This window comes from Mytilus galloprovincialis, chromosome 4, assembly GCF_965363235.1.
Source record: "Mytilus galloprovincialis chromosome 4, xbMytGall1.hap1.1, whole genome shotgun sequence".
Lineage (NCBI taxonomy): Eukaryota > Metazoa > Mollusca > Bivalvia > Mytilida > Mytilidae > Mytilus > Mytilus galloprovincialis.
In genome coordinates, this window is record NC_134841.1 from 86,878,715 (window position 1) to 87,001,074 (window position 122,360).

General features: G+C 31.3%; 2 protein-coding genes and 2 long non-coding RNA genes across 6 annotated transcripts; 3 read left to right on the forward strand and 1 right to left on the reverse strand.

The window, feature by feature from the left end:
* Nucleotides 1–15,895: 15,895 nt before the first annotated feature.
* On the forward strand, nucleotides 15,896–39,125 carry LOC143070814 (octopamine receptor beta-2R-like). The gene is made up of 2 exons (XM_076244950.1): nucleotides 15,896–16,078; nucleotides 37,277–39,125. Exon 2 carries the CDS (start codon nucleotides 37,391–37,393, stop codon nucleotides 38,549–38,551), a length of 1,161 nt encoding a protein of 386 aa, XP_076101065.1. The 5' UTR covers nucleotides 15,896–16,078; nucleotides 37,277–37,390; the 3' UTR covers nucleotides 38,552–39,125.
* Nucleotides 39,126–77,125: 38,000 nt separating this feature from the next.
* On the reverse strand, nucleotides 77,126–82,685 carry LOC143073272 (uncharacterized). The gene is made up of 3 exons (XR_012977452.1): nucleotides 82,291–82,685; nucleotides 78,794–78,887; nucleotides 77,126–77,405 (listed from the first exon to the last, which is right to left on the reverse strand). It is a non-coding gene; the product is annotated as an uncharacterized LOC143073272 (long non-coding RNA).
* Nucleotides 82,686–86,645: 3,960 nt separating this feature from the next.
* On the forward strand, nucleotides 86,646–90,326 carry LOC143073271 (uncharacterized). Of its 3 annotated transcripts, none has more exons than XR_012977450.1 (3): nucleotides 86,646–86,729; nucleotides 88,843–88,930; nucleotides 89,564–90,326. It is a non-coding gene; the product is annotated as an uncharacterized LOC143073271 (long non-coding RNA). The 3 variants fall into 3 exon arrangements; XR_012977451.1 differs by having other exon boundaries at nucleotides 86,648–86,750; XR_012977449.1 differs by lacking the exon at nucleotides 86,646–86,729 and having other exon boundaries at nucleotides 87,614–88,930.
* Nucleotides 90,327–103,030: 12,704 nt separating this feature from the next.
* On the forward strand, nucleotides 103,031–110,829 carry LOC143070816 (complement C1q-like protein 3). The gene is made up of 3 exons (XM_076244951.1): nucleotides 103,031–103,134; nucleotides 103,875–103,925; nucleotides 110,398–110,829. Exons 1-3 carry the CDS (start codon nucleotides 103,047–103,049, stop codon nucleotides 110,811–110,813), a joined length of 555 nt encoding a protein of 184 aa, XP_076101066.1. The 5' UTR covers nucleotides 103,031–103,046; the 3' UTR covers nucleotides 110,814–110,829.
* The last annotated feature ends 11,531 nt before the right edge of the window (nucleotides 110,830–122,360 follow it).

Sequence of the window (122,360 nt, forward strand, 5' to 3'; positions counted from 1 at the left end):
TGTTATTTTGAAAATTGGACGTTAGTGGTAGATCTTTGTTTTTATTAAATTTATTCCTTTTTTTATAGTTGCAGTACTTGTTACGGATTGAAGATTTGTATATTCACTTTTCTATCCTAAAAGTCTGAATATTGTCCTATCAATGTATTTTGGCTATTGTTGTCGTTTGGTTGCAGTTTCCATAAATAAAAAAGAGGATTGTTTGCATTGCTCAACAATATTGACATTCGTTTCTCTGTCCATGTCACTGGCAAGTAACAATTCTTAAATCACATCAAATAACTAACCAACTAAAACAATTCTCAATCAACCAGATCAGAAACAGATCATAGTTTATTGCCGACACGTAGTCGGTAACAGAATTACAAAAGGGAAATGATCAGTCAAAGATATAATTAAATTTAAATAAATTTAATACAGCTGTGACTAGATTTTTTTATTTTAAGAAAACTGAAATATATGAATATAAAAAACTAACGAGGGAATTAGGTTAATAAAATAGCAACAAAATGTCACAACATTTTATTCAGTTATAAACCAAGCTATAAAGAAACCCAGTGTTGAATGTTTAGATTGCCATAAGAAAAATGCAGTTTTATTTTCAAAATGTAAAACCAATAATAAAAAACAGAGACTGACGACATCAACGGAACAATCAAAATCTACCGTGAAAGAGAAACCGTCATGCCGAAAGCGTAAAGACGAAATGAAAAGCAACAGTAGCCACTTCAACAACACATAGAAACTTAATCCTACAGAAAGCAGGTCATGTTTTTGATCTGTTTAAATATAACAATTGAAGAACTGTATATCACTATGTTTAAAGGATTTGGGGCGATTAAAATATTGACAAATCATATTGGAAGTCTAATACGTTATTTGATGGGGTGGTAAGTACGACAGACTGTGTGGCTGTAACACAAAAAAAATGTAATTTTTAGTTATAACAAACCAGAAAACACTGAGAAAATGTTACGATCACTTTTTTTTAACGCTATACCACGAAATCAAGTCATGTCATGTGTATCATAATATTTATAGATAAAGAGTAAACTGAAAATCAGGTTTCGTAACATTTAGAAATTAAACAGCACGATCCAGCTTGAAGGAATACCTTAACGTGTATATTGCCAAAAAAAATATAGAATTATTATTACGAATTTTAGAGGTCGAATAGATGAGTTAAAATCTCATTATAAAAAGATCATACAGTAATCTCATTGTTAACATTTAATTCTTTTCTATATTGTCAAGCAACTTCTCATAAATGTGAATTGATCATTAATCCCAATATACTTTTTTCTAGGAAAATATGTATTAAGTCATGCCACTCACGTTTATATTTTTATTTCGAAATCAGTGTTCACAAGCAGCTTGACTAGATGTTTTTAGAAAGTGACTATTCAGTTATGCCATATTACTTGTCCTCCCATTTTATAATTATCTTAAACGTTTCTCTGACAAATGTATGTAATATTTTGTTAAATTAAACACATAGTTGAAACTTTGAAACGTTGGGAAAATAATTCCTGATGTCAGTTGCCTCAAGACATTTTACATATGATTTCGTATTCGCTGAATGAACGTTCGATTACAAAGACAAATGTGTTATTAAATGATATGAATTACTTCTTTACTTAATTGTACAGAATACAGCCGCAATAAAAGGGGCATAATTAGTTCCCATTGGAATACCAATCAGCTGTTGGTATAAACTTTTATCTACAAAACGAACATTACTATCAAGAAAAAAGTAATTACTTTAATGAATTTTCTTTGCTAGTCTTTTTTGATGAATGAAAAGGGAAGTGTAATGAGTCCAACTAATATGTAGTAACATCCTGTTTTAAAAAGGTTTCTTTCATCAAACTTTTTTCCCCCATGACGCGGATCTGTACTTGCACATCCCGTCTTTGTGTTATTGTGCTGTGGTGAGTTTTTGTATCCTTTCCTTCCATTTTTTGCCAATGTGCTTTGTACATATTGTGTTTCTTTGGTACACAATTGTTTGTTTTACAGTGGTTTAGATAATACCACTATATTGACTGTTGTACCCCTATTTTGACATTTTTAGCTATTATGTCTGTTTGTTTTGTTCACATATCGTTGTCATTACAATGGAATTCCATGCGCCTGTCATACAAGTGAGAGATTTATCTCGCTTTAAAACCAGGTTAAATCCACCATTTACTACATGAGAAAATGCCTGTACCACATCAGGAATATTACAGTTGCTATCCATTCGTTTGATGTGTATTAGCTTTTGATTTTAACTTCTGATTACGTACCTACCGTTTTGAGTTTTCCTCGGAGTTCGGTATTTTGGTTAATTTACTTATTACAATACAGGCGCCAAGTTTTTTTCAGAGATTTTTATTGCAGAAATCGTCAAAATTATAATTTAAATATATTACCATTATGACATTGTTAGTTTTAGATTAGAACCGATATAATCTATGTAATATTTTGTATAAACACAATGAGGTAGATTCAAATGCTTAATTTGTTACAAAGATTATTACATTTCGCTGTTGTCTGTTTCATCACTCGGTACGGGTCCAGCAAAATGAGCTTTTGACGGGGCGATAGTGTCAATGTCCTCTATGGATATAAATATCTTTAGAATTAATCTTAACTTTTATTACATTAAAGGATGTTTCATTTCATGCAGAAAGTGTAATCCATTCTGACATAGTATGCAATAAAACGGCTTATTTTGCAGTCTTAGATTTTACGATATGATTTTATGAATTAAGAAAAAAATAAAAGACATATCAAGATTGTCTGAGTTTTGATAAATAATGTAGAAGGTTTCAAATAAATAAGACATTACAGCTTACGGTCATGGAAAATTATTTACGATGTCAGTTTATGGTTAGATAAGTCTGTCTTAAATTTATAAATATAGTACTAAATACATTCTTTTAGTATTTTGTCTAAATGAAAAATAACTGAAATAGATCTAACATATAAGCAAAGATATCAATGGACCATAATCAGGACGTGTAAACTTAAAATACGATTAAAACAAAACAAATGGTACACTTATCTAAAAAACTGAGTAACACTAACCCACTTCAGGAGGGGTATATTCACGTGTTCCGGAACGGTAAGTAAATTCTGATACACATTGTATACTTATTGACTGGGTATGAGTGGAATAGTAAGTTTGTTGTCCCGTGGAGCAACTATTGTCCTGAGGCGTATATTCAAGTCAGTAAGTGTTTTACTGTATCGAAAAAGACAACAGACCATAAATGGCGGTGATAAATCAACTAGCGTAATATTAAAAAGAAGAAACCAAACCATTACGTTTACTTTATATATGTGTTCAAATGGTAAGGCTACGCCTTGTACTGGCGTCAACCCTTTACTAGATACAAAAGGTAAATCAGACGTCGATACTCCCGCGTTATTTTTTAAATCCTCCAATCGCGTAGCTGCATTTAAAATTCCGCGAAATATAATGACGCTTGCGGTCAAATAGTTTCAGCCAGGTCCAATAGTTGGAAATTTGTAATTTGCAAAATAGTGAAAATATTGTGTACTTATATAGAAAATGATAACTGAGGTATAATAAAGCTCATATATATGGATAGTAACGATAAATTCACAAATTATTCAATCAACATATATCAAATTACATTACCAATGCTGCCCCTAATATATCCAAGGTTTTATTCTTGGTTTCATATATCTAAATTAAGGTGGTACCTAACACTACAGGGAGATTACTCTGTAAAGTCAGCTAAACGTTTTAATAACGTTGTGTTGTAAAGGGGACATTAAGCTTCTCAGTGAACAAAATTGGTGTATGTCAAACTGCTATATAACCAGTGTAATTTTTCTGATAAAATGGTTGGTTCAAAATTTGTGAAATTTTTATATTTTTGATAAAGGGTCAAAGTAAATAATTTGTTAACATTTTATGAAAATTAAACGAGCCAAATCAATTTTAGTGAAAGTGTTGGGTACCACCTTAAATCGTTACTGGTGAATTTAAATTTAGAAAAGCGCTTAGAATGAACACGAGGATATATTATGTGTTATTTTCATTTTACCACTATGTTAATTGACATGATTGTGACTTAAAACAAATGGAACGTATCGGCAATAAACTATTTCTGTAACATACTTTCCGTATAAAGAGCAATGATTTCAGCTTTTACTATCACAAATAACCAATGGAGTAAAACAATATATGTGTTTTCAAATAGTCAATTTTTAAAAGATTTGTTCTCTCAGATTTTGGTCATCCTTTGATTATCACCTAATTTGCATTTGGTATCATTTTTAGTAAAAGTCAAGTTTACAAAACTCAGTGTATTAAAATGCTTACTTTCCAATAAGATGCATGCATGTATTTACCATATTTTTAGCTTTTGGAAATTTTAATTTAAATATACTCGGTAGAGTAATAAATATCAAAGGAAATCAAAACTGAACAACATAAACAAATGACAATCATGAGACGGCATACTGTTTTCGTAAGCAAATGATGGGACAAATCAATACACAACTTGACATCTTTTTACGAGTAATGGCACTTGGATATGTCCCGCCTTTTATTATTTTTAATCTGGTTCACTTACAGCTGTTTAGGCCTTGAGCTTATGATTTTGCAATTTGGTAAAGAACTTTTCGTTTTTTTTTTTTATTTTTATGTTGTAGAGATAAATTTGTTATTTTTATTCATCCGCTTTCATTTAGTAGCTATTTGTTATGTCTTACATTCCGCCTGCGACCCCTGGTTTCTTAAACTATTCTATATGATAAATGTAAAAGTAATAATTCACAACAGTATGTATCGGCACTTTTAAAAACACATTAACATTACGTATGAATCCTTCATCAGGGAAAAAAAAATCATCAAATCACTTGAGACCTTAAGAGAATATATCTATTGTTTCCACTTGGTAAAACGAGATTAATGTCTCTCTAGTGATGTAACACAAAGTACTTACGTACTTTCAAAATCCCAAGGGACCTCTATAATATACAACCTTGACGATCATGTCTATTCAACTGGTTGATTTTTTAGAATGTACCTGTCAAAATATTGTTAATTGTATGTTCCGCTTGTCATTTTCATTAGAATACTCTCCTGAGTTCACTTCCTCGTTCATGACTTACCACGTGATTAGGAACACGAATTGGCGAACCTTCTGCATCTTAAGGATGTTTGCTTGTCATGATTTGGATTTTCGAAATCCTCTGGTTTTATCCACTTGAATGCCTTTAAAAATTTTGCCAATGAACCCCCATCTTTCTTTTTATAAAATCTTATTTATTTTTTCATAGTTTTTGAGAACTTTAACTGTTCAATGATAAATCAATGAAAAATCAAGAGAGAACATTTTCCCGCAAAATTCCAAGGGCTAATATCTCGAAAACAAGCACATTGACCACTTTATTTTTTTTGCTTTTTTGATTCCTCAATTAATCCCCTATCAATATATACTAGTTTTATGGGAAGTTATTTATTTTGAAACTGAGCAGCAAACTTCCTTAAGTGTTTTATATTTGCTTCGCGTATTTACTTCTTTTCTTCGGTTTCTGTTTGTCTGATTCTTTGTCTCTGCCATCTTCGACGTTAAGTTTTAATCAATCTGTTTGCATCTTTTTTATTTCTATTTGCATTCAAAAAGGCGTTTGTATATTGTTATTCTAAAGAAATATCTTGCAACTTATTCTAATGCATATAAAAATTCTACTATACATAAGTTCTATGGGGAGTATATTGTGTGCACAATCACTCTTATCGGAATAGTTTAAACATTGCTCAGGTTATAGCAACCTACTTGAAGGAATAAGTGCTGATACATTATGAATAACTAGGGATAAACCGACGCTCGACAACAGTCATACAAGTGTGTGTGTGTGTGGTGGTGGTGGTGGTGGTGGTGGTGGTGGGGGGGGGGGGGTAGGTAGCTATAAAACCATGTTTTACACCCCATTTTCATCGGGAAAATGCATATTTCAAGACAGGAATATGACAGATGTTTTAGCTCGTTCTGTGATAATGTGTGATTTTATCATTTTTTATGGACTTACACCTTTTTGAGTTATATATTTTTGTTATACGTATACATTACTTGTTCTTTCTGTTTAATGCACGACAAAAAAATATGGTTAATTCCATGTTTGAATCACTGCATCGGTTGTTTGTAGGCGAAATATTGTTCGTTACTTATAAATACAGAAATATTTGTTTTAATGATGGTAAAGATATCTATGCGTTGTTACAAGTGTTCATTCTGTCAAAGTCTTGATGCTTGTTGTAACATAAGGCACTGGTGACCTGCAAATTATAGCAAAATAATCACCGATCTATTTAGCCTGAGGGAGTTGGAGAATAGCATTTTGATAATTCATAAATTTCTAAACAGACATTTTGAGGAAAGGTTTATTATAAATCACGATAGTTCTGAAGCACAAGTACTGAGCTGATGATACCCTTGTCGACTAATATTCCGACAGCAGCGGTAGCGACCCGCTCATAAGTTATTATTGAATGAGAAATTATTTTTGTTTTGCATTTTGGAATTTAATAATTAAATGAAGCAGGAATCAATTATTAGTTTTTCGATTCACACTTTGTAAGCAATACATTTATTATTTTATACTTTAAAATTGTAGAAAATAACCCCGATGTTATCCATACTTGTTTAAGCAACGCAACCTTAATACACCAGAATATCAATCAAACTTTGGGTGCAGTGTTATGAACAAATCTCATTTTATGTTCATATCCAACATTTAGGACATCGCCAGATATGATCATTAGCAGTTATATGATCTGTAAACTGATCTCATTATTTTTCCTTATGACCTGGTATCTTGTCGCATAAACTTTTGTTTATACAAATTGTATAGAAAACACACAAAAATAAGATAAACAATCCTAGTCTATATATCTGATGTATAGTTCAATGTAATGTCATTACACTCGTATAATTGCTTAATGTTCCATGATGAAAGTAAACAAGACTATAAAACGAACTTCAACTCCCAATAAGAAAAAAAATATCCAGTCTCACTGACGCTTCTTATTGATCTTAAAAATGCTAACTTTCAGACATTTTTTCCTGTCACGGCAATAAGGTTGACAATTCTTGAAATATTACACCACGTAAAGACTAATGACTGGAATTTCCGTGAATTTTAATTAATAGATCAGTATATAAATCGTTTAATACTATAAAATCACAATGCGTTGAATTCTCCATTAATCGGTCAGCTAGATTTCCAGATGAAAGTTGGTTAAGCAGCTACCGATCAATCAATCTTGTGAATGTCGGCTCCAAATTGTAGTCTACCAATTTCATATCTGCAGCAAAAACAAGGTTGTCGCGATATTTGATTTTGAAAAATAATTTCAGCCACAAACTGTTGTGCATGTGAATCGGCATTGTAAAAAAGGAACGCAACTAACGCACATCCAAAGAGGTGATGGACATTTATACTTAATTATTTTTATCTAAAAACACTATGTTATTGCTGGTGGACTGTTAGTCAAGACTGGTGTCGGCAACGCATTAGTCAATTATTCGGTACTAGGATTTATAAGATACCTTCTTCCTATTGCAAAATTATTAAGGAAAACACATTTTCAACACAGTCAGACAAAGCTATCCGTAGATAATCTTAGTAATTTTTATATCATTTTTGTTGAATAGCTTATAACGTTTCTACGTATGTTAACATTCCCGCTAGTTCCGAAATATACAGTATATGTGACTGGTAGTTTTATCCCTCTATAAAAGGACTTTTGCTCTATAAAGGTAATAAAACCTCTAAGAGGGTTTGTTCCCAACCTATTAGATGATATATATCCCTGGGATATTCATTACACATGATTTGGCAGAAATAACACTATTGTTTTGGAATTTTGTCTAACATAGTCTATTTTCTAGAACTTCGAAATAATCTGACTTTGAAATCTCGTCATTAATATTTAAGTATGATCCAATGCCTTTCCCAAAATATTTTTAAGATGTCCATATACCATGACATCATATAATGTAGATAAAATATCTTTCTACAAACATTATGCATAAAATGGTTAAGTATAGAGCTATTTGGATATTTGTATCTCTTACAATCATGCGACATTGATATCCTTACATAAATCAACTTTATTCTTACCAAGTATGTCTACCACAACAGCACAAATATTTTTGTTGTTTCGTTGTTTTCCTCTAATAGTTGATATGTTTCCATCGTTTGTAAGTCGGATCTGTTTTCTCTCAATCGATTTATGACCTTCGAACAGTGGTATACTACTGATGCCTTTGTTCTACACTTTTCAAAATTAAAATATTTCGTGGTTTCAGGCTTAAAAATGGAGAACCCCTTTTTGAAATTTATTGAATGTTTTTGACCACTAAACACAGGATACATTTGCTTTCCTTTGTTCTTATTCAACTGTTCCAGAGTTATGGTACTTGATTATTGGGAAAAAACTGTGGTAACTGGATTATATATTGAGAAAATCTTTATGAAAGTTAATGGTTTTTAATGGAGTATTTTGGACCACTATATTTTGAATTAGTTTAACTCTCGTTCAAACGTTTGCCATTTCCCAGGAATGGCTAGTGATTGTCGTAAAATATGTGTGGTTTCTCAATGATAAATGAAGACCGCCTTTTTAAAATAGATTGAAACTTTGATGGACTGCTTAATATAATGAAGGTAACATATCTTTGAAATTCTGAACCAAAAAATTTATTTTACATACTATTTAACTTGATTTCAGTAGCTTATACACATCGTCTTTGGGGCTCGAAAGTGTGGTGGATTGGATATACGTATTTGTTTAAGGAGAAAAGCCTCATGGATTTCATAATAATGAAACTATCAAAGAAGACTTGATCATTGTATAATACTACTACTTAGAAAATGCATAGTTGGCCAACTCCTGTTTGAGGTATCATAGAAAAAAACAAAAGCAATACACGATGTAACAATTATATAAAGCGAACAATTTGATTTTATCATATCTGGTTGTAGCATAAAGATATCTGACCAAATTCTCTCCTAAAATGCTTCGTTCATTCAAAATTTTTACTCACTAAAAACTGTGCTCTGAGGAAAATTCAAAACGAGAAGTCCTTAATCAAATGGCAAAATGTAATCCACCCACATATGCAAACCTATACGGGAATATGTATATGTGTAAACTACTGTTATTAATTTAAATAGAATTTGTCGTATTTAATGTATGATATTAACTTTTGTAACCAACAATATTAACTGTATGTCAAGTATTTACATGCGAACGGTAGCAGTATGCTTTCCAATATAATCACGGTTTCAAAATAAAACACTACTGAACTCTTTCTTCCCAGTTAGTTTAAGTATTAATTCTGTCAATTCTTGACATGAGCTTAGTGGATATACCTCAGTAAATTCACAATTAATGATGGTATGTCAGACTTACTAAATTACTTCCTGGATTACATTTTACTTTATTATCTAAACATTTACAAGCGAGAATTTGAACTAAGAATAAAATTTTGATTAAAATTGCCGATCCATGAAATTGATGTGTTTTACAGATCTCAGAGTTTTTATCAGGAGGTTAATCATCCCAAATTGTTGCGTTAAAATGTTATTTGTAGTAAAGATCATATCAAGGATAATTTTGTCCACATAATCTAGATCTGACCTTACAAGTATATTTAGTTTTGCGATCTGATTGATTGATTTTCGACTGATTAATTTCCAAAGGAAAAAAGTACATGTATATCAGGTACGATGAGATATAAATATACATAGAACGTGTATGTAATCTACGGTCCTTCAAACACATTAACCAATGGACATCAATCAATTCTGAAGAAAAAAAAACCATTAACATATGACAACTCATTGGCAGCATAACTACAAGGTACATTAAAATTCAGCATTTTTGCAATTCATCATTCCGAACCAGCTATGTCAGGTACGTAAAGAAACAATATTACAAACCAATGGAATTCTTCATTTGTCATTTATGCATTATCTGTTTCTAAAATATTAGTGCATCCAAATTGTTATGTTAAATTTTTCTAGCCTAACTTTAGGAAAAACATGCTTATTTAGAAAAAAAAACTGTTAGGTTTTTTCAGAGAATATACAATGACCTGTATATTTTATATATATCAAGTTATTCTCGGTATCATTTTTGTATTTATAAAAACAATTGAAATTCAATATCATATTATATTTTAAATACTTCAGGCACTTAGGCTGATATGCATAAAACTACTTAAGTTAAGATTTTTTCCAAAAGGACGGATTTTCTAAATGTCCTATGATAAAACAGTACTGCGGTTGAATATTTTAACTCAAGTGGTTTAACAGATATAAGCCCAGATCCTTAAAAAATATAATTTGTACAAATATTGGTGAATTTATAAAAATTCAATTGTAAACAATAACAACTCGTCTATGTCTGTTCAAAATATTTTAATATTCATACATAGACCTTGTACGTAAACTTGATTATTGTTGTTGTTAAAATACTGTCTTATATTGTTATATATTCATTGTGAGTTCATTAAATGAAATAAGAAAAAAACATCTTACTTAAGACCTTAACAATTTAACCTGACTGAAAATTACATTGTGCATGTTGCATTTGAAGCTGATTAATTACTTGTTTCTTTTTGAAATGGTTAAATTAACCGTTTAGGTAATTCAAAGCGATTATTAAGTGCATTTGAATTCATCAATTTTTTTAATTATCTTATCATCAACACCTTGGTAGGGAAATTTTAGATGAAATATTTGATGTTCCGTTGTTTTTCTTTTATAGTTGATTTGTGTCCATCGGTTTTAATGTGTAACTCGGATTTGTTTTCTCTCAATCGATTGTTTTACTTTAAAAAAAAAACAACTGTATACTACTGTTGCCGCAATTTAAAGGACTTTAAATCAACAATTATCAAATTGTTTTCTTGAAGTCACATAAATGCTTACTTGCGGTGGGCTGAAATCGACACTGTTCTTTTTCACGATAAAACGGCGATGCTTTATCTGTAGAATTAAGGGCATACGATACAATGTTGATCCCATGGTGAAATTTGGATGAAAATTATAATATTGATTAGTTAAACCTGATTAAGTCAAATATGTAATAAAACATAAGTTATACCTTCATGTGCTATTTTGTGAGTAAAATTCAGATATTTACTGAAAATTCGGATTTGTGGACGTTTTTTTACTTTTGACAAAAATGCATTATTTAAAAATAAAAAAAAATAAAAGCTGTAATTTGCTATCTTTTTTGTAATTTCAGTTTCATACAAGCATGTGATAAATTTATGCATTATTTTGTTTTTAGAAATAAGTCATATTTTTATCATCATGTTTGATTAAACCAAATGACATATTAAAAAAATTCGTTTCCAATTAAAATCAGCTTGAATGATAACAACCAGTCGTATTTTTGTGATTTTACTTCGAACAATGAATCTTGTCCCTATATGCCAAGGTTTGACGTTGCTTAAAAAAAAATATGTTGGCAACGTCGACAACTCCACTGTAACTGTAACATATGCCCTTAAACGATATCTGAAGTAGTTGAAATACCGTAGGAACTCTATCATATCCTGGTACCCTACTGAAACTTTGATTGTGTGACAATTGTAATAAGTAGACTGCTTGAATCAATACAAATTCAATAATACAGTATTAAAATAGCACTGAGTCTCAAATTCTCTTTTAATCATTACACTCATGAGCAAGTTGTGTTATTATCTAATACATCAGAGATTTTTACGGATTAATATCATGTATAAGTTAGCATGATTGCAGACTAAATAACTCCCTTAACGAGCGATACAGTGACCAAAAAGTTCGTTCAGCATGAAACTAATGTCACATCAAACGTTTCCGAATGTGAAGATTAAATGTGTCTATCAATCATTGTACTTTCTGTTAATGTGATTCTTTTCGAATTCAGTGCTGTTGTAGAAGACATACATGTTAAGAATATATATAGTTTGTTTATATAAAGATATTAATGTCGTTTGTTTATTAAAGGCTCAAATATCAAAATGACACGAATGCAAGCAACGTTGGGTCACTAAATGTTCTTTAATAATGAATGAAAACCCACACCGAACTTTCAACTGAAAGTGGCCAAATTGGTTATTAGGTCAAGATTGTAAAAAAAAGTAAGTGAACCAAACTTTTTTACTTGAGACTTTGATTTATATAGCTGTAAGTATCTATTTATTCAAACCTTTTGAAACAGAATGTTTATAGAATTTCTCGCTTCCAAAAAAATCGTTAAACTATGTGGTCAAGGGTTTGCATTGCTTGACGTCTTCAGTTTCGGTTTAGTATTTTGAATATTTTTACTTATCATTTTGTCGTTTTTCGCATTTGTCATATGAAATTGTGGGGTTTTCATCCGCTAAAGATTTTGTATTGTCCCTTTTGTATCATCAGTCTCATTCATACAATTGATTTGTGTTGCAATAGTATAAAAAGCAATGTTCACTAAAAGTAGCTTTGTAGGAATCTACATAATTTACACCGATACTTGAATCTTGTTTTCATTGTTAGTATTATTTGCTAAAACATATTTATATCTAATTAGAAACACGTTACCTGCGAGGAAAACTAACAATGCTATCAATATTTACAAATGAACGTCATAAACATTATAAATTAAATATTCAGGATAAAAGTACATCCGGATTGATAATTTAATTTTTGTTTGAGAATACAATTGTGTTAACATTGTCATCCTAGTATTGAACATTTAAGAAATATCCAATTTAATGAATTATTAATGAGAACAAACTATTTTGAGCATGTATATAATGCAAAACAAACAAAAAATACGACTCATTTTACAAATTCTAACAAGTATAATGAAAAATTTCTTTTTGAAGGTAAAATCTAGTACTAAATGATAAGTAAAGACCAACGTATCCAGACACCTAAGGGTTGAAAAAAAACTGACATACTATGGCAAAATACAACACAGCATAAAAAACTAAAGACTGAGTAAGAGGAAACCAATCAAAAGCAGGTCATAATCTCAGGTAGAGGAGAAGGGTAAGCAAATCTTGATCAACATGGGACATACGTTTGTTACTCCTATATGAAAACGTTGATGATCGGATAAGTAATTAGGCATCACATCATATCCGTTTGGTTATAACTTTTATCGAACCCTTATGAGGCTGACTTCATACAAGAACTTCTTAGGATGAAATATAAGAAGCTAGTAATATCCTTTAACTTTACTTTCCGCTACATACTATAGATGATGTTGATTGAGGGTCGGTTGAAATCAAAACTTTACGACAAACGAGATGATTTCAGTTTCTCAATTGTGAATTTTCCATTTCTATGTAGCAAAATTTCAGCAGCGACTGAATACGGAGTATATATCTCTCAATTGATACGACATTCCCGCGATTGTATTTCCTATCATGATTTCCTTGATAGAGAGTTGCTGCTCACAAGGAAGCTCTTAAACCAAGAGTTCCAAATGGTGAAGTTAAAATCATCCCTTCGTAAATTTTACGGCCGCCATCACGAGTTGGTTGACCGTATGGAATAACCGTTTCATAGATGATATCGGATTTGTTTCTTACGTCGTCACCACAATCCTCTTTCCTTTTCATGAGTGTGATCTACCGAATTAGAATATTTTCCGAATTTGTAATAACATGAGCAACTCGACAGGTGCCACACGTGGAGCAGGATCTGCTTACCCTTTCAGAGCACTTGTGATCACCCAAGATTTTGGTTGGGTTTGTGTTGCTCAGTATTTATTTTTCTATGTTGTTTCTTGTGTACTCTTATTTGTCTGTTTGTGTTTTAAATTTCCTGCTATGACGTTGTCAGTTTATTTTCAATTAATGAGTTTGACTGTTCCTCTGGTACCTTGCGCCCCTTTTCTAGACATCAAAATTGATAAACCATGGCTAAAGTAAATTGTCTCACCCTTGAATTTGAGCAAACGTGAAATTGCATTTTTCATGATATAGCAAATACAAGATTGTTTCCACACAGCCTTTAGTTTTATATGTTGTGTTTTGTTAGTTGTATTTTTTTTGTCATGGCGTTGTCAGTTCATTTTTGACTTATAAAAGTAAATATCCCTTTGAGATCTTTCCAACATGTTGATATCGTGGTGGTTTTTAAATTATTTTTTTTACAAATACGATCTTTTAAATTTAACTTTCACCATTACAATTTGATTGACGATATGATATGTGTCTACTCACTAGTGACAAGTTTTCGTACCGTCTTTTATAATCTTTTGATACAAGAAAAGTCATCCGATATAAAAATTTAACGATTATGTCCTTTAAGCTTTAATTTTAAAATACGTTGGCCTCGAGCATCCTTTTATATTCTTTTATTGCTGTAATACGCATTTGATGCAGACAAATTGGTACCGTTCATGTTATTTGTCCGAGTGTTAATTCGCATAGCAAATGATGCATGTATAATACTCATGATACCTTGTAGATGCACCAGGTCTCGCTCTCTTTATAGTAAATGCGATTTTTCTCTCTATTTTTTTTTTTTACTCAAGGTTTAAAATCGCATTGAGTTAAATCTTCCTGACGAATTTTTGAGATTTGAACCTCGGTAAACTGCTTTTACGTATGGTAAACACTCAATTATTTACAGTGTTAAAGTCAGAACCTCGGTAAACTGCTTTTACGTATGGTAAACACTCAATTATTTACAGTGTTAAAGTCAGAATATTCTCGTCAATTATATTTTTGTCCTTAATATTCAGGTTTGAATATTTCTAAAAGATTTAAAACGTCCAGTTACACTATCCAGCGAACAAAAACACCTTAATGTACTTAAATAAAAGCCCCTTTTCAAAGTGTCTGTAATTGTAGGTCAATGGCTGCAGATGATAACGTACGTCGACTTCCGAAGGTACCACAAATCAAAATGTTAGTTCCTATTTTGACGGGTACTCATGGATTTGTGCCGATGAAACTGGACAAATATTCTAGATATTTAGTAGCAGGGATTTATATAAATGTCTTGATCAATATTTATACAAATATTTATTTTTGAAATGAAAATAGAGAAATAAAAATCTATATTTGTGTTTTAATAGTCGAAGATTGTATATTTTAGTACAAGTCTTAATAAAAGGTGAATGCCATTTTAATGGTTAAATAAGTATATCAAAGTAAAATGGCCTCCCATATTTTTTTATGAATCATTTGAAGGGTAATAAACTGTTATTACTAAATCTTTGTATAACACGTCAAATTTTACTCAGTGTATAATTAATTGCTCTATATATTACTTGTTAATTTCACACATCACAAACATTTTTTTTACAGTTTGCCATACCCGCCTATAGATTCAGTACAAATGAATCGCCTTTTTTTACTTTTCATCACACAGTAAGATCCTTTGTAATGAAATAATATCCAGTTGCGATGTCATAAGAAAGCGAAGAATTATCTTAAAAATTATCAAATCTTGACATATCGTAACGTTTGGTTATCTTACTGATCAAAGTGAAAAATATTGGAGTGTGAATTCCACGCGGAGAATTTTACGATAGATGCAGCAAAAGAGTACAAATAACCAATTTCATAACGATCATCAGTTTTATTCCAATAAAAGCATTATTCTGTCGATCGAGTTTCGTCAGATATAAGACAAGATTTGACAAGTTGTCACAGATGTAAATCTGTATCTCGTACGGTTCATTTCTTTCAATCATTTACGTCAAATGTATTCGCATTCATTCAGTCTTTACTTCATCTGGAAATTACGAGATAATTTACTTGGACAATAATTTCATAGATTATATATTCATGATATTATAACACTAATTCGAAGGGGTCTCTTTAATCTTATGTTTTTTTAATTCGTAAAATATTTCGTTTTGAAATTAAAAAAAGAATCAATTAGCAACTGTAATTTTGCAGCCGTAAACGAATGACTTGACAAGCTTTGTGAAATCGACTTGGCTATATTGCAGTGTTGTAGATTGGCTTTACATTAAAGTGCTGATTAAGAACATAGAAGTCGGATGTCAATACTGTTGTCTAAATTCATTAATGGAACCAATAATTAATAGGTAAGTTTGTTTATAATTGTTATTATTTGTTTTCCAGTAATTAAAGTAATTTTTTGAACTTAAATGAGATAAATGTTTGTTTTTACATATTTTGACAAAATATTGTTGCGTGGCATAAAGGAGGAATTGAATTTGTTTTAAACACAAAGAATTGTTAAACGTTTACATGTTTTTTTTTAAATTGGTTTTAAAATATGGTAATAAGGAGTTATTTGATATTACGACAAATTTAAACTAAATTGAAAATAGCAGTGACTGTTGTATTTAAATCTGTTTAAGTGAAACCGGATTTCACAACTACGACTAATTAAAGATGCGGAGCACATGCAAAATTTACAGCATTCTAACATAACAAATATTCAACGAATTTCTAGAGTTATTCAACAAATGGCTTACGTATCTATTGTAAATATGAAATATTTTTGAACATATTTTAATTCAAAAGTGATTTCGATTTTGTTTTTTTAAACTATACGGTGTAATGATAATCTTGAACCCAGTTATTTATCTAATGTCCATGATCGATTTATCATACTTCATTAAGGTTAATGTTCGCTAATACTAGATTCTCAATCACAATCGGATGCATCTTAATTAACGAATTTCTTTAAATGACCATTTGTCCATGATACGGCTAATTGGTGAAGCAGTTAACGTATATGACAGTGAAGTCAGCTTTGTGATTCAAATTCCGTCAGTGAAGTCAGGTCTGTGATTCAAATTCAATCAGTGAAGTCAGGTCTGTGATTCAAATTCCGTCAGTGAAGATAATTCAGGGTTTTATTTATGAATCCCTAGAGAAACAGTATTGGAGTATATTTTTTGATAAATTGTAACTGTAAAATACTTATTGATATTTCAGTTTAGGTATTTTAAAATAATGGACAGTTTGTGTCATGAGTTAGAGCCTCGCGATTTCATTGCTTCATCAGAATTCATTTAAGGAAGACAGTTCTTTTCAAATAATTTGAAGGCATTCATTCAACTGATTCAAATAATAATAAAATCCCATATTTCAATAACTGAATTTTCAGTGCTTTTATAAGATTGACTTTTAAGGCAACAAACGTATTTTTTAAGATGTACTAACCCGGCAGTTGTTTTATCATTTTTAACTGACCTCTGCCTGTGTTCTTTTAAGAAAATTACTGTTTCTGATACTATTACCAGTCCAGCCCAGTCGTAAGTACTTTGGTACTGGCATGGACATACGGATACTATGTTATTGAAATTTGATGTTGCAGAATTTTGGATATTATTTTTAAATATTTGAATTAATTTCCCTCATGCCAAGCTTTGATTCCCTGACTGTCTTTGGATAAACTTTCGTCCCTAATGATTTTATCAACTCTTAAATTATTGATTCCGAATATTTTCCAATATTTTTGCCATGAGCATCACAAACAAGAAATCATATGCATTCTGGTGCTTAACACTTGATCCCGTCAATGTTATGACTTCCACTGGGTCAATACCTCCAGTGTTCGACTGTTTGTCGTCGTTGCATTGGTATCACCATTCCAGTAGGCAGTACTTCAGTACTTGCATGAAGATACTAATATAGTGTTATTGAAATTTGTTGTTACAACATTTTGAGAATTATTTTAAATTAGGAGTTTATCTCGCTCATGCAAAGCTCTGATAATTCGCCCATTTTTGTCTACACCTTTTCTCCTTTTTGGTTTAATCGTCTCTTTACGTTTTAGGTTGATAAATATTTTGGCCTAATGCATCACTGAAGAGACATCAGTTGTCGAACTGTTCATCTGGTGCAGTATAATTTGTACCGTTAATGGTATTACTAGTGTCATGTGTGCTGTTTTTTGTTTGTCTTTTTCATTTTTAGCCATGGCGTTGTCAGTTTGTTTTAGATTTATGAGTTTGACTGTCCCTTTGGTATCTTTCGTCCCTCTTTGAGAATCTTAACAATCATTGTTGACGTCGACGTTAGTAAGTTCTTATTAATCTTGCTATAAAATGCATTCTTTATCTCGCATTTGAAGACCTGTGAATATCCAAACGATGAAGAACAACACATACACAAAAATGCTGTTCCAATTGTATGTTGTTATTTGGCATTATATATCTCGTACATACCACCTAACCTCATACAAGTAGAGAATTAATTGAAAAATACACTTTTTTTAATTTGTCGTCATTTGAGTAAATATTATTGATACCGCCCGTAATATTGATGTAATAAAAACTACGGTCAACTCATGTCGGGGAGAAAATTACATGTTAAAATTTCCGTATTTATGTAGAATCTGAAAAAAAAACTCTGAAGGCCTGAAATGTAAATAAGAACCATATGCGATATTTATTGTTAAATCTAAGTGCATATGACAGCTTTACACCAAATATAAATCATGAATTTTGTAAAACACCATATTATTAAATCATGTTTAAAGAAATAGACGAACTGTTAAAATCATGTTAGTGTCATTTCTATTTCCTTACAAACAAAAAACATTTTAAAAGAGCAGGTAGTATAAATAATGACAAGAAAATACTGATTTTGTAAATCGAGAAAAAAAAATAATACTCAATTATCGCGTAGTGTTGTGTGAACAACAACATGATACTTGGGTCTTGGAAGACTGTGCTTCTTAATTTCAATGTTAACGGTCAAATGTACAGCATATAATAAGTGTGCGTTTCATTATCTGATTTTTATTTGGTGATTTACAATCATTGAGAATTCAAAGAGGTAAGACCAAGTTTCTTTAAATTTATAGGATAAGAAATATCTTCCTTGGGATACAAGTTAAATCATTTTGTTAAAAGTGTCCTTCTGTGTTAAATTCTACAAATCATTTGCAATAGTGTTTCAAAATTGTTTATAGAAGCAATGCATGTATGAAGCTGTGCATGAGTAATATATAGCCGTTTGAAGATCTATGTTATGGATGCATGATGTTAATTCATATAAGTCCAAATACATGTGCGCATGAAATCAAAATGTATATCGTTACTTTGTACTTTGAATAACCCAATAAAGGAGTTGTTTGACATGGGAAAAATTACGATCACAAAAATAATGAACTCCGAGGAAAATTCATACCGGAAAGTCTCTAATCAACTGGCAAAATCAAAAGCTCAAACACATCAAACGAATGGATAACAACTGTCATATTCAGGGGATGATATTTTATATACATTATATGCATGCCTGCATTATAAGGGCACCTGCAATCATAACTTTTACACTTTAATTGATTATTATTAATTATTTACATAATATAATCATAAATTACTAAAAATGAAAACTAGCCTAAATATCACTTCATTCATAAAGTATAAAACCGTTGTAAATCAAATCATTAATCAACACAGTTTCCGTATATATAAAAATAAAAACTAGGTTTCTTTTTAATATATCTTTAACGAATGAAGACACTACTATAGTTATACAGGTGTACAGTGAAATATATAACATTACAAGATAACATGATATACTGCATGTGATTTACTTCCTGATAGTATTCATGTTATGGTATACATTTACATTCTATGTTGACATAACAATCAAAGAATATATTAGATACTTTAAAGTGATATTTTTGTGTAATGGGGTTCTGAATTTTATTTTTTCCTATTCTTTATTAAAATTTGAACATATAATGTACACATTTTTCAAATCTGATAAAAATAAGATTGGTATTATTCCCAATGAGACAATTTTCTTCTAGAGACTCAATGACTTCAAAGTTATAAACTAGAGGTCACATAAAGGCCTTTAACAATGAGCTACACTCATACAGTATAGTGAGCTATAAAAGGCCCTGGTATTACAAACATAAAACAATTCAAACTTTCAACTGGTATTAGAGTTTTTTTTCTTTCTATTGGATGATTTTTTTCAACAATATCAAAATGCATTGGGTCATTTCATAAAGGTTTTAACCCAGGTTTTGCAGTTCATTAAACATAGAAAAATTTGAAACACGAGCAGGGTATGGTGTCCTATTCACATATATTTCGAATGTTGAATTTATAGCATGCAACGGATAATATTTTCATGTTTACATAGGACAAGGACAAATGTACCCTCGATACAATAGGTAGAGTCTTCAAAGCCCGGGATGAAGTGTTTGACAGATTAATAGCCACTGGCATAGAGGGTATAGTGGGTATTGATATATATTTTACATTAAAAAATACAACCTTTGGACGCGAAAAATAATTGTCACAGAAATTCATCCCCAACCTGAGACCTTGGTACTCTCTGTGCAATTGCACCAGATTTACCGTCTTTGACTGTATTTTCACATCTCTTTTGCAAAGGTTTTGACGCTGACTGGAACGTGTACATGAAGTTGCTATTTCGTATACCCCAATCTATCTACTCCACTAAATTGCATATTTTGAAACAAATACCGGCTATGTATATAAAATACACAGTTACATCTCGTCTAGGCACGTACGTTCCTATGCACGTGTCTCTGTAAAAAAATAATCCTCTGATCTCGTCTAGAAACGTTACGTTTAATGTACGTGTCGCAGTAGAAAAAAAACTATTGCAGATCGTTACTGATGGGACAAGAATATCGTCTTCCCGTCTGATTTATGTCGTATCCTTCATGAACACCAAGCCTTGAATACAATAAAGCACATATTGCAATTGATACTTTTCTTATACTTCAACTGTGTCAATTATCATTTTGCTCGAATAAATACAAGAAAGTTCAAGATTATAAACATTGAATGGAAATGATTTTGTTGATTTTAAATATCGGCTAATAGAAAAAAAAATTAGATACCTCAATATTTTTATGCATCAAATGATCATGTCCAAAATCATTTTTTTTTAGGTTCAGAAATCTAGGGTCTCTTTGTAAACCTTAATATTCGTCATTTTCCATTGTACCGTCTTTTTCTAATTGAAGAACCAGTTTTATATATATTACTAAATGAGCCTGCAATTGTTTTTACTGCACGTTTTAGACAAAAACAACAATCTGTCAATCCATTTTAATGGTAGCTAATTATTAAAATTCTAAATATACCAAAACAAGGAACTAACTGGGGCTTCAAATCTTTGGTCCTTTGAACTATTATCGGCAGCCATACCACACCATCTTAATTAGATATTGTCACATAATAGGATGATTTACCACACCATCTTGTCACACAATGTAAAGATTTACCACATCATCGTGTGTCATCACAATTTCCTGTCAACATACGTTGCCAGAGTCTTTTAAATTTAGATATACTACAGTTGTTACTTCCTTCTTAGAGAAAATATATTACAAAAACGTAGAAAATAAGCTCATCATAGATACCAGACTAAATTTTGTATATACGCCAGACGCGCGTTTCGTCTACAAAAGACTCATCAGTGACGCTCGAATCCAAAAAAGTTAAAAAGGCCAAATAAAGTACGAAGTTGAAGAGCATTGAGGACCAAAATTACTAAACGTTTTGCCAAAATTTAAGGTAATCTATGCCTGAAATGAGTTATTATGAATATTGATCCCTTTATTTTATCAAAAAGTGTGTATTCCTTTTCTATAAACTGATCATAGATACTACATTGTATGCTGAAAATAATCAAAATTATAAAACCAAATAAATACAAAGTTGAAGAGCATTAGGAACAATTCCGATTTTTGTTTGTGTACTTAGTATGTAATGTATTCTTTGGGTAGAAAATCCTAAATGTTTCACAAAATTAAGAGTTCTGTTCAAAGCTTATTTATAATAATAACCACATCAATTATTTTTTTTTTGTTGATTTAGTGTTTTGTAATGTGCTGTACAATTTCCCAAGTCTGATCGCCAACGTTTGTATTCAGAGATATCACAAACCATGTTATTTTACGATGTATAAAGAACAAAGTTTCTTATTATTTACCTGATTTTTTTTATTTGCATTATTGAATCAGTGTCAGCTGATGCGTCGTGTAAACCTAATGGTTGCCGTGCTTTTAACTTAGCTCAAGTTGCTAGATCCTTGCGAATATTTTCCAAAATATACACAAAAAGAGAAGACAGCAAGAATCTGTCTGGGAACAGAAATATTCGGACCAAATTTCTTCACGTCCGAAAATTATAGGGAACAACTCGACTAAAATTAACAGATTCGCACAATGATGCAAGACAAAAAGCGCATTAGATGTACCAAAAAGGTGTTTCATTCATTTCCATTGCCGTAACAATCAATTACAGCGTTTGTGTGTGATGTAATTCTTGTATGAATGATCAATCGACTATTTCTGAACGGACTGTTTACTACTGTTTCTTTGGGGTGAAGTAATATTAAATCACCATTTGAGTTAAGCGTTCCTGTCTATATCAAATTAATAAAAACGTATCAGAAGTACCTAATAAATACGAGCCATATTATTAGTCTTATATAGACTTAACGCGCGTTTGGTATAACAAATTATAAGCTTGGCATCTTTGAATAATTATCATACGAGTTATTTTCTGTTTAAGGTTTATATCTACCAATATTCCCTAATAAAACGTGTATATGATTGTATAGCGTCTGTATCTATTCTTGTCAAATTATCATTCAAAGATTTCATTTCCTTTTTTCAATACAGACACTAAAATACCCAACAGAATAAATTTGTCGTTATTCGCATAATAATGTTCCAAATGTAAACCAACAGGATATTGAAATGCTAAAAATGGTATGCGGATACACTTTAATTGCTTAATAATTAATACTTAAACATTAAAGTTGAGGATCTACTTCATTCAGTCATGATTATAGTAACTTCTTTACTTCATTAGATTTCCAGCTTTAATCCTACTATTGAGGAATTACATATATGTAACGACTGGTCAATTAAGTCATAGTAGGCAACTGATTTGTTTTCAGCTTGATAATTTTGTCGAGTTTACTTATGTTAAAGAAAAGACACCAAAGAAATCACAAAATTAATTTATCCTAGTGGATTTAAGTAAATAAAAAATTTGAATTGAGTTTCAATTTTGATTTTTTCCATCGACAAATTAGGGAATGGCATATTTTTTCAAGTCTCAATTATGTCAGGATATTCAGTGCGTGTTTGCGAACAATCATTTTGATTTTACGAAAACATAACGGTTTGAACAGTCTTAAACTCGGATAAACACACATAGACCTGATATTTTATATACAGCAAATAGTTAATTATCAAAAGTACCAGGATTATAATTTAGTACACCAGACGCGCGTTTCGTCTACATAAGACTCATCAGTGACGCTCATATCAAAATAGTTATAAAGTCAAACAAATACAAAGTTGAAGAGAATTGAGGATCCAAAATTCCAACGTATGCTCGAATAAGTAATTCATAATTGTGATACCATAAACAGAAGCGGAGGTAAGAAGATTTCATATTTTCATCCATCCTCTTTGAATAAATTGCATCACATGGTTTCATTCGTAGATATACATAGAGAGTTACTGCAATAGTTACTTTTTTACCAATTGCACGCTCGCTGTAATGGTGAGCCATCATTAGTCAGGTTTAAATTCAAAACGCATATTTGAAAATGAATGAACGACACATTAAAAGGCAAATGAATACAGCGAAGTTTCTAATATATCACACAGTCATTATCGTTAAAAACTGTTTTGTTTCTTTTTTAATCACTAAACTTTGACATAATGAGTATTAATAAATTGTTCCTTTTTATGGTTATATTTTATAGATTAATTGACGTATTTCTGTTTTGAAACAAATAGAAGGCCGCCATTATTGTACACAATTAATGAATACAAATTAGAGATTAACGATTGATGGTAGCTAGGAAATGGTTCTCATTACAACATTATTGTCAGACCTTAATGTCACACTACTGCATTTAATGTAAACATCGTCAATGAAACGAGTCGGAAAAACTGTGCATGCCGATAGGCAAATAGCTATATGAAACAAAATAATCTGTTTACTTGTTTCTGCAAATCACGACAGCAACAGTTTATATACTATTGCTTTTTATGGTCAGAGCTATCCTTTTTATTGGATATGTTTTCGAGGTTAAAATTTTACCATTTGTTTACAGTATACTGTATTTACAGAAGACGTTATACAATATATAATATGTTACGCCATCTATGATTGGAAGACGTCTGCCGATAATCCCAAGGTTGACGGTCGGAGTCATTAGTTATCAGGTAGCGAAATTATAGTCAACGTTTCTAGGATTCTTTAAATGCTTTATTTTGAACATTTTAAGCATATTTTATATTGATAAAAATAACGGTACTATATTTGAAGAATTGCAATTGTCAATTATGAATTTGGCAGTTGGAGCTCGTCAAATACAGTACTGCTATTCCTTAAAAAATCCCAAATGTACCATACAAAGTCGAAGTAATAAAATTGAGAAAGGAAACGGGGAATGTGTCAAAGCGACAACAACCCGACCATAGAGCAGACAATAGCCGAAGGCCACCAATGGGTCTTCAATGTCGAAATATTTTTTTTTTATTGTAATGCATTCACATATGGTCCAACTTTTTGATATAATTCGAAACTCCTACAATGAACTGTAGAATTGTGGTAATTAAGGAATTTTAGGAGAGCTAATGACATTGCTTTTGAAGTTTAAAACGGAATGTCAAAAACAGAAAATAGACGAAAAGATGACAATTTAATTGATATTCAAAAGAATGAGGATATGGTGTGAATAGCTAATAAGATAAGTATCAACAGGGGACCAAAGGTCGAGGATGTAAAATAATATGACAACACATTCTTGTATTAACATTAAAAAATGAAAAAATCGCAATGTAATATATAGTAAACTATAAAAGGCCCCGTCATGACAAAATTTGACATTTGTATAAACACTTGAAATGCTCTTAAACAAAGAAACTTCTGTGTTTAATCATGTATTTCATATTATGTGGCTTTCAGGCTTTTTTTAAATACTTCAAATTGCATTTTTGTTCATACGTCATAGCATCCCAATGTGTGATCTCTGGTTATCTGAAAAATCATTTATATCTTGTAATTTCATTAATTGCTTATTCCTATGCGCAAGATCTTCAAGAATTGCATAATTTTCATTTGATTAGCTCGATGAAAATATTTCCACTGCGAGATTTATATAATTTATCGCTCTATTTATTCAATAAGTGGATGATTTCAGGTTTATTTTAATTGCAACAGAGAATTAATTTAAGAAATAGGAAATGGTGAAACCATACATTAATTATTACTCGTTTACGCCTGTCGATCTATCATACTAAAGAAGATTAGCCTACTTTACATTTATGTTAAATCCTTAATTCACTTGATGAAGATGGTTATATATATTTGAACGAGAGATGTCAAGCAATATTGTGCATATTTTTCACGGGAAATTTGTTAAATTTAGTTCAAGATTAAACTAATAAATTGTTAAAGGGACAATCATTACTTGAAGCGTAGCTATATTTAGACAAGACATGATGAAATATATGTTGGTGGTTATTGAAATTTCAAAGAGGATATTCGAATGTGGACGGTTTTGTGGTCGATACCATGTCGGGTTACACCATAGAATTTCAAATTGGTATCTGCTGCTTCTCCAATTATTCTCGCCATTTTTGGAATAAAAGCAATGACTGATCTGCTCAGAATATCAAAATAATAGTCTGGTAGTTTGCAACGTCTTTCTGTGAACTATAACCTAATAAAATTAATTACTTTGATTTCATTAAAAAAAGACCACCGAATAATGCGGCTCAGTATGTCTCTCTAATACAAATCAAAGTTCATGTTCATGTTATATCGAAATTTTTTCTTTCTAATATACATGTAATATGTCCCACTGAACGTCGAACACTAAACCCTCCGTCCATTCATCTGTGTTGAAATTACTAAAATTCTTGTTTTAGAAGATGACTTACTCGACTCATGAAGAACAATAATATTTTGTCCTCGGCCTTTAAAACTCTGGCGGATATCCTTTGCATGGCAATCATACTACGTGCACACCTCATTAATTTTATATATTTTGCCGATTGTGACGCTATTTGTTCCATGCAATATATCTTGATGATATCGTTGATATAACCAGATAGGAATCTCTTATAAAGCAAAACGACAGTTCACTCTTTCTCTTAGAAATGTTCTGTTGATTGCGATATCATAACCAATACATATCACGATAATGTGTAATTATACTTAATTAACAAAATATTGGAAATAATTTGAATTTGAGCTACGATTGTTTGCTCGGCTTTGGCTATACTTTTTGTCCTATTTGGTTTATAAGCTCTTCGTACTTTAATAAAAAAAAAGTTACCTCTAATATTACTGAAGAGACTTCGACTGTCGAGAAGCGTAGACAAATTGTTATCGTTAATGTTTTGTTAAAGCCATGGTTTTGTTTGTTTCGAGTGTCCTTTATAAAGGCAACAGAAGTGTACCGCTGCCCAAAAGTCATAATCCGATTGAGAGAAAACAAATCCGGGTTACGAACTAAAACTGATTGAAATACATCAATTTTAAGAGGAAAACACAAAGGTGCAACAAAAAACTGACATCAATGTTAAATACTTCGGAACGAACTATGAGATAACAACTGCCAAGTCCTGTCATTTTTATAAAAACCTGTTTACAAAAGTATGAATTTTCGAAATACTAGGAATGTTCTTGTCCCATGCATTGATTACCTTAGTGGTATTTTGAACCTTTTTTGAAATTTTTGGTACTCAATGCTCTTCAACTTTGTACTGGTTTGGCTTCATAACTATTCTGATCAGAGCGGCACTGATGAGTCTCATGTAGATGAAACGCGCGTCTGACGTATTAAATTATAAGCATGGTACCTTTGATAACTATTGGTTCAGGACATTTTAAGAAAACATGGAGAGTTGAGCCTGGCTAACCAAACCTCCGAGCATTATGGCAATGTTAAATATACCGCTAAAATTACAACATTTCATGACGAAAATACTTACATATCTGCACTAAGAAATTGTCAATCCGAATAAATTGGATTGAAAACTAGTAATATCAGAGTATCTTAGATCCAGGGTTTCTCTGGTATTTACTCTGTAGAGATATGGCGTGGTTTTAAACCTAGGCTATTTAGAGACCCTTGACATTTGAATTTTCACAATTAACTCTCACTGTCTTCTTTTTAATTCCTAGCTGGAAGACACGCTTTTCATATAAATACATAAGATACTTAGATACCTTTGATCATACATAAATCACCAATTAACACCAAATCCGTGTTTCCTTATATTTTGTGATGAGGACACATAGTTCAACTCAGATCTTGATATATCTTAAATACTGAGTACCAATAAAAAATTCACTAACACAAATGGGATAGAATTTACGATGGTAATGATTTACAATCTGGAAATTTTACTATTTCGATTGAGAAATGTTAGACTTAAATTAATGTTTTTGCTTCGAATATTACTGAAGAGACTTTTGCTGTCGAGATGCACAAGTGGTGTAGACAAATTGTTACCGTACAATAGGTTTTGCCATAGCAGTAGACAATTATATATAATGAAGTTTATTTCTTTAACCCATACCACAATATGCTATATTTTGTGGTATATTTTGAAGTTTAAAAAACAACAAATTCTTCATATTATTTGTATTTTCTTGGAAATCAGTTGATTAATATAAAACACGTAATACTGAACTTAGTGATTTTATAATTCAACTACTACGATAAAGTTCAATTTGAAAATGACTCGAAACTTAAATTTAAACCAAAAAATTTGACATTTTTCCACGTAGCAGCTGGCTGTAATGATTTTCAATGACTGTTAATTGCCAAATCAGACGTAAGGGCATACTAGAATAATGTGTACTTAACCTTGAAAGAAGATGTTGTGTCAACTTTGAAGACACAGCAACAAGTTATGTTCGAGTTTTTCTTGTTTTTGTTTGTTCACAGTTTACAATTGTATATGATATGAATACGTTTAGTGTCGTGATTCCATTAACAACACCACAGGTGTTTACTGGGTTTTAGAAATATGGTCGTTCCTGGAGTAATCATTGTCAGTCAAAAACCCCCTGTAAAATGATGTCGACCCAACGACTGTGCGATGTGTATGAACATGCAGCCTCATCCGGTAAATACATAACGCTATATATATCCAATGCTTAGTGTAGGGTGTGTGCCACTCTATCTGCAAGTTTATGAACACTTGAAACTCTGTGAAAGGTCCAAAAGTGACCATCTGCAAGGCACTAATGACGTCCGTATCCGTCTTGCCCTCATTTCTCTCACCTTTCATGCTGGTCAAAGTACCTTTCAGAACAGATATATCACGTAGTATTTGTTGCATTTGTTCTTTTTTTCTGAATCTGCGTGAAATATTTGCCACTTGACTTAAGCAAGCAGAAATCAACAATCAATCAAAATGCAATAAGGTAAATTAAAACTTGAACTTGCTTTATTACGTGTGCACTCTGTACATGATTGTTTCACAATTGATCTATTTTAAGGGTGTACATGTACCTGTGTAGAAAGTACAATTAAGTTCAGTGTCATTGTTTTCTAGTTTGATCATGTAATAACAATTACGTTTGTTTATTTTCTGTTGATAGAGCTGTTGTTATCATTACAGCCAAAAAATCTGGAAACATGTAAACAAAAGATACATGCAAAATCAATTTGACCCAAGTTTGTTTCTATATTTAGGATAAATGATAATCAAGAATTCAGAATCATTTAATAATCTAAAAAACTTAAATTACAAAAAATAAGACACATATTGTGTATTTCAACTTAAATGTCCAAACATCATCAAAGAATTCGAGGCTGATATATGTAGCACTATAGGTTTGTCCCATTGAATTTCATCATCGATTCTATGTTGCCGTGGTATAAAACACCTCACGAATATATGTGTCATCTCTCAAGTAAAAACTACGCTGGTGCTTTCCTGTTATCACGATATTTCATCAAACAAAATATTCTTGTTGCATAAAACAATAAATAGGACAGTAGTGACAGACTTTGTCAAAATAATTTCCGGAGCGTTTTAAAGAAATGTCTGAATGACTTAAAACCAATTAAATGTATTCTATATCAGCGAAGATCCACTTTATAATATAATGGAATTGGTAAAAAGAAATGGGTCATACTTAAGTCGATAATAATGACGGAACAAGGATACTAATATTGATAAGAGCAAAATACAAGAATAATATCAAATAGATTGTATCTTAAACATAAATTCATTTGGATTTTACATATTTTGGTCACAAGCATCACTGAAGAGACATTATTTGTTCAAATGCGCATCTGGTGCAGAAAAATTGGTACCGTTAATGTTATTACTAACACTGGATCGATGCCTCTGCTGGTGGACTGTTAGTCCCCGAGAGTATCACCAGCCCAGTAGCCAGTACTCCGGTACTGGCATGAAAATACGGATTTTTTATGTTATTAAATTTGCCGATACAAAATGTTAAAAATTATTATAAATTAAGGAATGTATCTCCCTCATGCAAAGCTCTGATTCCTTTCACTGATTTGGCTATACTTTTTGGAACTTTTGGATTATAGCTCTACATCTTTTATATAAGCTTTGGATTTTACATATTTTGGCCACGAGCATCACTGAAGAGACATTATTTGTCGAAATGCGCATTTGGTGCAGAAAAATTGGTACCGTTAATGTTATAACTACCACTGGGTCGATGCCTCTGCTGGTGGACTGTTAGTCCCCGAGGGTATCACCAGCCCAGTAGCCAGTACTCCGGTACTGGCATGAAAATACGGATTTTTTGTGTTATTAAATTTGCTGATACAAAATGTTAAAAATTATTATAAATTAAGGAATGTATCTCCCTCATGCAAAGCTCTGATTCCTTTCACTGATTTGGCTATACTTTTTCGAACTTTTGGATTATAGCTCTACATCTTTTATATAAGCTTTGGATTTTACATATTTTGGCCGCGAGCATCACTGAAGAGACATTATTTGTCGAAATGCGCATCTGGTGCAGACAAAATTGGTACCGTTAATGTTATTATCAGTGACGATCAGATCAAAATAAATAGAAAGCTAAAAAATGTTCATAGTTAAAGAGCACTGAGGACTTAAAATTCTTCAAAAAGTTGTGCCAAATATGTCGAAGGTAAACTATGCCAGCGATAAGAAAATCCTTAGTATTTCGAATAATTCATATATTTGCAAACAGTAAATTTATACAAATGGCTATATATTTGACATTCATGTCAACACCGAAGTGCTGACTACTAGACTGCTGGTACCCTCGGGGACGAAACGTCCACCAGCAGTGGCAGCGACCCAGTGGGGTAAATAGTTATCAAAAGTACCATGCTTATAATTAAATACGCCAGATGGGTTAAAGTTTCATCATTTTAATGAAAAAGTGACACTTATAATTTTATTTTTAAGAAAGAGCAAACAAAACCAAGGAATTTTGATTGATTCGGAGGCTTGTACTGGTATGCAGTTATATGATTCGGTCTATCTTAGAAAACATATATTTTAATTATTAGACAATATCGTTCACAATGGCGTGAAAGTCCGATGTCACTATGTATCAAAGAAAAACTTTGACCACGTAAACATTGATTTGACAATTCGGCATAAGAAAGAACAGTGCACGTATTTTCTGGCTGTATTCTGAAAGGGTAGGAGCGAGAACGATAGCTTTACAAATCCAGAAAAGCTTAGGCGGCACAGATCAGTAGCAAGACATATAAATGTACTCTAAAACTATCATTTATCTTTTTTTTTTTTTGCGTTATGTTTACTTAAAAATTATGATAGACATCTAATAATGTATAATGTTTTATTTGCTAATTTAAAATATCCCGTGTAATATTTTTGACGTAATGAGAGAACACAAAAACGATATAACTATATCATCACACGATCAAAGCGTTATAAGTTGTAATTCAATGTATCATCTTATCTTAAAGCGCTTGTAGGTTATGAAATTCCATTACAATTTTAGCTATAATTGAAGCCAATGTAAAATTAATATCAACCGTCATAAATTGTTTTGTAAATCATAAATATACAGAGGTATTTGACAAAATAACGACATGTACATTCGATTAAGCGCATGTAGTCTAAGAAATTATTATGTTGGATTTAATTGAAACAATTAAGTTGTCTTTTAACAGGAAATTATCAATTCTGAGTTATAGTTTTGACATAAAAGAGTCCCTGGAACAATAATTAAAGAACTTTTTTATATTCTTAAACCCTTATATCTTAATCAAAACACCTTAATTTTTTACTGTGGTATTTTAGTAGCAAAGACATATTTCTCTGTAAAATTCATTATTTATAAATAGATGTAATCTGTTATCCGACTTTATAAATCGATTGTGGTTATATATATACACGGCGATTTATTTATTTATTTTTTTTTTTTAAATTATATATACTTTATTGAAAACTTTCACATTTGTAAGTTTGATACAGAAAGTACCGGTACCTTATCCCGGCCTCGTTAAACATTGAATTGTATATTTAGAAAATTTGTTAGTAATTATTAGTATTCAATGCAATTTTGAGACTTTTGGATACTGAATCGAAAAAAAAACACGGCGATTTATTGCTTTTGACATGCAAATCGAGTTGTTATCTCATCAAATGTCCGAAGCGTTACTGTTAAGCTTGCATCAATCCATATGTTAAAAGGTTTGTACAAATTGACTTTTGATTGTGTTTTCTATGCAAGATTAAAGTAATGTATCATATTTTTATTAGGTTTGCACACATACTTCTGCATGTGAACATTTTTTGAAGTGTGATAATAATAAAAAAAAGATACATCTGCATTCGTAAAATCAGTAAACACGTTATACTATAATTCAAAATCAATCTACAAAATCAAACAACAGATTTTGTTTATAAAAATTGTTCGGATGTTATAAATAAATTTCTGTTTGATGATATGAAATAACAATAGGGTCACCCACAGCATTTTGGTGTACTGACCTACTCTTATCGTGTTAGTTTCAAAAATAAGAAACGAAAAACTACTTTCCACTTATTTAGACGTTTTGTGGTATTTCGTAATAAAGACCATTAGTTTGACTGATAAATACCCTATACAAACAGGACAGTGACCATAATATGAAAACTTACATGAAAAACATTGAAATTATCAGCATATCTATTTTTATGAAATACTTCGATTTTCAGTCATTATTCAACATGTCAAAAACATGTAAACCATTCTCCTATAAATTTAGAAATTATATCTGATTCTTAGATGAAACTGACTATTCCTTTTAGATCCTTTTGCTCATATAGCTATCCACGTATTTATGTATTTTTACATCATAGGTTTTATTTTTCGGGTTTGAGCTATCGACAGAAAAGTGCTTTGGACGCGCCTTATTTATTAATGTTATTTTAATGCACAAATTGTTTTCACAATCCTACAAAAATCTGTGACACAAATAGAACAGAAACTTAACAAATATTTGTTTTCATCAACACATCTTAACTCGTGTGCAGTCAGCTTAGCCGTTGATTAAAAACATAAATAATTATAAAAAAAATCCAAATTAGGACTTTGAACGATAACTTTATTTTTTTTTCCTATTAAAATACTATACAATATATTGCATTTTATTTTGTTCCATGATGAAACCATTGAACGAAATTAGTTCTGTTTTATATTTTATTGTTTATGTTTCTCGTAACTGTTTTGATATCCCAGATCTCCCGAGAAACACGTGCTTTTGTCTGTGATTGATCAACAAAAAACTAATAAACTGCATACATCTAGGTGCTTTGAGTCTATCCTCTTCTATGAACTACAAAATATGTTTATTATTTCATTTGATTGTAATGGATATTAGACTGATTTACCGATATTTTATCATTTTTAAAATTACGACATCACTTGCAGAGGATTTCAAAGACAAACATCGTGTAGTGATCTCTCTTATCTATTGACTGTTTATTATACTTGTTATTTCATTTTAAGTATGATTAAATTGAAAATAATGCTATACAGATGCCTTAATTGAGATAACCTTATCAAAAGAGTAATAATTGCATTTATAGAAGACAGAGCTTCCAGGTTTTGACATAGAAAAAAACACAAACAATTGATCATGTTCATATTCTTGACAGCAAACATTCACAGTTCCGTACATAAGTTGCATAATAGAATCTGTTTGTGTTTGCCGGTTATCTAATGCAAGAAAACCAACACACATATTTTTCATGTTTTTTGTGTCAAAAGAATAAAATACATTAGATACAACATATTTATTACAAATACTAAAATTTGGACGAAATAAATGAATTTGAAAATGTTGTCAAATCTTGCTGTAAAGCCCATCTGTTATTTGACAAATTATTTTAACATTTTTAAAGGAGTAAATATTCGAGAAAAGACTGTATCGATACTATTCTGAATTCCTATAAGCTTGTAATAATCTTAGGGACGAAAGTCAATAAGCAATGGTTTCGACCAATTGATTCGCATGTAAACAAATTCCCACGTTAACTTTTTTTGAGGGAATAGCTTTAGCTTTGGTTTAGTATCGTACCGTTTGGATTCAATGACTTCCCAGTCTTACATTCTTCTTGTTTTAGATTCTAAAATTGTAACTTGAACTCGTGGGTAAAGCGTACACACTTCTTTCTGTGCATATTTTGAACAGTTTAAAACATAGTATATATTTTAACGTAATACTGACAAGACAAAAATAAAAGAATATTATACTTGGAACACTCAGATACCTTTTAGTAAGTTTTCTTTTTAACTCTGTCTCGGTCACTGAGTGTCGATAGAGGCTAAACATCTTACCATCAAGTGACGAAGGTTTATCTGTGTTGCATCCTTATTGTGTTGGATTTTTATATGGTTCATTAGTTATCTATTAACACACGTTTTTAAACTTTACTAATCCGATTCTTATATTATTAGGTCATTGCAAGATCATTGTCTTATACTAGAAAGCCTAATGCGATATATATGTATCTGTTTTATCAAAATAAGGAAACAAACTACACAGAGGTGACCGTTTCTGCGTGCTGGTTAACACATGTGTTAAAGTGAGTGTACGTATTAAAGCAAACCTGGTGTAAATAACTATCAACAACATAGCAGGGGTTATGTATTTTTGTATGACTATTTGTATATTTCTTTTGTATTAATATACCTTAAATTGTATGACTAATGAAAGTTCTCATTACATTTTGTAGTTTTTTTTTACACGGGGTATCTTGTGATTTTTCCATTTCTAATTCATTTTCTACTGACTTGTCGAAAGCTAAATGAAAAATTCCCGAACAACCGTTTCCATATTGTCCCTAATATTTTTGGTTATGTCGTGTTTTTGCAATGTATAGAAAGCTGAGGGACCGGCCAAAATTTATCGTCACATAGGACCGGTGCAAAAAATAAAAACATTTAATAAAAGTTATAACCCTATGGCTTTCTGACTGAAAAAAAATATGTCCTATGCCAACTTAGTAATAAAAAAGTTGGTGTCCTATATTACTTTTAGACATTTAACATATGTTGTCTTTATAATATGATCAAAAGCAACAGTTTCATGTTTTATTTTGTTGATTCACATACAATTAAAGGCATGGCATTATCATGAATTATACTATGAATATAGCATTGAAAAAACAAAGACATTGTATAATGCAATAAAACCACAAATAGGTGTTTGTTAAACTGAAAAATTAATGAAGCTGCATGTATCTTATATAGAATTTTATCAATACCTTTAAATATTAATTATAAAAACAAGCTCCAGGAGAAATATGAAACTCAATATTTGGTTTAACTCTCTCTATATATTTGAACCTAAAGACCCATAGGTTGCCTAAATTTTTGCCAAATGTGGCTTCATATTCTGATTTTTTGTTATGCACTATTTTTACAATATTACAATATTACATGTAAGTAAGAAAATCTGTTGTACTGTATTACAAAAAAGTCTATATAATTTATAAAACATTTAAAATGGTTTTAGAAAATGAATACATATCTGTTTCTGGTTACAATTGGTTAAGAAGTTATGTTTCTATATATACATTGTTGTATCATGTATTAGGCTACATTTTTATGATTTTTATTTACTAAAGAATTTTTATTTTAATCTTACATGTTATTATTTTTTGTTATATATTTTGTTTGTTGTTTTATCAATTTTATTTATTTTTTATTATTTACATGAGAATTTAACTTGATTTTATGATTTTCGGCTTATTCTAGTCATTACATGTAGTTAAAAATGCATAACTTTATTGACATTAGTTTTTTAATTAATATTAATATGTTATAGACTGTTATTTCAAGTTTTGTTATAATGTTAATAAAAATTATTTCAAAGCAATCGTTTGAAAAAAAACTTGTGTCCTATGGATATTATCTGTGAAAAAAGTGATGTCCCAACAAAAGCGATTCCGGAAAAAAGTATCTGTCCTACTACACTTTGCACCGGTCCTATGTGTAGATAAATTTTGACCGGTCCCTGAAGGTTTGGGGGAAAAACAAGTATCTGCGCATTCCTTCAAGAATTTGTCAACTTATGTCGAATAACTTTATAAGTTTATTTTAAAACATTTAGATATGAAATTTATTAACCATAACACTGCTAATTTTCCTATTGTTAAAACTAGTTAGATGAACACAAAGCAAACAAAACAAGTGAAAAGAAATATGTTCTCTTGAAAGTGAAACATTATTTTTATTTCAAAGTGTGTTTCTTGACACACTAATAATCTTCAGGTCTGCATTAATTTACGAAATGTTTTTGATATTAATAACACACAGAATGAAAATGTTCTAAAAAAAATGATTTTTAAGTTATAAAGTTAGTATTATGGATGCACATTCACATTGATAAAAGTACCACTTAGGAACGAACCTAATGTTGTTCAGAATACTTTGTACGAAGTTCAAACATTTCAATAATGGTTGTGTTAATTTTGTCAGTCCTAGTACATCAATTATTCTTAATCAGATTTCAAATACTGTGAAAGAATATTAGTCTGAAAAGGTCATTTTCATCTTAACATTATTTGAAAAGTTGGATCAATGATATGAAGTCATGTTTAGTTTTTTAGTCAATTTTTTTACGTGTCCACTGTGGTAAATTCAGTACTGTTCGGACAATTTGCTTGCAGTCAACTCAGCACAGTTCAATTGCTTTTTAGACAAGTCAGTATAATATTGATATTTACAGGTAAATAATAACGAATTGACAGATTTAATTTGGCCACAGTGTATAAGTTTGAAAATCGACTGATAGACTTAAAATTACACGACAATTTATTGTTCAGTCCATTTGTATATGTTCAAATTAAAATGACCGTTTTAGATTAAAATTAATTTGATTATGAATTTTAACAAGTAACTCAAGAATGAAACACTTTGCATGTCTGTACGTAGACCCAATAAGTCCTTTCATCTTTACTAATACAGAATTGCAGGTCAGATAATGGAATCGAAATCTGAAGAAAGAGACATAGTTACTAGATCATGAAAATAAATCATGTTAAATATTCAGTTGATGCATCTTATATATTATTTTATCAGCTAAAGAGATAAGTAACTAATCAGTTTATTCATTTCATAAAAGGCTAGTATCAGCAAGATACCGTATTGTACTCAAAAATATCCTGCAAATTGTTTTCTTCCTCTTTCTTCAAAAACATATGTCTATATTTAGTCAAAAGCAACATGGAGATGCAATTTAGGTAGAGTAATTTAGATATGACGTATAAGAAGATACAATTTTATAACTTAATTGGATTACATTATATTAATCAGTTATCGTTAGAACTAATTGGTTGGTGTTATCCTTCTGCTTAAGAGTTAATATGACAGACATGTTGACAATAACACATGCTTTGACAAACATTGTAGGAGTAGTATATCGTTCGTCATTCGATGGTTTTTGTTTGTTTAACTGATAATGATCATGCTTTGTAAAAGTTGCTATTTTGGAATCGTAGTAGTTCATCGTTCTTTAGCGAAGTCAAATGTTCTTTCGTTTTATTTTTTTAAATTTTGTTTTGCACTAAATCTTCATACATTTAACAATTTGGACATTTATTTGTGAAATAGGAAACTCTGACTTAACAAGACATCTTTAATACTTCTTTTAATCACTCAGGATTTTACATATCAGCAAAGAGGTAAATCGCTATATTGCAGTTGTTTGTCAGTTTTTTGTTTGTTTGAGTTTTATCTATAATCATTCGAAACTAGTTCTGACAAATGAATTTTATTTTACTTTTTTTCTCGTTTCAGATTATATAAGTAGGATATTAAAGAAAAACACGTGGAGAACTGTAAAAGTATGACGTTTTAAATTATCCATTATTGGTTTGTCTTTTATGATTTCATGCTATTTGGAAATGAACGATGTTAAAATCACAGATGTCACTGCAATCGCCAGAGATGATGCTAAGATTACATGACAACGCAACAAATAACAGTTTTGTTGTTAATGAAACAACACATACATCTTTACATGTGTTTTTATTGGTGCTAAAATCAACAGTCATGACACTTATCATGTGCACTGCTGTAGCAGGGAACCTTTTAGTAATTGGAAGTGTTGTTAAATTTGAACGTCTTAGGTCACGTGTGACAAATTACTTCATCGTATCTTTGGCCTTTGCTGATATTTTAGTTGCCGTACTAGTTATGCCCTTCAATGCTAGTATGGAAATAAGTGAGAAATGGATATTTGGGTCATTCATGTGTGACATATTTAATTCGAATGATGTATTATTCAGCACAAGTTCTATTTTACATATATGTTGCATAAGTATGGATCGGTACATAGCTATCATGAAACCTTTAAAATATGAGAGAAAAATGACGAAATTCCGTGCTTTGTCAATGATTGCCGTTACATGGATAGCTTCACTCTTGATTTCATATATACCAATTCATTCGCAACTCTATACAACACACGAAAACGCTCTTGTGTTGGAAAATAACCCGAATGCTTGCACTTTTGTTGTGAATCGTTTATATGCTATAATATCGTCCAGTGTTTCATTTTGGATACCATGCACTATAATGGTGTTTGTTTACATAAGGATTTTTATTGAAGCCAGAAAGCAAGAAAAACATATCCGGTCAGCTAGTGTTTGCTCAAACAAATCAAATGCCTTATATCCAGGTAGAAACTCACGTGATATTTCTGACCGGAAGACTATGAAAAGGGAGCATAAAGCTGCAAAAACGCTTGGAATAATAATGGGCGTTTTCATTTTATGCTTTTTCCCGTTTTTCTCATGGTATTTAATTACAAGTATGTGTAAAAACTTTTGTCCATACCCACCAATACTTGGAAAAATTCTATTTTGGATAGGATATTCTAATTCGTGCTTAAATCCAATTATATATGCTTATTATAATCGAGAATTTAGGCAAGCTTTTAAAAGACTGTTAAAAATGAAGTCTCAATTTGACTCGTATAATTTTAATCATTGTTCTTCCGGTGATACGAAAGACACTGCTAACGTTCCCTTGGTGTATCTTAATGGCAATGGAGGACCAACTTCAGTGTAGGCATTTCATGTAAATTGTAAGGAAAGAATATGGTCTAAATACAATCAAAATTCATGTGACAAAATAAAGTCTTCATAATATGTATGTCTACAGTTAATAGTATTTTATCGTTGACAAGTATTGATATACAATACATAATTGTTTCAGGTACATTAGAACACGTTTTTGAACTAAAAGTGTATATAGACTGTATAAGCTTTTTTTTCGATATCCTTAATCCAGAAATATATACATCTTTATTAGAAACTATATCCAGGGTGAAAACAATTCATGTTACGAAAACAAAACAGCATTTACATGTTTCTTCTAGATGATAATACTTGTTGTTGTTATTCATCAACAAACACTGTATTTGTTGTCAAAGATGGCCATACATGATAATTCAACAAACCTGGTCCAAGAGTAGTAGAACTTTCCACATTAATCGTTTTCCGATCAAAGACTCTACAATAACATGTCTTGACCGTCTGTATTTAGATTATATTCAAGCTTTCTATGTACTGTTATATCTAATAAGAGTGTAACATAAGTCAATAATTGCTATAAATACAATTTATAAAATATTTAAGTACGTTGTGTTGTGTATTTTTTCACAAAAAGAAACATGAAATATGAATATCAGTTTGTTATTTTCTATTCTGGATTCAATACATGTCTGAATATCTATGAGATGATTAGCTGTTCATGGCATGACAAACTATCTAGGCTGAGAATGTCAAACTAGAACTAATTTATCGAGAAAGTATTCTACATATTTCTTCAATGTTTTTGTTGCTTTAACAGGTTTGAAATCATTTGATAAGAAAGTAAAATGATCAAAATAGAAATTCTTTGTTATAATAACATGTCGGTAATGCGATCAACCAACAAATCATTGACATAAAACGTTTAACTATACATTTAAAAAGCCTCGATTGGAGGATGTATTACAAGTGAACATCATCATGTGTAGAGCATATCACCATCACAAAATAAGCAGATTTTAGATATCAGTTACAACAGAACTTTCCACAGGAGAGTACGGTTAACTAGAAACCGTAGACTGGGATGAGCACTTTAACAAACGAATATTGATTGTTAAGAAACAATGGATATTCTGTCATCTTATACTACTTGCGTCGACTGCATGCGTTACCAACACTTATTCAGGAAATGATATTGCCATCAACCATAAACGGAACATATATCAATCTGCACTAAAAATATATTGTCCAAAAATTTGTAAAATATCAAGTGAGGGTGGGTAAAACGAATAAAGAATGAACAGTTTTGGTTGCATTCACCTTATAAATCGATACAGAATAGTTATCAAAGGTACCAGTATATAGTTTTATACACCTGACGCGCGTTGCGTCTCCATGAGACTCATCAGTGACGCCCAGATCAAAACAGCCAAACAAGTATAAAGTTGAAGAGCATTGAGGAACAAACACCGAAGTGCTGACTACTAGGCTGGTGATATCCTCGGGGACTAAATGTCCAACAGCAGTAACATATCGATCCAGTGGTGTATATAGTTATCAAAGGTACTAGGCTGACAATTTAAGACGCCAGACGCCCGTTGTGTTTACATAACACTCATCAGAAATAACATTACATATAACTTTATACAATCTTAAGACATGGTGCAATATATGAAATTGGTTTTTTTTTCATTTCCCCCAAAAAATAAATAAATAAATATAAAGTACGGTTACAGAAGCGCTTTTTCTGAACTGAAAGAGAGTAAAGACGCCCACTGCGAAAACATTCACGCCAAGGGTATATAGGTAATTGAATACACTAGGTGCTATATGACTTAATTGGACAAAAAAAAACAATAGACAAACCAATCTAAGGTCATCTTTGCTTGAGGAGGTTTGAACCTTAGTTTTGAAAATGACCATTTTCATGTTGCCACAAAATTCATTGTAGATCAGTTTTTACAATATGTATCAACTCGACCTCAGATTTTAAAATTGCTACATTTTTCTCAGCTGCCATAAGTCACTTGATAGCTTATTGTATATTTGATTACGTGTAATATTTTTGGAAAGATTGGAACTTCTGTCAATCAATCGTATATAAGTGGGAGGTTTCGCTAGCTATTAAATTAGGTTTCACTGACTATTTTCGTTGAAAAATTACTGTACCAAAATACGAAAATGAAGGGTTTTTTCATTTGGTTTTTAAATTTGATAAAATGCTTTTTTGTAAAATATTTGTTTGTTTTGAGATCGTGACACAATGATGACTGATGTACCCATATTTTTACTATTTTACTTATTATGTCTGTTTTGTTACGCAGCGTTGTAAATATAACAGAATTTCATGAGACTGTCATACAAGTGAGAGTTTTAGCGCTATAAAACCAGGTTCATTCCACCATTTTTTACATTCGGAAATGGCTGTACCAAGTAGGAATATAACAGTTGTTGTCCATTCGTTTGATGTGTTTTATTATTTGATTTGATTTGATCTGATTTGAATTTTCCTCGGAGTTCCGTATTTTTTGTGATTTTGCTTTTTTCGTAAGTTAATAAAGTCTCATATTTGATTGTGTTCGATTTTTTGGACTTCCTCCCTGTTTGAATTTACTTTGCAGATCTTTTTTTTGTTGTTTTTTTTTGTTATATATTATTCCTTCACATAACGATGAGTAGTCGGACTTTTAGTATACATTGAATAACCAGACAGCATAATGCATGGCAAAATAAATAACTGAAGTTTTTTTTTATATCAAAAATCCATTAAACATTGGATATTACCTGAAAACATTGAGATTCTGTTTGCCCTGGATTACCATTTTCGTAAAAGTAGTAACCAATTAATAAATAAAGTAGAGAAAGCAATAAGTTTACAGTAAAAACACATTTCCAATAATTGTTTCATGATATTTAAGTTGACCATGTAGTAGAGACGATTTTAAAACGATTGCATTGCATTTTTATTTTTCCCTTTTTTAAACTATACTTCGTACTCCTAAGCGAAAACAAATAAACCTTATTTTCGTCACCCCGAAAAATGAATACACTCTTCCAAACCAGAGAAAAATTGAAATTGAATTACAAAAATGTTTTTCTTCGGGATATCGATATTTTTATTCAAGTATATAAATACTAGATTATTTTTCATTTATTATAACAACACTCAGTAAATAAATGCTGAAGACAGAGACTTGATAAACTTGTATAGGCTTTCTTGTATGCTATGTTAAACCACAAATAAAATATTCGAATAAAAAAGAAGAATTTTGACATGTATGACAGAATATATGAAAATCTCGGTGAAATCCTATCAGTAGTTTATGATGAGTTGTGGATGAATCCCATTCCCCTTTTGAAGATTCGTTTTAATACGGTAACCAATAAAAATTATTAAACAACAAGAAAATAAACAGAAACTGCATCCCCACAAACTGACAAACTGACCAACTGACAATAGCAACGTTTATTGTGTGTCAAATTCTTCTTTTGCGATATACAACTAATATGAATATTGATTAACTATCGCTTGTAATTTATTTTCCTAGGTGATAATTATATATACCAAAGATAATTCCTTGTCTCTTGTCGTATTTTATGGGATTCTTTATAGTTATGTTTTATTGTTAGACACAGACATCTTCAGGATTATTCGTAAGATTAACTAAGACAATAATTCAAAGGCGATAATAGACAAACATCTATTGCAGTAAAGTAAACAAAACCAATTTTACACCCTCTGTAATTACGAGAAAAAAGGATGCCCTGTCACGATCTAACAATACGGCAATTATTCTTACATTATATAACCAGACGTCTTTAATTATTTTGAATGTGGATATTTAGTATGAATGATAACGGGATGGTATTGCCTTTAAATGGAAGGGTTAAATAATAATGATATTCAAGTCTAGAGGTGGGGTCTATATTGCAATCACCTTTTCTAATCTTCTGTCCAAGAAATATTTTCTCAGAAACTTCTTGATTTAATAACTTCATATAAGATCAGCCGTTTGACAGCAATAACTGGATATGTATGATTTCTATGTCTTATATCCGATACTTTTTAAAAATATGAATGAGTATACTATTTTTTCTTTAACTACATAACCGTACGACTTTCTATTTGGTCACAAAGGAGAACCATTGTTGCGTTGTACCGTTTGTGCGCTCGTCGGACCTTTCTGACACTTACTACCTTGTTTCGATACTTTGAAATTAGAGTGTGGTATGCTAATTTTGACAAAACGTGCATTATGTTTCTTTTCAGTAACTTTTTTAGTAATGTTCAAATAAAACAAATTTGTGTTTGTTGTCTTGATTACTGTTGTGAGAGAAATTATTGGCGCAAACATTCACCAAAATATTGTGTATTTATCAACAATGATAAAAACGACACTTGATTAACCACCAACTCTTGCAACAAATAAAAAATTTCTTTTCGATAAGTTTATAAAAATAAGGCTATAATAACACCATGATAATTTAATATTCATTTAAAGCTACTATTTACGTTTTTATATATCATTGATTAGTCAAATCCAATTAATACGTCATCTTTTCTAATAAGTTCTTTTGAAGTCTTATAAGATGACATGTTGGGATACGAAACTTATCAACTTCCAAGCAAGGACCGAAGCTCATAAACCCGGCAAAGTGTTAAACACAGGACTTCGGGAATGTCCGGAGAGCCGACAACCTTGCTTGGAAGTTGGAAACGTATATTATACATGGTGACTGTTAGATACCGTTATACGTTCAGCTGCAAATCAAAATGAAGGATGAATGTTTACAAATGAAGTACGACATCACAGACAAAAAGAAGAAATGAAGAACACCGAAAGATTACGTGTCTGTATTATATTCATACAATTGAATCTGATGACTGAGAAAATTATATCAAATATTCTCATTTATATTCATGATCATTTGCAATCATGATGTGATACTTACTTAACCTATATTAATATGGTCATGGGCCGCTTACGGTCATTTCATAAAAAGCACATCTTATTGATGCAAAAGCTGTATTAGATATACAGTTTTGATTTGAGTTCCTTTGCACTGATTTTCTTCTTCTTTGTTAAGTTAAGTTTTTTTCTTTTGTTGCTTTAGATAACTATCGTCGTTAGGATGTTTTTGTTTAAGATCACAATTGCAACAAAACATATGAAGAAGATAAAGGTTGATTGATCTCAGAACTAGCAACCGAAAAATGTTTACGGAATAAGATTAAGTTTAACATGCCCTTGAAATAAACTACCCACAAAGGATTAAATTTTGATTTATTCGATTTTGTTATTCTTATTCAAAGGAAAAAAACTAGTAATAACAATTCTTTATATCGACTAAACATTATAAAATAATTACATTAAATGCATGTTTGGTCGATGCCACTGCTGGTGGACGTTTCATCCCCGAGGGTATCATTAGCCCAGTAGTCAACACCTCGTTGTTTACATGAATATCAATATAAATGTGGTAATTTTTATAAATTTCCAGTTTACAAAACTAAGAATTTTTTTATCCCAGGCATAGATTACCTTAGCCGTATTTGGCACAACTGTTTGAAATTTTGGATCCTCAATGCTCTTCAACTTTGTACTTGTTTGGCTCTATAAATATTTTGATATAAGCGTCACTGATTAGTCTTATATGATTGCATAGAATTAATTTGTACTTGATATTTATATAAATTCTGAAACTACATACTGTAGTATTATGTATCCATTATTTCAATAGTATAGTTTTATAAAAAAAAGACTTATGTTTTATATTTGCTGAATATTTTGACCATATCGAGTTTTCAATTATCTTATTTCAATAATGACTTGTCAAAATCTATCATTTTTTTCTATCGTTATTTATCTTAAATATCATATACAACAAAAAGTTTAATCCTAATTTTTCAAATTGTGAATAGGTACCGATGAATAAAATGTGATATGAAATGTCCATTAATATTGCTGGATTTACGATCAGATACGGTATGGTTAGATAAACTTAAAAGAAATTTGTGCAATCTGCAACTATTTAAAGTTTTGTTTAAGTGGTTTGTTACAATTCAAACCCACGTAGCCTACAGCGATATAAAACTAATTAGTCGTCAGTAATTGACTGGTATAGTAAAGTATCAGTGGTATAGCAGCGGTCTATCAATATAGATAAAAGCGCTCAAGTAGTCACACACTTCCGTAAATCATTGCTGTTAATATGCTTAATGTAGAAAAAGATTGAAACTTTATAATGAAATTGTAAACAGCAATCGATAGTGAGCAATTAATGGTTCTACTTAGAAAACATTGAGATAAATGTTATGAAAGAGGCAGATGGTCTGTAAGTTTAAAAAAGCGTCATTGTGACTTAACAAAATTCTGACTCTAGAACAAGTGAAGAATAGTTCTAAGATGTCGTTTAAGATGTGATAATCAGTGTTATCAGTTTAAATTGAATTATTTCAAACACATGTTATCAGTATATATAAAACTATGAAGATTTAGTTGGATTTTCAATGAGACATTTTTCCACTTGAGATCAAACCTTATAGAAGTTAACAAAGCTGCATCACCGTAGGGCTTACAACAATGAGCATTTCCCATACCGCATAATCACTGATACAATGTCCCAAAATGACAAATATAAAACAATTCAAACGAGAAAACTATCGTCCTGTTTTTTGTACAATGAATGCAAAACAAAAATGGTATACAGCAACAAACACTGTATAACAGGCTCCTGAAGTGGGATATACACATACAAATGTGGAGGGGTTAAGATGGTCGGAGGCACTAATCTCTCCATTAACCTGTGGCAGTGTTGAAACTGCACAACACAATAGCAAATTTTACACATCAATAAACATGAAAATAAATATGAGAAAAAGCAAAATCCGATATCTAATCAATTACATGTGCCTCACTTGGGACAGGCACATATATCATGAGGCGGGATTTAACTAGTTTGTTGGCGCTAAACCTTCCCCTTACTTTGACCAGTGGTATAACAGAACAAACTATTTATAGAAGACGTGTAAAGATCATCGTACCAGAAGCTTGTCGACATTTCTGTTAAAGCCAGATGTTCATTATGACCAGATATAGCTCATTTGAACTAGTGTCTTCATTTTACTCGTTGTCTTTATTATCGAAAAACAAAGTAAATGCAACGGATAAACAATTAAGGAATGACTGTAATATTTTTTCTGTCTATGACGAAATAACATAAAAAATGTGTTGCACACTAGTAATTTTTTAAGTGTGCACCACATTGTTTATGTTATTTCGAATAGACAGATAAAATATTACAGTTATTTCTTATAATTTAATTCTAAATTCCATTTAAACGGGTGAAAACGATGAAAAAACGCTGATGACGTCAGGGATACATTACTAAATTATGTCTATGAGCTGATAAACTAGACAACGTCAGTCAATCTCTTTTATGAATTTTGGACCTCAATACTCTTCAACTTCGTACTTTATTTGGAATTTTTAACTTTTTTTTATTCGAGCGTCACTGATGAGTCTTTTGTAGACGAAACGCGCGTCTGGCGTAAGTATAAAATTTAGTCCTGGTATCTTTGATGAGTTTATCATTCAGAATACGCGTTACATCCAAAATTAAATTATACAGTAATGTTCTTAAACTTGCTGTTTTATAGCCATTCATATAAACATCTGCCAGCTTTCGAATTGCAATATATACCACCAGCAGACAGAGCATGTTTTAACCAATGGCGAGAAGACAATTAAACTTCACATCAAGTTTACTAATACTAAAGATTGAGTAACTCAAACCCATTCAATGATATGGGTAGATCAATTACAGTTTCGTCTCTATGAAGTAGTACTAGTTTGGTTGCTCATGACACGACAGCAGTTTACCGGTGTTCAAATCTCGTAAATTGGCAAGGAAGCTTAGAGACAAATCAAGGTAACAAACACAACTGATTGAAATTCTAAAAGGCTCGAGACCAGATGTGTCGATAGGGTAAGTGTCCAATGCATCACTTTCCATTTGAATTCACACAAATTTACAATTGGGAATAGGACCTAAGACCTATATGATGATCAAAGACCGTAAACATGTCACAAGCAAAGTTGAGAAAACGACGTATCGTATTGGAAAACCAATTCATGATGGTTATCGTAAAAATTAGGAAGTGCCGGTTTTAGGCATTCAGTCATCATTTATAGTGTAAACATGAACAAACGTTATGTATTAACTTAGAAATGTAACGCCATACTACATCCGGTTATAATCATTTTCAGTTATCCGCTTCGATCAAATGTTTATCGATCATGATTTAAATGGCAATATTTAAGTTCTCAGTTAGGCCTTGCAAGTGGCCGTTTTTAAGACAGACTAGTACTGTTACGTTTGATTTGTTTTTAAATTCTATTGTTCAATGCAAATGTGCAGCCGATTTCGTTCGAGGATGATTTTGTTTAGTACTTAAAAGGAAATATAGATATCCTTATATAAATACTTTTGGGGGAGGTAATATGAAAGAATAAAACCAAGTTGAGTGAGCAATATAACTGACATTATACGCTGTTGTAACATTTGCTTACTTTATTGTCTGATCTAAATCAAAAACGTAAAAAAGATGAAACAAATAAAACACTTTCCAAAACAAGATGTTAATATTTCCTTTTGGTGTGTATCCAAGAAGATATTTATAAAATTACTCCATTGCGTAAAACCTGAAATACCAAATGTGTGTATGTTCATGGTTTTTACAGAATATGTATGTTGCAATCTAGAAATGAAAAGGTCAGGTGAGTCATTCATCATTTATGGTCTTAATGTAGTCAATCATACATCAACTTGATTTTAATTGGATTCGAGATAAAGTTATATAATGCGTGACACTGTTCTTTGAAAGGCCAAGAAAAGAGAGCAATATTTCTTCTATCCATGAATGTTGCTGCATTGCAATTCCAATCATTTGTAATGTGTTGGTTCTTAAAACCTAAATAAAAATATCTCTCATCTATGACAAGTTTATTGTAAGCAAGTTTTTTTGGTTTGTTTAACAACGTTAAGTTAATTAAAGCGATAGTAGTTTACTGCTGTTCAAACAAATCAAGGCAGCAAACAAATACTGACGTTGTTGCATCAACTCAAACATGACCGGGTGCATATACTGGGTAATCTATTTTTTATTGAGATACTGTTCAATGTTAAAATGATATTATGAATAAGTTGCGGATCAACTTTGGGATAAATGCCTTTTACACAAAAATCAATCAAGTTGTTAACCCACATGTTAAAGTCTTTTTTTCTAAGACATACCAACAAATATTTTCTACTTTATTGTGATTTAACTATGCCTTAAAAAAATAAAATAAAGAGAGATGCCAATTGTAAACTAAATAACACACCATGACTAAAAAGAAAAATGACAAACAACAGTCTTTAAAACTGTACATAGACAATAAAATAGGTAATAAATTCCACGAGACAAAACATCAACTTGAGTAAACTATATTGCTCCTAAATAGTTAGTCGTTCAGCTTCTGTTTCACCACTGACACGTGATCTCCTGTTGTAATACAGGGCAAATCACAGACAAAAAAAATGAAATAGCTGCATAGCGGTAAACTGTTCCTATCTGAATTTAAATTTGAATTATCTCTATAATAGTATTATACTATAAACGTGTCCTGGTCTGAAGAATTCTTCTGAGGATTATTTACATTATTTTGGATATTGATTGATGGTTTGATTATCCTAAACGTTGGGCATGAAAGGCGCTTAATGCCTGAAAATCTGAAACGTCATGTGCGAGTATATTCTCCCTCATATTAGGGCTTAAGATATCCGAAACACGGTTTTTAGGCATTGACGTTTATTTGATCTTTGAAGAGTTTTTATTATCTTCATGACAGAAAATAATATATCACCTTGAATGATTTGAATTCAATAAAAGTCATATTGCATTTAACATTTATTTTTAGAATGGATAGAAAGATATTAACTATTTGAATTCGTCATGTCTGATGGTTAATTGGAATTTATATTTAAACTTTAGTAGTATTAGGCCTTTTTAAATCTAAATCGAGAAGCAACTTTTAAGTCAATGTAAACAATGCGTGCTAGCAAGTACATTGCTTTACAATCGGATAGTCTGATATTGAAACTAATTTGACGACATAAGAAAGCATGTATTTTATGAAACAAAAAACCTTAGTAATGATACAACATGCAAAATCGATTTGAAATGCTAAATACTCACTATTTTGGATTTTCACATCATGTACCGATGTTGTCAATTTCTTAAAAGAACGATATTTTTTCTATGATTCTATGTACTCTAGAAAAAATTTTCAATAAAGAAATCACACATTATATCATATGTCTTTCAATTATTTTATTTTGAGATGTCATGTGCAAGAGGAAGTTCTAAAACAATGGTGGTTTATTGTCAGGAACACCAAGGAAATTATACAAAAATGTAAATTTGACCTGATTAATCATAGAAACAGGTTCATGTATTTTTAAACTATAACCCCTTTTTGAAACAAAATTGTTTAAGTTCTAAACTTAATTTACATGACTAGTTTTAATATGCATATCGTTTGCCATGACATTGAGCTCTTTTCCATATCGTCGATTTAGTATAGAGATTTCCATCTTTCTAAATTTACTTCATACATAACAGGTAACAGTGCTATTTGTTAATGAAAGTCGAAAAGCAAATTAGGTGCAGTAAAATTGTAAAGGGTTATGATATAAAAACGATCAATCACATCAAATGACCATGTAATTCAATGTCCTAATGTACTGCATGATCATGACAGCAACGATCGTCGAATAAAGTTTAAATAAAAGTTAAGTGACCATTACAGATGTATTACATTTTAATTCGATTTTTAAACTTCTATCCAGGCTTATTGATCTTTCAAACTACGGACATATGTAACAATTTCATCTTAATATATTTTAAAGGATAGAAACTTTTTATAGAATGAGCGATAAATAAATGAACAGATCTTATTATTACTATTAAAAGATTTTCATATCTTAAAAATAGTTAGCAGTTCTTTTAAAATTAATAATTATAAGGACAACGGTTTTGATTTTTAAGTATTGTCAATCAAAATGATGTGTTCGAAGGGAAAATCGATGAAAAGGGTTTTATTGCTTTAGAGAAATCGACGTTAAACTTATTGCAACTTTTGGGATATTTTCACTTATAATGAGGAAAATAGTGAAAACAGTGACATTATGGTCAGTTGAACCATTCAAAGGAAATTTATATGGCAGAAAAATACCGATCTTTATAAAACTTTATGAACTGATTTTGAAGAGACGACGTGATCACATGTAATCGGTCGTCAATGTTTAACATTTCGACGTAGTATCTAAAATATTACACAAAACAGTGGTGACGCTGATTTGCTGAAAGTTCACCTTAGACGTTTCCACTGTATCGGAGTTTAACAGAGGTTATGAATTTGCCCACATTTTTTTAGCTTCGAATAAATTGTTGTCTTTTTTTACACAGTTGTCGCGCGACATATTAATTTTTGCAATACGTCAAACTAAGTTGATTGAAATTTCTTTTGAACCTACACACTTTTATAATATTACAGTATTCATTTTTCGTAATCAAATACGCATTTTGATAATAAAAGTATCTTTAATGGGCCCATATATTAAAAAAAAAAATTTAAAATGAAAAAAAATAATTAAACAGTATCAAACTATGAGGACCTAAGCATTCTCAAATTTGGTAAATGATTACGAGCTTTGCATGAATAAATAACTATATGGGTAATGGTTCACATCCTTGAAATTCTTCAACTCAAACTGACCGTATTGAAATATTTCTAATCTATATGTATAGCTATATAAGGAGACAGGCTTGGTTTGCTTGGATTTAACCTATGACAGATTGGTTTGTATTCTAGACAGGTTTACCCGGCGTCCTAATGTGAATATAATGTATATTAATACAAAAACGAGGCATTACAGTGTACAGATAAGGAAGGAAGCGACACTATATTAAACTATAAATAATTGATGCATTCTTTTTGTCTCCAATGAATGCAAAATAAATCTACTGCTAGAAGAATGCATTTACTGAACCAGTTTAAGTTCATTAAGTACGCGCCTTTTCTGTCTTTTGCCAGCCATGCAAACTTATAAATGTCAAATGATCCAATAGACAAAGTGCAAAGGAAACAGTTTGATATATCCGACTGTTAGAACTGTTTTGAAATAATAGAAATAAAAGGACTAATTGACAACTGCTCATCTTAATCTTTTTTCGAATACTACGTAATACCGGAAATTACCTCGTCTTGGTAATTTAGATCTAAAATGCTGTTTAAATGTATTTTATTATCCATATCTATTTTAACGTTTTGAAAGACCATTTTATGGCAAAAAGTTTGAATAATTAAGCCTAACAAAAGTATTAAGTAACATGTGTCGATTTATGTTTGAAATTGTAATTCTTGTACAGCCCTTATATGTTGTTTTATTTTTTTGCTGTAAATTACAACAGAAATATTTTTCAGTTTCAGCACTGAATAATCTTTGAATATGGTCGATCCTCATTACATTATACCGCTAGCCCTCAATAACAGGATGTTCTCCTGAAATAACAATTTTTCTTACACAGTTACAAGAGGAACACAAGTGTTACGTTCACCTACACAGATTGGTTCCCTGATAGGATGTGAATAAACTCATCATAGATACCAGGACTAAACTTAATATATACGCCAGATGCGCGTTTCGTCTACAAAAGACTCATCAGTGACAGTTTCAAACTCACTTTCGACTCATCAAGGCGGTTTTAGATCTTTATTTACCAGAACATCTGTTTACTAACTTTGTTTTGTTCTCAATAGCGACATTTTGACGGTGTCGATTTGCATAACATGTTACAATTACCCTGCCGACGCACCTAGTAGCGCTTCTTTTAGGTTTGTGTGATTCTCTCAGTTTCATATTTATTTTATTTTAGTTTGTTCTAAATTGATTTATAGATATTCCTGATTTGGTGTAGGCATTTTTGCTTGTGTAAAAATACTTCATTTAACCTGTTATTATAGCTTGCTTAACCTCTCACTTTTATGATACTTGTTTAGACTTTCATTATATAGGGAAACAGGTTAAAATAGGGAAACAGCATTCAGCACAGTGTTATATCCTTCATTACTATAAAGAAAAATGATATAGCGTTTAGACACTCTAAATACAAAGCACGTTAGAAAAAAATGAAGGCAAGAATTTAAAAAAGGGCCAAAGCACAACAACTGTCTCTTATCTCTGATCTAGGGGTATCTGCCAAAAAATGCTTGTGAAGGTAAATAAATTGTTAATTATCAATGGTACCTCATCATTTTGACCTCCACCTGTTTTGGTGTATGCCTAAAAAAATAATACAAAAAGGCAATAACTTTGCATAACTAAACATACAAAAACTGATATAACAATAATAACAACCTTCAAGGAAAATTCAAAACAGAAGAAGTCCTTTATCAAATAGCACAATCAAAAGCTCAACACATCAGACGAATAGAAAATTACGGTTGCATTCCTGACCCAGCACAAGCATTTCATTATGTCTATAAACATACTCTAACATAGGTACGTCTAACTTGCCTTTTTTAAAAACTGCTGAGAACAACTTCAGGTGCGAAGAAGAGCTGGGCAAAATTAATAAGTCTTCGTCTGTTACTAAAAACTGAGCTAATACAAACAGTTCATAATCTTCGTTTAAATATTCAAAACATTGGTGGTTTCTTAAATAAAACCAGTGATTATATAATATAAACTGAATCAATATATGTCCGAGGTAACTAACTTCACAAATAGTCTAGACTTTGGACGATTAAGAGTGTTTCATTTGATGATGACACTTATGAATTGCTGTATATTGTACATTTATTGCTATATTACTGTTATCGGTTCTATTGTTCTGCTGTGTTGATATTTCAGAGACGTATACACAACATGTCATTTTGGTTTTCAATGCTCTTCAACTTCGTACTTTGTTTGGTCTATTTAACTTTTTTGGATTAGAGCGTCACTGATGAGTCTTTTGTAGACGAAACGCGCGTTTGGCGTATATACTAAATTTAGTCCTGGTGTCTATGATGAGTTTATTTATTCATAGAAGCTAAATAATTGGAAAAACCTACATCTATTTGACTAGTGAATATCCAATGTATAAATATACTTTTATAATCCAGAACAATAAACTGAAATATTATTAATTGTTTACTTTAAACTTACAAAGTCATGAAATATAATAATCACACATTAGCATTTCCAAAATTCACCAAAATCCTATGTGTAAAATATCATACTTGCTCGTAGTGTAAATCATAATTTTTCTCCAATCTAAATCGTTTAAACAATATAAAAAAGAAGATGTGGTATGATTGCCAATAAGACAAGCTCTTTCTAAACTTAGTGTGGTCATCTTGTTCATATTTGTCCTGCGACTTTTGAGTGTGTTTTATTTTTTTAAGCCTTGCGATATATGGTGTTAAGACTGAATGTTTATTGTAAAACGACTTCGACATAACAACATTGTGTGCCTCTACAAGCACTGAATCTAGCCTTAAAGGTGCCCTCTCTTGAACAAAAACGCCAAATGAGAATCAGAAGACGGAAATGGTTCCATTGACTTCATCCGACCCATTTAAAAGAGGGACACAGATACCAGAGGGAGAGTCAATCTCATAGATTGAAAATAAACTGTCAACGTCATAACTAAAAATAAAAAGACAAACAGACAAATAAAAGTACAGAAAATATAATAACATTAACGGTACCAATTTTTCTGCACCAGATGCGCATTTCGACAATACATGTCTCTCCAGTGATGCTCGTGGCCAAAATATTTGAAATCCAAAGCTTATATAAAAGATGAAGAGCTATAATCCAAAAGGTCCAAAAAGTATAGCCAAATCCGTGAAAGGAATCAGAGCTTTGCATGAGGGAGATACATTCCTTAATTTATAATAATTTCTAACATTTTGTAACAGCAAATTTTAATAACACAAAAAATCCGTATTTTCATGCCAGTACCGAAGTACTGGCTACTGGGCTGGTGATACCCTCGGGGACTAACAGTCCACCAGCAGAGGCATCGACCCAGTGGTAGTAATAACATTAACGGTACCAATTTTTCTGCACCAGATGCGCATTTCGACAATACATGTCTCTTCAGTGATGCTCGTGGTCAAAATATTTGAAATCCAAAGCTTATATAAAAGATGAAGAGCTATAATCCAAAAGGTCCAAAAAGTATAGCCAAATCCGTGAAAGGAATCAGAGCTTTGCATGAGGGAGATACATTCCTTAATTTATAATAATTTCTAACATTTTGTAACAGCAAATTTTCATAACACAAAAAATCCGTAATTTCATGCCAGTACCGAAGTACTGGCTACTGGGCTGGTGATACCCTCGGGGACTAACAGTCCACCAGCAGAGGCATCGACCCAGTGGTAGTAATAACATTAACGGTACCAATTTTCCTGCACCAGATAACTAAAGAAAACTAAAGGTTAAGCAACACGATCACCACTAAGAACTGAGGATGATCTTAGTTCTCCGGGAGGGTAAGCATATCCTGCTCCACATGTGGCTTTTTTTAAAAGTTAGATACAGATATATTTTATGTTTATAAAGGCTGCTATTAAACACTTCAAAATTTTCATTTTCATAAATATGTTGATCATTTATCAAATGAATGTCTTAAAACAAGATGATTTCTTTTCGTACTAAAATTGAGACGTGTGTGACCACCAGTTCAACAATTAGTATAATATCATCATGTAATAGTTATCCAATAAGTGCCTTGTCTGCTTGGTTATCTTCATAATAAGAAACAAGGAAGCAAATAAGCATCATGTGGTATTATATATATGTTAGTCAGATGATGGTTTATTAACACTCGGACAAAAGACTTTTGTATGTTTTACCAATAGCAAAGTTTATATATCATTTGCACTCGTATCATCTTTCTAAAATTATATAATATACTTTATTTTCCAGATTCTAAAAGTACATTTACAGTGTGATTATGGTATAAATAAGCTTATATAAATTTTCACTTTTTAAATTTCCATAAGAGTATAAAGTGCAAATGCACTATGGCGAAAATAGTTTGGATTTAACTTATCAATTCGTAAAGTATCTATCATATACCGTAAATCACGGTTGATATTTGAAAAACACGTGCTGAGATAACAGACCTTCTAATTATACAAAATATTGTATAATTGTGCAATTATATCCTTTATTTTTTCGATTTTTCTTCGGAAGGTAAGCAGCTCTTATCTAGTATATATTATCCCAGTCGTAATGATCATGCAAAAAACAATTTTGGATTTTTACACATGCTTGAAACCATCAGACATAACCTTTTTTTTATATCATGCTACTTCAATATAAAAAGAAAAATGTGTTTCTGGCTTGGTAGTTTACTTGGTTAACGGCTTAAATGATTATTTTAAACATAAATGAAAACGTGACACACAGCCCTGGTTGACGGGTGCCATATTAGGAGCACTACCCTGCCGGAGCACTGATGATCACCTCCAGTTTTGGTTCGTGTTGCTTAGTCTTTAGTTTTCTATGTTGTGTGTTGTGTACTTCTGTAGGTCTATCTGTCTTTATCTATTTTTATTATGGTGTTGTCAGTTTATTTTCGATTAATGAGTTTGAATGGGCCGGATCTGTGGTATATTGCGCCCTTCTTTTGTAACAATGACTCTAAGATCTAGTACACATCTTTGTATTTAAAGAAACAATATAATATTTATTTTCTAACGTATTTTTAGTATTAAGGTATATGACATAGTTAATTTCCCATGATGACAATCTCCCATTTAGTTGTATTTATAGGTGTGTTTCTGAATGTTTACAGCATTATCTTAAATCTTTAATCTTATTTTCAATCGAATTTTAGCGTCAACAAGCCAGACCAGAATTCATTTGAAATAATAGGTGTAATTAAGTTCCAGGGTCGTTTAATTTTGAAGCTTGAAAGAATTCTCAATATTTACTCCCAAAAGATCCCTTTCTTTACTTTATTTAACAAGCAGACATTAGAGATACTTGTTGTGACACGCAACAAACATCTAATACAGAATGTAATTTGGTAAATTGTGTCTGTAACAGAAATGTCTCTTCAGACGACAATAAAAGGATTTAACGAACATTCGCGTCTTGACTACCAGACAATTTTGGAACCTATATAATACAAGGACATTTGAGAGTGCAAACAATGCATATTAGATTGTATCCTGTCTTTGTATTTTTAAAAAAAAAATGTTGTCCTGACAAAATGTGTTTTCTAATTTCTTCTAAAAAGAAAGATGTTTGTGAACCAGGCATCTATGTCCCTCAAATAAATACCTTGGATTCTTTTTAGAAAAAAATCTTCCGATTAAAATTGATTGTAAGTCATACGGAAATAGGTGCTTTTATTCTTTAAGATTTTGGTTTTTTAGAACAGATTTTTCGGGTTTCTTATTTGAAACAAAGGAATCAACTATTTTAACAGAAACACACAAAATATGAACAACCGTTGTTTTTTTGTTCAGTTTATGAAAATAGTTCTTCTTTAGATGTTAAGTGAAAAGAAAGACTAATGCAAACTATTTTTGCATTACAGGTTATAAACGTTGTTTTTACAGAAGAACCAAACTTTAGGTCGATCTGTAACTCATCATAGTAGACTCACAAATCCAAAATCAACTCAAAGTGTGAGGGCGTTTAGAAAATATCTATAATTTTTTATTTCCATGAAATTTGCAGTCCATATTTCGTATTTTTGGCAAGAATCAGCGAAGCGGAACCAAAACCAATTCATCATAATAAACATGCATACTAAGAATTGGTTAATAATGTGAAGGCGTTTAGAAGAATACTAAGTAGTACGTAGAGCTGTTTGTTACGGAATCACATCATCATAGTATAAACTGTGCACAACTTATTGCGGACCTGTCTCTGTATTGTTATGAGTTACAATTTAAGACTAAAGTCAGCAAAGACCAATCGAAACAACATCTTGGCTCTCAATAATGTCGACTTCAGTATGTACACCAAAGATATTTATTTTTGCCGAACTTATTTTAAATCAAACTAAAACTAACGATGAACACTGTCCTTTCCTTAATCTTGTTTCTATATCTTTAACGGGTGGGGGGGGTTGACTTGATTTTCTTTAGATAATGACATTATCTATCAAATCAGTTAAATTGAGGTCTGAAGCTGGTATGTCAGTAACTGCTAGTAGTCCTTTGTTAATTTATGTATCATTGTCATTTTGCCTTGTTTCTTTTGTTATCTATTCTGGTATCGGACTCGGATTTCTTTTAAACTGGGTTTAACTGTGCGTATTGCTATGTGCCGTAATATCGGCAAATATCAGCGAAGCGGAAACATATCTAAACTCGACCTGTAACTTATAATAGTAAACTCAAAAAAAAAAGTATCGGCTCAACATGTGAAGGCGTGTAGAAAAATAGTCCGTATATCTGTTTGTTGAGGAATGACGGGTTGGCGGATAAAGGGTAGCATCATATGGCTCCGACTTAAATCGGCGGGGTTATAGTCATGTGGAGGAGAATCTGCTTACCCTTCCTTTTGGTGGCGTCGTGTTGTTTAGTCTTTATTTTTCTATGTTGTGTTTTGTGCACTTTCGTTTGTCTGTTTGTCTTTTTCTTTTATAGCCATCGTGTTGTCAGTTTATTTTGGATCTATGAGTTTGAATGTCCCTCTGGACTTACTTAAAGAATTATCCAGCATTTCTTTTATCTTTCGTCCCTCTTTTATAAAAGAAATGCTGCATAATTCTTGAAGTAAAATTACTGAATTAATATTTACTGTTTGAAAACATTCCAATATCAATCTTTTCTGAGATAATTATTACATTAAATATTGACTTATCATGTCAGCGTTAAATAGTTTAAATATACAAGACAATATCTTCGGGACGCTGCTCATCAAAGTACATTTCTATCCTGTCTCCCAAATCCGACATAGTTGTCTCTCTTCTTTGCATTTAAATTAGTGGTCTTCCTCTTTGTGACTTCAATGTACACAATGTCATTTGCTGTATGATTTTTATTTCGATAATATGGTTTAGATAGGTAATATAAGGTTTATCTGTACTGCGTTTTCGTAACCTACGAAATCCTCTTGAAAGTATAATATCCAAATAGACTACTTTTGTCCTTCAACGGCAAAAAAACTTGTCAATTGTGCGTGCCCTTATGACGTCATTGACTAGATAGAGGAAATCGCCTGTATCGCCGCACTGTTAACGTTTATCAAGCGTCTTAGCGAAAGTCATTGTGTAGGGTAAACTAGAAATAATACTTGTTCTGTGGAGACTTAATCACAATTCCAAAATGACAGCATAAATCAATTCGCACAATAATTCGTGCAATATAGCATTATAGTTTTCCAACCACTTACTGAACATTGGAATAGAAGTGACGGAAATGGATCGAAAAAATTTTGACATGCATTATATTATCAACAAATTAATGGTCTGTAACAATGATCTTACTGAGTAAAACTGGTTTAGTATGCTGGAAGTAAAATTTTTTCATTGGCTTTCGGGAAGTAATTTTAAAATATACATCATTGTTTTTGTCGTTTTGTTTTGTCTTTATAAATTTGGACTAGACTCGAATTTGTTACTTACTTAATACATTGTATATACTCTTGTTTATTCTTCAAGGCTGTATCTTGATCTCAGAGTGTCTTTTATTGAATTGTGTCGCTATATGAAAGTCCCACTGGCGTTAACAATCTTGACAATTACACATTCAATGCATTTTATAAGTATCATCGTTTGTGTATAATCAATCACCCTTAATCAAACTTGGCTTTCAATCCTTTTTTAAGTTTGAGAAACGAGACTGTTCACATTAGATATAATCGGTGAAATTTATTTTCAGTGTCAATTTATCATGCATATCTCACCAAAAAGATTATCACACAATGCAATCACCTGCTATAAATGCAACAAATAATTATACAATTTTTTGTAGTAATTTGGTAAAATTGTTTCTGTAGCAAATATGTCATGTCAGACAGTAACTTTAATGCAAATAAATGACCCTGTTAACAGTGAGCATGTTTTTTTCTAATAGCCATTTACAGGTAAATCCTTGAGGATTTAAAAAAATCTATTTTCCGAGTCATTGTAAAGGATACTTAATTTTTCAGACGGTTTTAGATCCTACTATCTGCATGTATTATATAATGATTGCATTCTGACGAAAACAATCAGGTTTTTTAACGTGTTTACTGAAAGTCATGCAGTTGCATGTCACCGAAAATAATTCCCTTTTGATATTCGTCTAAAGATAAGATCTAATTCACATCTTCAGCCAGGGAATATGATCACCATTCCAATAATGAACGTATTTAAAAAAGAAAATCAAATTATTACTTTCCAAATTTCCGGGTTTTTTTTCAACATCTGAATCCGTACTATAAGGGTGCATTATAAAGACTAAAATTATCTTTCTCTGAATACCGTATTTCAAACTGGTAATGTATTTTATAATTTTCAATGTAACTTTGTTTGGAAATATGAAGAATGATTCAGGATTACAATTTCTTTAAAATTATACACTCGCAACCTTGTTTAGAAGATGAAACATATACATCGAGGTTAGGACAGGGACTATATGTTACAATTCCATCTTCTGAATGATGGCCCAAAGTAGTTGGAAGAACAATTTCGTAAACTGGTAAAACAAAATCAATAAATAATTGAGAAATATTATCAACACGCATTTTTAAGGTATTTGTTACCAAAGCAAACACATTTAAGAGGATCCTTGTGATCGGTCTGTTTGATTAAACAAACAGACAAAAGTAAAATAACAAAAATACAGAACTCCGAGGACAACTCAGATCAGAAATCACAAATTAATTAATTAAATGACCACAATCAAAAGCTCAAGCACAGCAAACGATTGAATCAAAATCGTTATGTTCCTGACTTGGTACAGGCATTTTCTTAGGTAGAAATTGATGGAGTCTTAGATGCATGTTTTTATCAGTTGTTAGCGGCGTTGAACCAGCTGTCAGTAACTGCGAGTACTCTCAGCTCTGTACGTAGTGTCTTTTTGTTGTTGGAACAAATACAAGTACCCGGCCACGTCCACATTGTGTAGTATTTCTATTTGTATCTATTTGATGAGTTATGCCTAATAATAGTATTACAACTAATTTTTATAGTTCGTTCTCCTGTTGTCGTTTGTTGGTGTGTTACATACTGTAAACCAACTTATTTACGCGGATACTTTATTTCCCGTTTAGCCCTTTCTAACCCATTTCTAGGAGACTGAATTTCGCGTTATTCAAATTCACTTGATGTTGTTAAGTAAGCAAAATTATAAGTTTTACATATTCGCGACAAATTTTTTTTCTACTCACGAAAGTCGCAAAAATAAATTGCTCGCAAAAATAAGTTGGTTTACAGTATTTGTTTTTCGTTCACTTTTGTACATAAATTAGGCCGTTTGTTTTCTCGTTTGAATTGTTTTACATTTGTTATTTCGGGGGATGGGTGGAGGGGCTTTTATAGCTGACTATGCGGTATGGACGTTGCTCATTGTTGAAGGCCGTACGGTGACCTATATTTATTAATGTCTGTGTCATTTCTTCTCATGTGGAGAGTTGTCTCATTGGCAATTATACCACATCTTCATTTTTATAAATCTGGTTTAACAGAGCTTCACATTGTGTCGATATCTGATCTTAGAAAAGTCAATGTTATGTACATCGTTCTATTATTTGTCTTTTCCGCCTGCCGTACGGGTCGTAGACAGTTTTACGCTTGACGAAATTAAACTTGATTATGTTTCTCACACATTTTGACGTCATTTATATCTTGTCCTGAGCCAAACAGAGTGATGGTAAATCGTGATACAAGAATTATGGACACGTACAAGATCTGTGAAAATTCCGTGACATTTTTCAAATATCTTAACACAATGTTTATTATCTCAGGTGATATTATTTCAGATCTTTCCATTTGTAGAAATAAAACTAATTGTTGTAAATGTATGACAATATAAATATGTATCCTGTGACCGGGTCATTTTGTAGACTTCATAACATTTCAATTATAAACGTATACATCATTTACCATCATTAATTTCTTACAAGTATCACAAGAAGAGAACGTATTTCAACGAATTTTCCTGAATTACTTGACCTATTCGAATAATCGTCATTTATATGCCTTTTGAAAGCTACTTCATATAGATAAAATAATTTTTGTCATCGCTTTTAAGGTTTCATTTGCCAAATAAATGCAACAGTAGTATACCGCTGTTCGAAACTCATAAATCGATAGAAAAAAAAACACATCCTGGTTACAAACTAAAACTGAGGGAAACGCATTAAATATAAGAGGAGTACAACGACACAACAGAAATACAACATTAAAATGTTACACAAACAGAAACGAACTAAGCATAAGACAAAATCCGATGAGAATAACAAATATAACATCAAAACTAAATACATGAATTTGAAATAGAAAATTACTGTGACACGTCTTATAGCAATGTTCAGGGAATTTGAGATGAAAATAACCTCAGAAATGAAACCAACAGTTTTCAGTAACGCTCATATCAAAATATATGAAAGCCAGTGATGTATAGCTTCTCTTGAATATTTGAAAAGCTTATGAAAAAAGGGTACCTACAAAGTGCAGGCAAATAAGACTTAGGCCAACATTGTCTGATGGAGTTGGAAATTTGTTTCTATATAATTTATTAATTAATCAATTATTTCTAATCACTAATTTTTTGTAAACTTACTTTTCAATGGGTGTGTGTTAATACTCTTCTCAAAGTGGGCTTTGGCTAAAATAAAATTTCAAGAAAACAGATTCAACCCATTTGATTTTTTTTACTCACGATACTAGTTGTCGTCGTGTGTACGTGTCTATGTTTATGTGTGATAAAGCGATTTTTAATTGTGTTAATATTAGTCCTTATTACTATGCATAACAAAACAGATATGTGTAGTTCCTTGTATTTGTCAGTATAGTGTTGTGAATGATTTTCGTTTAGGTAAAACCACCCACATGCAATGAAATGATAAATCGCTCATTATGGTAACTTCCTCTTTTTCACTTTCGTAATGGTATACCTATCTTGTAACACACAATGTAGACACATTAGAAATTGTAAAAACCGATTAACAAGAATAAGGACAATTGGGGGAGTTAAAAAAAATGTCAACCTTTGACGTATTATTCAAAAGGAGCGTACAAATATTTCATTTTATTCTCAATTGTGTAATTCTGTTTCTTTTTAAGAAACTCCATTTGTTATCCTTTTCATAATTGCATAAACTAGACCATGTGGGGTTTAAATGTCAAGAATGAAGAAAAATGTATACTTTGGATCACGTAATGAACACTATAATAGATTCTTTTGAAATTTAATACGATAATAGTATTGTCACTTTAAAATGAAAAAAAAACGTATTTTCAATGGATAGTTCGTATGCGATAAGCATAAGTCTTTAACGACAAAAAGAAATACATGTATGCACAAAAAAGAACTTCGCATATGATTCTCGATGTTATTTTGGGGTTCGTGTTGCTTATTATTTTAATAGTTTTCTATGTTGTGTCATGAGTACTATTGTTTGTCTGTTTGTCTTTTTCATTTTTATCCATTGCGTTGTCAGTTTATTTTCGATTTATGAGTTTGACTGTCCCTCTGGTATCTTTCGTCCCTCTTTTACAAACATAATACGACCCCAACCGATACATACATAACCAATATAATGATTTTCTGTTTTAATTAGAATTTGAGGATGGACACATATAGAAAACGAAAGGTTGACATCGAAAGGTTGACAAATTCAATCAGTTTTGTAAAGTAAAACATTTATAGCAAACGACGTAGTCACACACCTTTTGACTTTGGAATAACAAGGCAAAGTAGCAAAACTTCAATGGAAAATAAGAATTGAAATGTTTCTGGGTTTCAGATCGAAATACATCTGTGACTTACACGCAACAATAACAAACTCATACAAGGTACACGAGTACAATGTCGACAAAAGTTAAATTGGAAAATTGAAAAAAGTTAAATGAATAGTAACAAAAAACATCTAAACGAAAAGTCCCTTAGAAAAATCAAAAGCTCAACAATAACAACTTTCATATTCCTGACTTTGTACAGACATTTTCTTATATAGAAAACTGTGGATTAAAGCTAGCTTAACCTCTCATAAGATTAACGAATGCAGTTTGGAAATAAAGAACAGTAATGGTCAAAATAGGCTCAAATCAAGACCAGCTGACTAGAACGAGAAAGCATATTGGACACCATGGTACGCCAATTATGTTTAAATAAATGCAGCCATGAGACACAGGGGAATCTAAAAAGATTAGCTTAATCTACCAAAGGTAAATCTTACTTGAGGTCGTTTGACCCTTTTTTCTTCGTAATTACTTAACATCGGAGAATATGCAAAAATTGACACCGTATAGATATATCAACTACTGCTGGGTCGATACCTTTCTTTATGGGCTACTCATCTCTACGGGTATCACCTGCCCGTAGCTCAGTAGTTGGTAGTGGTACTCAGATACTAATGTCTTTTGTTGTAAATTTTGTCTAATTTCAAATGAATAATGTATCCCTCTGTAACATGCATAGCTTGAAGATCTTTCTGCGTTTTAGTTTGATTTATGCTTACGGTCCTTTCGGGTTTTAGCATGCATATTAAGTTCTTATAATTATGTTCTAAGTTTTGATGTTTCAAATACTTTGGCCTCGGGCATTACCGAAAATACAGTTTTTTTTCAAAATATGCATCTAGTGTTGTAAACTTAGTATCGTTGTTTTAATTTTTTATTTCCACATGCTGCTTCCGTTATCTAATCTAAAGAGGTGGCATCAACGGTACCATGAAATTGTTTCACTGAATCAGGTCAATAAATTACTGTTGAAGTTATTCTAATTCAGTTTTCTAAGTTTTATCTCCTTATCTATAATTTTGCACCAATTGCCTACCATAACAAAAATGAAATCATGTTATCTGATTGTCAATAAATGCGTGGGTATTCAAAAGTGACAAAAATAAATTAGAAATGTTATAGTTTAACTTATCTTATAAAATACATGTACTTATTAATGTAATCATTGTCACTTTATTGTGTTTAACATTTCAGAAGGGACCATTGGAGAAGTATACTAAAATGTCAACCTTGGGTGTATTTAATGTGAGAGAACATTTGTTATATATTTGATAATTGCATCAACTTGTCCAAGTGGGTTTAAGCGTCAAATCTGAACAAAATTTACATTTGGATTATGTAATGAACAATATAATGTATTTCTTTAGAATTTAGTATGAGAATGGTATTATCACTTTAACATGAAAGCATTTGGTGGATAACTCTTATGCAGTAAGTGAGTAATGAATACATGTACTATACAGAACGTGCCAAGTGGAATTCAAAGTTATTGTAAAAAATGAGAGAAAAGAAAATACTAAACTCCGAGAAAAATTAAAAACAGAAAGTACCATATCAAAAGATCAAACACATCAAACAAATGGACAACAACTGTCATATTCCTGACTTGGTACCGGCATTATCTAAGTACAAAATTGTGTATACGTACAGTACTAAATTATATGTAAAAAAAAGGCATATAGATAAAGCATATTAGAAAAAATTAATGACAAAAATACAAAAATGACCATAGAATAAAAACACAATGACGGGATGTATAAGTACATCTAGTAAAAAATAAACACAATAAGACATATAGACATGCCACAGACTTAACTGTAAAAGATATCTTCATAAAGACAATTAAAAACATGACATATGCTTTCTAAGCACTTTTGCATTCATCAACAACGGTCGAAGCCGAATATATGAAAGCCAAGAATGTATGAGAACCCGGGGCAATAGTTACAGAGCTATATTAACATACAGAACGTAAAATAATAGCCAAATCCTGTATTTTTTTGACGGAGATGAAACTTGTTTTCTTTAAGAAATATTTTGTAAAAAAAACATTTCAGTACCGAAGTACTTACTAAGCGGATGACATCGCCACAAGCAGCGGTATCGACCGAGTGTTGTAATAAGGAAAATACTTTACAAATTCCAAGCGTCCAAAGCGTTTTTCTGGATATGAATGGAGGTACACAAAGGACATCAAATGATAGCTAAATTCATTAAGGTCAAAATCGCTAGAGGGAATTGAAATAGAAGGATAACACAACCAAAACAGATCCATAACAAAATATACTGTACGACCGGGTAAATGTGGATACAGAATTGGAGGATAAGTTACGAATGAAAGATTGTGGTTAATATTGAAAATTGGAAGAGTTGAATTAGGTTGCCTAAGGGGGGTATTAGTAGCGTCTATAATATAATGTTTTCATTCGTGCATTAACAAAAAGAAAACGATATAGTCTATATCATGACTTTTGAATTACCAGAAATAACATTTTTTTAAGAAGTGTTTAGAATACAATTTTTTCCGGGTTTCTTATCGAAATGAATTCGTCACTCTGCACGTTATGTTGACAGATTTTAACTAGGTATACGCGTGCAATGTCGACAAACGTTAGATTGTAACATTGGAATATTGATAGTGGCCGTATTGGACAAACTGGGCTGCTGTATGTTTAACAATTATTTTGTTGTTTATTAAGAACCATCTGACTTGAACTGACCTGCTTATTAGTGAAAAATAATTTTATTATTGAAAGAAGGAATTTTCTTCTTTGAAAATGTTTTTTTTTTTTTTCTTCTTAATTTTGAAGAATACTTTATCTGTTAACTATAATATATAAAAATACATTGAAACTACAATGTTATAGGAACATAGTGTGCTAATGACCTAATACAATATACATGGGGTCAGTAAATTCTATATATGGTGAGAGCGAAGTGTAATAAATTTATCTTTCCGACTATCTACCATTTGGTACATACACCACAAAAGATAACAATATTAACTTGTTAGCTTATAGAATGTTTTATCATTTTTTTCGATCGTTCGTCATAAATTTATTTGTCTTTTGAAACCATTCAGGTTTTATTTCTCAACACCGTGTTGTTTTTACAAAGGGACGTAACAAAACTACTAACCGTCTATTGAAATAAACCACGCCTATTAACCCCATATGAAAAATAAACGTTCTCCACGCGGTTGCTTTTTACCAATAATATCTCTAGAAATGTAAAGGAGGTAAGATAAAAATGAATATACGTCTCCCCGATTTTCTTTGCTAAGAACAACCCCGCATCAACAAATCTTTAGAAAAAAAAACGGAAATAAAAACCTGTTTTTGTTTGTTTATTGAAGTTATGTTTGTTGTTCATCTAAATCTAATCTTTTTCTGGTTCAAAATTGTCTCAGTTGACTTTTATTTGGCTTGAACTTTTAATTTTAAATATTTCTCTGAGTTCTTGTTTCTTTATAAAAAGCTGATTATTATACACTTTGAATGTACCTTGTTTCGAAATAACATTAGTACACCGAAAAGAAAAAGTGCACTTACTAGTATCTTCAATTTACAGAATTATGTAGCCGCTTTTTAATAGCAAATAATGATTTCCTTATTATCTAAATAACGCGAGGATATGAAGAAAAGGGTATAATTGGTATAGAAATCCTCATAACTAAGTGTAGCACAGGTTTTCCCGTAATTTTCTCTCTTTCTTGCTATTTATTTTCCATTATTAGCTATCAATCAGTGTACAGAAGCTCACGTAAACGCAGTATATATCACTTCGGTGTAATATAAGTGCCTTCATCATTACAGTCGGTGTCCTCTGTTTTCAATTAACGTCTTTTTAATTGTGTCAAGATACTTGTTTTGACAAACTAATTTACTGACTTGTATTCCGAACACTTTAATTCTTTACAGAGAACAGTTTAACTTTGCAGATAATTCCTAGTCTGTGTTTATAACAAAACCAAAACCTTTGTAACCGGTTTCGAGTTATCTTTTACTGTTTTATGTACTTTCCATATTGTGAAATCTTTTGCATTGTGAAATTAGACGGTAATTTTGTTGTGTTGTACTACATCAGTTTCATAGTAACAACCTTTGAATTAAGGATGTCCTACAATATTTGTTCTAGTTTGTAAGAAGTGAAATCAGTCGACATAATATTTAAACATAGTGATATTGTGAAACTATAAGAACTTCGAATATTCACGGAAAATGTTTAAAGCAAAAGGTAAAGTTTCCCAAATATTGAACTCCGAGGAAAATTCAAAACGGAAAGACCCCGATCAAATGGCAAAATCAAATGATAAAACACATCAAACGAATGGACAACAACTGTCATAAATGTTAGTATGATGGGGCTTTGGCGAATAGTGGAATGCGCGTTACGCAAATCACACATTTTAGAAGGCCGTACGATGACCTGTAGTTGCTTACATCTATGTAATTTAGTTTGTGGTGGATAGTTGTCTCATTGGCAATCAAACCATAACTCCCTTTTTTTAAATATTATATCTCAAACAGATGTGGACAAGAAATGGGATAGTTATCACTTATTTCCAAGGATTGCCAAATAGCATTTAAGATTTTTCATTTACTTCGTCTTATTACGGAAGAAAGATGTAAAATAGATGATTTGTTGACACAATTTATTTCGTTCAAATACTGTACATGATGGATTGATTTGACCGTTTTAATTACAAGTCAGTTTTAATTTGGAGCTGCAAGTTTAACAATCAAGATGTTTCCATTATCATGGAGGGTTTCATTTGTTTTTTCTTTTAATTAACATGTATTTTAATAGTTCATTGCTCTGTCGATATTGTCGGCTGGGTAAATACGAATGTAAAAATACAATTAAGAAAATTTACAGTTTTACTGGAGTTAGAAAATGAAATTAATCAGGAGAGATATTCGATGATAACCGTGGTAATTGATGAGAAGAAAGTTAGTTAAAAGTTAACTGGAAAGACTCTTACAAATGTTTCACATTGTTTGCACTTTGATCGCAAAACCTGAAAGCTGTCAGAGAATTGTATAATCTGATGCATCTCGATGTCTGGGATAAATTAGCGTTTCTTCGGTGATGGATGGATCCCTTTGGACGTCTTCACAGAGCTGCCGATGCTGTTATACGAGATAATACGAGTACAAGTAACTTTACGCTTCATATAAAGTACTATACCATGTCGCACTCTGATAAATAAATGTGACTCTATAGATTTATATAATTTTATTTTGCTTTTCTGTAGTCCCAGTTTACACATTAAACGACTTCGATGTAGGATATCTTGTATTAGTTATATAATTATGAATCTATGTTTAGTTAATGTGAAATGGAACTGATTACAGACAATTTTAACAGATATTGCTCTAATTATTTAAAGGATCCAAACGGTGATTTATTTCCATTTTATTATTCTTTTGTTTCTTCCGTCTCTTTTTATAATGTTGTTGTTGTTGACAATGACGAGTTCCCACTCTAAATGGGAAAACTAAAAAAAACAGACACAGAGAAACGCGTAAAGGGGATACATCACATGCTTGCAAAAGACAAATGGTAAATTTTCTCTTACAATATTCCACACCAAGGCAGTATATTTAAACTGTTCTTGTTAAAAGTGTCTTTCAAAACTAATTAAAGGGTATTATTTTTATGTCCCATTTCTGGGTATTAGGCAACGGTGTTTTGGTCTGTGCGTCCGTTCGTCCGTTCGTTCTTCCGTCTGTCCCATTTCAGGTTAAAGTTTTGGTTAAGGCTTTTGGTCGAGGTAGTTTTTGATGAAGTTGAAGTCCAATCAATTTCAAACTTAGTAAACATGTTCCCCATGATATGATCTTTCTAATTTTAAAGCCAAAATAGAGATTTTATCCCATTTCCACGGTCCACTGAACATAGAAAATGATAGTGCGGATGAGATATCCGTGTACATGGGACACATTCTTGTTTCGCTCAGTTTTGAAGGTCATACGGTGACATATAGTTGCTTACATTTTACAATCTGGTGGATGTTTGTCTCGACATTGACCACTATAAACAATCTTTTCTTGAGTATTTGCAATATCCTGTTTTCGCAGTTATCTAATAAAACTAGCAATGTCTATAAACGGCTCAGTATTCTTTATGAAGTAAAGCTAACTATTGTCTTTCAGCTACAAACTATTTCATTTTGAATTATAGACAGTCGTTCGATAGCAATATTTCAATATTTTGAAATGGCCCTTTAAAATTAAAATCCATCTGAATAATATTTCGTTTTATTGATATAGTCGTGGCAAATCTTTTAATATATCATTCCAATTTCGTCCTTTTAGATACCAAAAGTTTCTACATCTGTTGTGTTTTCAGCTCATGTGTGAAAATTTCAGGCGAATCCAAGACAAATAAATTCATCATAGATACCAGGATTGAAATTTTGTATTTCTTCCAGATGCACGTTTCGTCTACAAAAGACTCATCAATGACCCTCGAATTCAAAAATGTTTAAAAGGCCAAATAAAGTTGAAAAGCATTGAGCACCAGAAAATCATAAAGGCTTTGCCAAATACAGCTAGGGTAATCTATTCCTGAGGTAGAAAAGTCAAAACTTCAAATAAAGAGACTTTTTAATCTAATTCTTAATAACCCTTTTAAATTGTATTTTTTTTCTATATAGAAATCATTACTGTGTCTAATTAGTAACAAACTGTTGACCGCAACTTTTGGAATACCCTTAATGTACTTATTGCAAAGTAGATAGAAAATGTGCATAAAATTCATATTATTACATGTCGTACGTATCGACATTTTGGCTCATAATTATTTTTTGTTTATGTTAAATCCACCCTTTATCTTGGACGGTGTACAGTCTTCCCGGTACTGTTTTGTGGTTAATGACTTTTTTCGTTCAGATACATAGATTGGTATTGTAACATTAGGCAAAGTCAGTCTGTTACAACTCGAAAGTCGTATACACGGGATGTCATAGATTAAATTGTCTTGTCTATATTTTTGCAGGAAATAAGGTTGATTATGAAATTTTATAACCATCAAATTCATTAATGCAAGCTGCGAAAATAGGTGAATTTAAAAAGACCATGTAAGCAGCGACCTAAACAACAATAAAGATAATAGAGCATACAGCTAGTGCAAGACCTACACAAATAAGTACAAAAACTGGAGGTAAACATGAAAACAAATGGTAATGTAATAAAGACATAGCACAGAAATGTGTAGGGAAAGAAATATCCATATTGGACTAGTATGTCATATTCCTGACTTGGTACATGCATTTTCTTAAGTAGAAAATAGGGGATTAAACCAGGTTTTATAGTTAGCTAAACCGCTCACTTGTATGACAGTCGCATCAAATTCCATTATATTGACAACGATGTGTGAACAAAACAAACAGACATAGTAGGTAAAAATGTTTAAAACAAATAGGGGTACAGCAGTTAAAATGTGTTATTATCTTAATCACTATAAAAACAAACAATTATGTAAAACATACATTTGCAAAATAAGACAATGTAAACAGAGCTACGTCATATGTATCAAAGAAATACAAAAAGGCATATAGACAAAGCACATAAGCAAAAATAAATATAACAATACAACAATTATAAGAACTCTAACACATTGACGGAATGTATAAGTACAGAGCCACGTCATGTGTAAAAAAGAAACACAAAAAGGCATATAGACTAAATTACAAAAAGTATCATACATAAATGCACAATGACGGGATGTACAAACACAGAGCCATGTCATATTGAAAAAAAAAGAAACACAAAAAGGCATATAATAGACAAAGCATATCAGCAAAAATGAAGGACAAAAATACAAAAAATATCATAGAACGATAACACACTGACGGGATGTGTAAGTACAGAGTCACGTCAAATGGGTACCACCCAAAACAGACTAAACAGTAATATATAACACACAAATAAAAGAAACACATGTCTACTTCACTAACTTTTTTGTCCTTTTATAAAATTGAATATTTTTTCTGTTTCCTCTTTAAGTCACTCCTTGTTTGAATAAGTGAAAGTCGGTTGTCCTTTTCCATTTTTGTTTTGGCAATTAAAATTAAATCTAATATATTTTAATATATCAGATTTATCATTTAATTTGTTACGTGAAGATTGAATTTATGTTTCGGGAACCTCACACGCTATAGCTAATGGATTTTAAAATCGAAGTAGCAGTTTCGACATTGTAATATACAAATGATATATAAGTTTCATAATAAACTGATTAGCTAATGCTCTTCTCAAATATAGTTTAAGTAATGTTAAGCATATTGCCAACTTGATGACCAATAATTATTCTTAATAGATGAAAACTTCATTAAATCTTCTTTAAAATAAGTTTAATATTTTAATGGCAATTTTATCACTTTAAAAGCAATTTTCTTAACACTGCTAATAGAAAATGCACTTATTTTAGATTGAGTATCTGTTTTTAACTGACATATGTAAACTGTCAACACTACAGATTTTTTTTTTTTTTTTTCTCTAAGAAATGTAATGTTTTTATCAATTTTTAAGGAATAGCTTGAGAGTGTATTAGAAACTGTTACATTTTGGTATACTGTTGATGCTGAATTATTTGTGTGTAGTTCTTATTGTATTTGACTCCGAGTTCAATCAGATTTATAAAACAAAACATACACATACTAGAGGGATAAGAAAATTTAAGGTTATAGTCCTGTTTTAGTTTTCAGATGAGACAATAGTAATATTTTAAGGTTTGATCCAACTTTTATAGTGTAGAAGACTTTTGTTGATACATGTATATATAGATACGCTTTTGGTAATTTGTCTCATTGATGTTAACCCGACCAAGAAAATCACCATTCAGCAAATTAATTAAAAAAGAAAGTATCACTAGTCCAGTAATTCGCCCCTCCGTTTTGATATGAAATATATGTAATAACACACAATGATTTCCTTATCTGTCTACAGACGTCCAATAATATCAGATTATTACATGGCATTTTTCATATCGCATGTATTATCAGCCCTAGGTTCAATATAAGCCCAAGAGCCGCATGGCTCGAGGGCTGATATTGACCGAGGACTGATAATACATGCGATATGAAAAATGACATGTTATGATCTTTTCATCATATGCTTCAACAATGGAGAAAAATAACAGATTCATATGTTGATCCTGTTACGTGTTCCCAAATAGAAGTTCAAAGAGTGAAAAGTTCACGGACGTCGGACCCCAAATTTAGTACATTAGATATGAAATCTTTTTACCATATGCCTCAACAGAGAAGAAAAACATTTCAATATGGACGAATTGACAACAAAAATTAAAAAAAATCAACAATATATATAATGAACACTGTTTGGAAAAGTCAACTCTTTCAAAGTAACTTTCTAAATTATGTTTAAACTTAAAAAAAAAACCATTTATTTAGTCATTTGTTTGGTTTTTATTATTTTTTATTATTATTATTATTTTACACAATATACTTTTCAGTATCCAAATAATTGTTTTGTACACTACTTTGTAATGTTTTTCACTGAAAACGTAGCATTTAGGTGTATTTCCCGGAATATGCCGAGTATCACCGGAATGCCATGCGATAACGTAACGGAAAGGCATGTGATAACAATCGAAGCATGTGATAAACTTTTCATATCAGCCCGCTAAGCACCAATTCGAAAAAATATGAAATTTACGTTAATTTTATGCTATTATCATACAGTAAAAATCACATGTTATTCAGTCTAAGTATATGATAATAAACATTATTGTAGAAAGGAATGCTCGCAGGGTTACAACAAATGTATGTCACAAGTCTTGTTGTCTTAACCTTATTGTTTAGTAACAAGATACTAAACAAATAAACATGCACAAATGAACTTAATTTTCTGCTATTGATATCAAAATAAAATAAAGCTGCAGCTCCCTCTTGCCGAGTCTTGGCTTATAAAAAAATATTACCACTATTTTTGATAAAAAGTGTTTCATATTGCGTATGCTTTAGTTTTTTAGTGTTATACTGTGTCCTTTTTTAATTTTGTGAATGTGTTCGTTATTTCTACCAGCAACTGTTCTGAAAGCATATTTCATTTTCAGTAATGTTCTAGCCGATGTCATGCTAGGTTTTATTTAACAATGAATTTCATATATCTATTTGATATCTTTAAATTTACTTTTTTGGCAACATCGCTCTAAAAATCATATAAAATTAATTTTCATTAATGTCAAAAAGATGTTTTTTGATATTTAATGCATAACAAGTTTTTTTGTAACTATATCGAACCACGTAAAACAACGGACCATAACTAGTCTTGGGGTTTGTGCTGCTTAGTATTTAGTTTGCTGTGTTTTGTATACTACTATTTGTCTATTGGTCTTTTTCATTCATTGTCATGACGTTTATTTTCGACTTATGAGTTTTAATGTCCCTTTAGTATCTTTCGCCTCCTTTAGAAATTAAAGTGCATGCCTCTCTCATCTCAGTTTATAACTGTCGATTTCCTCATATACTACATAAATTGAACGTTGAAGATTATTTTGATAGTTATATTAATTGAAAATATATGTTTTCTGTGGTTCTGTTTTAATCTTTTTGTTTAAACTGTGAATGTGAAAGTTGTTATATGTTGGCGTTATATGTACTCTAACTATCGTTTTCACTTATGACATTATATATCGATATATCGATGGATAGATAATGTTATGGAATAAATCTCCTTAATTTGTAAATGACGAGACATTGAATATAACAGTCGTTACCATGCAAGATTAAGATTAATAAGTCTGATCCCCAGTCGGTACTTTTATTATTTAAGTGTGTCGAAACAGTTTTATTTTTACAAATGACTGTCAACGTACCAATCGTTATTATACTATACTGATAGCAATGAAAACAGAACACCAGTAAACAAGATGTCAATTCATTTTTAAAAAAAGTTTAGTAAGATGCCCATTACTGATTTTTTTCTAGTAGTTCATTTGCTAGTAGAGAACAAAGTTGAGTTTTCACAACACTATTTTTCATCGCGCATCTTTTCAATGTACCTGTCCTATTTAATATTAAAAATCTGGGACAAAATATTCAGTATAGTACAAAACAAAAACATTTAATTTCTATTGAACATTACTGCAGTATACTAAATTTTATGAAAACCTCATAGTATTTTTGAGAAAGTTATTTGCATGAGTTCGTTTACACTGAAAAACAGTTTAATCACATCAGCATGAAATTGCAGTTAGCTGAGTTCGATAATAATTATTGTTAGAACTGCAGGAAATAACGACAACGAGAATAGTATGGTAATACTGTTAATAAAACAATTGTCCTTTCAATCTTGCTATTCAAATAAATTAAAACATTTTCAATGCTCGCAGCCATAGTAGCATGTTTTAATCTCTATGTTTTGCAAGGAAACAGTAAGTCATTACATTATACTTTTTTCACAACCTAACACAGTTCTTTTTTTGATTAATAGAGGTTAGAAAGACTGGGTGCTCTATTCTGGCCATTATAAAACAAAAAAATGATATATCTACCTACATTTAGTATATTGTTTATGACAGGACTTGATCCTCTGTGTGTTAAGTCAAACATCTGTACACAATAAGGAACTTTGCATGTATATTCAAAGATTATTAGTTTACCTTTCAAAATGGTGCAGAGATTTAAAACGCTTCTGGTTAGTCTGAATATTCAAACATTGGTATTCTTCCAAAAAGAATATTTCACAATAAGAAAAACAATCTAAATGTAAATCTATTTTAGACTGTCGCCTTTGTGCTTTGCTATTTTAACATAAGAACATAAAACTACATAACACAAACTGGTTAGAAAACTGTTTTTCAATGCACACATACAATCACACATTTATGAGACAATTGATCTATTAAAGACAATTACCATTCTTGAAAAAATATCTTTAAACTGACTAGAACTAAAAATACTACAGAGACTGAAAACATCAATCACTTGTGAAATAAACCTACTTTTTAAGACCGATTTGCTCTTGAATTATATGCATGCTTCTTTGATTGCTAAAAAAGAAACAAATTAAAGCAGGTATTAATATTTTTTACCATTAAAATTCAAGTCGTATATCCAAGACAATAAAACATCGGTTAATACAAATTAGACTAATTGTGTTTTATGTGAAGCGGAAATGCGTTCTTTAATTAGAAATGGCAGAATTAACTTTTTACCAAAGCTGATGGTTTCATCAAAGTCTTAATTTCAGATTTTAGGAGACATTTTATTAAGTTTTAAAACCAACTGTAAGTGATGCATGCAGAGGCATTGTCCACACAAGCTTTATTGAAACGAACAAGGAGTGTTATAAAAAAAACGCGGTTATAAATCTAAGTTTTGAAGGAAAAAAATGCAGTCAACTGTTGTTTGCTTATTGCTAGTAATAACTTTGTGGCGTTAACAAAAGAATGCACTAAATAGAGACCCCAAGAAAACTGTATTGTTTCCCGGGTTATACACACGAAGCTGATAATATCAACATACATATATTATGTACAATATACGTTAAAAAGAATGTATATGAATGAAGTTATACAGCTATTCTAAAATTGAATATCAGCTATTTGATTTCATTTATGCATGAAATCGCAACAGCATCATATGTGTATGTAAAAGATGAAGGAAGATACCAGAGGGACAGTCAGACTCATTGATTGAAAATAAACTAACAACGCCATGGCTAAAACTATATTATGACTGGTATTTTATAGAACACTGTGCGGGACAAATTTGCCATTCCGGTATCGGCAAATCTGACTTTGTCGGTTTACAAGATATCAAAAAAAAATTTTGCCCAGTGATAGATTATTGAAAAATTAAAAAAATGCCATATGTCCCAACTTGTCACTGTTGTCACTCTTGTCACTGCAGCTGATTAAAAGTACATTTCCCATGGGAAATTTGATAATTCCCATGGGAATATTAGAATTTCCCATGGGAACATTGAAAGTTCCCATGGGAAAAATTACTTTTCCCATGGGAAGTTTAGAGTTCCCATAGGAACTTTAAAGTTCCCATGGGAACATAAGTAAATTGTTTGTTCCCATGGGAAGTTCTAAATTTCCCAAGGGAATTTTTCTTCCCAAGGGAACTCCTTTTCTTCCCATGGGAAAATACTTTTCCCATGGGAACAATATTTTTTCCCATGGGAACAATATTTTTTCCCATGGGAACAATATTTTTTCCCATGGGAACAATAATTTTTCCCTAGGGAACAATATGTTTTCCCATGGGAACAATAATTGTTCACATGGGAAGTGATATAACTAAAAAGAAAACATAAAAAATCCTCTCATTGCATGAGTGAAGCAATTTCACAAAACGGACTAAGTTATTATGGGTACAAATATTTCTTTGAATCTTAATTGTAGAAATATATAATTGTGTGTTCTACGATTTTTGTCTTGGCATGCTTAATTGAAAGTAAATCACTATGTGTCAAAAATTTAACTACTATAAATTCAGAAATTATTGCTGTTTTTATTATTGTGAAAATAGTGACAGGGTTATAATCACAATAATATACACTTGCATATTGAAATTTTTTATGAACTAAACAGGATTATTCTAAATTTTGCACACAAAAAAATGATGAAATTGAGAAAAATCGCACTTACAATTGCTAGCAATAATTTCTGAATTTTCAGTATATAGTTTTGCATATATAGCTTTCACACCATTGCACACAGTGTCTTATGTTTATCCATTTGAGTGTTTTTGTGTTTTTTTCATGCAGACATTTGAATGTTGATAGGTCTTGCTCATTGTTGACCGCTGTTCAGTCACTGGCTGAAAATACCTTTATCTCTGGTTTTTAGTTGTCTCATTGGCAATCACATACCATATCCTTACTTAATTTCAACACTTCTTATAAATTTAAGTTATGTACATTTGAGAATATCATTTTCAAAAAGACAAAACATTACAATTTGTATAACAAATAAGGCACTTGTGTTTTAATATTTCATCTTTCACTGAGATAACACCATCAAGTAAAATGTGTGAAACAAAAACAGAAAGTTAAACAAACAGCAATAAAATAACTTAAGCAAGTGTCAATAAACCTGCACAAATAACATGAATAATATATCTAAGGTCATAAGCAAGTGACAATAAACATACAGCAATAATATATCTAAGGTCATAAGCATAAACATGCAGCAATATTATACATTGTATATCTAAGGTCATAAGCAAAAGACAATCAACATACAGCAATAGTATATCTAAGGTCATAAGCATAAACATGCAGCAATAATATATCTAAGGTCATAAGCATAAACATGCAGCAATATTATACATTGTATATCTAGCAAAAGACAATCAACATACAGCAATAGTATATCTAAGGTCATAAGCATAAGCTGCTGTGTATAATTATTCTACCCCCTACATAACAGTTCAGTGCATAAATAATTCCATCCACAAGACATCTTCCTTCAATTGGTTGAATAAATTTTGGCAACTTGTTCTTCAAACATCTTCTCTGTATATTTGATATGATGGAGAGCCATGTACATAATATTATGTACATGAATGGATAACGCATGTGTTTATTTCGACAACAAACATGACAAAGATACTATTTTTTTTCTTAATTTCTCCATAATCCATCGGTGAATATGTAGGTTGTTACATTTTACACCATTGTGTTCTTGTGCATCTTTGATAGTACTCCATTTTGTTTATAGCAATTTTGTAGAATTTTTTCTATTTCTTTTTCCAGAAAAACACACAATTGAGTTCATTTCACATTAATTAATCCAATTAGCACATTATGTAGAAAAGTATTAACAAATAAGTTTCCTCTTCAGTATAGACTTGCAGGACCTGACGATGATCATAAAAACCAAGATATCTGACCTATAAATACACAAAATAAAAAAAAAAGTTATAAACATGATAAATGGAGAAAAAAACAGCAATATATATAAGTTTATTTTATCATGTTTTAATTAAAGTCATAAGAAACCTCAAATTAAAAAAAAAATATGTATAATAATTATGTTTTTTATAACTAAATGGATAGTTTTCATTATGCAACTTACGTACATATACTTTTTTCTGAGGAAAATTCTTTAATTTGTCCACATTTAGAAGAAGTTTACTTATTTTTAATTGCTTGCTTCCAGGAAGCAATTCACCGATACATATTTTCCATATACATAGTGACCCGAGCGTAACCCTCCTTGTAAAAATCCGGTGACCACAATATGCAAGGATCTGTCATTGAAATAAACAAATAGCTGATTATACATGTTAAACACGTGCTCAATACCCATGCTTTTTGTGATTTGTTTACTATAAGGTGACAATCGGTAAAACTCAGCTTCAAAACACGGCATTTAATGAGCAGCATTATTTGTTAAATCATAACAAACAGAGAGAAAAAAAAATTGACGATTTATATGATATACTTGTGAAAATAATGATAAAATCGTGCACAGAGGACTAAGTTTATGATGTATACATGCATTGGTTCAAAAGTTGGACAAACTTTATTTTTCATCACTCACTCGTTTCATATGACTTTAACATTTGAGAAACTTTCATTTGATATTCTTACTTGTCATGCTTTATATGAGTTCTCTTATTTCAGTGCTTTGTGTCCAAGATTTAATATTCGTTGTTTAGTGCCTTGCAGTGATATTTAAAGTTTAGCCACTTTGCAAAAGTTGTTATAGAATGTTCATATGTTGTGTTATTTGAACCACTGTCCTATATTATGGTCAGGTAAGAGGTTGAGTGCTCACAGACATGATATTTTTTTATTAATTGTTATTGTTTTTGAACATGTTGAACTAAATTGGATTGTTTAAATCTTTTCATGTTGGGATCTTTATTGGCTGACCTATAAAGGAAGTGTTGTCTCATTATTGAAGGCCAGCCCATCATTGGCCTTAAATTTCTTGCATCCACTTCTTTGAACTCTGGTGAATAAGTCACTCATTTACCATACCACATCTTCTTATTTTTATAAGAGTCATCATTCAAAGGCAATTACTTTTATCATGTTTATTACTGTAATTTAGAAATTATCCAGAGGTTTTTAGTAATGCGATTAATGTGACTGGGTGAGTATCGCAAAAATAAGAAATCATATTTTGATAACAGAAACATATATATATCATGTATATATAATTGATGTAGATTTTTTTTGTAATCACAATAAGTTGTCCATTCCCTGAAAAATCACAATAATAAATGCAAGCAATAATTTCTGAATTTACAGTATATAGAAGTGGTCTTACCATTTAGGCCTTGTTGTATTCTGTTTATCTTGTTTTGTGGCTCATTTCTATTGAAACTGTTTATATTTTTCATTATTTTTCTATATTTCTTGTCCTATAAAACATAAAAAGGGTAAAAACTATTATCATATACTTAGACTAAATAACATATAAATTTTACCGTATGATAATAGCATTAAATTGACGTAAATTCCATATTTTTCGAATTGCTGCTTAGCGGGCTGATATGAAAAGTTTATCACATGCTTCGATTGTTATCACATGCCTTTCCGTAACGTTATCACATGGCATTCCGGTAATACTCGGCCAATTCCGGAAAGTACACCTCACTGCTACATTTTCAGTGAAAAACATTACAAAGTAGTGTACAAAACAATTATTTGAATATTGGAAAGTATATTGTTTAAAATAATAAAAAAAATAAAAATAAAAAAACAAAACAAACAAATTATTTAATAAATGCATTTTTTAAGTTTTTCTGAAACATAATTTAGAAAGTTTCTTTAAAAAGTTGACTTTTCCAAACAATGATCACCAGGTATATTGTTAAATTATTTTTTTGCCGATTCGTCCATATTAAAATGTTGTTTTTTTTCTCTCTCTCTTCAGGCATATGATAGAAAGATTTCATATTGAATGTATCAAATTTTGGCCCCATGGCCGTGAACCTTTTTACTCTTTAAACTTCGGGAACCACGTAAAAGGATCAATATATGAATCTGTTATTTTTCTCTACTGTTGAAGCATATGATAAAAAGATCATAACATGTCATTTTTCATATCGCATGTACTATCAGCCCTCGGTCAATATCAGCCCTCGAGCCGTGCGGCTCTTGGGCTGATATTAAACCTAGGGCTGATAATACGTGTGATATGAAAAATGCCATGTAATAATCTGATATTATTAAACATCAGTATTTTCTTTATATACAATAATATTTAATAAGAATGGAATATTTGTGCTATTTCATTTCACAAACTTTTTGTCAGTCATGACTTTCAAAGACTTTCACCCTGGTCAATAGTTAAAAAAACAAACATTCCCATACTTTTTCTTGGTGTTCGTACTAATTTTTCATTGGACAACAAAAACATGATTCAACTATTCTTCTATGATTTGTTTTGCTTGACTACGTTAAACTCTGAAATATTGTTTACAGTATAATCTGTATGTGTCTCACTCGTCAAAATTTCAAATTAATATATAAATAACCAATACGAATGCTATGCATGGCTCAGCTTGATACAAACGTACACTTTAAACCCTGAACAGTTGGAGCAAGTATGGACACAACATTCAATTCAAACTTGTCTACATTGGTTAGAGGTATAGGGGGAGGTTGAGATCTCACAAACATGTTTAACCCCGCCGCATTTTGCGCCTGTCCCAAGTCAGGAGCCTCTGGCCTTTGTTAGTCTTGTTTTATTTTAATTTTAGTTTCTTGTGTACACTTTGAAAATTAGTATGGCGTTCATTATCACTGAACTAGTATATATTTGTTTAGGGGCCAGCTGAAGGACGCTTCCGGGTGCAGGAATTTCTCGCTACATTGAAGACCTGTTGGTGACCTTCTGCTGTTGTTTTTTTATTTGGTCGGGTTGTTGTCTCTTAGACAAATTCCCCATTTCCATTCTCAATTTTATGGATACAACTCTGAATTGTAAATTTGGATTGTGATTCAATAGTTGATGCAGCATAGGTTTCTGACATTGAATGAATGTGGTCCAAGTACTTAAAAATTTTAATTTGACAATTAACCTTTAAAATGGTCCAATATTCAAAATCTTAATACATGGTTAGATGCAGCATATCAACATGATCAAAGAACCCAAATAATTCATTATTTGATGAAATCAAATAAAGTTCATTTTTGGACCCTTTAGATCTCAATGTGGACCAATTTGATAACGGGCCAAAATATCAAAAATCTAAATGAATGGTTAGATTCAGCATATCAAAGAACCCCATATATTCATTTTTTTTTAAATCAAACAAAGTAAAATATTGGACCCCAATTTGGACCAACTTGAAATTTGGGCCCATACTAAAAATCTAAGTAAATATTCAGCATATTAACATGATTAAAGAACACCAAGAATTTAAATATTATTAAAATCAAAATAAGTTTAATTTTGGACCCTTTGAACCTTAAGATTTAGACCAATTTAAACAGGACCAAAAAACTAGGAATCTAAATACACAGTTAGATTTGGAATATATATATATATATCAAAGAACCCCAATAATTCAATTTTCTATAAAATCAAACAAAAGTTTAATATTGGCCCCTAATTCATGTAATTCCTAAACTCTGGACAAAAACCCTGGTCACAAACCCTGTGTTTGAGTTTCATAGATTTCTGTTAACTTATACCATGTATACTAAAAGTAATTATGGGAAAACCAAGTGTCTTCGGACTACGACGACTACATGATAAATAGAGAATGGGAATGGGGAATGTGTCAAAGACCCCCCTTTTTTGGACTATCAATGCATTTGAATGGGGACATGTAATTATCCCCCCCCCCTTTTTTTTCCTGGGTTAGGAAACCCCTTTTTAAAATGACTGGATCCGCCCCTGAAGGGTCTATAATTAAGTTTGACAACTTCAGACATACTACTTTCATGACTTTACCAAAAAAAATTAACACATTTCATCCAATTTCATTTCATCCTTTACTTGCTATTTCATCCATAATATTTTAAAGAAAGAAATTTGGAAGGAGTATGATTTTAATTTGCAAGTTATACACTATCCAAACTAGGGACCTAATAGAGTAGATATATACTTGACTATAAATTTAAATCAAACTTGGGGTGACTGGGGACAAAGATTTAAGGGAATAGAAGACAGTTTACCTACAATGATCTAGCTTCATGGCAATGGCATACATTACAGACTACATCATGTACATGGTCATTCTTAATTGTGTTTAAACTTTGGGAGTTCATTTTTTTAATGTTTAAAGCTAACAATTTCAACTACATACATTTATCAAGATTTGATTCTACATTTATATATAATTGTGTATGTCACATGTATGTACATGATGTATTTTAATGTAAAGCATCTGAAAACTCATTAGCCGTTTCATATTTATTTCAGTTCTTCAAAAGGCAAATTTATATGAGCCTATGCCTGAAAACAGAGATTTCTTATTAAGGAGAAAGCCCCGCCCCCCTTTTTGGTGTGAAATATTTTGTTGATTATATAGGGAATCACTGAAGCATGACTGGAGCAAGCATCCCCCTCTGCCCCTCCCCCCCCCCCCCCAAAAAAAAAATTTAAAAAAATGGAAATTTCTGGATCTGCCCATGTCAACCTTTCACTCAGGTCATTGGTGAAGAGTTGTCACACAAAATAAATGATATCAAATGTTCATGTGTATATGTTTTAGCTCGTGTAGGTGTAAGGAGGCAACCATTTGATTTGTAGGGCGAAAAGGGTGAATAATCTTGCCTTGTAAAACTTGTGCTATAAATAAAAATTAATACATTTCCATTTAAAAATCCGTCAGCCCAATCTCATCCAGTGAAATAGATTATTATCTGTTTTCGAAATTATATGGAAGTACTTAGTAGTCCAGACGCATTGCAAGGCATTTTTTCTAAGGAGACGTGTAGACTCATCTAATTGGGGGAATGGAACCAATAAATTGATAGGATCCGATATGATCTTCCCAGTACGGAGCACCTATTTTTTTTAGGTAATTATTATTAGTGTCGGTGATCTCACAAGTAAATCAGAGAAAATATTGCATGCAAATTAATAAGCAGAGAAGAGACAATTATCAACTTGTGTATTATTCATTTTCTCGCAGTTATTTACGGTAAATTAACTATATGTATATATATCCCAAAACAGGTGTTCGGTTCTAGTACGATACAATTTAGTAAAAGTTTTTAAACTGCTATATTTTGGGGCCGAAAAGGGGTCTTACTGAACCTACTCCTTTATAAATCTTAAGTATGAGACCTACACGGATTTTTTATAAAATAAATTTAAAAATTATAAATACAGTTTTCAATTCTTTCCCGGCATAGATAAAAAAAAAATTATGAAAATAAATAATCTTTTGAGAAATAATACGATATGGTTTAATTATTTCACTTCATTATAATGATAAATCCTTTAGATTTAAAACGAATTTATCATTTTGATCTACCGATAAACTTTAAATTGAAGTGACATGGTCAGCTAAGTAACCTGATTAGTTGCATGGCTGATTACCATCTTACAGGTGACCCAGTAATTTTCCATATGACACTAGCGTGTACCCTCGGGGTGTGTATAACTTATTTTTTGGGGAACATCCTGTCCACGTGTAATACTTAGCATATATTCCAACATTTGACATTAAACAAATTTTCTTTGTAGCATCGGAGGCAATTTCATGTTCAACCACACAGAAAATTTCACAAAAAAAATATGATAAAATCATAAGAAAAAGAATAAGAAATACTAACAAATAAATTTGGCATTAATAAAACGGGGATTCGTGTATTCAAGAGCTTATTTTCAGTGGACAACAACAAATGGAAGTTTTTAACGACCTTGACTGGCTATAATATATATATAGCACTTGCACGGTCGTTCCAGTGGACATATTTCATACCAGATTACTTATTCTTTTTATATATATGACAATTATTGTTCAATCTGATACACGTACCTATAATGTACAGTATTTTGAACAGCTTCAAATATATGGGGTCCGTAGTAATACCGCAAAGGACCTCCTTAGTGCACTAAGAACAAAATTGTGCACTAAGGACCTGATGGAATGATACAACTGTTACAAAGGACATGGCATATAAAAATAGACTTTGTAAAAATTCATAATTTAAAATTTTACAATTATACCTTTTTTAATTAGAAAGTTATCTAATGTGTATTCGACACGTGCCTCAAAAAAGTGATTGTCACCTTTTAAAATAGTGTAATAGGTAGAAATTCACATTCGCTCAACCTTGACCCGTTCATAATCTGCTAGTATACTGTTTAAACATGTATATATGGTATTTCAAATTGTTCTCTATTTTTTTCCCATTTGTTTGTTTCTGCCGTATTTATTCTGTCTGTTATAATTTTTACTTCTAAAGTAATAAAGTATTTTCAACTCTTTTCAGTTTGGGAATTTTTAATCCTTTTAATTTTAAAAAGACAAATAATTGTGAACACTTCACGGAAAAGTGAGGATTTATATTTGGTTGCTACAACGTCCAGTTGCCAATACTTCATTCATTTTTCTGATGTCAGAGACCATGCCCCACAGCAAGGTTTTATAAGGATAGAACATAGGCAAATGCAAATAGATTCTATTGACTATATCTTTGCTGCTTTGGTCTCTGCATGTATAATGATTCATTATGTTTTATGGGATACTTAACTTCTGTTCTACAAATTTTATATTAAAATATATTCTGATTTTTCATTTTTAATGAGATTTTAGTTTCTGTTAATAAGAGGCAGTAAAAAAAACCATGTTTTAATCATAATTATGGTGAACCCAGCCCCCCCCCCCCCCTGTCAACGTGACACCCAACCACACCGCTTGAAAATCTTAAAATTTTTTTTAATGTTATCTTTACTATATATTGAATAGGGTGACACGTTGTCGCTACATAATAACCAGATAAAATGGATCTTGTTTATACAAAAAATATTTCAAGATTGTGGTTTCTCAAACATATGGGAGTCACAAAATTTTGTTAATAAAGAATGGTTAAAAACTGTCATAAAGCAGAGATTACTAGATCAATATATTCAGAACTGGAATTCCCTCATTCAAAATTCGTCAAAAGGTATAAACTACAAAATTTTTAAGAAAAACTTGGAATTGAAGAATATTTTAATATTTTGGACTTCAAAGACGCTATTGTTTTTTGTCGATTTCAAACGACTAATACTAAGTTGCCGATTTAAACAGGAAGATGGCAAAACGTAATCAGAGAAAACCGCTTTTGCAGTCTATGTAACAATCGACAAATAGGTGACGAATATCATTTTATATTTGAATGCAAATTTTTCAATCAAAAACGAAAAGAGTTTTTAACTGCATATTTTACAAAACGGCAAAATACAGTTAAATTCTCTGAACTTATGTCAAGTACAAGAAAACCAGTTCTGAAGAAGCTTTGTTTTTTTTTTATAGAAAATATAAATACTTGTGTTTGTCGGCCCGTGATGTACTCCTGGCTTGTAACTTTTGTAACCTCTCTCGCTTGTTTTGTACATATTGTAAATATTTATTGTTGTATTTGTTATCTCTGTACCGATGTAATGCATTTGCTTTATGAGAATAAAGATATATATATAGAAACTTCTTTAAATATACACAAGTCATAATTACATTGGCCAGAGGGTAACTTGATAATAAGAGGATCAAAGGATTTAATTAAGACAATCCAAGACTGCTACCTCTATATTTTATTATACATATCATTATTAGCCTCACTTAGGGTGATACAGCAGTTGCAAAACGGGTAGATACAATCTGTAATCAAATAATTAAACTAATCAAAAGTTTATTTAGAGTAACCAAGGATTTGTATAGTTAACTATACAAATCCTTGTAGTAACCATATGCCGGATGAACAAAAAGTTTGCCATTTATTGAAAAACATATGGTTTTATATAACAAGAAAACTTCTCTAGTATTCTAAACATTTATCACGTACCCCCTCCCCCAAACCTCCGCTTCAAGCTCTAGATTCGCGCCTGCACATTGTGAATTATATTTCTTACATCAAGATGCTTATTACATTATAAAATAAAATGGTATTCATCTTCAATTGTTGAAATAAAGATGAATTGTTAAAAAAAAAAGCATTGACATCAGTTTTAAAGTTATTGTTCATAGGAGACAGTTATGATTTATAGTCTCTTTTTAAAACGTAATATAATTTTACCTCTTGGAGTTTTTCTATATTACTTCTGTAATCGGATTTTGAAGAACCCCACGGACACCACATACACTCATGCATATGTCTTTCATTCAAGGTATAATGATAATATATATGTAAACTCTTGTGTTGTTAACAAGGAAACGAAATCTCAAAAGCATTTTTGTCTCAATTTGTATCTAAAATAGGGTTCTTTAATTTTAATAAAAGCTTGCATAGCAATTTCCTTAAAAACAAAATATAACAAAGGCAAAGTTTTAAAACACAAAATTCATTTTTTCTTTTTTTTTTTCTTTCATAAACTTGAAATTTAACCACGCTAAACCGTTAGGTTTATTCAACAACAACCATTAATTAATCAATAAGTAACGATAAAAAGACAATTGTGTATTGGATTAGGTTGATTTATCATGATGATTCGTGAATTTGCAATAAGCCGTTGGTCACGTGCCGAGTGGCACGCGTTGATTAAAAAGTCATTTAACTTCAAAATTACAATATCTATTGATACCTAACTTTACAGATATGAGGTATTTAATCATATCCTCCTATATATCCATATTCTCTGTGATCTTAAAACATCGTTTTAGTGTCCTTATTTTTTAATGCAAAAACTTTCTTCTTAGTCAGCGCCATTAAGAATTCCTTTGCGGTATTTCTACACACCGAAATATATGGCCTTACTATTGGTAAAATACCACAGTACTTAGTGTCACTAATAGTCAAAATTTTGTGCCGTGAAAACTGGAAATGAAGTTTAGCGGGACATAGGAAATTACAAAAATATTAGAATTGTTTACTTACATAGTGTAAGCGGGATGCGGGAATCTTAAAAAAATAAATAGTAACTATAAAGCGAGATCCGTGAACAGAACCCCCAAATGAGACCCCATTAGTTGTGGCTTATTTTTGGTCTTTTTAGCTAGTTTCCTTTCCCTACATTACTTGTAAGTTGATCGTTTTTGTAAAGCAGCACTCGAGGTCTGACAGTATATTACCAAGAAATGCACAAAATATTGAAAAAGAAGGTTTAAAAAATTTAAATAATGGTATGCACACACACTCCCCTGTCAGCACAGACAATTGTATTTTTGTAAACGCGCCAAACTCATTTCTTCCACAGTGAGACAAGCTTTACAATGTTGATGGTGGTGAAAATCTAGTCCAAATAATTATGACGTCTTGCAAGGCTATTTTATTTCTGGAACGCTTTCCTCTGACGAAGCCGAAATGTGAAACCAAATCAACAAGAAGTCTAACATTTATAATAGAACTGAATATAAAATCGAAATGTAAATGGGGAATGTATCAAAAGACCAAAGAGCAGATAACAGCCAAAGGGCACCAATGGGTCTTCAATGCAACGAGAAAATCCCACAACCCGAGGAGGGGTTCCTAACCAAAGACAAATGGGGGGGGGGGGTCCAACTACATGTCCCCATTCAATACAATACAATACAATCTGCTTTATTTGAAAAACACTCCGTCACATTGACATGTGAAACAATTAAGAGGTAAATTACAAAATACAATCACATACAATTAAAAAAATAAATAAAACAACTTAGAAATAAAATATATGGAAAATTACTTTATATTATAATATTTTAACATTATAATATTTTAGTTAACTTTGAAATGAATTATATATAGACACATTTTTAAGTAATAAGTTAATATTTGTCAATGACAGTTAGTCCTTTCATTTTTGCTTAATTCTGATATTTCACATAGTACTGTGGAATATGCTGATTTCTGATATTTTTTAACTAATAAAGAATTGCATTCAAATAAATAATGGAATTCATTGCCAATTGCAGTTAAACACAGATTGCATGTCCTTTCTTCTTTTGGAATGACTTATACCATCTTCCCAGCTCTACTGGGATTTTACATTGTAGCGTCTTAATTTTGAAATATATTTACGTTCGAATGGTGTTAATTTTAAAATTCAAATGCATTGATCGTCCAATAAAGAACAATGAAGAAAGGGGGTTCCAACATGTCCAACCCTCAGACCCTCCTGGATCCCTGCCTGTGAGGCATGCTTTAGCTTGCCATTAAACAAAAATGTATACTAGTTGAGTGATAATGGACGTCATATTAAACTCTTCGATATAAAAAAAGAAACTAAAATAAAAATCATACAAAGGTCACAAAGGCCATAACTTCTGGCTCCTGACTTGGGGAAAAGTGCAAAATGCAGTGGGGACGAAAGCCTTTACTGTAAATTCCTGAAATTACAATTATATAAATCATCTCACATCTTTGCGCATTTCTTGAAATTGGTCATATTAATAAATGCATGCAATATTTTCAGAAAATTTCAATATATATAGGCTTTTTTAAAAAAGTCAATCTTGTGCATGATTTATCAATGATTATACTTGCACAATTAACGCATGTTGTTCTCAAAACTAAGAGGTGTCTATGCTATTTATGACAATTTTCATGGTTCAGTGGTTATAGTTAAGTTTTTGTGTTTTGGTCTGTTTTTCTCATACTTTATGCAATAGGTCTACTATATTTGTTGTATGAAATGATTGTAAGGTGTACATGTCTAGTGGGATGATGTCATCTGACCTTGACCTCATTTTCATGGTTCAGTGGTCAAAGTTAAGTTTTTGAGTTTTGGTCTTTATCTATTAAATACTATAAGCCATAGGTCAACTGTATTTGGTGTATAGAAATATTTTATGATCTATATGTCAGCATGGTCAGTGGCGCAGGTTTTATTTGACCTTGATCTCATTTTCACGGTTCATTGATCAGTGTTTTTGTGATTTGGTCTATTTTTCTTAAACTATAAGTAATAGGTCAACTATAATTGTTGCATTGAAGCATTGTTAGCTGTATATGTCTGCCTGGCATGGTTCATCTGACATTGACCTCATTCTCATGGTTCATTAGTCTTTATTTATTTATCTTGGTTAATGTTAAGTTTATGTGACAGTTGTGATAAAGCTTTATACTTAGGACTATCAACATATTATCAATGATTAGTAAAAGAAGGCGAGACATTTCAGCGTGTGCACTCTTCTTATTAAACACACATTAATATACATCATGTACATTAAACAGCAAAAAAAAATATTGATGCAAGATGCCATTCAATAATAACTTTTACTCTTTTATGTATAGGACAAGAACTATAGAAGATACAGAGAAATTATAAACAGCAGAAATGATAGGCAATTTAAAATTTGCAGAAGCAAACTAAACCTAAATGGTAAGGCCACTTATTATTTTTTTTTTTTTAAAGTTGTTGAACTTGAAAGATGATAATCATGATTACTATAAAAATTAAAAGATGTGGTATATTAAATATGAAAACTATCATGGCTTTAAGAAAGCAATTGTAGGCCTGTGACGACCTTCAATAATGAGAAAATCCATACCCTATAGTCAAAGTAGGCAGCTATAAAAGACCCAAAGATGAAAAATTGAAACAATCCAACATGTCCAAACTGTAAAACTAATTGCCTAGTTTATTACAAAATAAATTACAAAAAATAAATATAACCGGTATGAAACAACAACAACAACAACCACTAAATTTTAGTGTCAGACTAAACTTACAAAAACTACAGGCTCTGAACTTTGGACAGGCACAATAGGAATATGGCAACCTATGATGTAAATTTCCTGCAAACACAGACTGGACTAATGTAAATCAACTAATTTTTCGCGAATACTTTATTTTGCGTTTTATACTTTCTAGTCTACATCACAGCTAATTATTTTTCCCAAGGTTCAAGTTTACTTAATGAATTTTAATAAAGAAAGATACATATGAAAAACATTTATTGCTGTTTCTCTCTCCATTTATAACATTTTATTTGTTTATTTTGTGTATTTATAGGTGAACAGACATCTTGGTTTTCATGATCAATAGGTCATTACTGAAGAGGAAACTTAAAGTTGAAATTTATTTACAAAGTGCATAATTGGATTAATTTGAACTGGAATGTGTGCTTTCCTGCAAAAAAGAAACAGGAAATTTCATCATTATCACATGATAATGCCCATAAACAAAATGGAGTTCTATCATAGATACACAAAAACACTATTGCATAAAAGCAACAACATATTATATATATTATTCGAAAGAAAGGAGAATGCAGAACAAATACTATTTTGTTGTTGAAAAAAGGAACACCAGTTTTATCCACTCATTTACATCGCTCCCTCATATCAAATATACGGAAGAAGATCATTGAAGAACAATTTGCAAAAATGTTTTCTCTTAGAAGTGAAGGAAAATGTTAAGTGAATGGAATAATGTATTCACTGAATTCTTACGTAGTGGATTGAATAACTGTACACAAGCTGAAACAGAAGACAATTTTAATTTAAAATAACACGAAAAGTGTATATTTTATTATTTAATCTGCAAATATATAAACAAATTCTTTAGAACACCACAAATGGTATGACATTCAAATTGGTTGCTTATTAATGTATTGCATTGAAACAATTACAAAGAAAACAGAATCATTTGCTAAAAATTTTTTTTATAAATCATAGTTAAATTTTATAAAAAGTATGAACAATACCTAGATCTAAACAGTCAGACTTTATCAATTTTCAATGTCATTAAAATGTTGAGTCAAACATTTATGAAAGTTTTGAATATCATTTGCATCAACTATACAGTCTTGTAATAATTATATTCATACTGTTTGTATACATGGTATAGCGAAGAAATGTTTAACAAGAACAAATAAGGGAAATTTGATGTTCAGAAATTTCCTTAGAGGAAATTTGAAGAACAATGATTTCCTTAGAGGAAATTTGTTGTCTTGAAGGAAATCTTTTTCCTTGAATAAACAATTTCCCTTGAGGAAAAAACAATTTCCCTTTGAGGAAAAATCTTTTTCCTTTAGGGAAATTTGATTTCCCTTGAGGAAAACAACTATTCCTCTAAGGAAATTGTTGAAAAAAGGGGCATAACTTTTTTAACAGTGGTGCTAGAGCCAAAAAATTTTAGGACAAATATCAGGGAACCAATACCAACTAAGTTATCAACTTCATTTTGACGTAACTCCAAAAATTAAGGTGAACAACTTTTGCACTCAGCGGAATTGCAAACTTGTCTCGGAGACAAATCTGCTTTTCTGAGATGTTTTACAAGGTTCCAAAAATGTGTTGTGCCCTACAGCTTTCCATCCAGCTAAGTCAGAAGTATATTCTCTTTTATTCTCATATATCCAGTATTTGCAACAAATTGTAATTTTTCTGAAGAAAAAAATTCAAATGGAAAATAATGTTTGTATTGTAATATAGTATGTTCCCATGGGAAAAAAAATTGTTCCCATGGGAAGAAGATTTGTTCCCATGGGAAGAAATATTGTTCCCGTGGGAAGAAAAATTGTTCCCATGGGAAGAAAATTTGTTCCCATGGGAAAAATTAATTCCCATGGGAACTTTTTGTATTCATCTTTTCCCATGGGAACTTTAAAGTTCCTATGGGAACTCTAAACTTCCCATGGGAAAAGTATTTTTTCCCATGGGAACTTCCAATGTTCCCATGGGAAATTCTAATATTCCCATGGGAATTATCAAATTTCCCATGGGAAATGTACTTTTAATCAGCTGCAGTGACAAGAGTGACAACAGTGACAAGTTGGGACATATGGCATTTTTTCAGTTTTTCAATAATCTATCACTGGGCAAAATTTTTTTTTGATATCTTGTAAACCGACAAAGTCAGATTTGCCGATACCGGAATGGCAAATTTGTCCCGCACAGTGTTATAGACTAACCACGTATATGGCCTACACAATGTAAATCCAAGTACTTATGAGTTTTGTTAAACCACTTGTATGATCTCTTTGCTGTATTTGTCCAAAGTTTCTGGAATTTTTGGTCCGCAGTGCTCTTCAACTTCGCACATTATTTTGCCTTTTAACGCTTGTCATTTGTGCGTCGCCTTATGTGTCTTGTATCTACGAAACATGCTTCTGGTGTGCAAAATGACAATCCTGATATCTATGATAAACTTACCGCCATTCATTAATTATGTCAAGTAAATCGTTGCAAAGGTTTCAAGAAGAAGTATGTTAACATGGCTGTTTTTTTCCAGTAAGGTTCTATGTCAATCAAAATTTAATTGTTATGAAAAGGTGTGTCTACTACGAACGAAGCATAAAAAGTCACGATGGGGAACGTTTTGGAGTATTACTACTTGGTGCTGCTGTTACCTTTATCATATCATTCCTTGACAAGGTAGAATGTTTCTTTGCCTAGAACAATGAACTGGTATTTTCGTTTATTATATTTTTAAAAGAAACTCTGTTAAATCTGAAGATATAGACGATCTTTCAAAGTAAAATAATGAGGAGCTGGGTAACGTGAGGAAATATAGGAAGTTTGTATAATGTTTCAAAATTTTAACTACTTAGAAGATAATGATACTCTGTTTGAAATATTGGAAATTTCAAGAATCCACATCTGATTGATACCGCTAGTTAAGAACGCCTCTTATCAACATTTTGGAAGATTTTTTTTACTTTGAAGTGATGCTTTATCTCTACAAGAATTTGTTGGTTGGTGGATGGAGCTATCACAAACCTGGTTTAATAAGTTTAATTTTGGAGTACTCAACCTTATATTTCGTTTTATCTCGAGTAATGGAGGAGTAACAGTTACAAAAAAATACAAGCTAAAGCTAGAAATTTAAGTGTGTTCAGATAAAAAAATAACTTTTAGATCGACGTTAAAAGCTGTTAAAACACATGATTTACAAGGAGGATTCTGAAGAAAAAAACTGACGACACATCAAATGTTTGAGTCATACAAAAAGAGAAAAACTATATTAGACGTAAAATGTGCTTAAATGACAACAAAGATTTGTTGAAACAAATATATAGCCGTATTATTTTAATTTTAGTTTCTTGTGTACAATTTGGAAATTAGTATGGCGTTCATTATCACTGGACTAGTATATATTTGTTTAGGGGCCAGCTGAAGGACGCCTCCGGGTGCGGGAATTTCTCGCTACATTGAAGACCTGTTGGTGACCCTCTGCTGTTGTTTTTTATTTGGGCGGGTTGTTGTCTCTTTGACACATTCCCCATTTCCATTCTCAATTTTATTTTTTATAACTTGCGTTAACATGGTGGTTGATCAATTAGTTTCCAATCAATCTTTAAAAATTAATCTTGAATGAAATAGTCGTTAGGGAATGTAGAATTGGGATTAATTTGTCTGTGAAAGATTCGATTCAAGTATGAGCATGACTGTAATAGATTTTCCTAAAATAAAATGTAAAAAAAATGATTTAACAGGAGACGATTATAAAATCAGAAGTCTGGAAGGTTGATAGAAAATGGCGTCGGTGGTTTACAAAAACGACAATTATCGAACGCGACAATGACAGAAAATCAGTATTTTAAAGGCGTTCATTTGTAAGAGTATAAATGAATTATGAACAATTTAAACGCTAGAAACAGTTAAATGTTAGGTTTTCATAATAAATATTTTCGACAATGTCCGTGCGTGTCCAACTTATCATCAGTAACTTTTCACGAATGTGACCTGCCAAATTATACTGTTTATCGGCTTTGTAATAACATGTACAACACGACGAGTACCACATGGGGGAACAGGATATACAATCATACCACATCTTCTTTTTTATATTACCCTTTCAGAGCACCTGAAATCTCCCCCAGGTTTTGGTGAGGTTCGTGTTGCTTATTCTTTAGTTTTCTATGTTGTGTGTACTATTATTTGTCTGTTTGTATTTTACTTTTTAGCCTTGGAGTTGTCAGTAAATTTTCGATCTATAAGTTCGACTGTCCCTCTGGTATCTTTCGTCTTGGTTCAATTGAATTGCCACGTGTTTGGTGTTGTTCCTTTTCTCCCTCAACGGGTCATGATCATATCTGCTATCGATATCTATGACTAAATGTATATTATTGTATTGCTATCAAACGTAACATCTCTATTTTTCTTTCGTTCAACAAACTTGGCCTATTACAAAAATAAAATTGGCAATACATCTAGATATACACTTGATATAGTCAGAGCATAGAAATTGCAATCCAGAAACAATCAAAGGACATACAAGTGATATACAAACTACTTGACGTTTTAATTAGATGGGGTTCAGCAATGTCAGACTATTCTGAACTTTACCAGTAACCTTCAGAGGCATCAAGTATCTAGATTAACAAAAAAGCCTAATAATGTGTCATTATGTGATCTACTTATTTTTGTTTTGTAATTACAAGAAAAATGTCAGTGCTATTATTATGTAAACGAGCCGTAATTTTCATTAAGATCGGGGCATCAATCACTATAATAGTTGTACCGTTCCTATTTGATTTCATTCTGAAAAGACAGATGATTTATCAAGTAAATATAGCATTCATTCGATCCTTTACAAGTACTCCTGTCGATCCCTTCAATATATCCTTTATTTTTTACCAAAAGATAATTTCCATTAAAATCAATCTGTAATAGTAAAATTAACGGATCAAAGTTGGAATAGTTTTGTCAGTTAAAGATGCAATTTAAGTTCATATGTTGAACACATAGAGAAACGCAACACAAATACAACCTGACAGTCCAGGGTTGCTTTGGAAGTGTAGGTAGTATCTGCTTTAGTAAGCTGTCATGCTGTTTATGTGCAAAGTGTAATAAGTTTTTGAGGCAAGTGTACAGGAGAGAATAAATTCATGGGACTCCCCTTAAAACTCTTATAAGTATAGTAAAATTTCATCCAAATAATTTCTTTATTTATTAAAATTTCAAAACGTGGATTTCAAATCATATCAGTACCGAAGCACTGACACCTATCTGAGCCCCAGCCAAATTTTAATCAAAATCAAATGCATTTTAAATTGGCATTCTGTACCTAAACAAGAAGTCAAAATATAATTGTATCACTGTCTTTAATCAAGATCACAAACAAAACATCAAGGTTAGACCCATTGACATTCGCAATATATATAGAAAAGAAAGACATTTCATCTATTCATGAACGTATTTATTTGAAGTGATGAGTGAGAGTATGTAATTTAAAAACACATTCACTACAACCAACTCTTATGAAAACGTGTTGTCACTTATCTTCCTGGCCCTAAACATAAACATTGATCATTTCAATTAAAGCTATACATTCAATAGAAATAAATATCTTATAAACATTATGGAAGAGATATTTTATTTAGCAATCCTCAAGAATCTAGTGTCTGGCCGGAAGCTTTTACTGTTTAATGAAATAGTGCCATCAATACGCTGACACTAAGGTTTTGTTTTTGGAATTGCTTAGTACAATTAAATGAACTAGTTAACTCTTTAAATAAATACTAACATTGACCTGCTTTAATGGAAGTTTTTTTTATAAACCCAATAAAGGACGATGGTTTTAAATTCGCATTGTTTTTGGAAATATACCTGTTTGTCGGTCATATGCATAGACATTTAAGTTATCAGTAGAAGCCAAACCAAAGTGCAATTTTGTCTTCTTCGAAGCGATTACAAAGTAATTCGATATTTTTTCTTTGTTTATATAACGAACAACCCTAAATCGGTCACATTATGCGTTTCCACTAATACTCTGCTTATAAGATGCATATTCATGGAGTTTAAGGGGAGATCTTTCGATTTTCGTGAGAGGGCAGAAGGATTTAAAAGATTAACATGGCTCTGGTAAGAACTGTGAATAATGATTTTTGTACACGACAAGATGAAAATTAATAACTTGCAGCACAAAATGCAGGAAACAAACCAAAAGGTAAATAACAAAAATACCGAACTCCGAGGAAATTTCAAAACGTAAAGACCATAATCAAATTCAAAATCAAAAGATTAAACACTTTAAATGAATGGAAAACAACTGTCAGATTCCTCAAGTTTTTCGTGTGTGTGGGGTTTTGTTGTTGTCTTTTTAAGTTTGTTTTAATTTGAAGCACAAGCTCGTCGTCTGACAGTCTTCACAAGGACAGCAAACTGTCAACAAAGAGTATACAAAGAACGTCGAAAATTCACTGTGATATGTGTCGGTCGGTTTCGAGATAGAAATAGTCGTTAGTTAAAAGAATATTAGATAAACGTTGTGTTATAGGATGACGCCAAAGTCTATCATTACAAAGTATAATAGCTACACATACAAAAAATTAATTAACAAAAATATACTTGAAATTAAATACATGATTATACAAATTTGTATATCAATATAGTTTACCATATCCCCGTCAGCTGTCCTCCCACTTGAACAATCATGCACTCTGACAAGAGTGTAAGTCTTAAAGATGATCAACAGCAATAAATCTTAAGCTTACATTATTGTATACATACAACCTAAACATTGTTGTATTATATATGACCTTGTATTTAAATGATTAAATGTAAAACGATGAAACACGCATTATCATGGTAGGACATGCTTGTAGACAGCAACCCAGCGACAAAGAACACAACCTAAATATAAACAGCAGTGCCAAGGATATTTTTTTTATTCTGTTTCCAATGAAGATGCTGTATAATTGGGACGTTGACAAGAGAATACAAAAGGACATTATATATAGGTATCATGATTTTCATTGTACAAGAAAATATTAATTATATTAAGTCTATATTGACTCAACGAGATCGATATACTTACTAACGAAAAGAATAAAAAATGGGACAAAATGAGAACTTGAATTATTTTAATAACCACTGGTAACTTGGTGACATCTACCGTAAGAGGAAACTAAGAAACTCAGGAAAAGAAAAAAAGTCTAACTTGTAATCAGATGATTTTTATTGAAATAGCTTATAAATTAATGGTTTATAAAAACAACAGAAAAAGTATGAACAGTTCCTGGAACGAAATTCTCTCTTAAAATCTAAGGTACAGACTGTTGGTAAGGGAAAAAAAACTGGCAAATCATTTATCAGAAATGTAGATATATATGAATATAAGAAGTTAGAATTTATGTCAATGAGACAACCATCCCAGGACAAAAAAGAAACCAAACAGATATGACATCAATATGCAGTACTAAGCAATATATATATATATAATTAATGTCTTTACGATATGTCAAGCTCTAAATAACCACGAGTCTAGAAATGGTAGAAATGGCACAATTAGATTTAACGGAGCCTTCACTTTAGTGCAAGTTATGTAATGAACGCATTGAAACGCACATAAAAAAAATATGGCGAAAGGAAATGCCTTTATCTTACCTTCTTTACACACTTAGGAATATGATTGGTTCAAAGAGTCCTCGTGGAGACCGTGTATATTCAATATTAGGTTAGTAGGGAGGCGGGGCTAAATTCAATACACGGTTAGTAGTGGATTTACGACTTTGGCACTGTTTGATTATTTTTTTTTGAAGTTTTGCAAGTTCTTTTTAATATTGTTATATCAAGGTTGTTGATAATAAATAGTTATTGTTTGCATTACTTTTTTAGTGCAGACCAATTGAAAAAGGTTCTTAAAATTGAACACTTGAACACTTTAATATAGAAATAAGAAGATGTGTTATAGCAAATGAGACAACTCTAGTCTAAATTCAACAAATTAAGATAGTCGGTAAGATAAATTCGTTACATAGTGTGCTAGTGACCTAATATGATATATACGGGGTCAGTAAATTCATGGAATTTACTGACCCCGTATATATCATATTAGGTCACTAACACACTATGTAACTAATAATACCTCTAGCTAATGTAGAAAAAACAAACACACATCAATACGCACAATATAACTCAGTAACAAGAAAACCGAGTGCAATGTCAGAATATGTAACAAAAGAAAATTCAGCAAAATGACAATGATATATAAATTAACAAATGACTACTAGCAGGTCTTGACATGCCAGTTCCAGACCTCAGTTAAATTGATTGAAAGATTCTGTCTTCATCATAAAGACAACCACTAACAAGATTCATAATTACAGATCTGCACACAAACATTTTACGGTGTTTGACTAGTTTTTAAACCCTCGCCGTTTTATCGTGATAAGTGAAACAACAAAGGTTACATATCAATATACTTAAACAAATATACTATCATAATCAGTGCAGGTAAAACACTTAGCCCTATAAAAACATGCGTAAGTAACGGATAAAGAACTATTATTAACACAACACATGTTCAGAGTAAATCTGTACAAAGTTTCAATGCAGAAAAAAAGAAGATATATATCAAATGAAAAATAATGCTTTATTTGCGTGCGTCCGAAACACTTTTTTGGTTTTTGGATTACTGTTACCTTAATAAAGATAGCTTAAATTGAAAAGTAAAGGATGTATTTAAAGTAGGATCAAGCGATATCTGAAAATTAGCAAATTCATATTAATCCATAAAATACCACACGCAATTAAATTAAATATCAACAGTACAAATTCAAACCTATATTAATAAATAATTAGGAATACCATGTAGTAAATCTTACAGTCATTAAGGTTAGGTCAATATAAGTATAATATACTTTACATATATTTACCATGCTGACATAGAAAATAGATACAGCACGATAAAGTATACATCATTTACAAAAATCATTTTATCATTATATTTGACAGACCGTGATTGTTTCAGCAGAGTAGGAGGTCAGCTTCAATTGCTTATTCTTCTAAAACCAATGTTTCATGACAAGTAGAGTACTTTACCTACACTGTTAATTACTTTGTGGATCTATTTCAGTCAAGCATCTTAACAAATGTTACAATTTCTAATCAACTCATGTTGTGGTTGCATCAATAGTGTAATTAATAACCTCCTTTCAAATATAAGATATTCGGGTCAATGATGCTGCTTTTGCATGTTGTTGTTTTTTGGTTTTTTTTTGCACTTCTATGCAGAACTGTGTTGTAATCTAAGTAATATAGAAGCGAATGGATTAAAGAAAGATTCAACGAGTCATTTAAATGAAACAGAACTCTTGTGAGCATGATGTATAATGAGTCTAGAGAAAGTTAAACTTTTAAAAATGGTTGTCCGTAATTGCTCAACATTTTCAATTTGGTCGACCAATGTCGCATGTGTCGAACGTGGGTGGTTTTGGAAAAAGTGAGAATGATTTCTTTCTTCCTGCTTAAACATGACAGAATAAATATAAAGCATTAACAAAAACATCATTCAACTTTTTCCAATGCCCAGATGTTTAAACATCTTGGCACTTTCATCTTGGACGCATAATTGAATGCAAGTGCATCGCATACAAAAACGAATTTTAAAAGAGAGAAAAGATAAAAATTGCCAATCGAAAAACTCTAGTCCAATGATAACACACATCACCATGACCAGATGTAAAAACTACGAAGAGCACATACCAGTACAAAAACGTTATGGAGCAAAAGCTAAAACTGTCATAGAGCAGAGTGCATTCGGGTGTCCCAGAAGAAAGCAGTTGTTGTTCCACGTGGGACACACGTCAAGTATCTCCATTTAGTAAAATCCGACGATAAGTTGCATTTGGTATTGCAATTACGGAAAAATGGATGGAATTGTTGTGACATGCAAAACAAGAGGAACACACTCGTGATTTTCCGCCATAACAATCAATCACATCATGATGGGAGTTCGTTTTTCCAATGAAAGGTACAAGATGTTGATTGGAAAAAAAATCATCATTATGATAATGGACGAACACAACAAATAAAACAAGAGATATGTATGAACGCAAAGCAAGAATATACGGAAAAGATGAGTTATACGAAATTCTTCCGCCCGCCAATGGTAATATCAGCGGCTCTGGAAGAGTTAACATATCCTTTTGCGCTTGACAAATCTGTGTCATCAGGTTAATGAATTACAAAATGACAAAAACAAACTTTTAAAAATAATCGTTTTTTCAATAAAAACATGTACACAATCAACAAAACATGCATTCAACATATTGAACTAATACGCACGCACATACCATACAAACACTTTCAAACAGCATGCAATCATACACAATCATCATTCAAACATACGTACAAAAATCAAACAATCATACATCCATACATACAAAAACGATACACTCGTACATACAAACAAACATCACTCATACACGTTCATACACAATAACAGCAAGCACTCCAACATTCATACAAAAATCAGTGACATGCATTTATACACGCATATACATTCAAACAAAATATATACATTATCAAAAGAAGTATTATGTTTCAAAATGATGCAAAAATCAACTGAAAGCTAAAGAACGGATTTGATTCATGATTTCGTATACTTACCTTAATCTAAATATTATTGAAAATCCATTATAAAGCCTACTTATCGTTGTAAAAAGTATAAACATAAACAAAGATGTTATACAAATACCCGTATTGTAAAATGAGTAGTATATCACAGTTAAACATTAGAAATGTCATTATTGCCGTCGGTAGTTCACTGATGTTTTCGTTGCAGATGAAACAAACGTTCTGGTTCTGTTTAGACGGAATAAACAGTGGTGCTGTAAAGAGATCACAAGATGACGAAGCCACATGCTTTCCATATGCAACTTTTTAGGAGTGATATTCTGATGTTTCGTTGGTGGTTGAATAGTAAATGAGGATTTCAGTGACTATCGATACTGGTATAGATGTTGATGTAAATACTGTTGGAACCATTGATAATCTTCTATTTTCTTAAGCAGAACAGACGACGAAACGCTGGTAAATATTGTCCAAAATGTTGCTAAAATTCACCTCGCAGTCTGATTTTGATCGAATTAGTTCGGAATACCAATCTGCTTTCTGTTTTGACGACAAAAAAATCCATTTGCTGTGAGATCGCTGGAGGAGTGAATTTGTAGAAACTGGAATCTGCTTGAGTGTATTATGACAATGAACTGGTAAACATGGCGTATGGCAGGGTGTTTTTGTTTTTGAAATTGGTGTTCTATGAAGCAATGGATAGTTTGCCTCGATTATATTGACGACCACCTCAGAACAATCGTTTAGTTTCGTGGTACTCGTTTTGACAGGCTGACTTTGGTAAACAGTTTAACTGAAACCAATTCTGCTTCTCCAGTCGTCTTTAGTAGCCATGCTGTCAACAACATCAAGCACAGAGTCGCCTTTCATTAGTTGTGATATGAAGGTTGAGTGTTTTCCCTTTCAGTACGGCAACTTATTCCAACAAATGTTTTGAAAAAAAGACATGTAATACATGTTCAACAGGATTATAAGCTTGCGGGGAGGGGGGGATAATGAAGAAAACAATGGGAGGTAAACCACTTTGACTTTTTTCCAAAACATATCTTAATTTATGACCTTTCGTCTCAGAGATTGTCATGAAATTGGTTTTAGTCAAAAGCTGAACCGAGCGACACATATAATTCCTAGGGAAACAATTAATTTTACGGTTTTCTAAAGGCAAGAAGCTTAAACCATCTTTTCAGAATCTCAAACACGTAAAACAGAAAATGTGCATTTACTTTTAATAATATCTGGGAAAGTAATTTAAAAGTGTTTCCGAGTAATTTTTTCATGATTTCATAAACTACATTTTATGGACTTTTAATTTCGGTTAAAAACTCAATAGAGATTATGTTATGTCCTTGTTTTCGTATACTATGACGACTCCAACATTTGCTTACCCTTCCGGAGCACCTGAGATCGACCCAGTTTTTCGTGGGATTCGTGTTGCATAGTCTTTAATTTTCTATGTTGTGTCTTCTGTATTATTATTTGTCTGTTTGTCTTTTTTTTTTTGGCAATGTTTATTTTCAATCTATGAACTTGACTGTCCCTCTGGTATCTTTCGTCCTTCTTTTCCAACAAGATGTACTGCCTTTTCCAAAAACAGGTTTATTACTCTGTGGTCAAATTTCTAACACGTGTTTCAAAAAATTGTCTTTGATTTGCTTCATTGTGAATTAAATAGCAGACATGGTAATCAACTGCAATTATGAAAGAGGAAGCACAAGTTTATGATAAAAGTTGGGAAGCAAAAAGACCTTTCCATGATGTTTTTAAGACTTTGATATTGTTTTTGTCAAAGGACAAGGTACGATAAGGCCCGTTTCCCCTCCTCCTTTTTTCTCATTTTTCAATTTTTTTGTTTTGGAAAGCTAGTTACCACGTTAAAATATTCCCTTAGGTTTGAAGTTTGTTTTGATGAACTTCAAAACCATTAACTACAGAAAATGGGTGAGGTGATGGGGGTAAAAGGGCATCAAACACCAAAAGATGGAAAAACTACGATTGTAGGCCATTGTTTCCTAAAATTCAATAGCGTGCGCTACACCGTGATGACTGCTGTAACCATATTTTGACTATTTTACCGATTATGTCTGTTTTGTTCACGCATCGGTGTAAAAATAATGGAACTTGTGACTGTCATAAACGTTAGAGGTTTAGCGCTATAAAACCAGGTTCAATCCACCATTTTCTACATTTGAAAATGCCTGTACCAAGTCAGGAATATGACAGTTGTTGTCCATTCGTTTGAGGTGATTTGTCCTTTGATTTTGCCATCTGATTAGGGACTTTCCGTTTTGAATTTTCCTCGGAGTTTAGTATTTTTGTGATTTTATCTGTCTACGTGACTCGGAGAAAATTTTGACAGCAAAAACAGTTCTCATGACATTGGAATAAAAAAAAATCCTGAGTCACGTTGGCGCAGGCACTTAAAAACTAAAACTTAGTTGTACGGAACACCTGCAAAGTGAATAATAATTACAATTATTTGAATAATAACAGAAAGTTTGCCCCCTCACCTCACCCAGTTGCTAAAATTAGTGGTTTTAAAGTTCATCCAAACAAACTTCAAACCTCAAGGAATATTTCAACATAATTAGTAGCTTTCCAAAACACAATTTGAAAAATGTTTAGATTTGCAGTTATAATGTCAACCTATGCTAACTGTATCCATACATCTATCTTATTGTTGCAAAGTCTATAAGACTGGTAATGGTGGAAAACATGTTGAGATTCCAGTAAAAACAAAATCTGCAACCAGCATAAGGTTTGCAACCATTTACAATTGCATACAGGTATACATTCGAATAAATTTAGTTCAGTGATAATAGACGTCATACTGAACTCCGAAAGATATATGATATAAAATTAAAAATCATACAAGACTAAAAAAGGCCAGAGGCGCTAAATATGCGGCGGGGTTAAACATGTTTTGTGAGATCTCAACCCTCCCCTATACCTCTAGCCGATGTAGAAAAAAAAAACAAACACCAAGCAATACGCGAAGAATTCCAAGAATTGAATTGATTCTTTTATTATCAGAAATGCTTGCCTGACAAAAACTCATTAAACTTATCAAATATCATGTAGTTTCCTATTTCCACAAGGCTTGAAATGTAATATTATAAAACACAAGTATATAAAAGAATACAGAATAATTGAAATATAACAAGTTTCCTGACTTACTTCCCTTTGTATATATCATGAATCTTACGATAATGTACAGCATTACTGTTCTGACATTGGGTTTATGTGGAAAGGTAATCATGGGATCTTGTGATGTTAAACTAGGTAAGTTATTGTATGGCTTTTGTTTGAAATACAGACAACTTTTAAATTATCAAACAAATACAAATTTCAGTTATATTTTATCTTTCATTGTTTTCATCAATACGTTTATATTTAAATTGGCAAAACAAACTAGGAAAAACAAACATTTAAAGTTACAATTTCTCCCAACATGGTCCGAGACCACAGTTATTTCGTATTGCATTTCTTTTAGATAATAAATGAAATTTTAAAAAAACCTCACCTGCGCTTTCTCAATAATATTTTTATGACAGAGTATATTTTTACATATTTCATTTATTAGTATTTTACTGACATGTAATAAAATGTAAAATACTAATAAATGAAATATGTAAAAATATACTCTGTAACATTTTACAGTGTGTTGTTCTACTTTTGGACAAAGTATATCAAAATTATAGCTTCATCAGCTCTAACTCAAAATATGGACAATTTTAGATTATTGGGGGTCTTGAAATCTTTTGACAGTTTCTGAAGTGCTTATTTTTAACCTTTTTCAGCTGGACCAAATCACTACTTTACTTTCAAATGCATGACCGAAATAGTTTAACAGTGTCATTTCAGCCCTCCCCTACTTTTATGTGAGGCATAAAACATAGAAAAAAATGGGAGGGAAACTTGCATTCAAATCAAGGATACCATACTTTAATATACTTTTGGCATTGATGTTGTAGACAAATGCTGAATTAGAATACACAAATTTTACATTTATATTATTTCAGAGGGTTCACTTCTCAAGGACCTAGTTGAAACGTTGATAAAGAAAGATTCGGGTAAGATTCAAATATTTGATTATTTAAACCACGTCTTCTTATTCATTAACAGTGAAGTTAAATTTTTCAAAGCACAATTAGTTATCAAAGGTACCAAGGTTATAATTTAATACGCCAGACGCGCGTTTCGTCTTAATTTTTCTTGACAAATTCTCATTTATATCAAATTTGTATGAAATTTACTCGACACATTCTCGACATTCTGAATATGGTCTTAAAATTTCTTGACAAATTTTTGACATTTGAAAACTGTCTTGAAATTTCTCGACATATTCTCGAAATTCTTATTTTAAGAGTTCCCTGTCCTCAGTTTAATAGACTGTTTTAAAAATGATCCTAGCTTATTTACCTGAATGTGTGAAATTGGATTGAGTATATATGTTATTTTATCTATGTCATTTAAATTTATAAAGTGGATATTCTCATTTATCAAAAAAACAAAATAAATATTATGGTTTCTATTACAATATAAAAAAAAATGAATTTCATCTTCAATTTGTTTACAGTTTTTGCATAGTTTTTCTTCTCTTGTTATTTTAAGGTATCTTCCCTTTTCTATTAATAAATTATGGTCACTTAATCTAAATTTTGTTATCAGTTTTCTTAATTCAAGTTTTGAGCAAGTTAAATATTTTTCTTCTGTATCATTTATTTTTACATGTTTATAAATACTGAGTTTACTGTTATCCTTTATATCTGATAGATTATCATTTACTAGTTTTTCATAAAAATGCTATAATTTTAATTTTATTTATTTTCTTATATTTTTAGTTATCTTTTATGAGGAATATTTTTTCAAAGTGTCCAAATCCATACCAGTTTCTTCTAGTAAATGGTTTACATATGAGAACCAAGAATAAATTCCTGCCGAGTCTAATTAGTTTTGAGACAAAATAAAGGATTCTTTTAAGAGAGGATTAATTTCATCAGAATATAACCTAATAAGATACAATATAGATTGAAATTTAATATTAAGTTCCAGAGGAAGTCTCCCCAGATCGTCTCTTGCACCTAAATTTAATGAAGTTTTTCTTATACCAAGTATATATTTACAAAACTGTAGGTGTAATTTTTCTAAAGGTGTTTTCTCAATGTAATAAAAAGGGTCCAATTGTTTTCCAGAGATATTTGCTCTTTTTTTGGCTCTAAAATATGTTATATAGGAGTCTAAAAATGTAACTTCTGAATTATATAAAGCTATAGGTTTAACTAATGAATTAAAGAGATTATTTGCAACTTTAACTGGTATATTATTCAATGGACTAGTATATGACGTCATCGCAAAGAGAACTTTTTTAGCTTTTTTGTTAGATCTATAGTACTGTGCGAAAGATTTCCATTATTTTTAATCAACATTCCTAAAAAATTATACTCATTTGTGTCTGATATTGGAATATCTTTGTATGTTGCAAATGAGTTTGTTGTTTTGGAATAGTTTTGCTTCAAAATCATAGTTTTAGTTTTAGTTACATTAACACTTAATTGCCAATTATCACAAAAAGTACTTAAATTGTGTAAACTATTTTGTAATCCCTCTTTAGTTTCAGATATTAAAAGAAGATCATCTGCAAATAGAAAAGAGTTAATATTTGAAGAAACTAATGAAACTGGATCTGAATTTCTTTTATGTAACTCTTTGTTTACATCATTGATAAAAAGGTTAAATAATGTTGGACTCAATAAATCCCCTTGTTTTACCCCTCTTGAATTATTAAAATATTTAGAAAATTAACTTTTATATTTAATTGAAGATTCTGTTTTATTATATTGCTCTTTTATAACACTGAAAAATTGTTTTCCAACACCTGTTTTCACTAATTTATACAAAAGACCTAATCTCCACAGAGAATCGAAAGCTTTACGGAGGTCAACAAAACAAATATAACCTTTTTTTCTTTTTATGAATGTATTTATTAATTAAAGATTTTAATACAAAAATGCTGTCAGAAGTCCGATGGTTTTCTCGAAAACCAAACTGATTTTCACTGAGTTGCCCATTTATAATTTTATTCAATCTGTTATTTAAAATTGCATTAAACAATTTTGGAAGACAATTAATTAAAGAAACACCTCTGTAATTATTTAAATCATTAAGGTCTCCCGATTACTATCACAAAAGATTTTTTCCATGTATTTGGATATTTACCTGATTTTAAAATAAGATTAAAAAGTTTAAGAAATAAATTTCCTATCACTGGATATGTATATTTAATAATTTCATTTAAAATTCTGTCTGATCCTGCTGATTTTCCAGTTTTAATTTGGAAATTACTTGTTTAATTTCTGAAAAGGTAATAGGTTGATCAGTTTCTTTTTTAAATTCCAGGTTTTTTTTTCCAGGTTACTTAAATTAATTTCAATGTTCTTTTGGAACTCAATATCTACTGTTGGAGGATTTCCCTGATTTTGGATATGTTTAATTATATTTTCTTCTTCCTGATAAATTTCAGGTATTTCTTCTTCATCATCTTTTAATTTTAATGATTTTAATATTTTCCAATATTCTTTTGGGTCTTTATTTATTTTATTTGTTAATAAGTCCTTTATCTTTTGTTTCTAATCCCTCTTCTTCTTTTAACAGCTTTTTTTAGTTGTTTACAAAGTAGGAAATATCTTTATTTTACTAAATTTTGGTCTGGTCTATGTTTTATTTTATATCCTAATGCATTAATTTCTCTTTTAGTCTTATAAATTACTTCATCTGACCATGCTTGTTTGTATTTTTCTTCTTGAGTTTATAAGCTTTAGTAATAGTTTTACAAGCAGCAGTTGAAATCTCCTCCAAAATATTAGTTAATTTATATGTATACTCCTCAACCCCACATTGGTTCTCTTTGCATGTTTTTAACTCGTGTTGTTTATTCTTTAGTTTTCTATGTTGTGTCATGTTTACTATTGTTTTTCTGTTTGTCTTTTTCATTTTTAGCCATGGCGTTGTCAGTTTGTTTTAGATTTATGAATTTGACTGTCCCTTTGGTATCTTTCGTCCCTCTTTTTTTAACATTTTCTCTTATTTATGCGTCAACTAATAAGTTTTTAGAATTTTTGAACCATTTGTAAGATTTCATTTGTTGCCATTTTTTCCATCTAATACTTTCTTTTTATCAAAATTTTAATAAGCAGTCTATATATAGCTCTATCTGTACATGATCTGACAAATATGTAAAATTATTTGTCTTAAAGTATTTCACTGAGGACAGGAGACTATCACTGACAATTGCGTAATCTACAGTACTATAACCATTGTTTGACATACAAGAAAATAACCAAGAGAATCACCTACATATCTACCATTTAATATGTGTAGTCTCGAAGATAAGCACAGATCTAATAAATTAAAACCCTGTGTATTAAGAGATACATCTTGATTTCTTCTATATAAGTTTATTATCAAATTTGTATCCAACTGGTAGAATACTTTTACCATCAAATAAGTTAATATGAGGAGAGTCTTTTTCAATATAATCTGGATTTTTTGCTGTCCTTGCATTAAAATCTCCTATAAGTAGTAAATTACCGTTTACCTTTTAGAACCTTTACTAGAAAAAGAGCATATTTCTTCTTCCAGAGATATTAGATCATAATGATAAATTTTGATTTCTAAATCTTATTAGACATATTTCATTCTACATTCATAATATTCAATGTTAATATGGTAAATAATTATTGTACAAAAATGTGGTTTATATAAAAAGCAAATTATGATGATATACAAATCATTCATTTAATAGAAGAAATATTTGTGTAATGTCATCTGTTGGAATATATATTTTAAAAGTATTACACATGGACAGGATGTTCCCCATAAAAGTAAGGTATTCCACACACCAGAATACACGCAACTGTCAAATAGAAATTACTGATTTACCTGTAAGCAGCCATACAACTTATGAGTTGACCATTCTAAAGATTAAAAGAAGATTATTATCCACTCCAGGAATAATAAAAAAATGTTTTTATAATGGGTCCCATCATTGATTTTAATAGAAATGGATCTCAAACAGACATGCATAATACAGATCTAAACATTTTTTTTCTTTTCATGAAGGAGTTATCACAAAAAAATTTTGATAAAAAATTATAGAATTCAACACTCAAATTTGAATAAAAAATGTTTTTGGGTTGTTCTAAAAAATGAATAAGGTTTTTAAATCAAGATGAGAACAAATTATTTGACCTACACGAACCCCCACCCCCCCCCCCCCACCCCCACCCCCCCCCACCCCACAAACCCAAAAGATGAATTGTGGGGTCCAAAAGAGATACATGGCCACATTTTAAACGGTAAACGGACAGAAAGTCACAGCACAAAAAGTCACAGGACATAAAGTCGCAAATTTAGTAGGACAAAATTCACAGGGCAAAAAGTCACAAATATTTTTTTGACAATTGTTTGAATATATAAGAGAAATATATAGAAATCTTTACTTTTTAATACATATATTCATATTAAAATTTAGGAAATGTGTCATTAAACTTGAAATATGAACATTTATTTAATTATAATCATGCAAAAGATATATTTCTGGGCACAATTTAAGTGCCATTTAAGTGCCAAGCCACTTTGACATTTTGTTTTTTAACAATTATTAGATCATCTTTGATATTTTTTTTAATAAATTTTGTTTACAAAGTTGGTTTATATACTATAGTTCAAGAAAAATGCAAAAATATTTTTATTGAAAGAAAATAATCAGAGAAAAAAATTGTGACTTTTTGTCCTGTGACTTTTTGTCCGTGACTTTTGTCTGTGACTTTTTGTCCTGTGACTTTCTGTCCTACATTCATTTTAAAACTACCTTCAAGACACCTATTTTAGTAAAGCAAATTTGACTGGCAGTTTTGCGAATGGCAAAAATTTAAATGCTGTTTGTCAATTACTCCGACTTACATTCCAAGTGAAAACAATTAATTAAACGTTTAATAAAATAAATCAATATTAAATTTCATGGGGGATTAGTCAGGGTATTCCAACTTAGGTGCACAAAAAGGTATCTTATAATACCAATTTAATCCTTGTTTCTTCAAAGTTTAGTTTGGCCATAATAAAAAGGAGTATATAACAGCAATTGAATGTCATAAACAGTGCAGAATAAGTCTGTACACATTTAAGGCGAAATTTATACTGTTGAGATAGTATCAAGACATATTTAAGACTGTCAAGAATGTGTCGAGACATATTCAGACATTATTAGAATGTCAAGAACATGTCAAGACATATTCAGACATTATTAAGAATGTCAAGTATATGTCATGACAGACCGAGACAAATTCAATACAGTCAAGAATTGATCGAGACTAATTCAGACTTTTATCAGATGATACAGGAAGTGTCGTGAATTTTTATACAATATTCATACTGTCAAGACACTTGTCAAGAAAAATCAAGAACCTTATTAGACAAATGAATACTATGTCAAGAATTTTTTAAAATTATTCAGACAAATTAAGAATGTCGAGTAGAAATTCATGCAAATTCAGACAAAAATTGGTCTTTTCAGACTTTTTGACTTTTGTAGTGCAAACAAGTAAAAGGTTGAAGAGCATTGAGGACCCAAATTTCCAAAAATGCTGTGCCAAATACAGCTAAGATAATTTATTCCTGGGATAAGATAATCCTTAGTTTTTCGAAAAATTCACTGTTTTGTAACAGGAAATGTATAAAAATGACCATATAATTGATATTCATGTCAACACCGAAGTGTTGACTACTGAGCTGGTGATACCCTCGGGGACGAAACCTCCACCAGCAGTGGCATCGACCCAGTGGTGTAAATAGTTATCAAAGGTACCAGGATCATAATTTAATACGCCAGCAGTTTATTTCTATATCTATGCTTCGTTTCAGAATAAATATGATTTGTTAAGTAGATCTTGACTTTTTCTGAAATGTTTCGCCCATGTCAGATTTTCCTATCTACTTAAGTTTTTAATTTTTTGGACAATTATTTTCATTTAACACCTACGTCTATTTTATATTCGGTGATGATAGCTATATTAGTAAATGGACTGCTATATAATTTGTAAACAAAAATAAGAGCACACCAAGGAATCTTACCTGGCTGAAGGTATATCGTGAATATCAAAATTTGCACTTTACAATATTGCCTCTATATATCATGGTTTACTAGATATTTGATTTATATTTGCATTTTACCCATGCTGTACTTGTATTCAAAAGTTACTTAGTATTCAGATAAAGTTTCAATTATGATGATCCATTTCAAGAAATTGAAGTTCTACCTAATAAAAAGTCTAATATTTAAGCAATGTGAAAACTTCTAAGGTTTTATATTCCTCTTGAACCTGAATGATTGGTTATGTAATAGCAAACTAAAAAGAATTCTTTTGTACAAAGATTTTTGTTTTGTTTACTATAACATGTGATCATACTATATAGCTAGTAGTGGGTTTTAGGGTATTGAGTAATTACTTGAAATAATATTAAATGTGATATGCTTTATTTTTGTAGATAAAGGCTGTACATTGTTTAATAGGAAGAAAATTCCTGCCTTTTCAGCTGCCTTAAACAAGTCACTATCACTTTCAACAAATGAGATAATAAAGTTCGACATAGTTTTTACTAACAATCTAAACGGTTATAACCCAAACACTGGTACATTTACTGCACCTATTGCTGGAGTATATCAATTTTCTTCCATGGTTATGAAAGATCGTGGAAAACCCTTGGTTGTCAGTCTTTGGCATAATAATACCAGAGTCACTAGTGTGTCAATGAAAGTTTCAGACTACACGCCAGGAACACTCATTGTGATATTGGATTTACAGAAAGGAGATCAAATATCTATAAAGTCTTATTACAATTACACTGTTTACAGCAACATAATGAACTACAACACATTTTCTGGTTATCTTATTGCTCAATAAATGATAATTACATTTTCATTGATTTATGGTTTATATAATCAGATTAGGATCTGATTTTGGTTTCTGTCTTCTTGTCCTTTTTTTGGTTATCTATTAATGGATAATTTGTCATCATAATCATAGGTCACATACAATTCCATAAATGAATGCACAAGTGAGAAATTAAGGTAAAGTCAAAGTAACAGATGTTTCCTTAAACAATTTGGCATTATGATACATATTTGTACTTATAAAGGAACACCTGAATCTGAAATAATATTAAAGTACTGTGTCCAAGATACACAACTACATATGGTTTTACAAATATGTATTACCAATCTTTTTCGGCTGATGCCTCCATATCTTAACCTTTGGTTTATTATCTTGGTAATTTTACATTCTTCTGTATTTTTGGGACAATAGTTTGAAGAGAATAGCTGACACTAGCTTTTGATAGATATCAATAACTATTAGTAAATAGGCAACTAATGTTTATAACCTGAAAGAATAACTTTTAGTCATCAGACCCACTTTCTACATAAGAAAATGCCTGTACCAAGTCAGGAATATGATAGTTATTATTATTTGTATGATATGTTTGATATTTTGATTTTTCTATTTAATAAGGGATTTTCCTTTATGAATGTTCCTCGTCGTCTGGTATTTTTGTGATTTTATTTTTTATAGTGTGTATTATACATGTATGTATAACGTAAATGCTTTTTAACCTAACTGATTGCAGATTCTTTTTTAATGGAAGCTCAAAAAGATTCTCCACTACAAATGTATCTTATATAAAATCAGTAGCTGAAACCCATTTATAGAATAAAAGGAGTAAGGGCTCGATGTTTTGCTAAAGAAAATGAAGTTATCGAGATTTTTTTCATATTTGCGTATTTTATGGTTTGTAAATGCATAAATTACACAGTTTTAATGTTCAGACCACAAACAATTATGATATCGACCCTTTTGAAGAGACATTAGAAAACTGTGTATTACTTATTGAGTTTTCATCCATATATGATCATATATGCACTGTGTGGAAATATAGTGGGCAACCAGGAAACAACAACATAACTTTAAAGAAGTTAATATAATCTCACAAAATAAAAAGTTGTTTCTTGAGTGGTCACATACTTTTCCAATCTAAATTATATGATAAAAACTTCATCTCCCGGTAAGTTTTGAATCAATTCAGTAGGATCAATATTTAAGATGATTAATTTCTACTTGAGTTAGATTCATTCATATACGGTCACTTTTACATCTATACTGTTAAATTCCTTCCATATGAAATTAATCATCATGCCTCTGTGTCCTATAGGTACCATGCATAGTCGCATGTGTTATCCGCTCTTATGCTTATTACGTTTCTGATATTTTGGGAGAAAAACGAAAATTAAATTGTGCGGATATTGTTTCCGTCATCGGACGGACTTTTTTTAAGTCAAAGACAACACTTACTTTATATGGTTTAGAACTGTTTAAAATTACACATTATTTTATAATAATAGATAAAGATAAATAAATAAATAAGTTTTATTTAGAGTCGGAAAAGTGTAGAAACAATGACATAACATTATGCTTTAATGAACATTTAACCGATATGGGTACTTGGGGAAAGGACAATTATTTTCGTGTTTTTCTTTATCCTATGAACATACATACCTATACTATAAATAAAGTGTATTTTATTATATACATTACTTTTTTGCTATTTTCTCAATTGCAAGTTTACTATCCACGGTGGTCAATGATCAGTGGAGGATCTAGAAATTTTCATAAACGGTATTTTTTTGGTATAAATTTTTGTTCGGTTATCACTGTGACAATAGTTCAAAAGAAGGACACAAGGAGCCTGTAATGTTGTCGTGTGCTGCTGTTTATTATATCAATGTTTCGGTAATGGTTTGTTCATAAATCAGGCCGGTATATATATGGCTTGAGTTATCTTGCATTTAAAGTGCTATGTCGGGGCTTGTTTTCATGTGCTATGCGTTATAAAGTTGTTCATTGTTGAAGGCCTCTTGCTGGTCTACAATAGTTGTTTACTATGCTACAGTAGTTTAGTTTCTTTTAGTAAATGTTGATGAGCCAAATTATATTCTGTTTCACTGTTTTATTTTTAAATATTTTTGACAGAACTGGAGATATATATAAACATATTAGTATCAGCTTCTGATTTCTCTCTCTCCAAAATTGATTTCTACATTTGTGTTTTTTTATATTTTCTATTTTAATGTAAAGAATTCAGGCTAAAACTCACATATACTGCTTACTATATAAATTTTCTCTACATATAAATAAGTAAATTTATAAATATAACTATATCAATGACAATTCATATCAGCACAAAAAGTGCTGACTACTGGGCTTGTGATACCCTCGGGGAAATATATCTCCACCAGCAGTGGCATCGACCCAGTGGTTGTAAATAAACTTATCATAGATACCAGGACTAAATTTAGTATATACGCCAGACGCGCGTTTCGTCTACAAAAGACTCATCAGTGACGCTCGAATCCAAAAAATTTAAAAGGCCAAATAAAGTACGAAGTTGAAGAGCATTGAGGACCAAAATTCCTAAAAGTTTTGCCAAATACAGCTAAGGTAATATATGCCTGAGGTAGAAAAGCCTTAGATTTTCAAAAAATTCACAAATTTGTTAACAGTCAATTTATAAATATAACCATATCAATGACAATTCATGTCAGCACAAAAAGTGCTGACTACTGGGCTTGTGATACCCTCGGGGAAATAAATTCCACCAGCAGTGGCATCGACCCAGTGTTTGTAAATAAACTCATCATAGATACCAGGACTACATTTAGTATATACGCCAGACGCGCGTTTCGTCTACAAAAGATTCATCAGTGACGCTCGAATTCAAACAAGTTAAAAAAGGCCAAATAAAGTACGAAGTTGAACAGCATTGAGGACCAAAACTCCTAAACATTTTGCCAAATACAGCTAAGGTTTTCTATGCCTGAGGTAGATACAAGAGGGACAAAAGATACCAAAGGGACAGTCAAACTCATAAATCTAAAACAAACTGACAACGCCATGGGAGGACCAAAACTCCTAAACATTTTGCCAAATACAGCTAAGGTTTTCTATGCCTGAGGTAGATACAAGAGGGACAAAAGATACCAAAGGGACAGTCAAACTCATAAATCTAAAACAAACTGACAACGCCATGGCTAACAATGAAAAAGAAAAACAGAAAAACAATAGTACACACGACACAACATAGAAAACTAAAGAATAAACAACACGAACCCCACCAAAATGTTCGATTATTTCACTGCAATCTGCTATAAATATATATATAAGAATATGTGGTATGAGTGCCAATGAGACAACTCTTCATCCAAATCGCAATTTAAACTATGTTACTATAGATACGTATATGTCTCTAGTTACTTAAATCTACTTAGCAGATTGACACTGTACTAAATTCTTTGTCTCATTTTAACGCCATACAGCTGTATATATATTTTTAGTTTTATTTTATTTCCGTTTCAATTTAATTTAACCTAATAATTCATCTACTTCTGATTTTCAATAATTTATTACTCATATTTTTTATCTTATAATTTCTGTCTAAATGGAAAACTGTACCCTGGTTGCAAAATTTGTTGCATCAATTTCCGAATACTAAAAGTACGATGTGGTATGATTACCAATGAGGTATCTCTCAACAAGAGACCAAATGACGTGGATGTTGTCGACAACTACAGGTCATCGTTCGCCCGTCAACAGAAGGCAAAATCCATGTCGTATAGAAAACTATAAAAAAAAACACACAATTGTAAAACAACTCAAACCAGACAACTACTTTATGTATATGACAATTAAAACCAAAAACGAAGTATTAATTGCAGAAACAAACAATAACCACTGAACTACAGGATCACGACTTGGAACAGGCACTGGTGGGATTAAACATGAAAGCTGGTGATTATTACCTGGGACGGTGTTAACAGCAAACCATATAATCAAACTTCTAGTATAAAGATATATAAAAGAAGTTGAAAACGGGTTGACTCATAAGATTGCTACACAGATCTTTGCCAACTTACAAATACACTAGACACTTATGGCCATCGCAAATATTTCATGCAATTGAGAATTGAGATGGATTAGTCATGTAGTACATAGACCATTTGAGGACATGACCAGAAGTGGCCTACAATAGACACCCAAGGGAAAAGGGAAATAGGATTCCCAAAAAAACTTGACAAAGAAGGTAACATATAAATTCAGAAAGTATTCTTGTATATGCGAAAATGCAACACAATTGTATCTTCATTATTGATTTCACATCACATGGGACAGTTGAGTTAAAAAGGAATAGCTTAAAGATCAATAGAATCAAGTTATGATATATTAAACTTGATGTATTGCCTTTTTCGAAATAGTTCTATTGTAGTGTAGTTAAATTTCTAACAAGTGTTACAGAAACCTTTTTTTTTTTTTTTATTCTAATCTAATAGCAGACTTAGTAATCAACCACAAACCTGAAAGGGGAGTAAGGGTATATGCGTTTGTTTTCGTTGCACTTCAGTGTTTCTGTTGTTTCCATGGGTTTAAATTTGTAGCCCGAATGGATAAATAACCTGACTTTCAATATACGTAGCCCCTGTTTTTCCGGGATCCATGTTTCTTGTATATTTTAAGTTTTTAGTGCTATTTGTCTAGTTGTTTGTCGTTTTGGGCTTTTATTTACCTGTTGCCAGGTTTGTCTTTTGTTCATTGATGGCACGCCTGTATTCATTTCGTAATATAATAATTTTGTTTTAAACTCAATCTTTTTTAAGACTGTTTAGCTTATTTTACAACTTAACTACTTTAAATTGTATCCCAGTTAGGAGCCACATCAAGTTGTAATTGAAATGTGTAATAAAAAAAACTTACAGTGACATAGTTATATCACTGATAATTAGCCCCCTCTTAACTTAATTAGCAAAAATCCCAAATAATTTACAGGTATAAAGATTAAAAAGATCTGCAATCAGAAACACCACAAAAACAAACACAAAACCAAAAAATAACAAAAAAACGGCAGCCACATAATATACAAATACAAATACAAATATTTTATTGGCACAAACACAATTACAATAATTGGCAATGGCCCATACAACTGGTATACAAATAGTAATAATGCATAGAATATCAATAGGCATATTTAGAACAATATCATCGAACGATATCAATATCATCAACAGTAAATGATTAAAAAAAAATATATCAATTACATAGTTGGTCAAACATATTAAGTATTGAAAATAATGACAATATTAATATGTAATATTATGAACAATGATTATTAGCAATTTTATAGAGTTTGTTCTGCTTTACGCAGGTTCAAACTGTCTGAGATGAAAGAGGAAGTTAATTTTAGGATTGTGTATGAATTATTATTTAATAAAAAGATTATATTATTATCATGTTTTTGAAATTTTGTAGGATCAACGATATATGAATTACATTTTTGCTTTATCCTACATATTGGTCTTTTGATGTTGTCCATAAAAACTAAAGTCTTACATTGAATCTATAAAATTTTCTTTGAGACCAAAATATTGTCAAAAAAATTATTAAAACAGAACTTGCGTTTTTTATACATTAAGAAAGGGTCTGGGAAACGCTGAGAAAGCACGATTTTGCATCTTTTGTTCTAAAGCTTCTTTGGGCCTTCAGCGGCTCCCAAACACTTCGCTATTGTTTAAGCCTCGCTCCGCTCGGCGAAAATGTTTTGCAATACTTTTAAAAGAGACTAGTTACGACCCAACTGTAATACCGTATGTATGAAATACATGTATAAACAGGTTAGAATTCAGATAAAAAAAAAATAACCGATCCAAAATAAATCCTGCTGCCCCTTCAAACCCCCTCCCCTGCCCCTTATATCAATTGGTCGTCCCCTTAAAGTTGCAAAATCTTTAATACTGATATTGGAGGAAAACATTTTGAGCTTCCATTTAAACAAAATCTGCAATCAGCTTAAAGTGCCCGGGACCATTTACAATGGCATATATATATATACAGGTATACACTAAGGAAATTCCGAGAATTGAATCGATTTCTTTATACTCAGAAAAGTTGGTATGACGTAAACTCATTAAACATATCGAATTTCATTTAGTTTCCTATTTCAACAGGACTTGAAATGTTATATTATAAAACACAAGTATATAAAAGAATACAGAAAAATTGAAGTATTACACAAGTATTCAGAGTTACTTCTCTTTGCATACATCATAAATCTAACAACACTGTACAGCATATCTGTTCTTACGATAGTTTTGTGCGGAGAGATGATAATGGGATCCTGTGATGTTAAACTAGGTAAATGATGTTATGGCTTTTGTTAAGATGATATACAAGTTTTGAAATAACAAGCAAAGTAAAACTTGTTGATAAGTATTCCGTATCAATTTCACATATAATAGACGATGGTCCCGAAGTATAGATTATAGATACTGCCGTTGTTAATCATCATAATACCGTTTCATATTATTCTTTTATTTGTGTTATTTATACTGTTTAGTCTGTTTTTGTGATACCGGTATGCAATGGACGTGGCTCTGTACTAATTTATCCCGTCATTGTGTTGTCGTGCTATGGTCTCGAGGCTATGGTAAAAAAATGTATTCTTGTTTTTCATTTTTGCTAATGTGCTTGGTCTGTATATGCCTTTTTGTGTTTCTTTGATTCACATTACTCGATTCTGTACTTATACACCCCATCATTGTGTTATAGTGCTATGGTAAATTATTGTATTCTTGTCTTTGTCTATATACTTTTTTGTGTGTTTCTATGTTAAGCCTCGGTCACACCTTACCGGATAGCTCGAACGGACGCCTAACGGATAACTTTTTTTCAATCCGTTCATGTCCGTTAGACGTCCGTTCTTATCCGTTAGACGTCCGTCCATATCCGTTGCATGTCCGTTAAGCGTACGTTTTATCCGTCGACGTCCGTTCTGTCCGGTGGAATATTTTGAGTCCAATTGATAAAATGTCCGTTGAACGTCCGTTGAACGTCCGTTAGGCGTCCGTTTTGTACGGTACTCGTCCAATTCGTTTCCGTTTTGTATCCATTACGTGTCCGAATTATATCCGTTGGAGTTCTGGAAGATAAATTCATCAACGGACTTCTAACGGACGTTTAACGGATAAAACGGATGTTGAACGGATGAGAAACGGACTTCTACCGGACGTATAACGGATAAAACGAATGATGAACGGATCTGAAACGGATAAATGCCAATTGAAAATTTCGCGTCAGAAATGCCAATTATTGGTATGTCAGATTTCATAAGGTTCATGAATTCTTATTATTCATAATCGATCTTAGAGTAAAGGCACGTCTTCACAATCAAGCAGTTCTTATTCAGGCCAGACACTGCCCTTTGGCGGAATTTTGAAGAACAAACCAAAACCAGTTACACAGAAACATTTTGAATATTTATGCGATATACATGTATTATTATTGTCGCCTTTGATTTTTCCGTATATCTTGTTCATCCGTTTTATCCGGTACGCTTCCGTTGCCATTTGATTAGGGACTTTCCGTTTTCAATTTCAGTAATATTTCATCTTTCATTGTTTTCATCAATATGTCATAATATAAATTAGCAAAACAAACTAGTTAAAAAAAACATTTAAATTTACAATTTCTAACGACAATAACACATCTAATCCAAGGCTAAAGATTTATCTTTATTTGTTTCATAATGTTTCCAATGTTAACATAAGTACAAATGTAATGAAGGATCATAAGGCAATGTAAGCTCAAAAAGTGGTGGTCCAAAGATTTCGACCCCCCAAAATTTTACAAAGGTCTGGTACAATTTTTGTATTGTGCAATAGAAGTGGAGGACCATCATATTTTCTTTAAGGTTCACTAGGCTCAAAAGATTTGGAGAACAATTATAAATAGTTTAAACAATGAATTTGTGTATGAAAATATGAATGTTGCTTGCATTAAAATCTATAAGCATTAGTGTTCAATGCTTTTCAAAACTTTAATATATAATGCTTAACTTGTAGACATAGATCTAGACTGATTTATAATACACATAGTTACATCTGTTTTATTTCAGAAAGTTCCCTCATCAAAGATCTTGTTGAACAAATTTTAAAGAAAGATCTAGGTACGTTTCAAATATGTGTTTCTGTTTCAGTGTTAAATTTATCATACAATTAATTTCATTTACACCAAAATTCTATGTTTAGTTATGACAGCAACTCTGGTTAAAAGACTGCTCAATAATATCTTGTAAGCTAAAATAAGAATTTAACAAAGAACATTCAAATCAAGTTTGATTTAAATTGGTTGAGCGGTTTCAGAAATGTAGATCTTTGAAAAAAACCTACAACTAATGAATAAGTCGACAACAGTTCCTAATAACAGTCTAGTGGCAGTTTCAGTTATGTATCTTACCTTGATGACCATCGTGTTTTACGCCATTATAAACATATGTACTAAGACCATAACGTCATCGGGATTTTTACTCAAACTTTAACTTGATACCGGATGGACAGATGAACAGAATGACACACAGACTAAATTACGTAATACATCGTACTATCATGTCAAAAAAATGACTGCCCAACCTTATCCCAGGCACAGATAACCTTACCTTAAATGTGCATCTGGCGTATTATATTATAGGCCTGGTACCTTTGATACCTATTCCACTTCTGTGATTGTCAAAATTTGCCTTGCATTTTGCAACACATACTTACATTAAAATTGAATCCGACAAGTTTAAAATCTGATAGTCCTTTTCAAGAAATGTAAATTCTATCTTATAAAAAATCTAACATTTAGCTTAAACCGAAGGAATACTAATGCAACAGAAAATCAAATATCGCTGTTCAAGTAAAAGTTCTTTGTCACAACTACCAGTAAACATTAAAACATACAAACATAGCCTGTTCAAAGATGTTCATAGCCCGCGACAAAACGTCGAGGGGACATATCAATTTACCCCTGTACGTCCGTCCATTCAGCTATCTCCCAAGTTAGTTAGCTTGCTCATTTTTGGGTACAAGCTGTATACAGAGATCAAATTCCCCTACAGTTTTGGAGATACAGATTTAATTTGTTGTAGGATGTTCATACACATAATGGAGGTGTACATTGCCACCGGATTTTGATTTCTTTTAAATATTCTTAAAATAGCAGGTAGTTTGGCTTAGTCGGGGTTATATTTTACTGGCTGCATAAAGAGATAATTGTTTATCCGGCTATTTCCTCCTACAGTTTTGGAGCTACACCTTTAATGTAGGATGTTCACACAAATAATGGAGGTGTGCTTTCCTATGGTCAGGCGGGGCATTATGTGTGTCTTACAGACAGCATAACAATTACCAGTTGTACGCCCACATCAATGTTTCTCAGATCTAAATATGTGGAACTATACTGATGCATATGACAGAGAAGAAAAAAGGGGTGCATTGTCCATATCTATATATCAATTACTGTAAAATGTGATAATTTTAGATAACATACTTGTATTGGATTTTGCGTTAGTGTGTATTACTCGAACTAATATTTAACTTCAATGTATATAATATGTATTGTTTTTGTAGATAAAGGCTGTTCACCGTTCAATATGAAGAAGATTCCTGCCTTTTCAGCTGCATTAACAAAGTGGAAATTCCTTTCCACAAATGAAATAATAAAGTTCGACAAAGTTTTAACTAACAAACTAAACGGTTATAACCCCAGCACTGGTATATTTACTGCCCCTATTGCAGGAGTATATCAATTTTCTTCATTACTTATGAATGATAGGGGGAAAACATTGGTTGCCAGTCTTTGGCACAATAATAACCGAGTATCCAGTGTGTACATACAAGGTTCGGCTCACCAGACAGGAACACTCAGTCTAATATTGGATTTGCAGAAAGGTGATCAAATAGCTGTAAAGTCTGTAAACAAGTACACTATTTATAGCAACACAATGAATTACTGCACATTTTCGGGTAATCTTCTCGCTTAATAAATGATAATAAAATGTCCATTGAGTTATCATTATTATCAGAATGACATATTAATATCTGATTCATGTTGTGTCCTCTTGTTTTTCCTGGTTATTGAGTCATCAATTTTCACATAATTTTATAAATGAGTGCTCAATTTAACAATAAAGGTCAGTCAGAGTAACAGAAGTTTCGTTAGAAATTCTATGTTTTGGCATAATCATGGTACATGAATATATAAAAACTAGAGGCTCTTAAGAGCCTGTGTCGCTCACCTTGGTGTATGTGCATATTAAACAAAGGAAACAGATGGATTCATGACAAAATTGTGTTTTGTTGAGGGTGATGTGTTTGTAGATCATACTTTACTGATCATTCTTGCTACTTACAATGTTCTCTATCTGTAATGATTGGCCCTTTAGTTACAGAGGAAAACATTTTGTAAAAAATTAATGAAAATTGTTAAAAATTGACTATAAAGGGCAATAACTCCTTAAGGGGTCAACTGACCATTTTGGTCATGTTGTCTTATTTGTAGATCTTAATTTGCTGAATATTATTGTTGTTTACAGTTTATCTCTATCTATAATAGTATCCAAGATAATAACCAACTAGAGGCTCTAAAGAGCCTGTGTCGCTCACCTTGGTGTTTGTCCATATTAAACAAAGGACACAGATGGATTCATGACAAAATTGTGTTTTGGTGTCAGATGGTGATGTGTTTGAAGTTCTTACTTTACTGAACGTTCTTGCTACTTACAATTATCTCTATCTACAATGAACTTGGCCCATTAGTAACAGAGGAAAATATTTTGTAAATTGACTATAAAGGGCAATAACTTCTTAAGGAGTCAACTGATAATTTTGGTCATGTTGACCTATTTGTAGATCTGACTTTGCTGCACTTTATTGATGTTTACAGTTTATCTCTATCTATAAAAATATTCAAGATAATAACCAAAAACGTTAAAATTTCTTTAAAAATTACCAATTCAGGGGAAGCAATCCAACAACCAGTTGTCTGATTCGTCTGAAAATTTCAGGGCCGATAGATCTTGACTTGATTAACAATTTAACCCAGTCAGATTTGCTCTAAATGCTTTGGTTTCAGAATTATAAGCCAAAATCTACATTTTACCCCTATGTTCTATTTTCAGTCATAGCCACCATCTTGGTTGGTTGGCCCGGTCACCCCACACATTTTTTAAACTAGATACTCCAATGATGATAATTGTGGCCAAGTTTGGTTAAACTTGGTCCAGTAGTTTCAGAGGAGAAGATTTTTGTAAAAGATTACAAAATATTACGAAAAAGTGGTAAAAAATGACTATAAAGGGCAATAACTCCTTAAGGGGTCAACTGACCATTTTGGTCTTGTTGACTTATTTGTAAATCTTACTTTGCTGAACATTATCGCTGTTTACAGTTTATCTCTATCTATAATAATATTCAAGATAATAAGCAAAAACTGCAAAATTTCCTTAAAATGACTAATTCAGGGGCAGCAACCCAACAACGGGTTGTCCGATTCATCTGAAAATTTTTAAGGCAGATAGATCTTTACCTG

Coding starts and splice junctions, on each gene's coding strand:
- LOC143070814 (XM_076244950.1), top strand. CDS start 37,391: ATGTTAAAATCACAGATGTCACTGCAATCGCCAGAGATGATGCTAAGA.
- LOC143070816 (XM_076244951.1), top strand. CDS start 103,047: ATGAATCTTACGATAATGTACAGCATTACTGTTCTGACATTGGGTTTA. Junction 103,135..103,874: donor ATCTTGTGATGTTAAACTAG/GTAAGTTATTGT, acceptor ATATTATTTCAG/AGGGTTCACTTCTCAAGGAC. Junction 103,926..110,397: donor GTTGATAAAGAAAGATTCGG/GTAAGATTCAAA, acceptor TTATTTTTGTAG/ATAAAGGCTGTACATTGTTT.